At 41.5% G+C, this 144,179-nt stretch overlaps 3 protein-coding genes and 1 long non-coding RNA gene across 5 annotated transcripts in view; 2 read left to right on the plus strand and 2 right to left on the minus strand.

Moving 5' to 3' along the window:
* LOC129713731 (uncharacterized) overlaps window positions 1-2,368 on the minus strand; it is a 21,164-nt gene extending 18,796 nt beyond the window's left edge. The window contains exon 1 of the long non-coding RNA XR_008726276.1: window positions 2,225-2,368. This is a non-coding gene — a long non-coding RNA (uncharacterized LOC129713731). The remainder of the gene's footprint in view (window positions 1-2,224) is intronic.
* A 4,851-nt stretch (window positions 2,369-7,219) lies between these two features.
* Window positions 7,220-18,483, plus strand: LOC129713698 (BAG family molecular chaperone regulator 1-like). Its single transcript, XM_055662953.1, has 7 exons — window positions 7,220-7,363; window positions 7,996-8,124; window positions 11,093-11,175; window positions 13,229-13,342; window positions 14,274-14,381; window positions 17,106-17,168; window positions 18,046-18,483. The coding sequence occupies exons 1-7, from the start codon at window positions 7,327-7,329 to the stop codon at window positions 18,133-18,135; spliced, it is 624 nt and encodes a 207-aa protein (XP_055518928.1). The 5' UTR covers window positions 7,220-7,326; the 3' UTR covers window positions 18,136-18,483.
* Window positions 18,484-20,174: 1,691 nt separating this feature from the next.
* On the minus strand, window positions 20,175-34,449 carry LOC129713669 (FAST kinase domain-containing protein 3, mitochondrial-like). 2 transcript variants are annotated; one of them, XM_055662924.1, is made up of 5 exons: window positions 34,302-34,449; window positions 30,851-32,300; window positions 24,603-24,688; window positions 23,200-23,374; window positions 20,175-20,310 (listed from the first exon to the last, which is right to left on the minus strand). In XM_055662924.1, exons 2-5 carry the CDS (start codon window positions 32,286-32,288, stop codon window positions 20,228-20,230), a joined length of 1,782 nt encoding a protein of 593 aa, XP_055518899.1. In that variant the 5' UTR covers window positions 32,289-32,300; window positions 34,302-34,449; the 3' UTR covers window positions 20,175-20,227. The 2 variants fall into 2 exon arrangements, with proteins under 2 accessions (XP_055518899.1, XP_055518891.1); XM_055662916.1 differs by having other exon boundaries at window positions 34,270-34,374.
* A 1,455-nt stretch (window positions 34,450-35,904) lies between these two features.
* Window positions 35,905-99,778, plus strand: mtrr (5-methyltetrahydrofolate-homocysteine methyltransferase reductase). Its single transcript, XM_055663001.1, has 15 exons — window positions 35,905-36,257; window positions 41,356-41,512; window positions 45,632-45,782; window positions 45,871-45,988; window positions 48,618-49,005; window positions 50,021-50,149; window positions 64,034-64,187; window positions 65,171-65,259; window positions 67,143-67,323; window positions 74,771-74,813; window positions 77,010-77,205; window positions 78,344-78,462; window positions 90,470-90,562; window positions 91,785-91,955; window positions 97,301-99,778. Exons 1-15 carry the CDS (start codon window positions 36,046-36,048, stop codon window positions 97,443-97,445), a joined length of 2,346 nt encoding a protein of 781 aa, XP_055518976.1. The 5' UTR covers window positions 35,905-36,045; the 3' UTR covers window positions 97,446-99,778.
* Window positions 99,779-144,179: the final 44,401 nt, after the last annotated feature.

The following is a 144,179-nucleotide window of genomic DNA, read 5'->3' on the forward strand; positions in this document are numbered from 1 at the left end:
AGAGCCCCCCTCCGCCGCATGTGTACCGAGGATTTTTCCAGCCGATGAAAAATGACAGAGATATTAATGATTTTACAAAATTCCCCATTCTCTCTGCTGTCCCCGCTGGCGGCAGGGGGGGAGGGACTATAAAACCAGGAAGTGGTGTGCCTCACACACTCTTCAAGATGGAGGAAGGCAGAGGGTCACGTTTCTCTGAGCTGTGAATAACACTGAACACATGGATACTAAAATGTAAGTGTCCTTAGTGGTTCTAAAATGCTTGCAGAGTGTGCCTATTGGTTCTTAAGCTTGCAAATCAATGTCTATTGGTTCTAAAGCTTGCAAAAAAATGTCTATTGGTTCTAAAGCTTGCAAAAAGTGTCTATTGGTTCTAAAGCTTGCAAAAAGTGTCTATTGGTTCTAAAGCTTGCAAAAAAAATGTCTATTGGTTCTAAAGCTTGCAAAGAAATGTCTATTGGTTCTAAAGCTTGCAAAAAAATGTATATTGGTTCTAAAGCTTGCAAAAAAATGTCTATTGGTTCTAAAGCTTGCAAACAAATGTCTATTGGTTCTAAAGCTTGCAAAGAAATGTCTATTGGTTCTAAAGCTTGCAAAAAAAAATGTCTATTGGTTCTAAAGCTTGCAAAAAAATGTCTATTGGTTCTAAAGCTTGCAAAAATATGTCTATTGGTTCTAAAGCTGGCAAAAATATGTCTATTGGTTCTAAAGCTTGCAAAAAATGTCTCTATTGGTTCTAAAGCTTGCAAAAATATGTCTATTGGTTCTAAAGCTTGCAAAAAGTGTGTCTATTGGTTCTAAAGCTTGCAAAAAATGTCTATTGGTTCTAAAGCTTGCAAAAAGTGTCTATTGGTTCTAAAGCTTGCAAAAAAATGTCTATTGGTACTAAAGCTTGCAAAAATGTCTATTGGTTCTAAAATGGTTCATAATAGCTCTTCAGAACATGATTCCCTAGCGCTTCCCACCAACCCAACAACCCCACTCCCCTGGTTGGCTTGGCTTGGGTGTGTCTTGAATTTGAAAGGCACTACTTACTGCAAATGGTGGCTTGGTTGCTTTGGCTTGAAGTTGAAAGGCACTACTTCCTGCAAATTATGGCTTGGGTGTGTCTTGAAGTTAAAAAACACACTGCAAATGTGTTTCAATCAAATGGCTTCATTGATTGTATATTGATTTCAGATAAAACGCTACCACTTGCCGTGTGATTTTTGGCCATCTTACTCAGTCCCCCTCCGCTGAGCAGATGCAGAGAATTCTTCCCATCAATGAATAATAATAATAATAATCTTATTTATATAGCACATTTTTAGTCAACTTGCATTGACCCCAAAGTGCTTCACATAATTACATTACATTTACACACAGGCAAAGGTGGGTGAAGTGTCTTGCCCCAAGGACACAACGACATTATGCACTCCAAGCGGGATTCGAACCGGCTACCTTCCGGTCGCCAGCCGAACACTTAGCCCATTGCGCCATCTGTCGTCCCAGATGAAAAATAAAAAGCGTTATTAGTTTTTTTTTAATGTTGAGAATCTCTCTCCTGTCAATCACTCCATGAAAGCCACACCTTTTCCGGTGGGGGGGAGGGGTTATAAAACCCTGAAATGTGGGTGTGGCTCAGTCTCTGCAAGATGGAGGAGGGAGTGGTCACGACTCGCTGTCTTTAGTGGTTTGCACCCTACTTCAAATGGTATGAAACTGCACTTGAATTTGGTGGCATTGCACCCTGCTAGAAGTGGTAAGAAACTGCACTTGAATTTGGTGGCCTTATACCCTGCTTGAAATAGAATTAAGGATTAGCTGTGAGTCAACTACCAGCCCACCAGCCGTGAGTGAGTGAGTTTCCAGCACAACAGGCTTGATTGACTGAGACGCCAGCCCAAAATCCATTTGGCGCACAATTTGCATACTAGCCCTCTGGAAACCAGTACATTTAGTACATTGCTGTGTTGTTCCCAATCATATAAAATAGTTTAATATTATCAGTTTGCAAAATAATTTAAACACAGCTACCTAATGCCCAAGACTGAACACAATGTGTTTACTGTTCTCAAATGGGTATAATTTTGAATTAGATGCTGGTTTGGTGAAAGAACATTTGAAAAACATATACTTATGAAAACTCTTTGATAGGTGTTAGTGACTTAGAATTCTGCAGCTGATTCATTTAATTGCACTCTAAATTATTCTATATGCTTAGTATATTACTATATATACTTACCTTGGTGCTTTTTATTGACTTTTTGGTGGAAGTGCTCTTACTTTTTCCCGATTTTTCCTTTCTGATGGGTTGTGTGCTCTTTCCTTTTGGTGAAAATTCCACCAATGGCCCCTGACATTTCCACTATAAATTCAAGAGAATAAAGAAAAACAAATCAAAAATTCCCTTTGAAGGAACAAGACCTGAAAAGAATCATTGCTGGAAAATAAATATTTTCAATTAGTCTTTTTAAGAATTATGGAAGAGCTATGTTCAATGCTTCCACTTTTCATTATGTAATCAGCCCACTCTTCTCCTTACAGCTCATGGAATCCAATCACGCAGCATTTAACTCTATAATGGTTGTGATTGGAGATCCAAACTAAACAGCAAATTTAGTGTCAGGCTCGGCTAATTTTCTCACCCAAATCCTATTTAAATGGCTCAGTACTGTATGACAAAGAGAATTCCTCAGAATTGAAGGAGGTTGGAAGAATTCACTACATATAAATTCGGAGTGAGTTCAGCATGTTTTAGATTAGGAAAGGAGAGCAATCCTCCATGTCTGCAGAAAAGTGATGAAGTGAATGGGAAGTAGTGGAGGACAGCATTAATATTTCCAAAGTGCATTTTTAACAGACTATATATGAACAAATAGGGCTGAATTTTACGCTGCTTCCTATCGACATGGTGCGAGTGAAGAGCTATGACAACTCATTTGTTAGTGGAGTTAAGATACAACACTGGTATTTTAAACGTAGAGAAGGGCAACCATGGGAGCATGAAAAAAAGAGCTAGTTGAAGCAAACGGTTAAGAAATAAATCAGATGCATTTAAGTGGTTTTTTTTATTATGTAATAAATAAATGCGTTTCAACTCAAAATAAATTCGATGGGGAGAACTCAGTCGACTGTTATTTAAAGCAGTTAAAGAGTGTATCACATTGAAAGAAAATACATATGAATACACATATATCAATATATTGTCAAATCTTCTGATCTGCCACCCTGTGTCAAAAATGACTAGATTAATAAGGTAAAATTAGAGTACAAGATAAAACTAGCTAAAATAATAACTTTAAAAAATATACTTAATATTATCACAGAGCTTTGTTCCTTTAGAAAGTGAGTCTGAACAACAAGTAGCAAAAAAGATCAGGCAGATGAGATATATAGGTATTTGTATCAGTTTTGTAAGAATTGAAGCAACATCACAGAAATAGATATAAACTAGGAATTGGGAACTAAGAAACTCGGGGAAATGATACTGATGGAGCTGAGTGCTCATTAGTCTTTGGATCCTGATGGATTTCATCCTCGGGTCTTAAAAGTGGCTAATAAGATAGTTGGTGTATTGTTTTTCGAATTCTGATAAAAAATCCGTGAATCTGGGTAAAGTTCTATTCAATTGGAAAATAGCAAATGTAATTCTTTTATTACAAAAGTAGGAAGACAGAAAGCATGAAAATAAATGTCAGCTTGATATCCTTCATAGGGGTAACATTGGAAGGTAATATTGAATTTGCTTTAGCAGGGCACTTATTATAGTTCAAAGAATCATGTAAAGCCAGTGTGAATTTGCAAAATCCAATTTGTTCAATTTATTGAAGATCTAACAAATGGTGCATGTATGATACTTAATTTCCAAAAAACACGATGTAATGCCACTTTAAAAGGTTATTGCAGAGAATTAAGAGATTTATAAGGAAGTAATATATTGATATGGATAGAAGATTTGCTGACAAACAGGGAATTGGAGAGCCTCCAATGGGCCATTTATTTGGTTGGCAAGTTGATATGAGCAGTGTGCCACAATGGTTAGTGTTGGGTCAATAAATCTTTACCATTTATATGATGGATGTGGAAGAAGCAAATGTATTGGTGCTACATTTGCTGATGATTCAAAGCTTGGTAGAATAATGAAGAGGCCAAGGAGGTAACAAAAAAAAAGCAGATACAATCACAATGTAAAAAAAAAAGGCATTTGGACATTTACATGGATAGAGGAACAGTGAAATAGGCTAAATGCAGGAAATATGATGAGCGTAGACAGGCATCTCGGTTGGCACGGATGAGTCGGACTAAAGGGCTTATATTCATGCTGTACAAGACTAACCCATGAGAGAAGGAATGGGTGACGTTTCGGGCGATCAGTCTGATTAAGGTTCTCGACCCGAAACGTCACACATTCCTTTTCTCCAGAGATGCTGCCTGTCTCGCTGAGTTCCAGCATTTATGTCTACCTTCTAACCCATGTGGTTGGGAATAGGTCTGCCAAAGTGTAAGAAATACATTTATAAATACCAACACATAAATAGTAAACGGCACAACCTATTTATTACCCAATGCCATTTAAAATATATATCTTCACTCAAGTAGACAGCGGTCTGGTCAGGAAATATTTGATTTTGGCTGGAATTGCAGGTTGCATTGATTTTGATTTTTTTCTCACCTCGAAGCATACTCTGCATTTAGTTGGTGCGGACATCTCGCCGACAAATTCGCCCTTACCACATTCTTTACAGTAGCGGGTCCCGCACCATTTACACATATAGGTCTGAACAAAAAGAGGAAGAAGTGACAGTATATATAGGATCCTGCTTTAATATCAATTGCATTTCATATTTCAGCCCAGGTCACAAATAATTAGCATTTGCGAGTGTAACATCATTTTTATATTGTATTGCAATGTTGCTATTTTCATTCTGCTTTCATTCTATATCTACTCTTTTCATCAGGTTAACATCTTAGCTACCTTTGCAACCTAACATATAAATTCTTCTCTCCTCCATCGTGTATAAAACTACCCTCCCTGTATGGAATCATCCCCTTTATGTCCATTCCCACATATGCTGCCTGATCCGTTAAATTCCTCCAACACTTTGTGGTTTGTTCCATGATTCCACCATCTGCAGTTTTTCATGTCGCTGACCCTCAGATCTCCTAGAAGCTCAGTGCAATGTTGACAGTGAAGACACTTTGGAGATGTTTTGTAATGCTCAAGGTGTTGTAAAAATTCTAAAGAAACCCCCGTTCGAATAACACACTTCAATTAACTGAACGCCAGCAACAGTGTTTCAGTATGAACCTTCTCAAACCTCTTCTAAACAATTATCAGAATATCTGCGCTTCTGCATGTCAACGTGTTTTCACATGTGCTATCATAAGCGTGTGGTCACCTCTGGCTGTTGTTCTTCCTTTTCCAACGGTGTTTTCTACGGCAATCGATGACCTGCACTTTGAAACATTGGTATAAAGAGTAACCAGATCTGATTTGTACAAGTTCTTAAACTTTATGAAGTTCCACCCGCTGCTGATTCTGAAGGGTCCCGGACAGAAACATCGACTCTGTCAATTTCCTCTACAGATGCTGCCTGATCACCGACTGACTCCATCACTTTGGGTTTTACTCAAGTTTCCATCTCCTTGTGTCTGCAGAATCGAGTATGACTCCTCTCTTGTTGACGAAATATATTCACCCATTTCCGTTCTATATATAAACATTAATCCCCGAGGTAAAAAATCTTTATCTCGTTGTAATTTATAAGGTTCCCAGCTTGCCTTTAATCACTACAGAAATAGGAGCACTCGCATTCATTGGTTCCGTGTTAAATTATAACATGTGCCTAAGAGACATAAAGATATTTACCGTGTTTATTTCGGTGCAGCCCCACCTGCACATTTTAAGGCAGTTGTCTCTGGGCCGGGCGGTAGTCAGCATTTGTTGAGAGCGGGGCTTGGGGCTGGGGCCGGGCCTGGGGCGGGTGCAGTGCGAGCCCTGGCCCTGAGCCGGCTTGATGCTGAGCCAGTGCGGTCTGTGTCGGCCGCTGCCGCTGCTGCTCAAGACTGGCTTTCACCTCAAAACAGTCTGTGACGTTCACACCGACATGGCGCCGGTGGTGTGAACATATCGACAACTTGATTTATTTCACAGAAAGGCAAATGGGAGTCGCAACATGATCCGTCCAATATTTTGGTGCATTTCAAATCCGTGTTCAGCACGGCACAGTGGCGCAGAGGTAGAGTTGCTGCTTCACAGCGCCAGGCACCCGGGTTCGATCCTGGCTTCGGGTGCTGTCGGGTTTGCATATTCTTTCTGTGACCGCGTGGGTTTCCACCAAGTTTGTAGGTTGTAGATGCGAATAATGCGAGCATTGGGGTAACGTAGAACTAGTGTGAACGTCTGCTTGATGATGGGCATCGACTCGGTGGGGCGAAGGGTCTGATGTATCTTTTGATAAACTAATGTTGATAACCCTCAATGCAGCACGGGAGATCCAGGAGCTGCTGAAGACCCAAGAGTTTTCCCGCTGGAGAACATGGAAAGTCAAAGCGGGAGGAGGAATAGTTAATGTAGTTTAATATAGATAAGTGTGAGATTTGGCATTTTGGGAGATCAAACTTAGGCAGCTCCTCCACAGTGAATGGCAGACCGCTGGGGGGGGGGGGGGGGGGGGGGGGTTATAGAGCAGAGCGATCTAGTAGTGCAGGTGCATAGTTCCTTGAAAGTGGCGTCACAGGTAGATAGCGTCGTCAAGAAGGCTTTTGGTACTTTGGCCTTCGTCAGTCATGGTATTGAGTATATAAGTTGGCATGTTATGCACAAAAAAAGCTGTAGATACCAGAAATCTGAAATTAAAAAAAATATTTTTCGCAAATATTGTCTGACCATCTGACTGATTTTGACATTTTCTGTTTTAATTTCAAATTTCCAGCATTTAATTTTATGTTTATATTTGTTAAAAAAAAAAAACATTATTTGATTTTGTAGTTTTTTAAATTGTAATTGTCGCTGTTTGGTTCAAAATTGAATCTGAATCTGAATCTGAATCTGTTTGGTGAAGGAGGACGTGATGCCTAGAACAGTTGCTCTCCTTGTTTGTGAGGATGCTGGGCTGCATGGACCAGGAAACCCTTTGCCCCCTCCACTCCACTCCCCCATGAGCGCCCGGGACCGGGACTGGGTCTGCCCCGCACAAAGATGGCGGCCACTCCACTCCCCCATGAGCGCCCGGGACCGGGCCCGGGACTGCCCCACACAAAGATGGCGGCCGCTCCGGAGCTCCTTCAGGTCCGCGCGGCCCATCATTTCCGCCACGACGCCGGTGTGGGCGCGGAGCAGCGATGGCCGGCGACGTGGTGGGACTGACTCTGATACACGGTAATGATGCCCAGGCTCACAGTGGGGGCCGTGCATTGCCCACGGTGACTCTCCTTCCTGCTGCAGCAAGAGCTGCCGTTGCCGAGTGAGCACAGGGCGGCAGCAGCAGCAGCGCGTGGGCATGACCCGGGGACCCGGGGACCCCCAGCCCCAGCCCCAGGGCAACTCCAGCTCCAGCTCCTGCTCCAGCTAAAGCTCCAGCTCCTGCTCCTGCTCCTGCTCCTGCTCCAGCCCCAGGGCAGCTCAAGCTCAAGCTCCTGCTCCTGCTCCTGCTCCTGCTCCAGCTCCCGCACCCGGCACAGCTGCAACACTTCTGCAGCAGAGGGCGACTGGTGCAGAAACTAATCTGCATTTGAGGAGAGAGATGGAGGGGTACTCTGGGGAGGCTGAATGCTTAAAGGTGGTGTAAACACTGGGCATAAAGCCGTCCATCCATTTGTCGCCGATGGAATACTCGTCGTAAAATATAGGGACACGGGCAAAAATACACTTACACCTGTTCATTAAATGTCATTGTGTTTGCAATATATGGGAATTGTGCCGCAGAAATATACATTGCAAAATTAGTAAATGTGATAAGTAATAAAATGCAAAGATGTCTACTGATGTGGATGTGTGTGTTTCATTGTTAGGTAGTTCGAAACATAAGATCGAGATTGCAGCAGAACGGGAAGGCGGTGAGCCAACGCTACAGGACATGGCAGCAGTCATTGCGCAAGTTACCGGGGTACCCCAGCAATTGCAGAAACTGATCTGTAAAGGTCTGTGTGTTTTACTGGTAGGATGCACGGTGTATATGCTAACTTGCCTTGACCGTTGTCCCCTTGTTCTGTGTTTCCAAATTGGGCTGATCTGTGAATTAATGATGAGGATATTCAGATATAATTGAGTGGATGGATGTTGTATACGTGGATTTCAGGAAGGCTTTTGATAAATGGCCTCATGGTAGGCTGTTGTAGACGATGAAGATGTATGGGGTTCACGATGACGAAGACAGAGGGTTGTGATGGAAAGTTGCTATTGTGGCTGGAAGTCTGTGACCAGTGGAGTTCCACAGGGATCTGCTGTTTATGATATATATATATATATATATATATATATATATATATATAAAATGACCTTGATGTAAATGTAGATGGGTTGGTTACTAAGTTTGCTGGTGACAAAATTGGAGGAGATGCAGACAGCGAGGAAGGCTATCAAAAGATACAGTGTGATATAGATCAGTAGCAGAAATGGGCGGAGAGGTTGAATGTAAGGAGAGAATATACAATAATGGCACCTTTAACAGCATTGATGTGCAGAAGGATCTTGGAGTCCAGGTTATAGCTCACTAAAGGTGGTAACACAAGTAGATAGGGTGGTAAAAAAGGCGGACGGTATGCTTGCCTTCATTGTTAAGGGTATTGAATATAATAGTCAAGAAGTCTTGATGCAGCTCTATAGGACTTTAGTTAAGCCGCATTTGGAATATTATGTGCAGTTTTTGTCGCCCTTTTACAGGAAAGATGTAGAAGCTTTTGGGTGCGTACAGAGGAAGTTTACCAAAATGCTGCCTGGATAAGAGGGTTTCAACTACAGGGAGGGACTGGATAGACTTGGATTGTTTTCTCTGGAACGTCAGAGGTTGAGGGGAGAAAAAAAAAACAAGGTCCACCAAGGTTCATGATTTGAGGAAGGACATTCTTGCTATTAAGGGAGTGCAGCGTAGGTTTACGAGGTTAATTCCCAGGATGGCGGGACTGTCGTATGCTGAGAGAATGGAGCGACTGGGCTTGTATACCCTGGAGTTTAGAAGGATAAGAGGGGATCCCATTGAAACATATAAGATTGTTAAGGGTTTGGACACGCTAGAGGCAGGAAACATGTTCCCGATGTTGGGGAAGTCCAGAACCAGGGGCCACAGTTTAAGAATAAGGGGTAAGCCATTTAGAACAGAGACGAGGAAACACTTTTTCTCACAGAGAATTGTGAGTCTGTGGAATTCTCTGCCTCAGAGGCCGGTTCTCTGGATACTTTCAAGAGAGAGTTAGATAGGGCTCTTAAAGATAGCGGAGTCAGGGGATATGGGGAGAAGGCAGGAGTGGGGTACTGATTGGGGATGATTAGCCATGATCACATTGAATGGCGGTGCTGGTTCGAAGGGCCAAATGGCCTACTCCTGCACCTATTGTCTATTGTCTATTCACATTTATTTGTCACATGCACCAATTAAGGTACAGTGAAATTAGTTACCATGCATCCATATAATTAAATAGAACACAACACACAATAGAATTTAACACAAACATCCACCATAGCATTCTTCACTGATGGAAGGTAATAAAGGTGAGTTGGTCTTCCTCCTTTGTTCACCCGTGGTCATGGACCTTGACCGTCTGTAGTCGCCGCTACGGAAAGCCCGATGTGCAAGCGTCTTGCCGGGATGATCGAAGCTCCGATGTAGGGACAGATCGAACACACTCCGCGGCTTTGAGTCTAATTCCATCTAATTTAATGCAGACTTCATTGATAGGCTGATTTTTCTTTAAAGCTGCAATGTGTTCAATGCGTTTTGAACTCAAGCAGTCTTGATGTCGCTTGTAGTGGCCTGGTCCATTGGTTTGCAGATTACAAGTCTTCAAGTGCACATGCAATTACTTTCTAAACAGGGTAAGTGTTTCTATTGCTACCCTTTCTGCATAGCGTTTTGGACCACAACCACTTTCTAATGTTTAGAAGTTTACACGTTAAGATTTAAATTGTGTTCATAACACATTGCAGAGTAAGCACTCAATCCATCTTGCATTTTAGGCATGATAATATGAAACAAACTTGCTGGGGCGGGGTTGCAGGTGCCTCTCAGCTCCACTTCCCAAGTTTTATGTTTAGCTTCAATGTTAACTGTTGAGTTTGTGCATACTCCATGTAACTGTGTGTGTTTTTCTCATGTGCTTCAATTTCCTCTCATCCTGAAGATGTGCTAGTTTATATCTTAATTGCCACTGTAAGTTACATTTTAGTTGGTGGCAAAATCATCAGAGAGAAGAGGTTCCAGGGAAATAAACACTGCTGTTTTCTACATGGTGAAACCAAAATGTATAAAAATAGCCTTTATTAAAATCTGACAATGTGCACTTTAACCACATGTGATTTTTTTTTTTCTATTACAAATCTCAAATTGTGGAATACAGAGGCAAATAAATAAATGATGGGTCTTCGTCCCAAACATTATGGAGGGCACTGTATCCCAACATTTTACTGGATAGCTAACAAAAATGACTTTTCACTCTGTCTGGACCACCAAATTGCCTCATGTCCCAAAACAAAATACTGCAGTTGCTGAAAATCTGGAATTAAAAATAGAAAATGCTGGAAATACTTGATAGATAGGTAAGGCGGAATTGGTTTACAGCGAATGGTTCATATGGTTCAGGTCATTGACTTTCCTCAACCTAAAAGATTAATCATATTTCTCCCTTCACAGATGTTGCCTGATAACATTTTCTCTGCATGTTCTGTTATTTCAAATCACTAGGCTGTACTTGATAAGATCATCCATCTTTTTGGAATACCATTCCTTTTATAATTCAAAGACACGCTGAATATTAATGCAGCACTGTAACAGACAGGGTGCCAAAGGCTTTTATATAATTCAAATATCACATGCAAATGATCAACAAAATTGTTTCCTAAAATGTGTGAGTGGAAGTAACAACATTTTAATGTTTTTTTGTTTCTGTCATATAGGTAAATCTCTTAAAGAGATGGACCAACCATTGTCAGTTCTTGGTGTTAAAAATGGCTGTAAAATAATGATGATTGGTAAAAAGGTACAAATCTATCTTTCTATGTTTCGTGGAATGTTTTCGAAAACCTTGCCTGCGATTTGACCGTATAATTTATGTATACCTATTTAAGGAAATGCTTTTTGATTTCTGTTCCTTCTTCTTTGTTTACCAGGGCTATCTTATTTGTTTTTGTCAGTATACACATGGAAACTATCTGATCTAATGCTCTAAGTTCATAAAGTGAACAAGGATAATCTAGAGTGACAAGGTCTGTGACTTCTTCCTATTGCCGTAGTGAAGCACAGCATCACTGAAAGTCCAACTTATCGACTCGCACAGTTATAATGTCCAATCCAATGGCTATATGTTGTACACAGTAACTGCGAGAATTAATTAATAATTAACCCCATAATTTGTGCTCTATCTGGCATTTTATCCAGCTGAGAATCTATCATGCCCCTTTTTGGTGAGAAGTAAAGTGAAACAATGCTTTAAATAGTAAACAATTGGCGTACTTTCTTTCTACCATGAAACAAAGTTAGTTAATGCGTAGGTGCAGCAAACATTAAGAAGAGATAGGCAACGTTGTCTTTTATTGCAAGTGTGTTAACATTGAGTACAGGTTCAGGAAGTCTTGCTGAAAAGAGTATGTACTACTGTGCACAATTTAGTCACCATACCCAAGGAATGCTACTCCTGGTGATGCAGCAGAGCTTTGCCAGATCCCTGGCATGAGGAGAAGTTTAGTGAGATTGGCCTATGTTGATTGGAGTTTAAAAAAATGTGAAACAATCTCACTGAAATATATAGATTCTGAGAAGGTAAATGCTGGTATGTTGTTTCTGAGACATCTGGAACTGGAGGCAGAATTTCTAGACAAGAGATTTATTATGTGGTAGAGGAAAGCGGACATATTTCTTTACTCAGTTGGGTTACTTTGAATATCCCTGCACCAGGGTTCTGTGGATATTCAGTCGTTGAATATTTGCAAAGTTGAGAGTGATATATTTTTGGACACTGAAACACTGAGGATTTTCGGGAATGTGGGTGTGAGTTAGAGGACACACTTGTTGGATCAAGTTAAGGAACTGCATGGACAACTCCTGTTTCTTGTGTTCTACATGTCAGCTTATTCATCAATACAATTAATTTCTAAAATTGGATGTTTGATTTTCAGAATTTAAAAAGTATCTCTTTTACAATCTATCAGGATGTTAAAACTTATTTTGATTAAAGAGCCAATGATACTACAAAGTCAACTTGTTTCTTTTACTGTGTCATTAAAGCTCCTGAAAGTGGTTTACATATTCTGATCTTCCTGCAACTCTTGTAAGTTCATGGTCACTAAATTAGTATTAATGGCAGGACAGGTTAATTTATTGACAAATATGGTGTTTTGCTTTTGTTTATATGTAGCTCTTGGGCCTCTGAATGAGAAGGATACTATGTTGATTCAAATTTGTGGGGGTTTAGAAGGGCTCCATGTATGTGTGAAGGTGCAGGCAGTTATTTGGGTTTTGTTTTGTTATGGGATTCTATAGCTGGTGGAATGTACTTAAAAAAAATCAGTGAAAAGCAATGCTTAAGAAGAGCCTTGTTTTAATGGTTTTACTAGCAAGTTTATGAATGATAGAATCATTGTGATTGAAAGCTGGACACATGGATTAGCTGACTGAAATATTTTATTTAGTAGGTTTTATTCAGCTTGTTTGTGATAGCTTTCCCTTATGTTGATGCATTTTCTGGGCCATTATTTAGGCTGGCACTTCATGTCAGTATAAGAGGTGAATTATTAAGATACCATCCCACAAATTAAATGATAAACTAGGGCCTAAAGTCTATTCTATTGTTTATAGGACAGTAAGAAAATTAATTTGGATAATAAAGAAATTTGGGGCAATATTCTAACGTGGCCAAATTTCACCAAAAACAGATGTAGTTTTAATTTTATCAGAGTGTGTGTAACGTTTTACTTGAATGTGCATACATAACAATTATATTTTTCTGAACGCACTATTTTTAGTTCTTCGAGTTTCAATGCTAAGTCCTTAATGAACTAGGCTGCCTGATTGGATTGTTTTCTCTGAATTCACAGAACAGTCCAGAGGAAGAAGCTGAATTAAAGAAGTTAAAGGAGTTGGAAAAATCTATAGAACAGTTATCACGTAAGCTTGAAGAAATTAATGTGGAGCTGACAGGCATTCAGAATGTGAGCATATTTTTTTGCTTTCACCTTTTGGTATCTGAAAAGAAAATAATAAAACTGCTGTTATTTTGTTTCTAGTGTGCAAATAATTGCTTCCATATTTAGCTCACTAGCAGTGGTGTGAATACATGGTTAAAAGTTTCACTGCTTTTGGGAGCGGTATACAGACCTGAAAAGACACATTGCTAGTCACTCAGCAGCATCTCGAGAGAACACGGTTCCTCCAGACTGAAGAAGCAGCCCGACCTGAGATATCATCTAACCTTCTTCTCCAGAGATGCTGCCTGACCTGATGAGTTACTCCAGCACTTTGTGTCCTTTTGTGCAAACCAGCATCTGCTGTTCCTTGTTTCTTCTGTATAATGACCTGGATTTATTAAACAATTGAGCATTTTAGTGGAAAATTTACATTTGGGTAGATAACTATAGCTTAGTCAAAGAGCTTAATTTATAAGAATGTTTAAATAGGGGAGAAATGCTTTGAAAATCAGACCTTCAGGGCTGCAGAGCTGCAGAAAGCATTAAAAATAGTATGCTTATTTACCTCGGAGCCTAGTTGAAATACACAAGTAGATGAAGAAACTTACACTTTTGATGCTGTTACCAAGGGAAGGTACGTAGATGAGAAAGAAATAAACTTATCAGCATAAGAAGAGAAGCTATGATTGGTTGCAAAATAAGTCAATAAACTGCTTGTACTTGTTGGTTTTGTAAGTGGAGGAGATGGGTTTAATGATGCATTTGCAGCTGAGCAAATATGGCATTATAAGTGTAAGTCAGGCTCAATATCCGGTAATATAGGTTCCCTACCATGGTCATGATACAGGGTCTGATGCCAAGTTCCTCCAGTAGTTTTGTTTTCGGTTTAGCATGTTATGTTGGATGTTTAGGGGAAGAATGTTGAGTTGATATTTTTTATTCTCATGTCACCCAGGGGTTCCTAGCCCGTGATCTTCGATCTGCTGCATTAAGTAAATTAGAGAAGAAAGAGAAAAGCATAACCGAACAGTATATGAGGTTTCTTGAACAGATTGATGCTATGGTGGGTAAGAGTAATGACTGCATGTTAATGATTTGTCCATATAATTGACCTTAGAAGGCAAATGTTGTTCAACTAAAAATGAGTGTTTCTCATTAGCTTAAATTATCTATTTTTCTATTTAAATCATTGTTTAAACTTTCATTCAGACACTTGCTTTTGCGTTCAAATGGACAGGACTTTGATTAATTAGTTAGTTTTCAAGCATTTGTGACGGGAAAATGTTTGAGATGCTATGTCTGAGATTGTGCTACAATTAACTATTCGCAGACTATAATTTTCTAGATTTTAGGTAAATAATTGTAGGTCTGATCATTGTTATTGTCTAGCTAAGTAGCATTTCTTTCTGTTTAAATAACATTTTTGCCTCCCTGAAATGTCCGTATTTTGGAAATTAATTTTATTGTAGATGTTTGACAAGAGAAATATAACTGATGTCAATTTAGTTAAATCATGCAGATTTATGTGGAAATTGTAATTATGTAACACAAAGGTGGTTTGGATTTGCAGAGGAAGAGTAAATTGTGCACATTTGGCATGGTTAAGTTATGTGCATGGGAACAGCAACCAGATAGTGGGAAAATTGAAAGACATCAAGGATTCTTGAAGGGCAAACTAAGTATTTTCTAAATGGTGAGAAATTAGGTGCTCTAGGGACCCATGATATTACATATTTACAAATTGGATCCAAAATCAACTAAGTAGTAAGTAATTATGGATGGAATTGGCATTCTCAAGGTTCGGCTAATAATCCAGAGATGTGTTCAAATCTCATCATGTCATCTTAAGAATTTACATTTAGTTAATTTATAAATGTTAAATAAAATGCTAGCATCAGTGTGAAATTACTAGATTGTTGATTCAAAATCCACCTGGTTCACTGATGCACTATGTATAGACCCACAGTACTGTGGTTGATTCGGCTGATCTACCAAAGCAAACAGTTGTATCAAACTGCTGCAAGCAAGCAAGCAAGAAGGGGGCTCCCCACCAGCACATCAAGGCAAAAACAGATGGACAATAAATGCTGCCCCTTCCTATAAGAAAGCTGAAGGAATGTTGCCATCCATCTCCAGTGCTGGAATTCAAAACTGAGGAGGTAATACTAACCCTTCATTAGGACTCGTATAAACCAAAATAGGTAAATGGAGTTGAGGTACTCTATTTACCTATTCCATAATCTGGTAGACCGGTGAGAAGGGCTTGAGAACCTGAGGGTTTCCTTGATTATGATTTGTCTCCATTTCAGTTCTATTCATGATCCTCAATTCCATTTATCAACAAACCATGTATTGTTGGGCATTATTTTCAGAGGACTAGTCTGCTATTACTTTTTTTTTCCAATTTTTTTTTTTCCCAAACATTTAGTGCACTATGTGCAATAACATTTTAAAAGCAATAATGTGACTTTTTTTTAAGGAAGCCATCTTTCTTGGTACTAGACAAACTGATTGTAATGAATCTCACTACTTATCTTTGGTTGATTGATATACAAATATACACAGTAATATAACTTGTATTTTACCCCAAAAGCTTTTGCTACAATTGTAAATCTGGGATTGGTACTATGATTTTGTATGACTTTAAACTAAATACCATGCGTGTTGATTAAACATGAGATGGTGGAAGTTTCTTATAAATTATGAAACTGATGGGCAATTTATAGCGAGGAAGGTTTTCTGAGGCTACAGCAGGATATAGATCAGATGGAAAGTTGGGCAAAGCAGTGGAAGATGGAATTTAATGTTGACAAGTGGAAGGTGATTCTTTTGGCAAGTCAAAATTGGGGTAGGATATATACATGAATGGTACAGCACAACGGAAGGTTGATGAACAATGAGACATACGGCTCGAAGGCAATAGTTCCCTGTCAGTGACAATACCAGTCAATAGGGTGGTGAAAGTGGCCAAGGGTGTGCTTGCCTTCACAGGTCAGGGGGCATAGAATATAAGAGTTGAGATGTTATGTTACAATTTTACAAGACTGGTTAGGCCATACTTGGAATTCTGTGTGCAATTATGATTGCCACATCGCCACCCTTTAGGAAGGATGTGATTGTGCTGGAGAGAGAGAGAGCAGAAGAGATTCACTAGGAAGTTGCCTGGATTGGAAGATTTTAGTTATGTGGAGAGATTGGGTAGGCTCGACTCTTTTTTTACTAGCAGTGTCAAAGGCTGGGGGTGGTGGAGATCCAGGAAATCTCTAAGGTAGGAGTTGATTTGTGTCATAACCAACCACCCGACGCACCTCATCACAATGGACGTATGTGCGGCACGTTGGTAGTTGTTGAGGCACGTCACTTTGCTCTTCTTGGGTACTGATATTATGGATGTCCTTTCAATGCAGGTAGCAAGACAGAAGGATAGTCTCTATGAGGGCAAATAGAATTAGTGTAGATCAGCAAAAACGTAGGCTTGCACATGATGGGCTTAAGGGCTTATTTCTGTGCTGTACTGTACTGACATTAATAATGAACATATTGAGAAAATGATATTTGTATTAACTAGAGATTTTGTTTCATATGGATCAGTGCTGTTTTGATTCATTGTAGTTTGGAGGAACATAGATATGGATATAATCTCAGCAGATTTTACAAAAAACATATCAGATAGTCACAGTGAATTGGTCTCTTTTAGGAATGTCTAAACTACGCTTCATTTTTAAACGGGACGTGTGCAGTTTGATTTTTATTTCTTACAAATAAAATATTACATTTTTATGTTCAGAATTTGCCAGATGAATTTACTGACTGCAGGCACAGAAGAAAAGGTCTAGTGAAGAATATCCAGGTGAGATTTTCTTTTTGTATACTGAGTTTGTGGGTTTGTAATCCTAGTGTCAGGAATTTATAGTACAAGAAAAAAAGTTAGTTTGGTTTCTCAGCTTGTAAAAGGTGGATCCCAAGAGGTGATTATGGAAATAGATAAGAGTCAGGAAATTTTTAATTGAAAGATTAGAAAAAGAGAAAACTGCTTCAATTTAAATGATAAATTTAGAACTAATTCAGGAAATTTGAAAATCATGCAATGTGCTCAGATTTAGTAATGATAAAAATCCTGGAATAAGCAGCATTTACTTTTACCAACATCATCCATGTATCTGAATATCTCAGATTTCCTACTAAGGTACAGTATTTGATCTGGATGGGAACAATTGTTAGCTATATTTCCCAAATCATGGCAGAAGAGATCTCTGGATTAGAGCATATTCAAATATTTAGTTAATAAAGTATGAGACCTGAGGAAATTTGATATTGCACTGGTTTCCCCAATACATCATACTCAATCGGATATTGCCGCTCATTCCATATAAGCAAATGGTGTCTTCATCCTACAACAGCCACAACTGGATGACTATACAATTGTTCTGCTTAGCCAGCAGCCAAACGTGTTGCGGATAAATCTGTGCACTGTGTGCAATCTGGCATCAGAATGGGTTTGTGCCTTATAGACTTTCACATTTGTTGACTAATAAGAAATAGAATGAAACTCATTCATAATGTCATAGAAAAAACAAACAAACACAATAGCAAATTTCTACTGTTGGTATAGTAGCCAGCGCACAAAACTTTCAACATTTGGTCTTTTTTTTTAAAGTAACCAAAATAATGATGTTACCAAATTATTTTACTTTTATTGGTGATGCATTAATTTGTTTTGGCAACAGACTCACTTGGCCCGGTGTGATGTCATTGAAACACACATCTCACAAGAAATGGAGAAACTTCAATCAAAGAATCTTGCTCTTGCTGACTGACGTTTTGAAAATAATGCAGTTATAAGCCTGCCAATCTACAGAACCTAAATTATTTACAAACTGGTGTAAATAATAATTTGAAAGCAGGAAACTTTGCAATAAATGTAACCAACTACTTTCCTGGACAATAATCTGTGTCTATTCTAATTTTGTCTTCTATTCTGACTCCTTAGATTACTTCTGTTCCTGGGTTTATTGTAAAAAATATCTCTGTGCTAGTTATGTCCAATACCTGAACTCACGACCAAAGAAAATGTCACCATTGCTTTTATTGTAGCAGTATGTTAGTGTATACATATAGTAATTCAAAATACAATCTGCATTTAATAAAATATTTCATTTTATTAATTCATTTGTTCATTGATTTAAAATATGGTAAATAATCGAAATCACAATTATATGCTCATCTGAAACATTGGTACTTATTATTCATCCTGTAGAGTTGCCGTGCATCAGATTTTAATGGAGTGCCGGTTTGCACGTGTGCCTTCATTTGTGGTCTCCTAGTAGACACTATGGTTTGAGATGGTGGTTGACTTTACCAAGCAAGTCTGTAGCTGTGTGGAAATATCTTCTTGTGAAGATATTCTACCATCTCCTTTTGGGTCTGCAGCTTGTCAAATTCATAGAATGGAATCTGGATGAAACAAATTGCAGCTTTTTACATCATGCATAAGGGTGCTTAATAGTTTTGTATTTTTTTCTCGAAGATGGAGGTATCTAACTAGAGTGCAAACCTGTACAACATCGACATCAGCATGAGCATTGCTGTCTAGTTTTGTATTTCTTATCTGGTTTCCCCAATACATGAGGGATATTCTAAATTCCTAGCCGATCTTGCCTCTTGTCAATTCTGTACAATTCCTGCCCAGCAGCCGCAGTTGCCTATTAAATTGACAGATTTTGTTACTCTTCAGCCAAGGATTTTGCGATTTTTGACTTATTTAGAATCTCTCTAGTCCATCAATGGCACATGACATGTAGGCTCATTGTTATCTGAAACAAAACGCTCACAATAAACTATTATCTTTTTTTTGGAACTCAGATTTTTTGTCACTGGTTAGTAAATTAAAATTTGAAGCAGGCCAAGTGTCTGATTAGACAATTTTTTTCCGACAGTAAATATCTATTCTGACCAACATATGATTTATCTAATATTAACAAACTATTTGTGGGCTATGTATATTGAAATTGGATACAAAAAAAATAAAAAAAAGTCTGCACTTTTTGACCATAATCTTGGAACATTGTTAATTCATGCACATGTCCGTATAAGGAGGCGGTTTTTCCTGGCAGTCCACTAGTCCTTTGAGATGGTATTCCATTTAACCATCTCCTTTTGTATATTTCATATAAATGAGAATTTGAGCAAATTCCAGCTTTTACACAAGGCTTAAGCACTTCCAAGAACCATTCCCTAGAGATGAGGGTTATCTAATAGAGTAAAACAACATCACAGTTGCCTCTTTTTCATAGACCTTTTATTTGGCCACAATTCTTCTCTGGTCATCAATGCACAGTGCTATCTGAAACAAAACGTTTTGTTATCTTTTTGGAACGAAAATCCGATTTTTGTCAAATTAAGCCAAGTGTCTGATTAGAATATATTCCACAGCATTAGGGCTATGGTATTTGAAATTGATGCAAAAAAAAAAACTAGTCTGGTTTGACCATAAGGCTGGAATTCATGACATGGATCATTGTTCCATTCTGAATTCAATATCTACATTTAAACCATCTCCAAGATATAGAATATAAAACAGTACTGCACAGGAACAGGCCCTTTGGCCACAATGGTCAAATTTATCTGCACTGAATATGATGCTAAGTTAAACTAAACTGCGCTGCTGCACATTATCCATATCCCTCCATTTCCCACTTATCCATGTGCCTATCTAAACAGCCTTAAATGCCAATATCGTATCTACTTCCACGACCATCCCTGGCAGTGTTCCAGCTTTCTTTTTTCATCCATTTAAATTACCATGTTCCTTTTCCATATGCCACCTTTATTATTCCCTTACTATCTTGCACTCCGATGAAGAGAATTTAAAAAAAGTTGATGGCCAACAGTTCCACTATTTCAAACAAATTAAGACTCTAACCTCCTGAATACCTCATCACGCCAGGAGGCAGGGAGCACATATCCTTCTTCATCCAGTTGAATCTCTGCGTCTAAAAAAAAGATGAGATTTCTTTCACGAAAAGGTAATGATAAAATCAAAGTGTTCGTTCATTTCATACAGACGGTGATAAATAAATCAAGATTGTGTATGGGCATATTCAGTCCAGCTACATCAAAACTATTACTAAAAGTGATCTTGACCACTTCCTATCTACGTTGTAAATAAATTTTAGAGAAAAACACTACCCTACATCGCTATCATTTTTTTTTTCGCCATCTTACTCACTGTCCTCTCCAACCGTCACAAGGTTTTTTTCCGATCGGGTGAAATAATAATAAAAAAAGAATGTTTAAAAAATTGTGAGATCAGCAGTTGGTTTTCACGCATGTCAGTCACCATGATGAAGGTAACGCCCCTTCCGGGGGGCCAGGAGAATAAAGCCCCAGAGGCCGGACGTGAGTCAGTCACCCCGGAAGACCGTGAGTGAGAGTTGAGTCCTGAACTGTGAGTCAACGCTGTGAGTGAACTGAACTGTGAGTCTGCACTGTGCTGCTTGAACTGAATGGAAGGGCTGGTCTGCACTGTGCTGCTTGAACTGAATGTCGCGCTAAATCCGGAAGTCCCGCTCACTGCTGAAGTCCCGGTCAGGGGAGAGGCCGCGCTCAACCACGTGAGTAGATTCAAGAGAGTTTTACTGTCATATGTTGTGTGTGAGAGTGTGTGATGGATGGTGTGAGTGTGTGTGAGAGATGGTATGTGCGTGAGATGGAGGGTGTGTGTGTGAGAGAGATGGAGGGTGTGTATGTGGGTGTGTGATGGAGGATGTGTGTGTGAGCCTACCAACCGTGAGTGAGTCAACTGCCAGCCCACCAGCCGTGAATGTGTTGGCTGTCAGCCCACCAGGCCCGAGTGACTGAGCTGCCAGCCCACAAATCCATTAGGGCCCACAATGTCCAAACTAGCCCTTAAGAAACCAGTCCCTTCGGCACACAGCACCCATACTAGCGCTCCAGAAAGCCCCACCCACTGGCCACCAACATTGGAATTGGTGGAGAGGTGGAATATTGTGTTGGGGGACCATCCCTCCTGTGTGAACATGGGACCCAATGGATCCCACGTAGTCTAGTTTAGTTAATAAAAGAGCCTTTGTTGAGCAGATTCCCAAGATGGAAAGGATGGGGAAAAGAGTTATTTCTTTTGCAAACCTGTTTCTAAATTATTACAGAACAGATTTGGCAGAAGGCCTGTGAAGAAATAAGGGCGGCACGGTGGCGCAGTGGTAGAGTTGCTGCCTTAGAGCATCAGAGACCTGGGTTCAATCCTGACTACAGGTGCTGCCTGTACGGAGTTTGTACATTCTCCTCGTGAGCTGCGTGGGGGTTTCTCCGAGGTCTTTGGTTTCCTCCCGCACTCCAAATGCATACAGGTTTGTAGGTGAATTGCCTTGGTAAAAATGTAAATTGTCCCTAATGTGTGCTGAATAGTGTTAGTGTGCGGGGATCGCTGGTCAGTGCGGACTCAGTGGGCCGAAGGACCTGTTTCCGCGCTGTATCTCTAAACTAAACTAAATACCTATAGTTTTGACCCTGTACAAAAAATCAAAGTAGTGGAGAAACTCAGCAGGTCAAGGAGTGGAACTAAAATGTCAGACAAAATATTGGGTCAGGACCCTTCAGACTGGTAAAGAGGGGAGAAAGTTGGACCAGGCAGTTGAGGGAAGGGGTGGGGGAAAGAACTGGCAAGTGATCAGTGGATTCAGGTGAGGGGTGATTGGCAGATGGGTGGAGATTGCAACTAAGGCTACAGGTAAGAGGAGAAAAAAGTTTGCAAATACGGAATCTGATAAGATGTTAGATGGGGAGTAAAATGTAGAACCAGAAGAAAGGATTGTGGGTGAAAGGGAACAGGAGAACAGGGGAGGGGAATTGAGGACCTCAGACGAGGGAGGGGTGGTAGATGACTGCCTGGAAGAGGAAGGGAACTGCATGATGGGGACAGGGGAAATGGAAAGAAGGGTGTGTGTCCAGGAGAGGGTGGTGGAAGGAGCGTAATTACCTAAAACTGGAGAATTCAATTCAATGTTCATATGTGTAAGCTACACGTGGAAGATGATGGATGTGCCTTCCTTCCAGTTTACGCAAGGCATCACTCGGGCAATGAACGAGACCGAGGACAGAAAGGCAGGTATGGGAATGGGATGTGGGGTTTAAATGGTTAGCAACTGGGAGATCCAGCAGACCCTGGCGGACACGAGTTCAAGCGTACAGCAAAACGGTGCCCCACTACAGCTCAACTGACAGAATGGACAAGGGAAAAGGAGACAATTTTTTTTTCTTTTTTACATTTTGAGAATAGTTCACTGCTGTTTCAAGATTGGGTTATAAACAAACACATCTCATTGTTGAAGATAATAGTTCACCACCAGAAAATAAACAAAAATGGGTGAACTGGCATGTGGATTCATATTTAAGAAAGGACTGCAGATACGGGAAAAATCGAAGGTAGACAAAAATGCTGGAGAAATTCAGTGGGTGAGGCAGCATCTATGGAGCATAGGAATAGGTGACGTTGTGGGTCGAGAAGGGTTTCTTCAGAAGGGTCTCGACCCGAAATGTTGCTTCTTCAGACAGAAGAAGGGTCTCAACCCGAAGCGTCGCCTATTCCTTCGCTCCATAGTTGTTGCCTCACCCGCTGAGTTTCTCCAGCTTTTTTGTCCACTGTGGATTCATATTAATCCATTCTTTCCCCTCATATTTGTTTATGACAAATATTCAACTTTTTAAAAAAGATTTATCTTTTATGCCATTTTGATTTAAAGAAGTGGCAACTTTCCTTACATATGTACCAGCATGCAGGTTATCCTACTGAACCCTACAGAAATCCTATGGTTTTTTAGATCTGTATGTAATTCCAAATAACTGGCAAATGCTTGCAGTACCTAATGTATAGCCATATGGTGTCAGCACTCGAGAAGCAAAGTAATTCCTTGCTCCTAGAAGGTCAGTCAGAGCATTCCTCACTTTGCCATAGAGATGTTCATCCACCAAGCTTTCTATCGACTGTCCTGCTGTTAAAAATGATTTTACCCGATACTTGGGAGGAAGGCTGTGACCCTGTTGAGAAACAGATAGCAATGTTTGTACATTTAAAATGCCATTAGCAAACTATTAGGTTATTGCAATACAGAGCAATCTTATTGCTACAAGCCAAAAACTATTAAACCATAGTTTTATCAGCAAATGAAATTGATACTTTGAAGATTTATATTGGCAGCATATAAAAATCACAAAACAGCACATTGTGAATGAGACCACAGAATGTAATATGCTTCCAATATGCTACGGAAGACTGAAAACTTCCACCCAGTAACAGCTCTGGGCAGTATTTGTGGAGCAGGAAGGGAGGGAGAACAACTAGCCTAGAACTTTCTGCTTCTACACTTACCTACTTCTACTTCTTACAGGAGTCAGACATCAACAGAGCCATCTCCATCATCAAAGACCCTTACCACCCATCGCATGACTTTTTCACCATCCTCCCATCTGGGAAGAGGTACAGGAGCATCAGCTGCAAAACCAGCAGGATGCTCCTCAGCTTCTTCCCACAGGCTATAAGACTGTTAAATGAACTTTCCCCCCTGCCAAGTATCGCGCACAAACCCCCCACACTGCAGCAGAGCCACTGTTGTGCCGCTGCCGGTCGGAACGGCTGTTGAATGTTATTAGAGGGTTAAATTGTTCATGACATGTATTTTAATTTTAATTGCTATTTATTTTGTAACGAAAACTGAATGGACACTGGTTGAGAAACGTTTTTTTGTTTCCTCTGAGTATGCGAATACTCAGGAAATGACAATAAAGATTTACAATTACAATTACAATTACAATTACACAAGGACTTCTACCATCCTTTCTGATCTTTCCTACACTGCTCCACCACAATGTCCTCCTCATTCTTCCCCTTGTGTTCATATCTAAATGCATTCCAAACCTTCCATAATATGAACATTTTTGCTTTGCCGCTTCTTTCTCTGCACATATTCTTTTGGACCAGGAGTTTCCCCTGACGTTTCCCCCAGTACATTGGACTGCAATGGTATTAGTTCATGAACCCACGCAAAACGAAGAATATATTTTACTGTCGGGTTCCACCTTGTTCTTGCCGTTGCAGACGCTTCCCTTCCCTTTCTTCAATTTTACATCTCCATCTTGGGGACAGCCTCGACGTCCACAGATGTTACTTCCTCCCACCCCAACCACCTGGAGACAGCATTTGGTCTTAACTTCACATGAGCAATGCACAAGGGAAAAAAACCGACTGATCATTTAACAAAAACCTTACCTCATAAATTCGGCACTCTAGTTTCATTGTCATGAACAGCTGGGTTAGTTGGGCCAGAACAAATTTGTCTAGTCCAGTTCCTTGGGCTATTAAAAAATAGAAACTAAAATTAAAATCAAACCAACTGAGAGAACTTGCACTATGTGATTATTTATCTATTCCACCCAACCCTCCCATGCACACACAGAATTTTCACTGGAGCGCTTTTTATTCCATATTTTGGATTCTTTGGTTGTGATTTGTGAAACCTGTCAGGGCAAATTTGAATTTTATAATTAGCTACAATTGGGTAACTAACTAATTATATGCTTTAATTTCAGGTCATCCAAGTAAGATTGTCTCATATTTGTTTCAGAATGCTTCAATCTATAATAACTGAAAATTTCATTCAGTTCTCTTAATTTTTAAGAAAGTTATGGGCTTTTGACTGTCCTTGAGCACAGCTTTTGAATTAAGTCAATGGAAAAGCAACAGGGAACAAGATGCTAATTTCAGTATGAAAATGGCCATAACTTTTTTAATACTGAAGATATGAAAGTGTCAAATTAAACTTCTTTTTCTGCTTTATCTGATGGCATAAATTGCAGACTTGATTTTTAAAATCTCACAATTTTGTAACATTGCTAATATTTGTAGACTTTTGAAACAACTATTTGTAATGGATGCAAGAGCACTGGAGAGTAGAAGATTATAGATCCCACCACTTGGAAAATTTCAAAGCACCCCTTTCAGGCTGGATATGTTACTTCCCAGAAATAATGTTGAGTCAGTATTCTTTGTGGGTTTTGATGAAAGGTCACTGAGCTGATACATTAACTTAACCACTCTATCCACATATGCGCACCGTTAGTGCATTATCAGTTTCAATGGTTGGAACTTGAGTAGTAGGTCAGAAAGGGGGAGGAGTGATAGGAAAGTAGAAGTGTTGATCAACAAGACTCAAGGGAGGGTAGGCAGGGAGAGGGAGGAATGTTGTAACGCTGATGCGGTGAAGTATGTTCACTTCAATCCAAGGAGGATTGTGGAGAAAGCAAATTAACCTAGAGCTTGGATCAGTGCCTTGGAATATGGTGTGTGGCCATTGGAGAAATGTGTTGTGAGAGGGACATGACTGGCAGCTCAATGTTCAGGGGTTTAGATGCTTCAGACGTGATTGAGAGGAAGATAAATGAGGTGGATGTATTGCGCTACTAATCAGAATGGCTGTCACGATGATACTCAGGATATACTGGAGGATTTGTTTCCTGAGGCAATATGGGTATAGCTCAGAAATAAGAAAGATGCAAGTCCTCTAATGGGATTGTACTATAGCACCCCCCCCCCCCCCCCCCCCCCCCTTCTCCCCGCCCCCCATTAGTGAGCGGGAGATAGAGGAACAGATATGTAGACAAATTACCAAAAGAAGCCACGGCAACAGACTTTCTGCAGTGTATTCAAGAGGGGTGGACCTTGCGGGAAAGTGCCAAATTGGAGCAAGGTAAGCTACAACTTTTCGGCAGGTGCTCGGAAGGGTATACTGGGAGCAATTTTTATTGGGCAAGACCACATCTGATACGCGGGAGTCATTTAAAGACCAGTTGATCAAAGTTCAGAACCGGCATGTTCTAGTGAAGAGAGGGGTAAGGATATCAAAGAGAACCTTGGATGACCAAAAAAGTTGTAAATCTGGCCAATAAGAAAAAGGAGCACATTCAAAGTTTAAGAGGATGGAATCAGATGTGGACTTTGTGGAAAATAGTGGGGGGGAAAGAACTCGAGTGGGGGATCAGAAGGGCCAACAAGGGCCATAAAATTGCTTTGCGAGTCAGATTAAAGGAAGTCCCAAAGCTATTTAACCTAAATTAAAAACACGAGGGTAAACAGGGAGAAGGGATGACCACTCAAAGATCAAGAAGGAAATGTGTGTGTCTGGGGAAAGTAGGCGAGGTAGTAAATGAGCACTTTGCATCTGTTTTACCTAAGGAGAAAGACATGGATGACAGTGAGATTAGTGTGGAGAATACTTATATGCGAGTGCAGTAGGATATTAAGGAGAAGGTGTTGGGGCTCTTGAAGAGCATTAAGGTTTTAAATCTAAAGACCTAATAGGATTTATCCAAGGTTATTGAGAGAGGCAAGAAAGGAGATTGCAGGAGCCTTGACAACCATTTTTGCACCTTGTCCAGCCACAGGCGAGATCCCAGAGGATTGTAGTGTAGTTAATGTTGTTTCTTTATTTAAGAAGGAGAGTATCCATGGAATTATAGGACGGTGACTCTCGTGCCAGTGGTTGGAAATCAATTGGAATGAACATTTGGAAAAGAGTGGGCTAATTAGGGATAGTCAGCGTATGTTTGTACACAGCAGGTTGTGTCTTCCGAACTGGATTGAGCTTTTTGAGAAGATTGTGAAAGTGATGCAATCGGATAGGGCTTTGGATGTTGTCTACATGGATTTTAGTGGGGCATATGATAAAGTCCCCCATGGTAGGTAGGATGATCCGGTAGATCAAGATGCATGGGATTAATAGCGACTTGGTTGTATGGATTCAAAACTGGCTTATTGATAGAATAGATGTAAATGTAGATGGTTAGAACATTTGCAGAAGACACCAAGACTGCTCAGGTCGTGGACCATGAGGAAGGCTGTCAACGTATACAGCAGGATATAAATCATCTACAAGTTGCTACTTTCAGGGAACTGCAGACTCGCATCCAAGATTCTTCAGCACATCTTCGTTCCTCACGGTCCTCCTATTTACTGTATGCTTTGCTCTTGTATTTCTCTCCCCAAATTGCTTTACCTCAAATGTCCGGGTAAAACTCAATATGCCATATCTGTACTCAAATTTCTAACTGCCATTGTATCCAATGACAACCTACTTCACTATCTGCAATTCCACCCATTTTTGTGTAGTTTGCAATCTTACTAATTAGACCACTGACAGAGATCCCAGCATGGTTCCTTATTGGGCATTTGCATACAGGGCAAATAGATCAACAGAGGATGCCATCTCTCTGGCTCTTCACACTGTCCTGACTCAACTGGACAGACAGGGCACGTACGTGAGGATGCTCTTCATTGACTATAGCTCTGCATTCAATACGGTCATCCCCACCAAGCTCACCACCAAACTCCACAAGCTAGGCCTCAGCTCGCCGATATGTGATTGGATCCTGAACTTTCTGACGGAGTGACTGCAGGCAGTGAGACTGGGCCCGCACCTGTCCTCCACTATCACCCTGAGCACTGGCACACCACAGGGCTGTGTACTAAGCCCCATGCTCTACTCCCTCTTCACTCACGACTGTGTTCCTGCATTCGACACCAACACCATCGTGAAGTTTGCAGACGACACACCAGTGATTGGGCTGATCACCAACGGTGATGAACCAAAATACAGAGCGGAGGTGCAGAACCTGGCGGACTGGTGCGCACGTAACAACTTGTCACTAAACACCTCCAAGACCAAGGAGCTGATTATTGACTTCAGGAGATCCCATAATGGAGAATATGCACCAATCTCCATTTACGGGGAAAGTGTGGAGTGTCCAGCTTTAATTTTCTGGGCACCCACATTTCAGAGAACCTCACATTGTCCACCAACACCGCTGCGCTGGTCAAGAAGGCACAGCAACGACTGTTCCTGAGGACATTAAAAAAGACTGGTCTGCCCCAACAGCTGCTGACAACGTTCTACCGCTGCACCACAGAGAGAACGTATGGCATCTCTGTGTGGTATCTCAGCTGCACGGAGGCGGAGAGGAGAGCTCTTCAGCGCGTCGTCCACAGAGCGCAGAGGATCATAGGGACACAGCTACCAGCCTTGGAGGGCATCTACCACACACGGTGCCTCAGGAAGGCCGTCAGCATCCATAAAGATTCCTCACACCCTTGTAATGGACTGTTTGAACTACTTCCCTCCAGCAGACGTTACAAGGCCTTCTACGCCCGAACCTCCAGACTCAGAAACAGCTTTATTCCCAGAGCTATAGCGGCTCTGAACCGGCCCTGCTGAGTGCCCCCCGCCCCCCCGGACTGTCTCCCTCGGATGGTCACGTCACACAGCTTATTTATTTATTTTACTTTTCTTTTACATCGGTTGGAAGCTGCATACTAAATCTCGTTGCACTGATGTGCAATAACAATAAAAGATATTATTATTATTATTATTATTACCACTGATCGTAGACCTCGAATCACAATAATATTCCCTGTTACTGTTGCCCTACATCTTCTTTGATCAATTTTGAATCCAATATACAACTCATCATGGATCACATGTGACTTAAACTTCTAGATCAGCCTACCATAAGGGATCTTGTTAAATGCTTTATTAAAGTCAATGTAAACAACATCCACTGTCCTAATCTTATGAATCACCTTCGTCATCTCCTCGTACACAAAGCCCTGCTGCTTTTGCTTAACACCCGGTTTTCCCAAATACTAGTGAATCCTGTTCTTAAGAATCTTCTCCAATAATTTCCCAATCACTGATGCAAGGCTGACTGGACTATAATTTCCTGGTTTGTCCCCATTGGCCTTCTTAAACTGCCTATTCTCCAGTGTTATGGGTCTTTGCTGCATTTAAACAAGGTAAAAAGATCTCAGCTGAGGCCCCAACAATCCGTTCCCTTGCTTCCTTCAGTATCTTGGGATAGATCTCATTAGGCTATGGAGACATATCCACCTTAATGTTCTTCAAAAGCCCCAATATCTCCTCCTCCTTAATATCACCAGCCCCCTCCCTCCCTGATCTCACTGTCATCGGTGTTTTCCCCTTGGTCAATATCGATGCACAGTACTCATTTAGTGCCTTGCTCACTTCCTCTGGCTCGAGGCATAAATCCCACCCTTTGTTTTTCCGTAGACCTGACCTTTTGCTGGCTACCCTCATGTATTTAATATATGTAAAATGTCTTGGGAATGTTCTTAATCCTGTCTGGGGAATGGGATGCCCTAGGCATTTTAGCTCTTATGGGTGCTTGTTTAAGTTCCTTCCTGGTTCCTTAAAGGTTTTGCCCAAATTCAGCTTCCCAATGCATTTACATCCCAGCTTACATATCCATTTTTTAATTGTTTTGACTAAATTTACAACATCTCTTTACTATACTTTAGACTTGAATCTCTTGTCATCCAAGATTCCAGAAACTTATCAGCCTTATCTTTTACTTTTGTTGACATATGCTGGTCCTGAATTCTAACCAACTGGGCTCTAAAAGACTCCCACGTCAGTTGTAGAATTTACTCAAAAACAGATGTTCCCAATCTATTTCCCCAGTTCCTGTCTAATATTGTTGTAGTTAGCCCTTCCCCTGAAGTGTAATCAGCACTTTCCCCTGAAGTCCAGTCTCATCTTTATGGATTACTATCTTAAAACATACAGTTATGATCATTGTTCCCAAAGTGCTCCCGCACTGAAACTCCAATCGACTAGTTGGGCTCATTTCCCAATACAAGGTGCAGTAAGGCCTCTTCCCTGGTTGATACTCATTGGCTACCACTGCTCCCCCTAATATTATTTTCTTTCCCTAAGATGGGATATTGTTTTAAATATGCCTCTTGCTGAAATGCCCAGTAATTAAATGCAGCCTTCATGAGTGAAACTTCAAATTTCTCAGCTTTTCAAAATTGCTCTCTTTTATATTCTGCACTCTGTTGCTGTTCTCTTTTGCATTATTGTAGCTCGGTACATATAATAATAATAAACTAATACCTTTCCAAATCAAGTTGCAGATGCATATTAGTTTGATTTTTAGTTTTAGCTTGTTACTTTAGTTTGTATAGTCTTTACTTTGACTGGATAACATGCAAACAAATGTTTTTCGCTGTGCCTCGGTATACGGGACAATAATAAACCAAACTAAACATACGGGGAAATTGATTTTGTCACATCACGACTACTAAATAGTTCAGGCAGGGTGAGGAAGTGGAATTGGAGGATATCTTGCATTACAAAATTCACAAGGATGCAACGATTAAAAAATTCACACCATCAGCTATAGCATGATAAACCAATGTACACTTATGCAACTGAATTGACTAAATAAAACCTCAGGGCTAACTTTCAAATCTTCCAAAACGCTCCAATTATCTAATAATCAAAATATTACTTTACATTTTCTAAACTGAAATAATTAATATTTCACAATAAAATAATTACTTTGGTAATTATTTTTATTCAAGAATGAATGAAAGATGACTTTGGTACCCCTGAACCTGATGGTAACTAAGGTATGAAAAGGTTGTAATAAAACAAGTAGGCTCACCTTCCAGCAGCTGCAGAAAGTAGGGACTAAAGATTTTGGACACAAAATTCACAGGAAATCGTCCTATTAATATACAGGAGTGAAGTAAGTTCAGTAGAGTTCGAGGCTGGAATTGTGAAAATCGTCCCCTTAATAGGTCTTCAATCTTTCGAAACAGCTGACCTACATTTGGAGGCAAATAATTTAACCTGCCAAATGGCATTATTTGTAAGGCAATTTCTTTAGTTGTAAAGTTGTCTGAATTGTAAACAAAACTCTCAGCAACTGCATCAAATATGGGTGGTGAAAGGATCCGCTGCTGGTTGCAATGTTGCATCATCTTACTGATTGCTTCGGGCTGCATGACAAAGGCTTTTTTCGGGATATTTTGCTCCAGGGCATTAATAAAAAACCTGTCGCTGAGTCCAAAGCATATTAGAGCGTTCAGTACTATTATGAGCTCCCGGTCTGAGAAATGAGGAACATGTCGTACTGAATGTTTGCAGAGATTAATTACCAAAGGAATTGCTTGGGTTTGCTTGAGAACAACCATTGCATTGAGTATGTCGCATTTGGCTTTATGGCTCATTCTGGAAGCTAAATGAAGGGAACGAGAATTCATTTTGTTTAGCAGCTCCTGGTATTTTCCTCCTTTTCCCACGCCAGCCACCAGCAGGTTATAAACCATTGGTAGCTCTTCAGATGTCCAGTTCTCCAATGTCTGTCCTTGAACTTGCTCCATTATTTCCTTTAATGTTCCACATTCTGGGCCCTCCAAATTCAGCAGAGCCTCACCCAGCAAACACAAGTCCTTAATGAGCATCTGACCTTTGCCAAGCCGCTCTTGACTTTCGCACAACATTCTCGTCATAAGTCTGCTTTGCGGGTCAACGTACAATTGGATACAGGCATACAGTGCAGTAACCAACGCCGTGGTGCTCAGCCTCTGAGACTCCTGCTCAAACTGGAAGCACAAAGCCTTGACTGTCTCATTCTCCAGCAGGATTGCAGACTTTCCCAGCTCATTCTCATCCGTTTCAACCTGTGATATTTTAAGCAAGGCAGAAGCAGCCATTGTGTCTGTAATGGACTTTGAGGATTTCAGTAGTTTAAAGATCTGTTTGGCTGTTTTACTAATGTTCAAATATTTTAAAAAGTTCTGTTCGTAGGACAACTGTTTGCTGCCCATCTCCAAATTGGCCGCAGCATCTCCATGAAGGCACACTGTCCCTGAAGTGAAATCAGGCTGATCCCTGATCACACTGTGGTATCCGTTATGAGGGACCCATTGATGGCACATCTTTAGACATCCTGTCGATAAAATCGGGCCATATTGCGGGTACAGAATTTTGTTAAAACGTTTGCAAGGGTACAATTTCCATTTCATAATTTGTAAGATGTTGCAGGTTTGAAATTTAGATGAAAGGAAATCAAAGAATCTTAACAAATTCAATGCCATAGCAGCAGCTTCCTATGACAAAAAAGGAACAAAAATGTGCTTTAGGAATAGCGAAAAGGTCCATGCACAAATGCACTGTAGTTATAATTTGCAGTTATTTTTAAGAAAGTCAAAGGATGTAAGTTGAAAACAAATTACATACTCTTAGATATTTCCATAATATAATGGCCTAAACTCAAGATTTAATTAATAAGTAATGACCAAAAATATATCTCCATATAATCTTTATCACAATAATTTACAATTTCATTTGTACAATCATTGCTGATAGAGAATCAATAACCTGGCCCAACATTACAGCATGGAAATAGGCCTTTCTGCCCAACTCATCCTGGCCAACAAAGACGCCACATTAAAATAGTCCCATATGCCTGTGGATGGCCCATATTCCTCGAAATCCTTTCTTTCCAATGTACCTGTGTAAGTGGTTTAAATGCTCTTAAAGTACCTCCCTCAACTACCTCCTCTGACAGCTCATTACATATAAACCAGTATCCTCCGAGTTAAAAAATTGCCCTTCACTTTCTTTAAATCCTTTCCCTCTCATCTTCAGCCTGTGCCCTTCTTGATTCACTGATCCTGGGAGAAATGAGTTTAAATATCTCTATAAGAGCACCCGTCAGCCTCCTGCACTACAAGGAATAAATTCCTAGCCAACCAAACCTTTCCAGAAAGCTCAGGACCTCGAGTCCTGGCAACATCCTCGTAAATTTTCTCTGCACTCTTTCCAGCTTAACAGCACCCTTCCTGTAGCAAGAAGACAATTCTCCAACTGAGGCTCAACAACATCTAGTGCAACTGTAACATAATATCCCAACTTCAACTTCATGTTCAATTTTCAGGTGATGTGAAAACTGGTTGTGCTGGTGATAATGTGGAGGGTAGTCTTTGCCTCTAAATGAATTGGGAAGACAGAGCAACAGCAGGTGGAATTTAATCCTAAAGTGATCTAATGCATATTGGAAAGAATCCTTAGGCTAGGATATATGTGATGAATGGTCAGACCCGAGGAAGTACTGTGGAACTGACACATCTTCAAATAGATGCCCAACAATCCCTGAGAACAGGTAGATAACGGGTTTTAAATGAATATTGGGTATTTGCTTTCATTAGGAATAGAAAGAGTACGTAATGGTGCAATCTTTGGTTGGACCTCAGTTGGAATATTGTGTGCAGTTTACGTGCAGCACATTACAGGATGGGGATGAGTGCATTGAAAAGGGAGCAGAGTAGATCCTCCAGGCTGTCACCTGGGATTGAGGGGGGACTGGATGTTTCCCTTGAGGCAGACATGGATCCTGGTACAAGTTTACAAAATGATGTGGGGCATGGATTGGGTACACTGCAAGAGGCTTCTCCCCCACCAGTGGGAACAGGATTTCGGTGAGGATTAGAGATCTGAGGATTAGAAGATTTTTTTTCAGTGGGATGAGGCTGTGGGTTGAGGGTGTGGTTGAGGCAGAGGCTTTGCGATATATCTGGACATTGACATTGGAGGAGATGGATCAGCAGTGGGTTGGCATGGGGATGATGGGGATAGGGCCTGGACCGCTCGGATTCTCTCTCCATGGATGTTGCCTGAACTAGTTGATGTAACCCCCCCCCCCCCCCCCATTTCTCACTCAGACCACCTCTCTCTCTACCCCACCACACCCCCCCAAAATCCCACCTTCTCCCCCAACCCCCCCCCTCGCCCCCACCCCATCATGCCCGATCCACCCCCATCCGTACTCCACCACCAATGCCCCGCTCCTGCCCCCAACAGTCCCCCACCCCATCCCTACTCCACCCCATCCCCACTCCACCCCCCATCCCTACTCCACCCCACATCCCCATCACTACTCCACCCCATCCCTACTCCACCCCATCCCTACTCCACCCCCCATCCCCCATCCCTACTCCACCCCCCCATCCCTACTCCACCCCCCATCCCTACTCCCCCACCCACCCCATCCCTACTCCACCCCATCCCCCATCTCACTCCAAACCCCGCACTCGTCCCCGGATCCTCACCGGTGCATCCGCGGCGCCGACGGCCAACCGATAGCCTTCCCCGAGTTCCGCTCCTCATGTCCATAAACTGAGCGTTTCCCCGGAGTTTACAGCGCGGCGGACTGACGGCGTTCCCGCAGTTTACAGCAAAGATCATAGAGGCTTTGGTTTACAGCGCGGCAGGCGGCGCTGTCTCACAGTCCCCAACAAAGATCCTAGAGGAGCTCCTCTAGTATCTTTGGTCCCCACACCAGCCCCCGTTGGAAGCAAAGATAGGATCTCTGGTTGGAAGTTGCTTCCACCAGGAGTTATGGTAAAAAAAAACACTGTTGGAGGAACTCAGTGTCGAGAAGCAAATGTGAAGGCAAAGGGTTGATCAACTTTGCTGAGCGCTTTCACACGAGAAATAAGGCGCCACACGGTGATCTGAAGGAGAGGGATTTAACAACCAAATTAGTGAAATACCAGCGTAACCCAAATAATTCAGCACTCCTTTGCAGCTATTGCATTCTCTGTCTTTGCGGTCATTGCAACAGCAGAAGATACTCACAATGCACGTTTGTGCTATACATTTCATCTAACATGAAGACACAGGAGACTGCAGATGCTGGAATCTTGATCAAGAAACAAAGTGCTGGAAGAGCTCAGATGGTCTGACAGCTTCCGTGGAAGGAATGGGCAGATGCCGTTTTGAGTAGGGATTCTTCATCAGACTGATGGAGTGGGGCCTCAAGTTCGGTAAGAAGTAGGTGTAGGACAAAGCCTGGCAAATGTGGGCTAAATGGCCTGTTCCTTCCTCTACCTTACCGTTCCACATGATACAGGTGAGGAGTGTTTGATGTTGGTTATCAGATGGGTGATAGGGGTTACAAAAGATGGAAACATAGAAACATAGGTGCAGGAGTAGGCCATTTGGCTCTTCGAACCAGCACCGCCATTCAATAAGGTGATTTCACGAAAGGTCACTGGAGCGTAGATCCGCACCCACGTGACCGAAAATTTGAAGTCAGCTGTCAGCTGTCAATTGGACAAAATTAGGACATTTTATTATTTTCCAAAATATATTTCTCAATGTTTCTTGTTTAAAGCCTGCACATGCACATTCACCCAAACTACTTATTTATTTATTTCTTTACCATCGAATACATTCCATGCTGCAGGCTTGTCTGTTATTAGATGATAAATAAATAAATAAATAAATAAGTAGTTTGGGTGAATGTGCAGGCTTTAAACAAGAAACATTGAGAAATATATTTTGGAAAATAATAAAATGTCCTAAGCCCTAAGAGGTAAATCTAACTCTCTCTTGAAAACATTCAGTAAATTTGCCTCCACTGCTTTCTGTGACAGAGAATTCCACAAATGCACAACTCTCTGGGTGAAAAAGTTGGAAGATGAGCTTCATTTACGGATCATGTTAGCACGGAAAACATTCCGCCCACCCGGCACACAGATAAAACTCCAGCTGTTAATATCTTCAAGGTATGTGTTGGCTCACTCTGTACTGCCTGCATCATTTGGCATATCTTCCCGCATGTTTTAGCAGAAAAGTTACAGATAACAGCGCCCTGCACCGCCCGAGATAGCCCCAGCACCTACGTCACTGATCCTTGCCGGGAACTCCCGACACCCGCCTGACGTCACCGCGCTGCACCCGCCTCCCCTTCGCTCATTGGCTCACTACCGTCGTCCTCCAGACGCGATTGGACAGTGGTGCTGTCCATCAGGGGGTGGGCGGGCCATTGCGCACTTCCGCCTGGTGTCGATGTTGCGAGTGAGTGGAACGTTGAGTGTATCCAGGGGGAGTTCCCATCTACTCTCACTGCTCACACACAAGCCGCTCATCACCAGCCGTGCCGCCCACTGTCGTCTCTCTCAACCCAGCGGGGTTCACTATTGTATATCGTTTCTCAGCCTGAGGGCACTTCTTCCCGCGGCTCCCACGAAAAGGACATTTGTCGTAATCAGTCCACCAACGTAAGTAACACACGTGTAGGAAAGGAAGTGCAGATGCTGGTTTACACCGAAGAAAGACACAAAGTGCTAGAGTAACTGGCAATAACTGGAGTAAGTCAGGGTCGGGCAACATCTCTGGAGAAAAGGAGTAGGTGACATTTCGGATCGCGACCCTTCTTCACCTATTCCTTTTCTCCAGAGATGCTGTCTGACCCACTGAGTTACTCCAGCTTCTTGTGCCTATCTTAAGTGACAAGGTTTCAAGCAAAGATCCTATAGCTATAGGATCTTTGGTTTCAAGGCCAGTTTATTGTCACATGTACCAATAAGTGAGTTTGGTATTCCGAAAAACGCAAGGAATCATGGGATTTGTCAAAGGTCACTCGCGATAAACACCCCCCGACAACCGTGCCGCCGCATGCACATGGACCCGCGCCCAATCACAGCCAGGTCGAACCGCCACTGTACCGTCCCCGTTCCGGCCCCCGGAGCGCACCATTCCCGTCCGGGGGCGACCGGAGACGACAGGGCCACCCCGGACATCCATGGCCGCCCCCGGACAGGGACGGGACACCTGGGAGGGGACGGGTACAGCCCAGCAGCAACTCAACAGTGCCAGAGACCCAGGACTGAGAATGATTATCGCGAGTGACCCATGATCTGAGCATGTGCAGTCGGAATACCGAACTCGCTTATTAAGGTACAGTGAAATTCGAATTACCACATGTTGTTTCTGACGTACTGACGGCTGCGGTTTATGCTGCATTGAGTTTGGGATTGTCGATGATGATTTGCCAGGGTCCACTTGTCATAAAGAATTTACACTCGTTTGAATCACACTGTAACTTAATAAATTGCAAGGGTTATGCCTCCAATTGTGTAGGGAGTGTGTAAAACTAGTGTGTGAATGGATGATGATTGATGGTGGGGCATGAACTTGGTGGGCCGAAGGGCCTGTTTCCATGTTGTATTTTTAAATTAAACACCACCTCTTTTTACCCTTTCACCTCTGCTTTATTCAGCTTTACTACAATCAGTACCAGGAAAGGTTCCCAACCGAAACTTTGCCGGTTCATTCCCTCCACAAATGCCGCCTAATCCACAGTTCTTTTAGCAGTTAATGTTTTGCCAGCTGTATTACTTTATTCAACCAACATGAATGATGATTACAGACGATTTTTATAATAAACTACAAATTATTTAACAAACTGCAGTATTATGTAATTTCAATTGATCAATATGGATGTCTTTATGTATTTTGGGGAGATTAGTGAATTGGGCGGGGAAGGGAACACTGAAGGAAAGGAGATTCAGACATGGGAAGGATTGGTGATAAGACAGAGTTGAAATGAGGGTACACAAAAATGCTGGAGAAACTCAGCGAGTGCAGCAGCATCTATGGAGCGAAGGAAATAGGCAAAACTTCGGGCTGAAACCCTTCTTCAGACTGATTTTCCAGCATCTGCAGTTCCTTTTCAAACACAGTTGAAATGAGGGTGGGCAGTGTTCTGTTTCTGATCACTGTTTAAAATATTTAGAAATAACAGCTGTACACATTTCAACTGTACTGAGTTGAAATCTGACCCAGTTTCTTCAGCGCTGTGTGGTACTGTAATAGATGTAACTTATCATCTCAGAGCTGATGTGTTTATTGTTAGTAGATGCACAGCAGTATCAGCCAACATTCATCTGGGAGAACTTTTCTCTCTGATTGTTGGAATTTAAGACTTGCTCCAGAGAAGAAAGAGCTTGAATCCAGGCAGCAGACTCCAGTATGGGAATGCCATTGTTTTGGAGATGTCATTTTATACATGAGGTTTTTCAATTGAGTTTCTAATGATCGTTTGGCTCGCGTGGAAGATTTTATGGAGATAATTCAACAGAAAATGTGGCATAATTTTCTACAGCATTCTTCGCAAATTAGTTGAACACCACAGAACTTTACACAGGGCAATATTCATATTATTTAATAGTGAACACAAGGCAATACTCCAAAAATGTGTTGAAAGGAAGCGGCTCTAAGGAGAGTAACAAAAACATGGACAAAGGCCATTCTGCCAAGGTAGCTAAAAACATGGCTATCGATAGAAGGTTGATTTTGTTTATTACTCTGCTAGTTTTATAATTCTGTTTAAACCAAGCCAGGATAGACACAAAAAGCTGGAGTTAACTCAGCGGGACAGGCAGCATCTCTGGAGAGAGGGAATGGGTGACATTTCGGGTCGAGACACTTCTTCAGACTGGTTGGGGATAAGGGAAACGAGAGATATAGACAGTGATGTGGAGAGAGAATGAACAATGAATGAAAGATATGCAAAAAAGTAATGATGATGAAGGAAACAGGCCATTGTTAGCTGTTTGTAGGGCGAAAACGAGAAGCTAGTGTGACTTGGGTGGGAGAGAGATAGAAAGAGAATGAATGCCGGGGCTACCTGAAGTGAGATAAATCAATATTCATACCACTGGGCTATAAACTGCCCCAGCGAAATATGAGATGCTGTTCCTCCAATTTTCATTTAGCCTCTCTCTGACAATGGAGGAGACCTAAGACAGAAAGGTCTGTGTAGGAATGGGAAGGAGAATTAAAGTGTTCAGCAACCGGGAGATCAGGTTGGTTCACACTGGATGAGCGAAGGTGTTCTGCAAAACAATCGCCCAGTCTGCGTTTGGTCTCGCCGATATATAAGAGTCCACATCTTGAACAACGGATCCAGTAGATGAGGTTGGAGGAGGTGCAAGTGAACCTCTGCCTAACATGAAAGGATTGTCGGGGTCCCTGGACAGAGTTGAAGGAGTAGGTATAGTGACAGGTGTTGCATCTTTCCTCCTCCTCCCTCGTTTGTTTATTTCCTTCTCCCTCGTCTCTGCACCTGCAGTTCCTTCTTAAACCAAGCCTGGGTTCTTATGATTTTTCATTACCTGATCTGGAGGCATTTGCAGAAAACCTGAGAAGAACTCTTGCTCTACTGGGTGTGCATTACGGTAAATCAAGAACAGAGGATTCACAGTCACACAGCTTGGAAATAGACAGTTTGGCCCAACTTTCTCATACCGACCAAGACGCCTCATCTATTCTAGTCCCACCTGCCTGCGTTTGGCCCTTATATTCCTCTAAATCTTTATTATATACTAGACCAAGTGGGACCCGTTGACCTCCCCCCCCCTCCTCCAACAACAACAAAGCAAACATAAAATGTAGATGGGGACAGTTAGACCGGTCAGAGAACTGGGAAGGGGGAGGGATGGAGAGAGAGGAAAGTAAGGGTTACTTGAAGTTAGAGAAGTCAATATTCATACCATTACGGTGTAAGCTGCCCAAATGAAATATGAGGTGCTGTTTATTTTCACACCTTACACTTCCTTATCCATGTGTCTCCCTCTCCCCTGACCAGTCTGAAGAAGACTCGACCTGAAACGTCACCCATTCTGTCTCTCCAGAGATGCTGCCTGTCCCGCCGAGTTACTCCAGCTTTTTGTGTCGATCTTTGATTTAAACTAGCATTTGCAGTTCCTTCCCACACAAAAAGGTGCTTTTATTGAATTGATATGACAGATTAATTGCAAAGTATATACAAAGTACTGAACTTATTTACTAAAGACAAAGATTGCAGGCTGTCAGTTCACAGTGCAAGGCCACATAAGAGATTTGCTCGGCAAATTGACAAGGCAATATTTTCTATTTATAATTGTACAACTTTCAGCTGTTTGAAAAAATATATATCCATTTCTAATTAGTTAAAGTACCAACTTCCTTTTTTGCCTACAATACAATCAGAATCCATAGTGTACAGAGGGTGCACTGTGGAAACATTACCATTCAGAGAAAATATTTCACACAGGAATGTATCTTCACATCATATGGGATTCAATAGGAGGGAAAATGGTTAGCATTTAAAAAAATTGTGATTATGGACCCCTTCATATTCATAGTTTTCAGAGGGTAGTTGATAAGGTGCTAAAGAAAGGTACTCTGAGAATATTAAAAGCTCATGTTAATGTGTTGTGGGTGGAAGATTAGCGACCTGACAGAAAACAGTTTATTTTTTGTTTAGTCTTTGGCACCAAATGATATGCCACAGGGTTTGATGCTGGGTACCTAAAGTTTCATAATTTATAAAATGACTTGTATACAGGCAACATATATAGTTATGAAATTTGCTGACAGGTAGGAAGATGCATTGTGAAGAGATCACAGTGAGGTTACCAAGGCATGCATGTTGCTTGATTAAGTGAGTGGTGGTAAAAACAGCAAGATTTTCATTGTACCCGTACCTCTCAGTTCTAGTGCATATAATCATAAACATAAAACTTGTTTTGATTGTATATTAATGTAGCTATATTGAACAAGTGGCATCACAGTGATGATACAGTGCAAAGCGTTTAGCTGCATCCAATGCACTCAACTGTTTTTGATATTATATGTTGTTTTTAATTGACTGAAGTCAGCCTTCAATAATGGTCAGCTTTTTAGGAAGCGTTTGAAATAGATCATTCTACTCAAAATCTTTTCTTGTAAGTGCTCTGGTCTTATTTTTCATTAACACTTTGGATTTTGCCACATGTTGAAAGTTAGAATGTTCTGGAGCCTCCTAACTCCAATGCCCTACCCCCACCCCAGTTACTCAAAATCTCACGTTATTTAATTGTCCACAACGATCAATGAGATCCAGCAAATCTACATTAAAATGAAGGATCAATAAGCATAGACAATAGATTTGAATTACAGGAGCCCATAACTTTCAAGTGAGTTGTTGAAAGGCTGCAGGAAATTACTGAGATGGGAAGCTCATGGAGGGGTTTGGGAAAATAAGGTTGAGAATTTTAAAATTGAGCTGTGCTTAATCAATGGCTGGATTACTGAAACAAGGTATTGAGTCATTTCCCTTAATGGTACTTGAAGGACCAAAACCGCAGCTACCAATTTGGCTTGAGCAAATTGTTCGTGCATTTTCAGCACTGCAATATTGACTACACTTAAACAGAACTTCAGGATATTATTTTTTATTAAGGCTGCCATTGGGGTGCAAGTTTATTTTTTGCATGCATTGCATTTATTGAATAAAGTTCTGCAACTGGCTCAATGGTTATTGTGACTGGCAAATATTTTGTCTCCAAGCAGCTGGTGCAGTGTGATGCCGTTGGAAGGCAATTGCCGATTTTTGTTGCTTTACGCCACTCAAAAAGGACAAGCAAAAGCTATTGCTGAGGAAATTAGTGAAAAAGCAGACGGCAAAGGATTTGTAGCTGATCTCCATTGTCTGAGTCAACTGGAAGAGGTAACTGAAAACTAACCTTTTTGACAACATTTGTTGAATGATGTGTTTTGTTTCGTATTATAATTTTTACTTGATGTTTTGATGGTGCACCTTTGGCAGATGTCTTATTACTGAACCAAAAGATAGACATTTACTTGTGAGAGTCACTTTAAAGTCAATGATGAGTTCTTGAGGCACCGTTAGCTTCCATAAGCTGGGTACGACTCACCTCTACCTCATTGTGGACATTGGACTTTGTGTCTGGGACTATTTCACTATAATGCTGAGAACCATGTTCTTCACCCTGTATCGTTTCCTTTGCTTTACCTTGCATTTGGCTTGATTGTAGTTATGTATAGTTTTATCTGATTTGATTGGATAGCATGCAAAAGAAAGCCTTTTGCTATAACTCCTTTGCTATAGCTTTAAAGCAGGAGGTTCCCACCTGCTTTAAAAGGGCATCAATTATACCAGTGCCCAAGAAGAGTAAGGTGACGTGCCTCAATGACTATCGACCAGTGGCACTAACGCCGGTGGTGATGAAGTGCTTTGAGAGGTTGATCATGGCGCAAATCAACTCCTACCTGAACAAAACCTGGACCCTCTACAGTTCACTTACTGCCACAACAGATCAACGGTGGATGCGATCTCGCTGGCCCTCCACTCAACTCTGGACCACTTGGGCAACAAAAACTCATATGTCAGGCTGTTATTCATTGATTACAGCTTGGCATTTAATACAATCATCCCCTCCAAGCTGGTTACCAAACTCACAGAACTGGGGTCTCAGCGCATCCCTCTGCAATTGGATCCTCAACTTCCTCATTCACAGACCACAGTCTGTTCGTATTGGTGGAAATATGTCAGCCTCGATAACAATCATCACGGGAGCACCTCAAAGCTGTGTGCTCAGCCCCCTGCTGTACTCACTCTATACTCATGACTGCGTAGCCGGTCATAGTGTGAACACCATCATCAAGTTCGCTGACGATACCGCTGTTGTGGGCCGTATCACTGATGGGGATGAGTCAGAATATAGAAGGGAGATCGAGCAACTGTCCATATGGTACCAGCGCAATAACCTGGCCCTCAACACCAGTAAAACCAAGGAACTGATTGTGGACTTTGGAAGTTGTAGGTGGGGACCCACAGTCCCGTTTATATCAACGGGTCGATGGTTGAAAGGGTCAAGAACTTCAAATTCCTGGGCGTGCACATTTCTGAAGATCTTTCCTGGTCCGAGAACACTGATGCAATTATTAAGAAAACACATCAGCGCCTCTACTTCCTGAGAAGATTACGGAGAGTCAGTTTGTCAAGGAGGACTCTCTCTAACTTCTACAGGTGCACAGTAGAGAGCATACTGACCGGTTGCATCGTGGCTTGGTTCGGCAACTTGAGCGCCCAGGAGAGGAAAAGACTACAAAAAGTAGTAAACACTGCCCAGTCCATCATCGGCTCTGACCTCCCTTCCATCGAGGGGATCTATCTCAGTCGCTGCTTCAAAAAGGCTGGCAGTATCATCAAGGACCCACACCATCCTGGCCACACACTCATCTCCCTGCTACCTTCAGGTAGATGGTACAGGAGCCTGAAGACTGCAACGACCAGGCTCTGGAATAGCGACTTCCCCACAGCCATCAGGCTATTAAATTTGGCTCGGACAAAACTCTGAAGATTAATAGCCCATTATCTGTTTATTTGCACTTTATCAGTTGATTTATTCATTTGTGTATATATTTATATAATGGTATATGGACACAGTCTGTTCTGTAGTCAATGCCTACTATGTTCTGTTGTGCTGAAGCAAAGCAAGAATTTCATTGTCCTATCAGGGACACATGACAATAAACTCGCTTGAATCTTGAATCCTATAACTCGGTACATGTGGCAGTAATAAACCTAATGGAAGATCATCTTCCATTATCTTCCCTCTCAAACTTCACATTGAATTTTATCATTATGGTCACTATCTCCTCTGGGTTCCTTTATCTTGAAATCCCTCATCAAATCTGGTTTGCTATACGATACCAAACCTAGAATTGCTTTTCCCCTGGTAAGTTCAACAACAAGCTGCTCTAAGAATCCCTCTCATGGGCACTCCACAAATTCCTTTTTTTGGGGTCCAGTACAAACCTGATTTTTCATAATCCATCTCCATATTGAAATCCCCCATGTGACATCACCTGTAACATGCTTTTCTTCCTTGCCGTTTGTATCTCCTGATGTAATTTGTATACCACATCCTGGCTACTGTTCGGAGGCCTGTATATAACTCCCATCAGGGTCTTTTTACCCTTACAGTTTCTTAGCTCTACCCACAAGGATTCAACATCTTCCGATCCTTTGTCATCCCTTGCTAAAGGCTGAATAACATTTCTGAACAGCAGAGCTACCCCACCTCCTCGACTCACCTCTGTTTTTTCGATGGGATGTGTAACCTTAGATATTCAGCTCTGAGCTCTGATCCTTTCTCAGGCACGTCTCCATGATACAGCCGTCATATGTACAGATTTCTAACTGCGCTATAAGCATATCCATTTTATTCTGTATACTGCGTACCAGTATTCACAACCTCTCTTCTCACATTAGTCCTCATTTTGCCTGACCTTAGACTCCTATACTTTCTGAAACTTTCTGTCCTATTGCTTCTGGAGACTTCAATAACCTCTCCTGCACTCTCCTTCCCTTTAACTTTAAAGCCCTATCTACGGCCCTAGTTATGTGGTTTGCCAGGACTCTGGTCCCTGCTGGATTCAAGTAGAGTCCATCCATCAGAACAGCTCCCTTCTTCCCCAGTCTGTTCCTGATTCAGAAAAAAAAGATAGCTTGAATGCTTCCAGATATGAGGGATTTCAGATACAAGGAGGGACTGGAGAAGCTGAGCTAGTTCTCAATCACCCGATGAAAGTTAAAAGGAGACACAAGGAACTGCAGATGCTAGAATCTTGACCAAAAAGTGCTGGAAACTATCCAGTCTGAAGAAGGGGTCCGATATGAAATGTCACCTATCCATGTTCTCCAGAGGTGATGGCTACCTGCCCTGCTGAGATATTTCAGTAAAGTTGAAAGAAGGTTTGATAAAGGTTTACAGATCATAATTGGTTTAGATAGGGTATAATGTAGGAAAGTGCTTCCATTAGCAGATGATTCAAGAATTAGGGGGTGCAGATTTAAAAAAAAAACACAGAAAAAAGGTGCAATAGTGGTTGAGGAAAAATGAACTGTGATAATCTTGCTGTCTAAAGCGCTTCTAAAGCGAATCGGGAGATGTGGTTGAGAGATTAATTGGAAGGGTATAGGAAAGGACCTGGTAAATGGCACTGACAGGATTGTTCTACAAGGAGTTGATATGATTTGACAAGATGAATAATCTTCTGTTCTGTAACAATACCTTGATTCTATGAATAATCACATGGAGATAGTGGAAATAAGCCAAGCCACACGCTCCCACTGAGCCGTGACTGATGCTGCATTTCCCATTCCCAATATCTGAGTACCAAAAGCACTATAATTACAAAATAAACGATTGAAATGCAATTGGAAGCATGGTGGGCAATTACCAGAGAAAACCTATGTGAAATATCACAAAATAAAATGACGATGGGAGAAGATGGTTTATGAAAGTGTTTTCCTTCTGCTTTGTTGTAGGGGTGGTGCTATCTTTGGATTGAATCATAAAACCTATTGTCAAAATAAACAATTCCCCTGGGTTACTCTCCTTGTTACTCAAACTCGACAACATGGTATAATCTAATATGTTAAATCAAACTCAGTCTCTTAGCTGTTGTAAAATATAAGGATATTGATCACTGATTCACGGACTTGAGTTTCCTTTTTGTTGTAGTTCTCCACAAGGAGTACAGTTGCCTTGAATTTGTACAGCTTTCCTTAAATGCTTTACCTTTCATAACAACAGCATTATTGAATATATTTCCTATGAGCTGTATTTGATACTAAATCATATTTAAAGATCTTTTTGCAAAGGAATGCTAATAGAGCAGAATATCTGAAATATTATTGTGCTTCTGGTGTGAATTTAGTCCATTATTGATTGTGATGGACAGCCTGAGATTGGTGCAAGAAGCAGATTATAAATGTTTGAAGAAATTTAATTTAATTTTCTTATTATTCTGTCAGTTTGACTTGGAGAGAGAGCGTGCTCCAGTTGTTATAATTACCTCCACGACTGGTACTGGGGATCTTCCAGATACAGCAACAAAATTCTTCCAGGAAGTTAGTGGCATTTTGGCACCTCATCACTATGCACACATAAAATATGCAGTCTTAGGTAAGAAATTCTCTGATATCTAAAGATGACTGTTAACTATTTTACCTTTAATTTTTTATAATCATTTAAAATAATTTGTTCTCTGCAGCTCTTGGAGATTCCAGTTACTGTTATTTTGCCAATGCTGGGAAGATGATTGATATGCAGTTGCAGCAACTTGGTGCAGAACACTTCTATACAACTGGATATGCAGATGACAGTGTTGGGTAAGCCAAATAATGACAACTTTTGCCAGCTACTGATCAGTTTAACCAGTCATGCAGGAAGATTATTACTTCTACTGCCCATTTGTTTGAAAAAACAAAAATATGAAATATTTCAAGCATATTCATGGTTGATCTGTGAACTAATACCTTCTACCAGAAGAGGAATGGACACCCAGTTCTGAACTTAGATGACAAAAATCAATCCGTCTCAAATTTAAAATCAATAATTAACATGGGAACCGATTGCTAATTTGCAAGAGAGTTCGTTACATGCTCGTTGTGTTTCAACCCCCTTTGCCTGTTGTAAATAGTAATTATGTGAAGCACTTTGGGGTCTAGTGACGCTATATAGAGGTGGACGGCACGCCATTTGCAAAAGGGGGCTTTTCAACCCTTTCAACGTTAATTAATTTCTAGCTAGGTTGTCTAACGGCCAGCTCATCCCCTTGTTAACTTCCTAGGTTGTCTATCCCTCATCAAACTTTCCTGGCTATCCCTCAAACCTGTCAACCTCCTATCTATGTACTTGTCCAAATATATTTCAAATGTTGTTATTGTACCTACCTCTACCACTTCCTCTGGCAATTTGTTCCATGTACGCACCACCCTTTGTATGAAAGAGCAGTTCTTCAAGTCCCTTTTAATTCTATCCCCTCGCACTCTAAACCTATGCCCTTTTGTTTTAGAAACATAGAAACATAGAAATTAGGTGCAGGAGTAGGCCATTCGGCCCTTCGAGCCTGCACCGCCATTCAATATGATCATGGCTGATCATCCAACTCAGTATCCCGTACCTGCCTTCTCTCCATACCCCCTGATCCCCTTAGCCAGAAGGGCCACATCTAACTCCCTCTTAAATATAGCCAATGAACTGGCCTCAACTACCCTCTGTGGCAGAGAGTTCCAGAGATTCACCACTCTCTCTGTGAAAAAAGTTATTCTCATCTTGGGTTTTAAAGGATTTCCCCCTTATCCTTAAGCTGTGACCCCTTGTCCTGGACTTCCCCAACATCGGGAACAATCTTCCTGCATCTAGCCTGTCCAACCCCTTAAGAATTTTGTAAGTTTCTATAAGATCCCCTCTCAATCTCCTAAATTCTAGAGAGTATAAACCAAGTCTATCCAGTCTTTCTTCATAAGACAGTCCTGACATCCCAGGAATCAGTCTGGTGAACCTTCTCTGCACTCCCTCTATGGCAATAATGTCCTTCCTCAGATTTGGAGACCAAAACTGTACGCAATACTCCAGGTGTGGTCTCACCAAGACCCTGTACAACTGCAGTAGAACCTCCCTGCTCCTATACTCAAATCCCTTTGCAATGAAAGCTAACATACCATTCGCTTTCTTTACTGCCTGCTGCACCTGCATGCCTACCTTCAATGACTGGTGTACCATGACACCCAGGTCTCGCTGCATCTCCCCCTTTCCCAATCTGCCACCATTTAGATAATAGTCTGCTTTCCCGTTTTTGCCACCAAAATGGATAACCTCACATTTATCCACATTATACTGCATCTGCCAAACATTTGCCCACTCACCCAGCCTATCCAAGTCACCTTGCAGTCTCCTAGCATCCTCCTCACAGCTAACACTGCCCCCCAGCTTAGTGTCATCCGCAAACTTGGAGATATTGCCTTCAATTCCCTCATCCAGATCATTAATATATATTGTAAATAGCTGGGGTCCCAGCACTGAGCCTTGCGGTACCCCACTAGTCACTGCCTGCCATTGTGAAAAGGACCCGTTTACTCCAACTCTTTGCTTCCTGTTTGCCAGCCAGTTCTCTATCCACATCAATACTGAACCCCCAATGCCGAGTGCTTTTTTGCACTCCCCTATCCTGTAGAAGAGGCTGATTATTCACATTATCCATGCATTTATAAATCTCTATGTCCCCCGTCAGCCTTCTACACTCCAGGGAAAAACGATCTGGCCTTTTCTTAAATTCAAACCTTGCAGACCTGTTAATGTCTTCGTAAATCTTTTAGCACCCTTTTTAAGGTGACCAGAACAGGACACAGTACTCCAAATGTGGTCAAACCAACACTTTGTACAACTGTGACATGATGTCCTAACTCCTGTACTTGATATACTGAACAAGGGAGGCAAACATGCTAAAAACCACCTTCGCTACCATATCTACCTGTGTTACAAATTCATGTAGATCCAGTCTTGCAGATTCACCACCAAGAACTCACCCACCACAGATATTAGGCTAGAAACAAGGAACTGCAGATGTTGCGTTTACAAAAAAAAACAACACAAAAGAAGTTGTACAAAGTGCTGGAGTAATGCAGCAGGTTAGGCAGCATCTCTGGGGAACATGGACAGGTGACATTCTGGCTGAGACCCTTCCTCAGACTGATATTGGACTCACTGATTTGTAGTTTCCAGCTTTTCCTTGAAGTCTTTCTTAAATAGAGGCACCACACTAGCCACTTACAATCTTCTGGCACCTCACTCATGGTTCACGGTGATACAAATATCTAACTTCAAGACTAATTTGCCAACTACGACTGGTTATTTATGAAATCCATTGAAACAACCCATTAAACTTTCCAAACTGCATCCAAGGAAATTTAGTGCCTCTCTTTGTTTAGTGTTTTAATTAAGTTTATTTACTTTTAGATTGGAATTGGTTGTTGATCCTTGGATTGATGGTCTTTGGGATGCCTTGAAAAATGTGTGTCAGGAGCAAAAGGAAATGAATGGTGATGGAGAGAGGATGTTAGACACAAGTGATGGTTCAAGAACAAATAAACCGGATGATGAAAATCCTGGTGTTTCGGCAGTAATTCAACTATTGAGAATAGATACAACTGTGTCAACAGAGACTGAAGACTCAAATACTACATCTGAGAGCTTGGTACAGGACACATTGGCAGCAGGGTCACAGGAGCCTGGGCCAGTGGCTGCCTGGGTACAGAGTGAGAAACAACTATCAGAAAGTGCTTTAAATATCCCAACTCTGCCAATAGAGTATCTAAATGTGCAATTTCAGAAAGATGCAGAACAGGTAAGGCCACTTAATTCAAACCAATTTCCTACATTTGTATTAGCTTCATTTAAGCAGTTGTATGAACTCTGAAAGACGTTTAAACCTCTTTTCATTCACACTGATGTCAGTGCATCGGATGAAATCTCCCACTGTTACTGTTCATTGTTCTTGAACATGCCTGCATGTTTGCATAAAACAACAATACAATTGCAGATATGGTAAATTTGAAATGGAAACAGAAAATGCTGGGCTTACTATGCAGGTAGACAAAAATGCTGGAGAAACCCAGCGGGTGAGGCAGCATCTATGGAGAGAAGGAAATAGGCAACGTTTCGGGTCGAGACTCTTCTTCAGACAGCAGCTGTGAAGGGAGAGATTTAACATTTGAGTTTCAATGAAGATTTTGCCACTGACCTGAAATGAACATTTTTTTCTCTCAACAGATGGTGTCTGACCTGCTCAATAATTCCATAATTTTCTACGTATTTGGTCCTTTATTTCTTCCTGACATATTCTGATCCTGATACATTCCTTGTAAAATTGGTCCTTTTTTCATTGGTAACAGGCAAATTATCCAGCGGCAACAAACAATTGATCACAGGCAAATGTTGTCATTTCCAAATACTAGCCTCTTGCTGATACTACATATTGTTAAGATACATTTCTGACATAACCCCCTTGTATTGCCAGCTCCAATATAATTCCAAACCATCACTGGTGGATATATTCAATTATTTTTTATGTTAAAAAATTATGTAAATAGGAGCCCTGAAGTCCCGTATAGGGTCACAATATTGTTGCTTTATCTCAAATCTTACTAGTTGCAATTGCATCTGAATATGGTTAATATAATAACAAGCTGGTACATCATTCAGTTCTCCTGTGACTAAAGATTTTATCAGTTTTTTATAAAGGTGTTAATGAATGTAATAGTAATTGGTTTAGAAAGGATTTAAATACATAACTTTTTTTATAGCTGATGAGTTGGCTGCTCTTTCTAAATCTTTCTCCCCAATCATTGTTTTATCCTCAGAATTCTACGCAAGAATGTTTCTCCCTTGCATCAAATGTTACTGTGTTTCAAGTACCAGTAACTAAAGCAATTGCTCTGACTCGGGAGGATGCAGTGAAAACGGCACTACTCTTAGAACTGGATATTTCTGTAAGTTCTGTGGATGTACCTTTTGGAATTTCCACCAGCGTTAAAACTTAATGTATATTGCGCAGTGGACCACAAAGTGTTGTGCTGGGGAAAAGAGAAAGGAGGGTTTGCTGAGAGAGTGACGTTTTCCAGTATCACCCAAACAAATTATCGAATCGTTGATCTCACTGTTATTTGTGGACCTTTGTTGTGTGCAAATTGACCACCAATTTATCTGTGTTGAAGCGGTGATTATATTATTTAATTGACATTAAAGTGCTCTGGAATATGCCACGGTTGTGAAGGGCCTGTATTGATGATGTATATGCAAAATTCTTCCTTTTTCTTTTTTCATTAGTTGTGTTATCCTGCATAGAAAATAAAGTTATAATAACATTATGTCACAATGTAGTTGCTCTAAAATAGAGTTCAGAATGATGTTAGCGAAGGTCTCTGAGCTGGCTCAATCCCTCTGCTTTGTGACTAAATGATGACCTGATCTACTGGAGGGGGAAAACAAAGGGAAAATATAGAGTTGTGATTTGCGAATACAGGACTGAATGTAGTGGTGTCGAGCTATGAATTTTGTTTCAGGGCAACCTGTTTTTTCTCATAACCTAATATAGTAAATTTGCAAAGTTTGGTTTATAAAGTTGTCACTTTGTTTTGTTAGTACCACAACCTTGTCCGCAATCACATCTGGCCACAGACAATAGACTTGAACCTCGCACACTAATCCTGACATAATGAGATGTCCATTTGCAATTCATCTTGATGACAGAGATCACAGAATTTGGCAGGGAGATCGGGGAGTAAAAGAGTTGGGGATGTTGCATTATTGATTAAGCATGTCACAGCAGTGGTCAGAAGTGACATTATGGATGGTTCATCCAGTGAGGTTATATGGGTGGAGCTGAGGAACAAGAAAGGGATGATCACGTTGCTGGGAGTGTACAACAGGCCCCAAAGTAATCAAAGTGAATTAAAAGAATAAACATGCCAGGAGATTGCAGGCAGCTGCAAGTCAAATAAGGTTGTCATAGTAGGAGATTTTAACTTTCCCAATATTGATGGGGAATGTCATAGTGCAAAAGGTTTAGGCAGGGTGGAATTTGTCAAATGTGTTCAGGAAAGTTTCCTCCAGCAATATTTAGAGGGCCCACATGAAAGAGGGCAAAGCCTGATCTAGTCTTGGGAAATTGGGTGAGGTAATTAGATGACATGTTTGTGGATGAGCCTTTTGGGAACAGCAACCACTGTTCTATTAGGTTTAAGATAGTTATAGATAGAGACAGGGTGGGCCCACAAGGTAAAATTCTAAATTGGGGCATGGCCATCAATTGTATATTGGACAGGAACTTGTTCAGGTTGATCGGAGCAGGTTGTTTGAAGGAAAAGGAATGTCAGGAAAGTGGAATGTTTTTAAAAGTGTGCTGACAAGAGTCCAGGATATGCATGGTCTTGTTAGAGTGAAGGGCAAAGCAGGTGAGCATATGGAAGCTTGTATGTCGAGAACAATTGTGGCTCTGGTCAAGAGTAAGAAGGAGGCATTGAGCAGGTGTAGTCAGTTGGGATTAGGTATATTTCTGGAGGAGTTTTGGGAACTGAGGAGCAAACTAAAAAAGGAATTCAGGAGGGCAAAAATGGGACAGGAGATGGCTCTGGCAAATGACATTAAGGATTATCCAAAGAGATTGTATGTACATAAAGAGGAAAAAGGCAACCAGAGAGAGAATGAGACCCATCAGGAATCTGTGTAGAGCCACAGGAGATGCATAAGGTCCTCAATTAGTATTTTTCCTCTGTTTTTACTGTGTAGAAAGACATGTGGACTGAGGAACCTGCGGCAGGCAATGGAAGTGTCTTGAGGGCAGGTCAATATTAGGGTTGAGGAAGTGCTGAATGTCCTAAAGCGTATGAAGGTAAACACATCTCTCAGGCCCAATCAGATATATCCAAGGACACTAGTGGGATGCTAGAGGGGAAATAGCAGGTGACCTGGCTGAGATTTACGAGTTTTCATTAAATACAGGTGAGATGTCGGAAGACTGGGGGGGTTGGCAAGTGTTGTGGCTCAATTTAGGAAATGCTGCAGGGAAAATCCTGCGAACTACCAGCCAATGTGCCTAATATCTGTGATTGGAAATTTACTAAAGAGTATTCGGAAGAATAAGATACACGTGTATTTAGATGGACGTGCTGATTAGCGATAGTCAGCATGTTTTTGTACATGGAAGGTTGTGTCTCACTAATCTGGGTTTTTTTTAACATGTGTTTTAACATTGTTTGAAGGGCAGAACTGCAGACTTTGTACATATGACTTTCAGCAAGGCATTTTACAGTGTTCCACATGGTAGGCTGCACTGGAAGGTTAGATCCCATGGGATCCAATGAGAAATAGATGAATGGATAGAAAATTAGCTTCATTGAAGAAAGCAAAGTGTGATCGTGGAAGGTTGCTTCTCGGACTGGAGACGTGTAAATAGTGGTGTGCCTCAGCGTTTGGTGCTGGGCCCATTGTCGTTTGTCATCTATATCAATGATTTGGATGAGAACGTACAAGGCATGATTAACAAGTTTGTAGATGACACTAAAGTGGGTAGTATTGTAGATGGCGTAGATTTGTCAAAAATTGCAGCAGGATCTTGATCGGTTGGGCAGGTGGGTTGAGGAACGGTTGATGGAATTTAACATAAAGAATTGTGAGGTGGTGCATTTTGGAAAGTATAACAAGTGTAGGACCTACACATAGTAGGGCTCTGGGGAGTGTTGTAGATCAGAGGGATCTCGGAGTACATAGTTCCTTGAAAGTAGCATCATATGCAGTAATGGGCCTGTCCCATTTAGGCGATTTTTTAGGCGAGTGCAGGAGACTCTGTGCTCACTACATGGTCGCCACATGTTCGCTGGTAGTCTCTGGTGAGTCTCCTTCATCCTGCATTCTGGGAACTAGTCGCGGCCTCAGTATGGTCGCCGCAAATTTTTCAACGTTGAAAATTTTTCTGCGACCAAAAATTGGTTGCCATGGAGATAATCGATAATCCTGTAGTCGTAGGTGCAGTTGTAGAGGGGTCGCCGTGTAGTTGTAGGTAGTCGAGATAGTCGTAGGTAGCTTTAGTTAATCGCCTTTGCTGACCGGTCATTTTTATTGGCTCATTGGGGGAAAAAAACGTAAGCAGGAGTTTTCAGAACAAAGGATAACCGATCGATAACGTTAAATGTCCGCCGAACTTCACAGCTGTGTATCTCTGGCTTATTAAAAGTTGACTCCACTCCTTCTCACCCCCCCACTCTTTTAAAGGACTTACCGTACACTGTGCTTTAGCCGTCTTAATTACAGCACCAACCTTCCTGTTCATCGCGGTGTGTGTCTGTGTCACCTTGGCTTTGCACCGTGTGAATTTCAGACAGCGCTCCACTGGCCCCCGCCTTTGCGATGTGTGTGTGTGTGTGTTCCACTCTGACAGTCACTGTTCCAGTTCCCGGGTTTTCAGGTGACTGCCGGCAACTTGACAGTCGCCAGCAGTCCGCTGAAAGATCACCTAAGTGGGACAGGCCCAATAGGAAGGTAGTAGAATACAGCGTTCGAAACAGTCCCTTTAGCCCAACTTGCTCACACCAACTAGCATGTCCCATCTACACTAATCTCACCTGACTGCGTTTGGCTCATATCCCTCTAAACCTGTCCTATCTATTAACTTGTCCAAATGTTCTTAAAGATTGTGATAGTACCTGTCTCAACTATCTCCTCTGGCCGCTCTTACCATACACCCACCACCCGTAATGTTAAAAAAAGGTTACCTCTCAGGTTCGTATCTTTCCCCCCTCAGCTTAAACCTACGTCCTCTAGCTCTTGATGACCCTACTCTGGGCAAGAGACTGTGCATTTACTCGAACTATTCCCCTCATTACTCTGTACACCTGTGTATGATCACACCTCATCCTCTTGCGCTCCAAGGAATAGAATCATAGCCTACTCAACCAGAACAACAAAATCTTGATAAACTGATTTTATTTAGTTTGTCAAGATGTTGGGCAGAGGAGGTTTCCAATGGTCAGAACTAGCAACACAGCTTTTTATGATGATGTGGTCTGTGGGCAAATCTCAAATGTGTTTTAAAAAGTGAGGAATATGGAAATAGGCAGAAATTTACAGAAAGCGTGGACGGGTGGCAGATGAAATTTAGGGGATTTGTTGGTTAACAATGAGGACGGTTGATGTGCCAAATCACGTTGGCTATTGCTAGCAGTTCCTATGTCTTTCAACTTCTTGTCACTCCTATCCTGATTTGAATAAATAAGAATCCACACTGTTTCCCCTGTCGACAGACATCGGTCGCCCTCTATTATTGGCCTATTTAGCTCGGTGCTACATTTGACTCGAGTCCAGAAAATGTCGGGTAGCAGTGAGAGCCATTACAATTATAAATGTGGTGCCAGAAAGATTTATATCACAGGGCTCGCAGTTCAATTGTTCAGTGCTGACACTACATTGTGAACGATTCTTTAATTCAGGAGACGTGACAAGAGCAAGGATCAATACATTATTATGCTTATGCAGCAGCATACAGTTGAGAATGATATTCCAGTCTTGGATGGAACTGGTGATTTTGTTCCTCCTGAAGTATTTTGTTATTTTCCTCGCCTTAATCCTTTATGCTGTGAGAGTCTAGAGGTCCATGTTGTATTCCCCAAAAAATCAGAACCTTGGCAAAATGCTTTTCCTTGTGCTTTCCCAACATATGCAGAGTTCTGGGGCTCTGTAAGACTGACGTATCCCTGTTCCCTGTTCTTATCCCTGTTCTTGGCTTCCTTGGTTCTTGCAGATTCTGTGCTATCTACAGTATTTAGCAGTTCATGACCATTTTATCTGTAAATAAGTCCTTGGAATTATTCTCTTTATTAATTTTGAAAGGAGAAATCAGACTACAGCCCAGCAAGCTTAATATTAAACAGCAATTCAGCTAGTCGTAAAAAGTGAAGAAGGAAGATTTTGTTATCTTTCAACAAATAACAAAGGTTGTCTTTCAACAAATACTTATGTGGTGCAAATATCTTTTTTGTACCAAATGAATGTTCACAGCTCCCAGTCAGAATATTGAGCTCTTTTAACCCTAAATGTACTGATAAACATAAATCATTCCAGTTTGCTGTACAGTGATTGCAATCTTTCTCTTTGTTCTCTGCCCAGGCAAGTTAAGGTCGACTATTCAACCTCTCTACTATTCCAATGAAGACTGACAAATAGGGCAGACCAGTGATCAGTTAAATTCTCTTTTTGAAGGATAGTAAAGCTGATATTTAACAGCAGGATATTTAATGCCATTTACTATCATTCGAAATCCATTTGATTTAAATCATTCAATATCTTAACCTGCTGGTTAACATGTGAGCACACAATTGCAAGGTTACTGATTCAGTATCATGTCTCAATGCTACCAAAGCCCATATCTGTTGACACTAGGAACTGCAGATGCTGATTTACATAGAAAGACCTATTCAGGCAGCATATCTGGAGAATGTGGGTCCGCACTGTTTCGGGTCAGGGCTCTTCTTCTGACCCAAAATGTCATCTATCTACGTTCTCCAGAGACGTTGCTGACTTATTCTGGCACTTTGTGTCTACCTATAACTGTTGAGAAGGATTTAAAATAGCAAACTACAGATTTACCGCCTTATACCTCACTCTCCCGCGAGGGGAAACATCTTTTTCTAAACTCCAAGCAATACAGACGCATGCTGACTCACCTCTTGTACAGTAAAACTGAGATAAACCATCAACCCATTGTTCTCAAGTCTCAAAGGTTCAGCATCTGGTTCACCGTTCACATTAGTTCTGTTATCCCACTTTCGCATACCCTCTCTACACACCAGGGACAATATACAGTGGCCGATTAACGTACAAACCCACTTGTCTTTGGGATGTGGGAGGAAACTGGAGCGAATGTTGGGATTGAATCTGGGTCTCTGGTGCTGTGAGGCAGCAACTCCACCAGCTGTGCCACTGTGCTGCCCATAAAGCTCAGCAAGGCCTTGTTTCCTATTTGCTGGCTGTGGTTTCATGCCCTCTTTAAACTAGCTGGATTCCCTGAAACATTTATTGCACTATTGTGTACCATCTTGAATAAAAGTGAATTAATGCTTTGTTGGAACATTAATAAGAATAATATCCAATAGTCCTGGAAATCTGTCAGTCTGGCACCACCAAAGGCCCACAGGTGCTGAATTACCAGAATTTTACTGTATCATGTTCACTTATGTTAGAGTTCCTTCCTGCTTCCACTCGTTCTATCCGTCTTTGGTTTCCTGTAGGAATTATTCTTTTGATATGCCTCCTCCTGCACGAACTCGGGAGAGGTATGTAAGAAAGATCTGGTGATTTATAGGTTAAGTCAAGTCAAGTCAAGTTTATTTGTCACATACACATACGAGATGTGCAGTGAAATGAAAGTGGCAATGCTCGCGGACTTTTGTGCAAAAGACAAACAACAAAACAACCAAACAAATTATAAACACAATCATAGCACACATATTCTTTTACATAATAAATAATGGAAGGAAAAACGTTCTGTAGAGAATAGCTCAGGATTAAGCAGGCATTCCAGGTGCTCGATGGCACCTGCATGAGAATATTAGACATCCTCTTACTGTCTTGAAATCAATTTTGTACATTTATTTGCATGATTTAAATATTCTATTATTTTAAACTTAAACCTAATTGAAGAATTTGAATGATCCGCTTGTCATCAATGTGGTATCATGTTTCGTGGTGTGCATACTTCATGGTTCTGGTACTCAACTTACAAATAGAAAAGGAATGGAAGAAGCAGACAAGGAGTTCTAAGCCAAACAATTGAAAAATGTGAAGGAGTTCAATTCTTTTGACAGGGCGGTCAATCGATTCAACAACTGGCCTAAGGCGATGAGAGGTTAAATGTGGGAAGGTTCACTCTATTACTGTCATGCAAAAGATTGCCTACTATATTTATCTTTCTGTTTTGAATTCTGTGGTTCTTAGAACAGGATTGTCAAGATAGTGAATCAGTAAAGGGGGAAATAAACGTGATGAACTCCATTCTTAAGCCTTGCAAAGAACATAAACAGTCCAGCATTCGAACACAAAGTTTGTGCCAACCATAAAGCCAATTTAAACTAAACCCCGTTGCCTGCATGTAGTGTATACCCCTCTTTTCTCACATATGGCTGTCTAGACGCTATATTCTGCTTCCATCATCTTCCCTGGCGCACGCTCCAGATACCCATCACTCTCTATGTAGAAACTTAAACGTTGCCCTCTCCTATTGTAAAGCTATGCTCTCTACTGTTTTTCATTTCCACGCTGAAACAAAAAATCTGACTATCCTTTATCGCCTCTTATTTTATACACACAACATAGAAACATAGAAAATAGGTGCAGGAGTAGGCCATTCAGCCCTTCAAGCCTGCACCGCTATTCAATATGATCATGGCTAATCATCCAACTCAGTATCCTGTACCTGCCTTCTCTCCATACCCCCTGATCCCTTTAGCCACAAGGGCCACATCTAACTCCCTCTTAAATATAGCCAATGAACTGGCCTCAACTACCTTCTGTGGCAAAGAATTCCAGAGATTCACCACAACAGTTCCCTTTTAGCTACTGATACTCCAGTGAAGAGAATCCTCATTTGTCTCTCATTTTAGTTAATAGTCTCAGGTCCAAGCAAAATCCTCACGAACCTCTTCTGCACCATTTTCGAAGCCTCCAAATCCTTTCTCTGAGGGGAGAACCAGAACTGCACATAATACTGACCTATCCAAAGTTTTATTCAGCTGCGATGTGATTTGCCAAGTTCTAATTACAGTGCCCAGGCTGAAGACAAGCATATTGTATGTATTTTGTTTTAAACCAGCTTACCTTCTATCTCAAGGTTGGAAGTAAATGACAAGATCACACATTCATGAATATTCTGAATCCTATTAAATCATTTACAAAAAGTTTTTGCAAAACTGTCAAGTTTTTTTTTCATGACAAATGAGCAAAGTTAATCTGAAATACTTTGCATCTCCAGCCCTATATGCCGTGTGTCGGGATGTCTCCACTGACTTACCAATTTCTATAGATGAACTATACATACCATCATACCGGGATGCATCACAACTTGCTTTGGCAACTGCTCTGCCCAAGACGTAACTTCATGAGTGTCAATCATTGGAAAGTGTTTTATTATAAAACAGTCCAACTACTATTTGGAATTTCATGACAGTAAATACAATGTACTAATGTGAAATAATGCACTCATTTATCTATTTATTTATTTATTTATTTATTTATTTATTTTTATTTGTATTAGAAGTACAGTAAATTACAGTAATACACATCACATATATGTTATTACATTTGTTGTACCACTTCATTTTTCGAGCTTTAGAAAAGGTAGAAATAAAAGAAGTAAGGAAAGTGAGCATGAGTCGTGAAGGTGCAGGAAAGTGTTGGGAAAAGAAAGCCCCTTAGAAAAGAAGTTAGTGAAGGAAGTAAATAAAGGAAATAGACCCTAGAAAAGAAAGAAAAAAAAGGAGAAACAATCGTTCTATTATAACACAAAACTCCGCAAAAAAGGATGTACCAACCGTGTTTTTTTGCCCCCCGTTACCAGATCCTGGTACCATTTATTTTTTAAATTACTATTGCACCTTATGCTTGTAATAGTTCCATAAATGCAGACCACATCTTTTGGAAGTGGTCTGCTTTGCCTGCTAGGAGGAGTCTCATCTCTTCCAGGTGTAATGTTTCGAACATGTTTGAAACCCACGTTTTTATTGTTGGTATTGGAGCATTTATTCAGAATTTGAGTATAAGCTTTCTTCCCATTATTAGCCCGTAATTAAGTAAGTTCTTTTGAATCACGTTTAGTTCGGGGTTACCTTCCGATATTCCAAAAATGATCCATTCTGCTTTTGGTACCAGTTTTATTTTAATTAATTTTGTGAAGATTTCAAATATTTTGTTCCAGAATTTTTGGATTTTTATACAAAAAATAAAAGAGTGCGCTATGGTAGCTTCTTGAGATTGACATTTATCACAAGTGGGTGAGACATTGGGGAAAAGTTTATTTATTTTGTTTTTTGAATAATATAGTCTATGTAATGTTTTGAATTGAATTAGAGTATGTCGTACGTTGATCGAGCATTTATGCACATATAGTAAGTGTTTATCCCAGCTCTCTTTTGAAATTTTTTATAGCTAGTTCTTGTTCCCAGTCTCTTCTAATACCATCAGTTGTAGGTATTTCTATATTTAAAATAATGTTGTATAAGTATGATATTAGATTTGCTGATTCAGCCTTTGTCTTCATTGCTTCATTCAGTAAGTCTGGAGGCATATTATGATAGTCTTTTGTATATTTTTTCAGATAGTCACAGATTTGAAGATATTTAAAATATTGATTATTTTTCAAATTATATTTCAGTTGTAATTGTTGAAATGATAATAATTTTCCCAATTCATACAAGTCTCGGAGCGTTTTGATTCCCATTCTTTCCCATTGTGTAAATGATTTATCTGTAATTGAAGGTTTAAATGACGGATTATTGACTATTGGCATTGAAAGAGATAGATTTCTTAATTTTAGATTCTGTTTTATTTGTTTCCAAGTTCTAATTGTGCTATGTTTAATTGGATTTTTATTGTAATTTTTGTTATTCAGATTCATTGGTGAGAGGAGAGTCGCTCCTATATTGCACGGAGAGCAGTCCTCTCTCTCCATTACAATCCAGTCCACCTGCTGGGCAGAGTTGTCCAGCAGGTGAATCATATTTTTAATATTTACTGCCCAATTATAGTACATAAAGTTAGGGAGCGCTAGACCACCCATCTCTTTTGGTCTTAAGGTGTGCTCTTTGTATTCTGTGGGATTTATAATCCCATATAAAATTTGTGATGTCTGAGTCCAATTTTTTGAAAAACGTTTTTGGAAGATATATAGGTATTGATTGAAATAAATATAGGATTTGTGGTAAAAAGATCATTTTTATAGCATTTATTCGACCTATTAAAGACATCGGGAGCGTTTTCCAGAATTTGATTAGATTATTTAGTTTCTTAAGTAAGGGACTATAATTGGCATTAAACATAGCGTGATAGTTTCTAGTAATTTCAATTCCCAAATATTTGAATTTTTCTGTGGCTATTTTAAAGGGGAATTTCAAGAGATGTGTTGAGTCTTTCGGTTTTATCGACATTTGTTCCAGTTTATTCTGTATCCTGAGAAAGATCCAAAGTCCTCAATTAGATTTAATATGTTTGGTATACTGATTTGGGGTTTTGTGATGTACAGTAGTACATCGTCTGCATATAAAGATATTACGTTATTTGAATATTTTGTATTATAACCGTAAATATCCGGGTGTGTTCTGATTTTTTCAGCTAAAGGTTCAATTACCAGAGCAAATAACAGCGGTGATAATGAACATCCTTGTCTATTGCCCCTTGATAATTGGAATTTCGTAGATAGTATATTATTAGTTAATATTCTAGCCGTGGGTTTATTATATAATAATTTTATCCATGTGATGAAGTTCTCTCCCATTTGAAATTTTTGCAATACTTAATGTTTTTATTAATTAAGAAAGAACTGCAGATGCTGGAAAAATCGAAGGTAGACAAAAATGTTGGAGAAAATCAGCAGGTGAGGCAGCATCTATGGAGCGAAGGAATAGGTGACGTTTCGGGTCTGACCTTTCTGTCCTGGGCCTCCTCCATGGGCAGAGCGAGTCCCACCGCAAATTGGAGGAGCAGCACCCAAATTTTGCTTGGGTAGTTTACATTGCACATTGACTTCTCAAATTTCAGGTAGTCCTTGCATTCACCCTCCTTCCCCTCCCCTTCCAAGCTCTCCCACAGCCCACTGTCTCCACCTCTCCCTTTCTTCTTCCAGCACCCACCCCCCACATCAGTCTGAGGAAGGGTCTCGACCCGAAACGTCACCTATTTCCTTTGCTCCATAGATGCTGCCTCACCCACTGAGTTTCTCTAGCATTTGTCTACCTTTTTATTAATAAATTGATTGGATAGCTTTTATGAAACTTCATGTTCATCTAGGATACCAAAATATTATTTTGAATTCATCCACTCTTCCCCAGTTTCTACTTAAAAACTTGTTTTGATACACTTGCACGAAGAATGGAAACATGAATACAAAACATTGATAATGTGTTGTTGATAAGAAGGATGGTATGGTTGCAGTGAATATATTTGCTTTAATCTTCTGTTGGCAGATTTGTTTATTATACTTGGTTTCAAATACTTATTATTTTGTTTCTCAAATATGACAGATGGTTCTAAACACAGGCTCAGCCTTGCAACATGTAATACCATTCATTATCTACACAGCACATATTGTGGGCTATGTTGCATAGTTATTTTGTTTGTAATTTATTGCCATTGAAAGACTAACTTCCTAATTATTTATGTACTAATACTGTGATTATAGTTGTTGTGTTTAGTTGAAGCTAGGGAGAATCATTAATTAATGTGTACGAGAGAGGAAACGTTTTAATTTTAACATTCATATTTACCATATGCTGTCATTGAAGGAATCAAATTGTGGAGAAATTGAATTGTATCCTCATATTGTAATATTACAAATATTATAGATGATGGGAATCCAAAATGAAAACAGAAAATGAAGGAAATGCAAAGCAAACATGCAACATCAATGGAAATGTTAAAAGCCTCTACTTCCTCAGACGACTAAGGAAATTTAGCATGTCTCCAAAGACTCTTAACAATTTCTATACAGTGCATTCAGAAAGTATTCAGACCCCTTCACTCTTTCCACATTTTGTTATGTTACAGCCTTATTCTAAAATGGATTAAATTCATTTTTTATCATCAATCGACACACAATACCCCATAATAAAAAAAGCGAAAACAGGTGTTTCGAAATTTTTGCAAATTAATTAAAAAGAAATGACTGAAATATCACATTTACATAAGTATTCAGACCCTTTACTCGGTACTTTGTTGAGGCACCTTTGGCAGCGATTACAACCTCAAGTCTACTTGGGTATGACGCTACAAGCTTGGCACACCTGTATTTGGGTAATTTATCCCATTCTTCTCTGTAGATCCTCTCAAGCTCTGTCAGGTTGGATGGGGTGCGTCGATGCACAGCTATTTTCAGGTCCCTCCAGAGATATTCGATCGGGTTCAAGTTCGGGCTCTGGCTGGGCCACTCAAGGACATTCACAGACTTGTCACGAAGCCACTCCTGCGTTGTCCTGGCTGTGTGCTGAGGATCGTTGTCCTGTTGGAAGGTGAACCTCCGCCCCTGTCTGAGGTCCAGAACGCTCTGGAGCAGGTTTTCATCAGGATCTCTCTGTACTTTGCTCCGTTCATCTTTCCCTCGATCCTGACTAGTCTCCCAGTTCCTGCCGTTGAAAAACATCCCCACAACATGATGCTGCCACCACCATGCTTCACCGTAGGTATAGTATTGGCCAGGGGATGAGCGGTGCCTGGTTTCCTCCAGACGTGACGCTTGGCATTCAGGCCAAAGAGTTCAATCTTGGTTTCATCAGACCAGAGCAACAAGAAAACAACCTTTTGGCAAACTCCAAGCAGGCTGTCATGTGCCTTTTACTGAGGAGTGGCTCAGAGAAGGCCACTCTACCATAAAGGCCTGATTGGTGGAGTGCCGCAGATATAGTTGTCCTTCCGGAAGGTTCTCCCATCTCCACAGAGGAACTCTGGAGCTCTGTCAGAGTGACCATCGGGTTCTTGGTCACCTCCCTGACCAAGGCCCTTCTGATTGCTAAGTTTGGCCGGGCGGCCAGCTCTGTGAACAGTCCTAGTGTTTTCATAGTTCTTCCATTTAAGAATGACGGAGGCCACTGTGCTCTTCAGGATCTGCAATGCTGCAGAAATTGTTTTATACCCTTCCCCAGATCTGTGTCTTGACACAATCCCGTCTCGGAGGTCTGCGGATATTCCTTCGTCTTCATGGCTTGGTTTTTGCTCTGACATGCACTGTCAACTGTGGGACCTTATATAGACAGGTGTGTGCCTTTCCAAATCATGTCCAATCAATTTAATTTACTATTGGTGGACTCCAATCAAGTTGTAGAAACATCTCAAGGATAATCAATGGAAACAGGATGAACCTAAACTCAATTTTGAGTGTCCTAGCAAAGGGTGTGAATACTTATGTAAATGTGATATTTCAGTTATTTATTTTTAATTACTTTGCAAAAATTTGTAAACACCTGTTTTCGCTTCTTCATTCTGGGATATTGTGTGTAGACTGATGATAAAAAATAAATTTAATCCGTTTTAAAATAAGGCTGTAATGTAACAAAATGTGGAAAAAGTGAAGGGGTCTGAATACTTTCTGAATGCGTTCTGAAACTATCATCCTATCAGGATGCATCACAACTTGCTTTGGCAACTGCTCTACCCAAAGCAAGAAATTGCAGAGAGATGCGGAAGTCCCCCACACACACAAACCAACCTTCCTTCCTCCCCTTCCCTCGACTCCATCTCCCTGTGTCATTCCTGTTCCTCCCCTCCCCTGTCAGGCAGAAGACACAAAAGCTACAAAGCCTTATGAAAGTGATTGTATCTTTGTTGTGTTCTCATATTAAGTTTTGATCAGACCAGACTCCTTCATATATTGAATGAATTGTATTTGAGAATTACTAAGGTACAAAAATTATCCCAAACTACTGTGTTATTTTTAAATTGTAGTCTCAGACTTTGAGAAATAATGTAAGCATTGTGCTCTTGGCATTAAATGTTACTTGACTTTTGATCAAAGGCCCCAATTTGCACCTCCCCAAACAAGTTTGATTGTGAAAAAAGTTATTGCTTGAATAATCCTTGAGCCGTTACGAACATAATAAAGTAGGCGTATTGTTACATTGCAGAATACATCAATGACATACGAGCCGGGTGATTCTTTCAGCATTATATGCCCTAATAATGGAAGCGAAGTGGAATACTTGATTCAAAGACTTGGCCTTGGAGACAAGAGAGACCAAATTGTTGATTTATACATTCGACCAAACAGCAAGAAAAAAGGTATATCTGACCATGTGGTTTAACATTTCTAAAATTCGAAGAGAAATGGAGAAATCAAATGCATGTTAGACACCTGCTTTGCAGAGCTTCAAGCCCATCTTCTGTCTGGGCATGTTGCAGCCTTCTGGACTCGATATTGTAACCTACAACATCAGGAAACATGAGAGCATAAAAACAGATGTAGAATGCATGGCTTCTCAAGCTGCCTCACCATTCAGTACGGTTGTGGCTGATCTGCCTCCGGTTTCATCTCCTCTTCTATGCCAGTTCCACGTTGCTTTTAATTCCCTGATCTTTTAAAATTCTATGCATTCTTAAATAAAAAGCACACATTCTACACGTGTATTCTAGTTCTAGGCGTGGGCCCACCCAGCATCCTACACTACTGTGTCAGTACTTGTGCTTCTACTTTCCAAGCCCCTGTATAATATGCTATATACCTCCTTTACTTTCTCACTTATTTGTGTTTCACGAAGAATATGTCCCCGCTATACTCTATTCACTTGCTATGCTCATTATCGTTTGGCATTTGATAAATCCCCCCATGGTAGACTTATCCAGAAGATTAAGCTGCACAAGCTTAACAGTGACTTGGTTGTATGGATTCAGAACAGGCTTACTGATAGAAGACAAGAGAGTTATAGTTGAAGGAAAATAATAATAATAATAATAATATATTTTATTGTCATTGCACGTCGGTGCAATGAGATTTAGGATGCAGCTTCCAACCGATGTAAGAGAAAAGTAAAATAAATAAATAAATAAGCCTTGTGACGTGACCATTCAGGTCCGTGAACAGTGGTCCCACAAGGATCTGTGCTGCAAACTCTGTTGTTTGCGATATATAATTGACATAAACATAAATATAGATGATCCTAAAACCTTTTATTTTGTGTTCAGGGTTGAATTTAAAATTTGCATTGCTGTTTTTATCTTTGTAAAAATTCTCTTTGCAAGGCTTTACCAAATATATACATTTTTAGGTGCACATCTGCCAGATTACATACCAAAGAAAAGTACCCTGCAGTACATTCTGACTTGGTGTCTGGAAATACGAGCAGTTCCTAAAAAGGTATGTGGTCAGATCTTGTGGAAGTATACAATATTGTACACTAAAGAAGCTGATTTAAATTTAGAAAATGTAATATTGAAATAAGTCAATACTATCATGCTTTTGAGAGAAAAAAGAAAATAGCACAAAAATGTTGATATTATTGAAAATATGGATTGAACAGTAAATATACCATGTGATTATATTTACTAAAAAGCATACAAAGGGTATCTCTCCTTTACAAAGAAGAAACGCATGCCAAAATTCCTAATGTCATTTAAACGGTGATAGATCTTATACAAATTGAAGCAGCTTAAAACAAATAATACCTCTGGATTTGGGTGAATTATCATTTAACATGGAGCAAACGTAGTAGATTAGGAATTGATTAATGGGCTACCTGTATACAAATAGGGTGATACAGCTCACAGACTCCCACTAATCCTATTCCCCAACCCATTGTCAAATATGGTATTAAAGATTTATGTAGAGATTGTAACAATGAATAGACACTATGCCTAACATGCCAAATGAAGTATAGGGATCAACCGCCAAAACTAGAAGAACAATCTGTTGTTGACCCATGTGGCCAAAATACTGCATATAAATCACCTAAAACGGCACCAGATCTTAATACTCCTAATGCAGTAAAATTCTGATGCTCCAGCATCCACGTGTAAAATCCAGATTGTTCACCATCTGGCTCATTTGGTGAGATTTATTTCCATTTTCCCCCTAACTCACTGGGGCACAGTTTCCTGGTCTGTTGAAACCTACCGAGTTCACTGATACCACCAAAGTACTGAGCAAGCTGAATTAATATAGTTTTCCTATAATGTCTACTATCTTCAATTAAAAATAAAACTGGGCAGGCTACCCAATCCTATCCTTGACTTCAGTCATGGCAAAGATCCCAATTAATCCCCAAATTTCTGTAGTTTGCCTCTGGGATTCAGTGCCTGGTTTGGGAGGATTAGTGGATTAACAGTATGCTGCACTTTTGTCTACATAGAAACATAGAAAATAGGTGCAGGAGGAGGTCATTCGGCCTTTCGAGCCAGCACTGCCATTCATTGTGATCATGGCTAATCGTCCCCAATCAATAACCCGTGCCTGCCTTCTCCCCATATCCCTTGATTCCACCAGCCCCTAGAGCTCTATATAACTCTCTCTTCTATCAGATAATGACAGGCTATTAAACGGAAAAAAAAATCACTGCATCCCTGTACATTGATGCTGCCTCAGCTGAAGATTTCCAGCATTTACTGTTGTTTTTCTAATATTTCAAAAGCCAAGCATCCATGAAGCACAGTGATTATCAGCAACATCAGAATTGTATTCCACCATAGCGTGTGACCTTGTGAACTGGCCTAACATTCAACAAGTCATTGCCAACAAACTAAGAAATGACCCTGGTGTAATGAGTGCTGTGAAAGACCATACGGGGAACACCAGCATGAAACATGGAACAGCACAACACACTTCCCACGTTATCTGTGCTGATCATGATGCTATTTTCTCATGACCTTAGAGAAGGACCTTTGGCTCCCCAAATCTATGCCGGCTATGTGAAGACTCCTACTAATCCTATTCCCCAACCCATTTTCTTGTACCTTATTCTTTCTTGCGTGCCTGTAAACTTCTCACCAAACTTGACCAGGCGCAATTCAGAACAGCCAACTAACCATCCAACCTGCACATCTATAGGATGAGGCTGGGGAGTCCACTATGAGGAAACGTATCCATTTGTGTGTAAAATGTACAATCTCCACACAGACAACACCAGAGATCAGTACTAAACTGTTGGCTGTCCCTGCCACCCTCCAGGCTAATCTTAATCTCTTTGGGAAAAGATTGAAATTAATTGCTCACCGTTTTTCAATGTTTAATGTTTTATGTTTTAGGCGTGCTTGCGAGCAATAGTTGAATACACTTCTGACCCTCGTGAGAAACGGCGATTGCAAGAACTATGCAGCAAACAGGGTGCAGCAGACTACAACCGCTATATTAGAGACTTCAATGTTTGCCTTCTTGATATTCTTAGATCACTGCCATCGTGCCATCCACCATTTAGCCTACTTATTGGTACGTTTTTAACCCATATTTTCCTTGTATTCTGAAAATGTGTGAAAATATTAGTGAGCATGTTGCAGTTTTGTCTATGGCTGAGAAGTCTTAATTTTATTTTGGAATATTTTGGTTTTGTCTCAATTAAATCTCTAATTGTAAGAGTATATACTACCGGGGAACGTGTTAAGCTTTGCACTTGCTCTACTTTAGAGTCCTTGCGTCATGATAAATGAAATATTTTTATTTTTTACAATTCAAAATGTCTGTACAATCTTCATAATCTCGTTTTCAATTTCAAAATGGAAGTTTATCAAAGATTCAGTGTGGGAAAGATAGTTTTTTTCTGATCTTGCAGATCTATCATAGTTTTGCTCAAGGTGAGTTGGAGAATTAATTCTTGTGTAATAAGGGCATTGTTTATACTATTTAGGGAAGTATCTAAGAGCTTCTAATTTAGTATATAATTTGTGACAATTGGTATCTATTGACGCATACAAATATGAGCATTGTGATTTCAAAGCACCATGCGCTGATCTTAATCCATGGCTTGGTCCTTATTTTTCGGTTGATTAAACTATCAGTTTCATGGTACTGGGTCCACTTTGAAGTCATTTGAGTATGTCGACTACATTGTATTCACCCCCATTTTCAGACCTGTTGGGAGAAGAATTAGTCTTGTAGTTTAGTATATGACTTTTAACCAGTTTTCTGGAATCCTCTGCATTAATGTTCGTCACAGATTTAGATAGCAACATTAAGAAATATATCTGCACATCGTTCCTAATTAATAGGGGACTCGAGAGACTACAAATGCAAATGCAATCTGGTGCAAAAACACATTGCTGGAGAAATCTGCTCAACCCACTGATTTCTTCCGGCAATGTTTGACTATTTGTCTCTTTCAAGGTCAAGTTATCCTGGCTGTCAAGCGAGTGTTTACGTACTCTGCTTTAGCTAAGCAATCATACGAGTTGTGTGTTCCATTAATCTTATCTTTTCTAGTGCTGATTGTGATTCTGTGCTGGTGTTGGTACTTGTGCTGAATGTTGATGATAAGTAACTGTTGCAAAGGAGACATCCAGTTTGCTACCACAACTTTGAGTATTCTGAATAAAAACAAGTTTGTCTCAAACCAGCTTTTACATTGCAGCACAGTTTGATTTCTCATGCGTTTAAGAGGGAACTGCAGATGCTGGAGAATCGAAGGTTACACAAAAAAGCTGGAGAAACTCAGCGGGTGCAGCAGCATCTATGGAGCGAAGGAAATAGGCAACGTTTCGGGCCGAAACCCTTCTTCAGACTGATCGGGGGCGGGGGTGGGTGGGGACAAGAAAGGGAAAAGGAGGAGGAGCCCGAAGGCTGGGGGATGGGAGGAGACAGCAGGGGGGCTGAGGAAGGGTAGGAGACTGACTCCCATGGCTATCTGGACTACACTTCTTCCCACCCTGCTTCCTGTAAGGACTCCATCCCCTACTCCCAATTCCTCCGTCTACGCCGCATCTGCTCCACGGATGAGGCGTTCCACACCAGGACATCTGAAATGTCCTCATTATTCAGTGAACGGGGGTTCCCCTCCTCCACCATAAATGAGGCTCGCACCAGGGTCTCTTCCATACCCCGCAACACTGCTCTCTCTCCCCATCCCCGCACTCGCAACAAGGGCCGAGTCCCCCTAGTCCTCACCTTTCACCCCACCAGCCGTCACATACAAAAAGTAATCCTCCGTCAGTTTCGCCACCTCCAACGTGACCCCACCACTCGCCACATCTTCCCATCTCCCCCCATATCTGCCTTCCGCAAAGACCGCTCCCTCCATAACTCCCTTGTCAATTCTTCCCTTCCCTCTCGGTCCACCCCCTCCCCAGGCACTTTCCCTTGCAACCGCAAGAGATGCAACACTTGTCCCTTTACCTCCCCCCTCGACTCCGTTCAAGGACCCAAGCAATCGTTCCAGGTTCGACAGAGGTTTACCTGCATCTCTTCCAACCTCATCTATTGCGTCCGCTGCTCTAGATGTCAGCAGATCTATATCGGTGAGACCAAGCGGAGGTTGGGCGATCGTTTCGCCGAACACCTCCGCTCGGTCCGCATTAACCAAGCTGACCTCCCGGTGGCTCAGCACTTCAACTCCCCCTCCCACTCCGTCTCCGACCTCTCTGTCCTGGGTCTCCTCCATGGCCACAGCGAGCAGCACCGGAAATTGGAGGAACAGCACCTCATATTCCGTTTGGGGAGTCTGCACCCCGGGGGCATGAACATCGAATTCTCCCAATTTTGTTAGTCCTTGCTGTCTCCTACCCTTCCTCAGCCGCCCTGCTGTCTCCTCCCATCCCCCAGCCTTCGGGCTCCTCCTCCTTTTCCCTTTCTTGTCCCCACCCACCCCCGCCCCCGATCAGTCTGAAGAAGGGTTTCGGCCCGAAACGTTGCCTATTTCCTTCGCTCCATAGATGCTGCTGCACCCGCTGAGTTTCTCCAGCTTTTTTGTGTAACCCTTGATTTCTCATGCACTTGCTGCTATCCTCTGAAGATTAATGACCTATTGAAGCTTAAAGCTCCAAGCCCATTGTAGTTTCAGATTTGGGGTGTACAATTTGAGCCGGGCATTACATCACCTATGAATGGATTTTGTCCTCGGGCCACTCTTCCCTTCTACATGAAGAGTACTCATTTGATCCCTTCGAGACCAAGTGTTAAGGGTACGAATGGATCTTTATGCATTCTGCCACAAAGGAGTCATCTTGCTGGTCCTCTTTCAAATGTTTGTTTTTACTCTGAGAAGTCAGTAAATATTTATTTACCACAGTTGTAGCCAGTCCCCTCATCATGAACTTGGTATTTTCCAAGAACATTGAGACTAGAACCAAAGTTTACACCAAATTCAACATTGAGGGAAACTGCATTGTTTTGCATCATGATCTCCAGCAAAATAGTAAAACACGTCATAGTTAAAAGTCACACTGAGAGCATATAAATCATGCAATTATATTTTCAGATGATTCTGAGAATGTCTACTGTTTTTTATGGTTATATACTTAGATCTGATTACAATATGTTGCAATAATCAAATTTTGTGATGCTATTTTAGAACACAGTTGAAAAATAATTGTATCTAAATTTTAAAAAGCACTTGGAGAACTTTAAGAAATTAGATATGATAGGTCCCATGACTTGGTGCACTGCACAGTTCAATATCACTGCATCATGAAATGTAAAGGAAACCAGGGCAAAGTGAGAAATACCTGGTACATAATTTTCCCTTTGGGTCCTTCTGGTGGATCTGGCAATGTGCGGCACAGAGAGGTCTAACACACAACAGTGTCCTTGCACGCTGTTGGATGCCATGTGTGTATTTTCATTATGGCACAATCATGGCATTGAGCTAACTCTTCTAAGGGTGCGTGTCTCTTTGCCCACCAGTCCTCAAGTTCTCTGTCTAATACTTTTACCAATGTGCTGACTTGCCCTTCTTTCTAATGTTTGGACAGGGCCTTCTACACACTCTCCTTGGTCTGAGCCTCACTCTTCTACCCTTTGATAAAGAGCAAGGGAATTCTCCTGATATCTTTCGATCAGTAATAGTAAAACCAATGATCGAAACATTTATTTTGCTGCTGCGCCTGATTTCTTTCTGCTTGCAAATTAGCTTGGGGTTTTGCTGTACCAGGAAGCTGGAGGTTTGCAAATGACAGATGCCTGTTTAAAGAAATGGTGGGGAAACTTTAGGGACAATTATCCAGAACAAAATGAATTGGCACTTAGAATGACTTTCAATGGTTTGAGCAAACAAAAACCTGTACAGGTAAGTCAGAGCATTTGGTGGAGTGGGGAGATGGGGTTGGTGAGGCCATCATAGGTTGAATTATTGCATCAAAATTGGATACAACTGTGGCAGCTTCCAACGTCTATCACAGTTGAACATTTTGATATATAATAAAAGGAACATCGTGTGTTCTAAAACTTGAATGACCCCTATGGTCAATGGACAACACGCTGAAGTTGTTTTGTTTATAAAATATATATGTCCCTCATTCACCATCTCTCAAAGTTTTATTTTGCCAATATGAATTTTCAAATTTGAATACTCGCCAACATTAGAAGCTGGATACAATGAGTTGTTATAGGATATGATGGTCAGAATTAACAGTGTTTGATTTAATAAACACACAATAAGAATGTCACAAAATGTTTGAAGTAAAGTGTAGAATTAAGATTGAATTCTAATTTAATGAGAACTATGAGCATTGGAGACAGTGGAGAGAACTCCTGAAGTCTCTCTATTTGCTGCTAGTTATAGGATTTCCATTAAATAGTGATAAAGTTGGCAACCAGAGTGATAAACGTTGCCATTCTAGATTATGGACAATGAGAGAACAAGATGCTGTCAGATCCACCCACTTATTATTGAAGTATCTTTGGATATTACTTTGAAGTAATAAGCCTAGGTCGGCACATCTCCAGGAGGGACCATTACTGAGAACAGGACCAGAAAGCAATATAATGGCAAAATATCTTTACAAAATTATTACACTGCAATTTGTGAACTGTACAATTTTGCAAGGGAATCTGTAAATTCTAAAATACTTTGTTTATTTATAAATCTGAGTGATATTAACAATTTGTGCTGATGCTTTTAAAATTTAGTTTAGCAGCAGATTGAAACCTGGATAGATTCATTATAGGCATTGACAAAAATTATTGATTGATTTGAAACATACATCATGGAAACAGGCTATTTGGCCCACCGAGTCCTCACTAGCCATTAATCACCTGCTCTACATTATTCCATTTTTGCATCCACTCCCTACACACAATAGGGGAAATTTACAGAGGCCAATTAATCTATAAATCCACACATCTTTGGGATGTGGGACGAAACCAGAGCACCCGGACAAAACCGATGCGATCATAGCGAGAACATGGAAACTCCACACAGACAGCACCCAAGGGCAGAATCAAATCTAGGGATCTGGCGCTGTGAGGCAAAATAATGCAGAGATTAAAGTATTATTACTAATCTGGCTAATAAGGAAATATGTCAGCAATATGCAGGTGTATTTCTTCAAGTGATTACAGAAACAGATAATTTAATAATCTTACTTCCGAGCTTGTGCCTTTGCCACTATGTCAAAAACTAATTTCTTAAGTTCACGATAATTAGTAATTCTTGAGAGCAGGATGAATATAGACCAGTAACACCATCAAATTTACATTTGGTTAAATTGTTGCTTTGGACTAAAGCTAGTAAGTCACTGCACTTATTATTGTTGTACATTATTTTGTTTAAATGATGAAAGTTCATTGTAAATTGAATGTTTTTAGAAATGTACGCCAAAGACATAAAAGCTCACAATTTTGCCAATAATAATTTGATTAGGCCATAAAGTTATGTTACAAAAAATTATAGAAACATAGAAAATAGGTACAGGAGGAGGCCATTCAGCCCCTCGAGCCAGCACCGCCATTCAGTGTGATCATGGCTGATCATCCCATATCAATAACCCGTACCTGCCTTCTCCCCATATCCCTCGACTCCACTAGCCCTTAGAGCTCTATCTAACTCTCTCTTAAATCCATCCAGTGACTTGGCCTCCATTGCCCTCTGTGGCAGGGAATTCCACAAATTCACAACTCTCTGGGTGAAAACGGTTTTTCTCACAGTCTTCCCCTTTATTCTAAGACTGTGGCCCCTGGTTCTGGACTCGCCCAACATTGAGAACATTTTTCCTGCATCTAGCTTGTCCAGTCCTTTTATAATTTTATATGTTTCTATTAGATGCCCCCTCATCCTTCTAAACTCCAGTGAATACAAGTCTATGATAATAATCAAATTGAAGGGAGAAATTTTTCAAATAGATACAATGTACAATTTGCAGTTTTATCACATTTAGGCAGAACAGATTTTATTCATTCAATTATTTATGTAATTAAGGTACAATGAAATGTGACCAAGCACCTCAAAATGGGTCTTATTACACCTCGACAAACTAATGCGACAAGTCTCTTCCAGCAGTATGATGTGAAGAATTTAAAATTTGCTGTTCATTCTGGTTAATTAATAACTCCATTCGTGAAAACCATGAATCTGTTTTCATTGATGGAAAACCAACCCACTCCATTGTCTCTTTGCACTTTGCATTCAATAGGTATGAATATAATGCCAATAACTTTTCAATTATGTGAGAGCTTTCTACTTGTGTGCTTCCATAGTCATTAGTCTTCTACACCCTCCCAAGCAAACTCCCAATAAGAATATCACAAGCTGGTAAACTCAGGAATGGAAAACCCATCCACTGCGTATTATCAAGGTAACCATCTCCTGAATTTTGGAATGGAAATTGAATAAAAAATATGCAAATTTTATAGTAAATTAGTGGGTCTTCTTATTGCCTAGCTGAGAAACTCCAACTCTGTTTTATTTTGTAAACCAACATCTGCAATTCTTTGTAAATAAAACCATGCATATGTGTTTGAATTTTAATCATTATAACCTTTTTAATCTCTTGCCTTGACGGAGATGCGATTTTTTCCCGTATCGCATCTCCATCCGCGCTGCGGCCTAACATCGAGGAGTTGGCAGCCTTTGCTGGAGACTGACTTCGAGATCTCCACCGCGGGTGCCTGTGGACTTAACATCGCGGTGCCCACGATCGCTTTGCCAGGGGACCTCAACTCCACCGCGGGTGCCTGTGGACTTAACATCGCGGTGCCTACGATCGCTTTGCCAGGGGACATCAACTCTACTGCGGGTGCCTGCGGACTTTAACATCACGGAGCCCGCGGTCTCTGGTTAGAGACTGACTTCGGGAACTCCAAGCCACAGGAGCTTCAATCACCCCGACACAGGCGCGTCAACTGCTGGCTGCGGGCGTTTCGATCGCCCCGAGGGATGGTTCGACTGCCTCGACCACGGGAGAAAACTGAGGGAAGAAGATTAGACTTTATTGCCTTCCATCACAGGAATGTGGGGAATCTGCTGTGGTGGATGTTTATGTTAACTTTTATGTAGTTGTGGGTCTTGTTGATTTTTTAGTATGGTTGTGTGTTAATTCGCATATCACTGTACCTTAATTGGTATCCGTGACAATAAAAGACCTTTGAAATCTTTAGTTATTTGAGGTTTAATTGGGCTAGTGCAGCTTGTACTTGGATGGAATCCCTTTGTTTAAAAAGATGCTCTAGCCTCCAATGCAGTAGCTGTAGCGTTTCATTGTAGCTGGGCTGTTTCGATGATATCTCCAAGGCTCATTTAGAGAATGTGATTATCATATATCTTCTAACCCTTCAAGATCAGCCGTGATCTGAATCTTAAAGCTGCCCCTGAAAGATTAGGCTGAAATCTTAGTCCTGCACCATAAAATAAAAGGAATGAATGAGTCTACAAGTACAAAAAAAAGGCTTAACTTTTTTTTTCATTGTCCATTCTTGACCTTAGATTACATTTCTAAAATCTTTTCTCTTCCAGAACATTTACCAAAGCTACAAGCAAGATCTTATTCAGCTGCAAGGTAGTATTTTATGATTGAATTATAGAAATGAATATTGGTAATGAGTGTCATCTTTAAGGCAGTAAATATCTGATCACTGAAACCCAGAACAATCTTAATCCACAAAATTTGATATATACCCAGGTTAGTCATTGGGAAGAACCAAGCCATCATGTTTTTTAGACTCAAAACTGGATGTCCATATTGCTGATTTGATCTATTTCTCTCTCTGTTGAGACACGTTAACTGTAAGCTCAGCATCTACATGACATAAAGCTGAACTTACAATCCAAAACCTTATCATGAAGTCACCTGCTTGTAATTATGCTGCATTATGGAATCCTGCACGTTTACTGCTTATCTGCTGCAAAAGTCCACATCGATCAACTTTGTCATCCGCAGGCTCAAATATTCCATGTCTGATCTCCCGTCTTCCAACTCTTCCAGAATTCTATATTCTGGAAGAGTTGCAACCAAAAGCTTATCACCATTTTGTGTCTAATTCTTCCAAGATGTCCAAATTCAAAATGTTCATATTTAATTCAAATGTTTGCTTATTCTCTGTCTTTTGACCCACTGCATTCCTGCAATCCACCGATATCTCCAAATTCCACCAACTTTGATCTTCTGTGCATACCAAAACTCCACCAATCCAGCCACACCTTCAGCTATAAACCATTGTGATTTGTTTCTAAAAAATTGCCTCCTGTTGCAATCTCCTCATTTAAACTTCTCTTTAAACAAATTTTTGTTGTTCTACAAATATCATTTCCTTTGACTAGGTGTTAATTTTCTTCTGCTGACATTGCTGTGAAAAACCTAATTGATGCCACCTTTGGGTTAACCATTGCCAAAGCAATATTGCTTCCACTCATTCTTTCTACATATAGTTCGATCCCCGAATGTGCTTTATATCTCCATTCCTTAATTGAATGTCAAATTAGATGATAAATAATATCTGGTTTATCATGGTAACTGCCATTCAAGAGTTTCTTCATTCGATGACTTTTATCATCTTGAAATGAAAATTAATAAATTATGAATATCTTACACATAGTACTTTAAATATATATAAAAACATCATTCTTTATAACTTCATGTGATGAGAATGCCATTCTCTCCATCCTAAAACTACCAAATCTGAGATACATTTTCTGAATGAAAATCAGCCACGTTGAATATAGATTGAACAATAAAGTAGGGTTTGTACAGGGAAACCTGGGTGAAAACATTGATCACCAGCGAGTGAGGCTTTGAAACCAGTTATAATGCAGAATATGTGATGAATGAATTAGTTGTCATAAAATGCTGGTTTTCATCAAAATCACCATGTATATTTGAAAAGCAATGTCCTAAAAATGGCGATTATATCCTTTATCTTTGCTCCCCCCACCCCACTCTCCCAAATCTGAATGAAACATGTTCTAAAACTAACAGAGGTGATATTAACTTCCTCAGTCATGGTATTGTTGTGACAGATATTGGTATGTGACTTTCTTTTTAAAATTAGTAATATATTACGAAATATCAAATTGTTTTGCAAATTGCATTAAACATGCCAGATTGTCTTCAATGGCCCAAATAAGGAGGCGACATTGTCTGAAACAAAGCTTTTACGAAGTTATGTTTGAGAGAGTCCGCTTGCATAATTGAGGAACTACAAATGATGAGGACTTTGTTAAATAATTGGCATTGAGTTGGATATTACCTGTCATATGAAGATGTGAAAGCACAGGCTCAGAGATTCCTTCACTGGATTTATTTAAAAATACAGTTATATTGTTCTGAAACTTCATAACCATTAACTGCATTGGAGAATCCTTTTGAACCAGCCAAAAAGATAGGAGCAACACACACTGAGAAAAACGTTAGTGAAGAAATCTTTGCCCTGTAGGATTTTTATCAGAATAAAATGTTTCCTAATTGCTGTTTTATGAGGATGTTTGTTGTGGCCGATCATTATCGTAGTAGAGCAGGTCTCTGCTTGTCCTGAGTTGATTCATTATCGTGAAATAAAACAGCAAGTGATGAAGTACATTGTAGGTGTAGGAACCACTGCTTTTGCATTTGTTTTATGGTACAATTTGGCTGTAAATAAGTTTGTTGGTGAAATATAAAATGAATAATTAGGAACTGATTTACAGGGTTAAGTATAATATGACAATGGACAGAAATAAATGCTGAATGGATGGTTTTTTTTGTTCCATCACTGTGCAGCTCATCCAGATATTTTCCAGGGAAACTTCATTTTGTCTTCAACATTGTTGAGTTTCCATCCACACCTGTGCTGCCGATTGCTCGGAGGGGAGTTTGCACGGGATGGCTGGCTCAGCAGGTTACAGCTATACTTCAAAGCTATGACAGTGAAGCTGCAATTGGTGATTGTTTGTCAAATGGGTTTGCACCAACACAGGTGGGTACCGTGAGCTAAAACAATAGAAATGTAGGGAACAAAATGCTGAAGTAATTCAGCGCAACTGGCAGCTTCCCTTCAGAACATGGAAAGGTAATGTTTCGGGGTGGGATCCTTCTTCAGACTGATGGTCTCAAACATTCGGACTCTTCTCCATGTTCTCCAGAGATGTTGCTGGCCCGCTCTGTTACTCCAACTCTTTGTGTCCTATTTTTGTAATCCAGCACCTGCTGTTCCTCGTTCTTACTTTAAAAATGTAGCCATGTTCCAATTACACTATTTTCAGATTCATTGTACAGGTATTGGAAATGTGATGAGCTGGAATTTTGTTTGGAGTTGTTGGAAATTTCCAGCCTCCGTACCCCATTCCCTACCTTCAGCTTGAGAAAATGTTCAGTAAAAAATTCTGGAATCTGGAAGATTCTTTAGCTGCCAGAGGAAGCTAAAGAAGCAGATGTGATTACAACTTTCAAAAGACAGTTGAACAGATATATGGATAGGAAGGATTCGGAGGGATATAGGCGAAATGCAGACAAAAAGAAGTAGCCCAGAATGCTAAAGTTAGCATTAACAAGTTGGGCCTTTTTTCCAAGCTGTTTCGCTCGAGGATTTTATGATTCTATGGAATATCCAGAAAATTTGTAGAGGTCTTTCAAACACTGCACATTAAATTTTAATATTTGTTTCTAACGTTCAAAGATATCAAGAGTGTTTAATTATCAAATGTCCCGAGAATGGAACATTAAAATTCTTATTTGCTGCAGTTTAACAGGTCCATTAACATTAAAACACACAGATAATAATATATAACGTTTTTAAAAAATGATAAATTAGTCATTGTAATATTAGGTGACTATAATGGTGCTTTAAAAAAAATAATAATTCCGTAGTGCAACCAGAGACGGTGGATTGAAGATCCTAGTTGCGGAGGTTCTGTTGCGTAGTATTCAAGAACCCGTTGGTAGTAAAAATTTGAACCTATTTGGAACCATAACACTCATGGTTACCTTCAGGAAAAGATAACAAAGGAGGAAAGATGCTTCTTTTGAAGATATTTTGTGGAAAGTAGCTTGGTTGATGCATTTCACTTAAACTTCGAGAAAGAACTTCCCAATACTGAATTAACTTTCTATTGCAGGTGTCTATTTTCAGACGGCAGAACATGTTTTTCCGTTTACCCATTGACACTGCAGTTCCTATCATCATGGTGGGGCCTGGAACTGGTATTGCTCCCTTCATAGGTTTCTTGCAAAACCGGTAGGTAGCCTTTTTTTTTGATAACATTATTTGTAGCGAGAACCTGCTCTCAAGGAATGTGGAGTATATATTTAAGTATACATGGTTTACAACAGATTTGATAACACAAATGCAGCAATGGCTAGGGAGTATATATATATTTTTTTCAAAACGATTAGACGAGCTGCTTTTGCATTGCTTGGAGCAACTTATGGATAAATTTAGTTCAGCAGACAAGGTTAATTAGATTGGCACTGGAAAGGGGAAAAGGTTTTTGATGGATGTTGGCAAAGGGATGGTCATTGCTAGCAAAGATATTGAGCAGTTACAAAGAACAGCACAGGAACAGGCCATTTGGCCCACAATGTCTGTGCCAAACATGATGCCAAGATCAACACTTATCTACCTGCACATAATCCATATCCCTCCATGTGGCCATTCAAACTTCTCTCAAATGTCACGATCATATCTGCCTCCACCACCAACCTGGCAGTGAGTAAAAGACATTCGTCACCCTCTGTGTAAAATAAAAAAACAGCCCCACAAGTCGCCGTTAAACTTTTCCCCTCTCACATTAACGCTATGCCCTCTAGTATTTCCATCCTGGGAAATTAATAAGAAAGCTAAAAAGGGAAAAAAAAACAATTAACTACTGACACTGGATGATGCTATTTATTATGATGGAAACGTTGACTCTTATGGAAATGTTGCCATATTATCCAAAGATCCGGCAACATTTTCACCTTTACATATGTCAAATCTGCCTTTAAACATATTTCTGAGCTTTCAGTTAATTCCAAATCGAACCGTTTGTTTAAATAAACATTGTTCAACCTGCCTCTGGGATCTTCAGTAGAACAACCTTTATAATGAGGATATTTTCAGCTGAGAAGTTTGATGGATTGATTATAGTTTACATGTTTTCAGAGCTTATTATTCTCAAGTATATGATTGCATTAGAGTGTTTAAAATATCCTGCTTGATGACGGTGAAATAATATGACAGGAATAATCATAGAGATTTATAATATTAATTGTATCCCATTTTGCAGTTTCTCTCTTGCCTGTGGTCTCACGATGAAAGTAGAATAATTGAAGTTTCAGAGTGTGGACAGTTCCTGTGGCAACCATGATACAATGGCAGAAAAGTCCTGCCACAGAAGTGAGGGTCGGAAGGAACTGCAAATGCTGGTTTAAACCAAAGATAGACAGAAAAGGCTGGAGTGACATAGCAGGACAGGCAGCATCTTTGGAGAGAAGGAATGGGTGACGATTTGGGTCGAGACCCTAGTCTGAAGAAGGGTCGAGACCCAAAACGTCACCCACCCACTCTTTCTCTTCGGAGATGCTGCCTGTCCCGCTGAGTTACTCCAGCATTTTGTGCTATCTGCAGAAGTGAGGGTAGATGGGGAATGTGAGGATGAGGATAGGTGTGTCTGATGAGGATGTATGCGGACTCCACCACAAAGGATGGACTCCAATGTACAGTGTGATGTAGGCAGGTCAGGAGCCATTGATATCAGCATGCAGTTCTGAACAAAAAGTGCATGGGAGGAGTGGCAGGGTGGCGCAGCAGTAGAGTTGCTGCATTACAGCACCTGAGACATGGGTTCGATCCTGACTACGGGGTCTGTCTGTACGGAGATTGTACATTCTCCCTGTGACCATGTGGGTTTTCTCTGGGTGCTCCAGTTTCTTCCCACACTCCAAAGACGAACAGGTTTGTAGGTTAATTGGCTTCTGTAAATTGGAAATTGTCCCTAGTGTGTATGATAGTCCCAGTATATGAGTGGTGATCGCCTATTGGTGTGGACTCGGTGGGCCGAAGATCCTGTTTCCACGCTGTATCTCTAAAGTAAAGAGTGATAGTGGATCATTTTACATCAAAAGAGAGGCTGGCCGATGCTGGGTGCAATACATCATTCTGGCTTCACAAACCTAGTAATCACTGTCTCATCTCCAAATCCTCTCTGATGGGGTGTGAGTTTCTCTGTCAACAATCAGTGAATGTTTTGAGTCCCCGCAATGGAAGGAAATTTGGTTTATGACCGGTGAAGTCATTAGGTCTGTGACTGATGCTCGGCAAATCCCTGCTGGGATAAATATTGCATGGGCATGTCCAGGCCAATTGCCCATGATGTGCATGTTTACCCAGAAGTGTCATTTGCTGTACAAAACCACTTTATATTTGATTTGTAAATAGAAAAATGCATCCAATTTCTAGATTACTTAGTCAAATGTTGCTCTGGATGTGAAATCAAAATATTATTTTTATCCGTGTAGCTAGTCAATGTTCTGTTCAGAAAAATGGCTAATTTATCCTTTGGTTTACATGCCATTGCTATGTGGCCTTTCATGGCTTTTGAAGAAAAAGAATAACAGTCATAGCTTTTCCATTCCATGCCTGTCATGTAACTCGGAGTTACTATTGAAAGTAATAGGAAAAGTTATTCTATTTATTCCTCTTGTATATTTCTCTTCGGTGGAAGAGAAGTCAAGAGAGGAAGCCACTTTCCATTTTGATTCATTTTAAATTATTAATTCTTGAAATGGGCATAGTTCTGGTAAGGACGGCATTTGTTACACATTGTGCCTGAAGTTGGCAGTGAGTTGTTCCCTTGATTTGCTGCTGTCCATGTGGTGAATGCACTAACTTCCATTGCTCCAAGTCAAGTCAAGTCAAGTTTATTTGTCACATACACATACGAGATGTGCAGTGAAATGAAAGTGGCAATGCTCGCGGACTTTTGTGCAAAACACCTGTAATCATGTGGTTTTTATCCTCCATGATCTGCCACAGCTGTGTCCTCCATTGGGAATGGTGTTACTGAATTACCCTTGATGATGAATACACATGAGCAGGTCTTTAATTGGGATATATAAACCATGTGCAGGCAGATATGCATTTTAAATTGGCATCATGTTTGGTACGGATGTAATGGGCCAATGGAATGGTTCCTGTGCTGTGTTGTTACTAGCATTCTCTATCCAAGGTAGATTTTTAGGCTTCCATGATGGTGTTTCATAATGTTTCATGTTGTGTAAGATAGTAATTACTAAGCAACTGGAGGATATTATGCTTGTGACCATCTCCTTTGTACAAGAGGAAATTATGAGGATGTCACCATAAACCATTGTCTCTGGTTAGTCTACCCTTTCAGTGAGGCAAGAGAACTAGAATTAGATCCTTTATTTGTCATTCAGACCTTACGGTCTGAACGAAATGTCGTTACCTGCAGCCATACATACAATAATAAACAACAGAACAGACAGTAAACACAAATTAACATCCACCACAGTGAGTCCACCAAGCACCTCCTCACTGTGATGGAGGCAAAAAATCTTCGGGCTGCTGTCTCTTCCCTCCTCTTCTCCCTCTGCGCTGAGACGATATTCCACCGGGCGATGGTAAGTCAGTCCCGCGGCTCACCGAGCTCCGCGAACGGGCCGGTTCAAACTCCGCGGCCTGGGGGTGGTCGTAGCTGCCGCCCTCCAGTCCAGCAGACGCAGCTGTTGACGATGTCGTCCACTGGCCCACGGCCGAACCCCGGAATCAGGCCGCCGCCGCCAGAACGCCGTCTCTGCCACCGGAGCACCGTTCCAGTCCCGAGCCGGGTCACCCTCACGTGAGCGCCGTTCCACCCTCGAGCCAGGCCGCCCTCACGGGAGCGTCTCAGCCCCGCGCCAGGAATTTCAAGGCTTGGTGATTTCAGCAGCTTGGGAACCTTTCAAAAGGTATGATTCTGAGGGTACACATCAGGTCAGCATTGCTCCCAGTTACAGCACAAATTGGTTTGATGTTTCTTTAGCAGTAGAGCAGACAAGATGTACAAACAAAGAACTGCAGATGCTGGTTTATACCAAAGATAGACACAAAATGCTGGAGTAACTCAGCAGGTCAGGCATTATCTCTGGAGAAAAAGGATAGGTGACATTTCTGGTCGGGACCCTTCTTCAGACTGCTAGAACGTTCAAAGTAGGCATACCTTGAGGAGATTTTGCAATGCCTTTTGTTAGGTCAGAATTTGGCATTTGGTTTGTTGTTGCATGACAGCTTTCATATAATTTGAGTAGATTTATAAATCATTTGGGATTACGGTTGAAAGTCAACCAAATTACTATTGATCTAGAATTACTAAGAGAGAAAATTGGGTGAAGGCAGTACATTTCCTTCTCAAATGATGATTAATGACCCAGATGAATTTTTACAAGTACCAGATTTTTAATTAATTACCCAGCTGCTGTGGTGAGATTTTTCAGCCCCAGTGTCAGGATTTTAGCCATAACTCCTGTATTATTAGTTCATTAACATAATTATACCACTGTGAATTGAATACAGAATACTGTAATAGCTTTAAATTTCCAGAACTTTATAAAAGTGCATTTCTTATTTGAAATGAAGGAAAGATAGGTAGAGCAGAGGAACAGCATCTATTTTGTTTATACTGAAAGTTGCCAAGAATTTCTTATTCTGATTATTGGCAATACAACTGATAATTATATTTGCCTTGGAAATAATCAATGATACAGAAGTGCCATGCTTTTGTGTGGCATTCTGGAGAACTAATATTAATAGCCAGAATCTAACAATGTTTGCTCCATTCCACTTGTTCCAGTATTTCTAGAGCTTTCCTGTAAAAGGATGTTTTTCCAATGCTTGCAATATGGATGGGAGCCTCAAGACTGAAAAGGGACCTGCTGTATATTGTAGCTAGTAGCATGGGAAGCCTGAAGAAGACATTGCAGTGGGCGGGTGGACAATTACTAACCCCATGGAGGTCAAGGTGGATGCTATTCAATCATCAGTGGCTTATGTTTAGTCATTTTTAATCTCCACATTACATGATTGGAAAAGGAAGAAATATGAGGTGTGGAATGGGTCAGGTTTGCTTTGAAAGAAAAAAGTTTTTTTTTTTAATTTGGCAATGGAGAGTTCTTCAAAAAGTGACTCACAGGAGTGGATGCTTCTTTTCATTACTGTACAAGCAGGTTCAAGATCCTGTTGTGATGGATGCTCAGTCTTCCTTTCATTACCTGTCAAGCCTTAAATTTAAAGAAGATATGCCTTCATGATCTGAGATTAAGCAGTTGCTTCTGCCTAAATGTAACCAGTTATATCTACAAGGCTTGGCACACTTACATGACAGACAATGCTGGTATGTGCTTTGGACCTGTGTTGGAAGAGAAGCAGATGATGAGCTGTGTGGTGGTCACCTGCAGACTATGTCTGCATATCCCTGCACTGCAACACTGCCTCATCTGAATAAGGTTATGCTGATGCAAAAGTACATCTGATATTGAATTGAATTGAATTGAATTGAATGTAGTTATACCAAGAGCAGTGAAATGGGCTTGGGTGCTGAGGTACATCAGAGTTATCTCGGAGTCAGGGTTTCTATTTGTGATGGATTGGCAATTGTTCTTTGAAATCTCCACCAACCGTAGCATGCAGTTGATTGAAATGGCTTGTATAGATGGCTCTCCAAAATAAAATAATTATCTAATATGAATTATCATTATTTTTACTTTTATTTGTTTTCTCTTTTTTCTCTCGTTTATCATATTGTTTATAGTGTACTATGTTTACATATTCTGTTGTGCTGCAGCAAGTAAGAATTTTATTGTTCTATCTAGGACATATGGCAATAAAACACTCTTGAACTCTGTCGCATCCTGTAAATTTGCTTTACTTGTAATTTCAGTTATCACCACCAGAGTTCTCCCTAGACCTATTCTATTTTGTACGTGGGATTGTGACAAAGCAACTAGTATTTTATTTTATAGCAGCATTTAATGTGCAGAACATTCTAAAGAACATAATGGATGCCATACCAAAGAAAGAAAGGCTAGAAGTGCTGAAGAATGATTTGGGATTTATAAAAAGCATCTTGTAGAACAGGTTAGATGAAGAAGCAGTGGGTCGTAGGTACCTTTGTGGAATCAGAAGGGGATCAGGAAAGGCTGGAGTGGGGAACAGATTTTGATGGGGGAGAGGTTGCAGGTCTGAAGCAGGGAAGAGTGAGCTAACAAAGGATTTGAGTACAATATTATTTGTCTCCACAGTCCCCTGAACGTTCAGCATAGTTCAGTTGGGAAAGGATAATGCTTAAGAGTAATTTTAATATTTTCTTGCAGCACTGTGGAAAGCCATTTGATCTACCAAGTCTATGCTGGATCTCAGCAATTCCATCCCCCCCCCCCCCCCCCCCCCCCCCCAATTTCCTTAAGCTGGGGCACAACCCAAAACGTAGACATGTATTTTGCCTCCACAGATGCTGCCTTACCCATTGAGTTTTCCAGCATCTGTTTCTTTTAATTTTCAATCCCATTTCGACAGTCAGGCAGTGTGTCATAGATTCCAATGAACCACTGTGTGAAAAAGTTCTTCCTCAGATCTCCTCTTCATTCTAAACCTAAGCCCTTAATGTTATACGCCTCTACACCTCTACTAAGGGGAAACATTTCCTTTGACTATCCTATCTCTGCCCCTGCCATTCTGCAGCTCTGCTTGGGGTGGTGGTGGGTGGAATAGTGAGGCTTTACATTTCAAAGTATCTGGTGATCGGTTTATACCAATGAGTAATGCAAATCTGAAATTTGATGCTATTGTAAAGTAGGAAGAAAACACTTATCGATTTCACGTGTGTATTCGTCTCTTAAATTCTAGAGTTGGAAGGCACTTGTGCCAAATTGATCATGTCATTATGAGATGAATGCTGCTCGGCAGTTTTGGCAGCAGGTGATTGAGATGGTTGAATCCATGGGTATAGGAATAAGGCTCCATTGGCATCGTATTGATGGAAAGATTTGAAGTGAGGCTGGAAGACGATCAAGGAATAGCGTGAATGATAAAGGGGAGTTGTCAGCAGGTCACTGAGCAAGCCAGCAGACAATATGATTTGACAACCTATTACATTTAATATTTTTTTTTATCAGTGATTAACATTCTGCTGTTAAGAAACTGCTTCCAGGGGCTCTAGGAAAAATATAACAAAAGTCAATAATGCTGTAGTGTGATTGCTTTCTAAAGATTGCAGTTGATTCATGCTGAAACATAAAGTCCCTTTATCATTTTGGTTGAATGCCTCGAGTACAAGCAAGTTTTATATGGTACAACAAGTTCTACATCAATTTTAAAACCAGCCATTTATTTAAAAAATAACTTCATTCCACTGAATTGTTTGCAGGTTCCAAGATCTGCACCACTGCAAAGACTATAATATACCTTGACTAATATTGAATGTGGACATTAATGGCCTCAATTAAAATTGTTTTTACTTTCCCAACATTTATGGTATTGTATTTTCAGTTCATTTTTTAAATAATTTTGATGAGTTCTTTATACTCATTCTGGATAAAAATCAGGGAAGCCAAGGTTGTAATGCTTGGGGGAAATCAGGACATTTCTCAGAGGTACTTGAATTTGCAGTGTTGGGCACCATTGGTATTATTTACCCATGAGATTTTGTGTATCAGCATACAAAAGCAATTAGATTCCATAACTAATATTATGTTTTAGAATAATGAAAAAATCGTTCAAAGGCCAACCATTTTGATATAGAGAACAAAATAACGATGGGGACAGCCACATTTGATGATTATTGTTAGCACATGTGTATCAAACAGTGGCATGTCTGAACATGAAATCTGAGGCTTTTCAAGAGATGACTCTTGGTAATCACATGTACGTATTCAATCCAAACATCTGTGTAATTGCTATACACATCTACAATAGCTATACTGTTAAGATAGATGTTTATATTCAAACATGAAATCTTGTATCTTGCAAAAAATATATGTAGAAACATAGAAAATAAGTGCAGGAGTAGGCCATTCGGCCCTTCGAGCCTGCACCGCCATTCAATATGATCATGGCTGATCATACTGGAAGACTTTCCAAGCCAGGAAAAGAACATGAGAATGGAGTTGGTCAAGGCCTATGCTGGTTTTGTGCAAGTATCCCAACACCATAACCACACAAGGTGGTCATTCTTCAGAAAACTCTCAATTGCAGGTGTGACAACTAAAATGGGCTTGTGGTTTGCTGAGTAAGAGATGAGTGTGAGGTGAGGTAGGAAGAAGTGAGAGCATCAGGGATAAGGGAGATGGACAAATGATTGTGTGGTGCGAGTGGGTTTCAGACATGTAACTAGGTGTGGTACGACATTTGGACAGGGAGAGTGCATGTCAACCTGGCAAATGGGTCTGGATCAGATGTTCAACAGTCTAATCGAGAATGGAAGGCATCAGTAACAAGGGGTAGGTGGGGGACTAAATTAAGGAAAATTGGGGAAATTATGGGCCTGTCCAACTTAGGCGTTTTTTTTCGGCGGCTGTCATTGTAGCAGGTCGCCAAACAACCGGCGACTGGACTCCCCTACGACAATGTCTATGACAATGTCTACAACAAACCTACCACAAGCTACCGACAACCGGCGACCCATTCAGACGTCCACCTATAACCCTATGACACCCTACGTCCACCCGCGACATGGTACGACAAGGTACGACCCTGTCAGCAACAACTTAAGACAATTCAGATAATCCAGTACTGAATTACATGCACATAAATTCCCCAACCTGTCGCCGGTTGATGTAGATTGACGTAGACAGTCGCCAATGGATTCACCAAAGTCAGCACCCGGCGAAAACCTACGTCATCCTGGCGACAACCTACGACAAACCAACTGTCGCCGACTGTCGGCAAAAAGTTTTAAACATTTCAAAAACCAGCGGTGACCAGAAAAACGCTACGATTCTTAGGGCGACTGAGGAGACGACTCACGACCATACATGCGACACCCCGGCAACCAAGTGGCGATAATGTAGTCGCCTGTAGTTACCTAAACAATCACCTAAGTGGGACGGGCGTAACTTCCAAGGTGAAGGATGTCCTGGAATTCACAGCAGCGGAACAAGTAAACTCAATCCCCTTCAATTGCTGCCATATCAGGCCTCAACCGTTTGGGTTTTGTATCAAGAAAACTCTGAGATAAAACTCAGCCATCACATCCTTCCTCAGGTTTGGGGGGACAAAACTGTTCCCAATATTCCAAATGTGGCTGCACCAGCACCTGATAAAGCCCCAGAATTGCCTCCTTGCTTTTATATTCTAGTCCCTCAAAATGATTGCAAGCATATCATTTGCCTTTCTCACTGCCGACTCTACCTGAAAAAAATTAACCTTTTAGGGACACTGCACCAGCTCTCACAAGTTCCTTTGCATCTCCGATTTCTGAATCCTCCCCCTAATTGTTTTTTGTGCATATGAAACTCCCACTTACATTTCAATACAATAAGAAAGAATGGGATAGAAATGGGATGAAACGGGTTCAATTGTGGGGCAGAACACAAAGTTGAAAACAGCCAATGGAATCCTTGAAAAACATATTCCATTCTTGCTGCCTTTGTTCTTGAGTCATGGAATACATTTGTACAATGGTATAGCTAAAACAAACTCCTCACAGCGAGGAACAGTACTTGTTTCATGGGCATGATGGATAAAGGATTATTTGTAGCTGTCATTGAAGGCATATTTGTCCCCAATGGGGGCTTTCAATCTGTGCAAAGATTTAGTGATTTTTAACTTGACAAGATATTATTCTCACTTAATAAGAAGAATATGTTTGAACATATCCTCGGGCCATATTCAGCTAAAATTGCTATGCGCAGCATGGAAGGAAATGTGCTACTACTATGAGAATAGAGTCATGGAGTTTCTAGGAGAAGACAACTAAATTATTAGCAGACTGGGCATATGCTTGAAGATCGTTTTATTAATATTTCCCTTTACCCATACATTCAAAGGATACCTGTAGATTTCGAGTTCATCAAGCACTTGACAAATAAGGTGCAAGATGTAGGTTTTGAAAGCTTTATTTCTCTGGGGATTATTATTCCAATTATAGTTGCTTTGAAATATAGCAGTAGGTGACAATTAAATTGCCACATAGTGTTTGGTGAATAGCATTTGGTATGCGCTGTAGAAACGGCTCACAAGAATTTAAATGCATAGTAGAGAAGGGGGCTCTCTGGCCATTTCAAGGTTGTCCCATCTTTCAATACCATTGTGGCTGATCTATTCTTGGCCTTGACTCCATTTCAGTTTCTGGTCCACAAAGCCTCAATTCTCTAAACTCTTAAAATTAATCGACCTGCTTTTCTTTTGAACAGAATGTTTTAGTTTTTTTTAGTTCTAGTGTTAGAGATACAGCACGGAAACTTCGGCTCAGTGAATCCTGCACATGAACACTCTCCTACACACACCAGGAACAATTTTCACTTATACCAGGCTAATTTACTTACATACCTGCACTGCTTCTAATTATCCCATTCTTCCAAATACAAGAAATCCTATTCCAATAGATCCTCCGCAAAAGTTCCTTACCAGCCGATAAGTTATTGGATTATCTCTAATTCCCTTCTTTGACAAATGAAAAGCATTGGCTACTCTCCAGGACTTACCTGCGGCTAGATTAGACGCAAAGATTTTTGTCAAAGCCTTTGCATTCTTCTCTCATGCCGCTCTTAATAACCAGGGATAGATCCCAGCAGGCCCGGGGGATTCATCCACTTTAATGGTCGTCACGAGTCCCAACACCATCTTCTTCTTGATCTCAAACTGTCCCTGCACATTAGTATTCCCCACAGTCATCTCCTGTCCCCCACGCCCTTCTCTTTGGTGAATACAGATGCAAAATACTTGTTTAGTACCTTGCCTGCATCCTTTGACTCTAAGTATAAATTCCCTCTTGGTTTTAGTGTCATATGAAATGCCTTGGGATTTTATTTAATCTGATTTGCCTGTGACTTCTCATGGTCCCCTTTAGCCCTTCCAATTGCTTGCTTGAATTCTTAATTGCCTGTTTGAGTCCTTGTAAAATTAATAGCATGGCATGGTACTGAAAATTTGAAAATAAGTTTTCTGATTTTTTGTTAAAACTGATTTTCAGTGACTCAGATTTTTTCTGAAACAAAATATTGTGATTTTTCTTGTTTGCTAGTGAAGCTTTACAGAGAGTATATAAGTGATAGAACCATGGGAGTTAGTGAGAGAGTGTAGCTAGCAGTACTGTGGTAGTTCATGGACGTTGGGCTTACTGAGAGACTGTAGGTGGGAGGACTGCATGAATTGGTGTGTTTGAAACACAGCCTGAAGCAATTAGAATCATTTAAGTCATGGAAAGTTACACATGAAAGTAATCTTTAAATCAGAATTTTTAAAAATAATTTTGAGGTAGAAACTGCTTTAAAATGTTTTATTTTGTATGGAATTATGTTTTCTGTCTTCCTGACTGCTCAGTAAGTTTTTTTTTAAGTCGCAGAAGCCAGATTTCCTCTTGATATTGACATAGCTGATCTTACCCGGCAGAAGGAGGAGTTATATATTTGACTTGGCATGTGTCGATAGGAGATTTTGTCTACTCGTGATAAACGCATAGCCTCTCCAATTTACTGGCATGTTGCTGTCAACTGAAAGTCCTAGGCTCAGCTGCAAGTCTGTCCAAGGAATTTTGTGCACTAAGGAGAAACAAACACAGTTCAAATGGGGCACTGCAATAGTTGGAGAACAGCTCTCTGTGGTTAAAACAATAAAATCACTGACAAAACCATTGAGACAGGCAGCATCTCTGGAAAGAAGAAATGGCTGATGTTTTGGGTCGAGACCCGACTCTTCAGGTCTGAAACAGGGTCTAGACTCAAAACGTCACCCATTTCTTCTCACCAGAGATGCTGCCTGTCCCGCCGAGTTACGCGAGCATTTTGAGTTTATCTTCGATGTAAACCCGCATTTGCAGTTCCTTCCTACACTGACAAAACCTAGTCAGTTTTGATTGCTTTCAATTATCTGCAACAAATATTTGCCTTTACTTTGAGCCTTTAATTTAGAAAAAAATCTTGGCACAGGATGTCAATGTAAAACTGTGTCTTTGCGGTTGGGAGGCAGAAAGTCAATCTTGGAGCCTAGGCCACTGTTGGGTGACGGCCAATGTGGACTTTATTATTCATCAGTTTGCTTTTTGATTCAGACAGAAACAAAGAGAAGAGAATCCTGAGTGTACTTTTGGGGAAATGTGGCTATTCTATGGCTGCCGACAACACGATCGAGACTATCTGTTTCGGTAAGCACAATGATTTTATTTTATTTGCACCACTGCTCAATCTTTCTGTAGTGGAGGATACACTTACAGAGTAAACATAGTGCACTGTTCCATCTACCACCTTTAACAAATTATACCAAAAACAATTCACTTGATATTTTCAAAATATTTCTCCTTCATCTGTTATTGGAACAAAAATTCTGCACCCACTTTACAAAGCTTGTTAGTGTGCAATTCTGGTTGAATATTTTTTTGTTTCAAATCGTCGGATGAAATTTCATTTGCAGTATATTTTTAGGAATTGAATTACTATTATTAAAGCTGCTTCTTCCTGGGATGAAACTTAATCAAACTTTGTAGATATCCTCACAGAGTTTTCATCCTGAATTTCCCCGTGTTCACACACAAAAGGGTGTTATCACTGGTGCTTTGAACACTAGAGTCCAGTGGAGAAGTCTGGATGGTAACTGGGTCACGGGCACATGGTGTAGAAATCCTGCACCTGGAACAGACATGGTAGTTTTTGAAGGAAGCTGAGAGCAGAATTTTGCCTTTCATGGGTTTTATCTGTTTGATAACTCAAATTATTTGGGCACATTTAAAAATGGTAATAATGGAAGTAACATTATTTGTGTCAACAAAATAGAGAGAGTACAGAGGAGATTTACTAGAATGTTGCCTGGGTTTCAACAACTAAGTTACAGAGGTTGAATAAGTTAGGTCTTTATTCTCTGGAGCGCAGAAGGTTGAGGGGGGACTTGATAGAGGTCTTTAAAATGATGAGAGGGATAGACAGAGTTGATGTGGACAAGCTTTTCCCTTTGAGAATAGGGAGGATTCAAACAAGAGGACATGACTTCAGAATTAAGGGACAGAAGTTTAGGGGTAATATGAGGGGGAACTTCTTTACTCAGAGAGTGGTAGCGGTGTGGAATGAGCTTCCAGTGGAAGTGGTGGAGGCAGGTTCATTGGTATCATTTAAAAATAAATTGGATAGGCATATGGATGAGAAGGGAATGGAGGGTTATGGTATGAGTGCAGGCAGGTGGGACTAAGGGGAAAAAAAATTGTTCGGCACGGACTTGTAGGGCCGAGATGGCCTGTTTCCGTGCTGTAATTGTTATATGATTATATATGGTTACCTGTAACATCCAAAATAAGACCTGGATACCTACATGCATACACATGAACAGAAATCAAATTGCGTACTTTAATGCCAAAAACTTTTTTTCTTTCTTTGCAGAAACGAATTGAGACATTTTCTAAGTAATGGCACCTTAACCCAACTGGAAGTCTGTTTCTCCAGAGAAGCTACAGATGAGAAGCCAAAATACGTTCAACATTTACTCCAGCACTTGACTCATGTTGTCACAAAAGTTTTGTTGAGTGAAAATGGCTGCTTGTATGTTTGTGGGTGAGTGAAATGGATAGATTCAAATGAATGATGTCTGGAGCTGTATGATTGCAAATTACAGAACTGTAAAGAATAGAGCATATAGTTTATTCATAATTCTATCATAGGCCAAATATTTATGGTTATATCATCTGTTAATGCTGCAATCTGTTCCAAAAAGATGCAAAAGGATCTTATCAGTTGGTGGATAGTTATTCTATTGAATTCATTCGTTTGAGGTAGATGCTATTGTCAACATGCATTATATGAAAATGAATGCTTTGCTATGTGGCAGGATAATTTTGGAATCCAATCTGAAATTGCTGAAATCTAATTTAGCTGAAAAGAAAATAAGTTTCTCAGCTTCATAATACAATTTAAAAAAAAGGCACGAGCAAATAAAGCATTTAAAATATTAATTGAATGATGAATTCTGAGCAAGGGGAATATGATATAATTAAAATGTAATAGTTTATTTTCTAAAACATTAATAAGATGACAATAAGGCATTACTGACTCAACGCTCTATTACTGACGAGATGGCAGTAAGTGTGCTATCTGTAGTTTTAGGTCTTCATTCTGTAGAAAATATGCCAATACATAGAAACATAGAAAATAGGTGCAGGAGTAGGCCTGCACTGCCATTCAATATGATCACGGCTGATCATCCAACTCAGTATCCTGTACCTGCCTTCTCTCCATACCCCCTGATCCCTTTAGCCACATGGACCACATCTTACTCCCTCTTAAATATAGCCAATGAACTGGTCTCAACTACCTTCTGTGGCAGAGAATTCCAGAGATTCACCACTCTCTGTGTGAAAAATGTTTTTCTCATGTCGGTCCTAAAAGACTTCCCCCTTATCCTTAAACTGTGACCCCTTGTTCTGGACTTCCCCACAATCGGGAACAATCGTCCTGCATCTAGCCTGTCCAACCCCTTAAGAATTTTGTAAGTTTCTATAAGATCCCCCCTCAATCTTCTAAATTCTAGCGAGTACATGCCGAGTCTATCCAGTCTTTTTTCATATGAAAGTCCTGACATCCCAGGAATCAGCCTGGTGAACCTTCTCTGCATTCCCTCTATGGCAATAATGTCCTTCCTCAGATTTGGAGACCAAAACTGTACGCAATACTCCAGGTGTGGTCTCACCAAGACCCTGTACAACTGCAGTAGAACCTCCCTGCTCCTATACTCAAATCGTTTTGCTATGAATGCTAACATACCATTTGCTGTCTTCACTGCCTGCTAGACCTGCATGCCCACTTTCAATGACTGGTGTACCATGACACCATAGAAACATAGACATAGAAACATAGAAATTAGGTGCAGGAGTAGGCCATTCGGCCCTTCGAGCCTGCACCGCCATTTAATATGATCATGGCTGATCATCCAACTCAGTATCCCGTACCTGCCTTCTCTCCATACCCTCTGATCCCCTTGGCCACAAGGGCCACATCTAACTCCCTCTTAAATATAGCCAATGAACTGGCCTCAACTACCCTCTGTGGCAGAGAGTTCCAGAGATTCACCACTCTCTGTGTGAAAAAAGTTCTCCTCATCTCGGTTTTAAAGGATTTCCCCCTTATCCTTAAGCTGTGACCCCTTGTCCTGGACTTCCCCAACATCGGGAACAATCTTCCTGCATCTAGCCTGTCCAACCCCTTAAGAATTTTGTAAGTTTCTATAAGATCCCCTCTCAATCTCCTAAATTCTAGAGAGTATAAACCAAGTCTATCCAGTCTTTCTTCATAAGACAGTCCTGACATACCAGGAATCAGTCTGGTGAACCTTCTCTGCACTCCCTCTATGGCAATAATGTCCTTCCTCAGATTTGGAGACCAAAACTGCACGCAATACTCCAGGTGTGGTCTCACCAAGACCCTGAACAACTGCAGTAGAACCTCCCTGCTCCTATACTCAAATCCTCTTGCTATGAAAGCCAACATACCATTCGCTTTCTTTACTGCCTGCTGCACCTGCATGCCTACCTTCAATGACTGGTGTACCATGACACCCAGGTCTCGCTGCATCTCCCCCTTTCCCAATCGGCCACCGTTTAGATAATAATCTGCTTTCCCGTTTTTGCCATCAAAATGGATAACCTCACATTTATCCACATTAAACTGCATCTGCCAAACATTTGCCCACTCACCCAGCCTATCCAAGTCACCTTGCAGTCTCCTAGCATCCTCCTCACACCTAACACTGCCCCCCAGCTTAGTGTCATCCGCAAACTTGGAGATATTGCCTTCAATTCCCTCATCCAGATCATTAATATATATTGTAAATAGCTGGGGTCCCAGTACTGAGCCTTGCGGTACCCCACTAGTCACTGCCTGCCATTGTGAAAAGGACCCGTTTACTCCTACTCTTTGCTTCCTGTTTGCCAGCCAGTTCTCTATCCACATCAATACTGAACCCCCAATGCCATGTGCTTTAAGTTTGTATACTAATCTCTTATGTGGGACCTTGTCGAAAGCCTTCTGGAAGTCCAGATACACCACATCCACTGGTTCTCCCCTATCCACGCTACTAGTTACATCCTCGAAAAATTCTATAAGATTCGTCAGACATGATTTACCTTTCGTAAATCCATGCTGACTTTGTCCAATGATTTCACCACTTTCCAAATGTGCTGCTATCCCATCTTTAATAACTGACTCTAGCAGTTTCCCCACTACCGATGTTAGGCTAACTGGTCTGTAATTCCCCGTTTTCTCTCTCCCTCCCTTCTTAAAAAGTGGGGTTACGTTTGCTATCCGCCAATCCTCTGGAACTACTCCAGAATCTAAAGGGTTTTGAAAGATTATTACTAATGCATCCACTATTTCTGGAGCTACTTCCTTAAGTACTCTGGGATGCAGCCTATCTGGCCCTGGGGACACCAGGTCTCGTTGCATCTCCCCTTTTCCTAATACAATAAAGGAAAAGTAATAGAGCTTAGAGGCCTGCTCGGGTATAAAATTACCTAAAGCTCCACTCAAAGCTCCACCTGATGCATGTATAATCCTTCCATAACCATTCTCAGTCACAGTACAGAATATTGAGCCCAGATACTTGCACCAAACCAGACGACACCCATTTATGAGAGAGGTCCTCCAGTCTTTCGCGTGTCTCATCCATGCTCTGAAAATATTTCCCACCCACTCCCACAGTAGATATTACTACCTGTCTGGCACCAAGGCAAAGTTGAAATAGATGGCTGAGCAAGCACTCCACAAGCCCCATGCAAAGTCCTGCCTGTGCTCCCTTGCTGACTTTCGTGCCTGCCTCCAGCAGGCAGTCAAGCTCAACAACTAAGCCCGGAACACGTATTTTTGAGGATGTAACTAGGAAAATGGACAAGGGAAAGCCAGTGGATGTAGTGTACCTGGACTTTCAGAAAACATTTGTTAAGGTCCTACATAGGAGATTAGTGGGCAAAATTAGGGCACATGGTATTGGGTGTAGAGTGCTGACATGGATAGAAAATTGGTTGGCAGACAGGAAACAAAGAGTAGGGATTAACTGGTCCCTTTCGGAATGGCAGGCAGTGACTAATGGGGTACCGCAAGGCTCGGTGCTGGGACCACAGCTATTTACAATATATATTAATGATTTAGATGAAGGGATTACAAATAACATTAGCAAATTTGCAGATGACACAAAGCTGGGTGGCAGTGTGAACTGTGAGGAGGATGCTATGAGAATGCAGGGTGACTTGGACAGGTTGGGTGAGTGGGCAGATGCATGGCAGATGCAGCTTAATGCGGATAAATGTGAGGTTATCCACTTTGGTAGCAAAAACAGGAAGGAAGATTATTATCTAAATGGTGCCGTTGGGAAATGGGGAAGTACAACGGGATCTGGGGATCCTTGTTCATCAGTCAATGAAAATAAGCATGCAGGTACAGGCAGTGAAGAAAGCGAATGGCATGTTGGCCTTCATAACAAGAGGAGTTGAGTATAGGAGCAAAGAGGTCCTTCTGCAGTTGTACAGGGCCCTAGTGAGACCACACCTGGAGTATTGTGTGCAGTTTTCTGCTCCAAATTTGAGGAAGGATATTCTTGTTATTAAGGGTGTGCAGTTTAGTTTCGCAAGGTTAATTCCCGGGATGGCGGGACTGTTATATGCTGAGAGAATGGAGTGGCTGGGCTTGTATAATCTGGAATTTAGAATGATGAAAGGGGATCTTATTAATACATATAAGATTATTAAGGGTTGGACACGCTAGAGGCAGGAAACATGTTCCCGATGTTGGGGGAGTCCAGAACCAGGGGCCACAGTTTAAGAATAAGGGGTAAGCCATTTAGAACAGAGATGAGGAAACACTTTTTCACACAGAGAGTTTTGAGTCTGTGGAATTCTCTGCCTCAGAGGGCGGTGGAGGCTGGTTCTCTGGATACTTTCAAGAGAGAGCTAGATAGGGCTCTTGAAGGTAGCGGAGTCAGGGGATATGGGGAAAAGGCAGGAACGGGGTACTGATTGGGGATGATCAGCCATAATCAATTGAAGGGCCGAATGGCCTGCTCCTGCAATTATTGTCTATTGCCTATTCCAGCTGAAGTTCCTCCCCTACTTCCTGAGGCGTGGATGAAATCACCTCACAGACATGAAACCAACATGGAAAAACACGCCCCAAGCATGAGCAACATGCCCATCCACTACCTTCCCTGGTATCAACAGTGAACTGCCCTACACTGAACTTGAAAGTATTACTACGTGTGGTAGTAATAAGGAGAGGTTGCAAAGATTGGACCTTATAGGAATCTGAGGAATGACCATATATAGTTATATAAAATCATGAGGGGCTTAAATAAGGTTTTGTAAAATATTTTTGCATTCTTTCCAGTTTATTGGGTATAATGAATTTCTGCACATAAACTGGCCTTAGACAGCACAGAAACTACTGCATATAATTAATTGAAAGTAGCTAAGATCTGCTTCGGAGTATGGATTCCATAAATAATTTTAAAAGGGAGTTGCTCGGATATTGAGGATGAGGAATTGAAACATAGAAAATAGGTGCAGGAGGAAGCCATTTGGCCCTTCGAGCCAGCACCGCCATTCATTGTGATCATGGCTGATCATCCATAATCAGTAACCCGTGCCTGCCTTCTCCCCATATCCCTTGATTCCGCTACCCCTAGAGCTCTATCTAACTCTCTTTTAAATTCAACCAGTGGATTGGCCTCCACTGCCTTCTGTGGCAGAGTATTCCACAAATTCACAACTCTCTGGGTGAGGATGAGGAACATAAAGACTGCGGTCAAAAGACAGTCGTGGGTGATTAAATATGAATAGTCTTTGGAAAGGTCTATGATTTCTAATGAGACTAATGTATCTCGTGCTTTACTGATTTTATTTTTATTCTTGCAACAGAGATGGCAAGAATATGGCTAAAGATGTGACCACGACTCTGACTGAGATTATATCGGAAAAGTTAGGAGTGAATACGCTGGAAGCCATGAGAATTGTAGCCAGTCTTCGTGAAGAGAATCGTTACCTGCAGGATGTCTGGAGTTAATGAGCCTTAAGAAGAGAATACAAACCCAATTGTATGATTCTATTGAACCTTTTATTTGCAAAGAACAGAGACATTTTTAACCAATGATAAATCTGGAAAGAAGTATTGGAAAGACTTTTCTTGGGCAAAATATTTGATTTTTTTTCAGCACAGTTCCATGTTAAATACATTAATTGAGGATAATGGTGATGTCCATCTTCTCGATGAACCTTGCTTTGACAGAAGCAAATGATAAATGCTTGTGAAGCATCTTTCCACGAGATCTTCTACCCAATGCACATACTGCTTTTAAGAGTTGCTGAAGGAGGGTGTTTTTTTTACTCTTTAATGGACGAGTCCATAAAACAGTAGTTTCTCTCCCTTTCCATAGCCCCTACCGTCAAATTTAACAAAATCGATGTAAGAGTAATATTTATGCAATTTTTAAGGTGTGCCATTTGAAGCCTCTATTAATGTTTAGTTATAGGCAACACATAAGTATAATTGAAAACTGCCTAGAATTCTAATGAGGACTCCAGCAGTTTCAGTACATCTGCAGCAGGTTATGCAAATTTTATTTTTAGAAATTCTCAGGAATAGTCATGACCACTGTTTTTGTACATTTACCATTATATTCATTGTGTTTTCATTATTCTGCACCTTTGACCTAGGCACCAAATTGTTTTGGTCAGTCATTTCATTGAAAAAAACCCAGTAGGATTACAGTTTCTCTTGGCACAATTTTATCATAGTTGCAAAAAAAAAAAATGCAGCACAGAAACAGAACCTTTTTGCCCACCTCATCCATGTCAGCTGCTATACCTATCCATGCTAATCCAACCTGCTTGCAGTAGGCTCATATCCCTCAATGACTTTCCCATCTTAATACCTGTCAAAATAATATCTATAGGTAAATGCTGTAATAGCATCCACCTCCTCTGGCAGCTTGTTCTAGAAAACCACCACTCCTCCGTATTGAAAAACATTGTTCAGATTTCCTTTAAGTTTCTCCCCTATCAACATAAACCTGAGCCCTCCAATTCGGGACTCGGAGAATATAAAAACAGGGATGTAATGCTAAGGCTTCATAAGACTGACCACATTTGAAGTATTACGAGCAGTGTTGGTCCCCATATCTGTGGAAGGATGTGCTGCTGTTGGAGATGGTCCAGGGGAGATTTATGAGAATGATCACGGGGATGAGGGTTGGGTTAACATATGAAGAGCGTTTCACAGCACTTGGCCTATACTCGCTGGAGTTTAGGAGGATGAGGGGGTATCTCATTGAAACTTAACGAACAGTAAAAGTCCTGGATAGAGTGAATGTGGAGAGAATGTTTCCATTAACAGGAGAGTCTATGACCAGAGGCTACAGCCTCAGAATAAAAGGACGTACCTTTAGAAAGGTATTGAGGAGGAATTTCTTTAGTCAGAGGGTGGTGAATCTGTGGAATTAATTGCTGTGAGGCCATGTCATCTGGTATTTTCAAGGCAGAGATTGACAGATTCTTGATTGGTAAGGGTGTCAAGGATTATTGGAAGAAGGCAGGAGAGTGAGATTGAGAGGGAAGGATAGATCAGCCGTGATTGAATGGCTAAATAGCCTAAATATGCTCTTCTGACATGAACGTGACTCTGACTATCCTACTATCTATGCCCCTCATAATTGTATAAGCCTCAATAATGTAATCCCTCAGCCTCCTATGTTCCAAGAGGAATAAATGCAGCCTATCCAATCTCTCCTTACAACCATGGCCCTTCATTCGGGTGAATCTCTCCTGTATTATCTCTGTTGCAACCACAAAAAAACCCAGGAATGGAACAACCCATCAGTTCCATTCTTGCACCTACTTTCCTTCTTTAAGTTCAGCTCTTCATTGTTTCTCATCCACACACCTACACAAGGGGTCATCTACAATAGCTAGTTTTAGTGTTGGAGGAAACTGGAGCATCTGTGGGAACCCATGCAGCTGCAAGAAGCAGATGCAAACCCCATAAGGAATAAACCCAGGTCCCTGGAGTAGTGAAACATCACTGTGTTGCCCCACTTGTAACCTTTGTAATCCTGAAGCACTTTCAAATCAGCATAGCACATGCCGATGCAATGCCTCATTTTTAACATTTGAAGAGTTGATCACATGAAGATCATAAAGGTCTGTTGATTTATAATCGGATTACAATATTCTTTAGATTTGTGTTCCTGTGTGTCCATCTCAAAATGTTAAAATGCTTTTAATTTAAAGTTGTATATTTAAGTGTGCTGTTTCTTTATACATGTCAAATCAAGTTGTTTATTGGCATATGCACAAAAATTGTGAGGTAGAGGTACTATTAAAAAATTGTTTGTAACAGCATCACAGGCTTGGACAAATGCACAAAAATATAAATAATGCATATTATTTAACATTTAAATTGAAAAAATGCAAAAATGACCGGTGTAAGAGATGGTCTGAGGTGTTCCATTGTTGAGGTCTGATTAGGATTGCGGAGTTTTTTTCAGGAACCTCACAGTTGTGGGAAATTGTTCCTGAATCTGGTGGCATGAAACTTCAAAAGTCTGGACCTCCTGCCCGATGGTAGCCGTGAGAAGCGAGCATGGGGGAACTGCCTTGACGCAACACCTCGAATAGATGCTTTCGATGGTGGGGAGAGCTGTGTCTGTGATGGACCAAGCTGAGCCCCATACTTTCTGCTGCCTCTTACTTTCCACCATAAGTCTGCATATTATATTCAAAATCTTTCGGGATTCATGCTTTCTTCATTTGTCTATGAGTTCTGCACATGAATGCTTGGCATGTGATCTCTTATAACTGTGTACAGTTATGAAATAAGTTGATGTTAGCAACATGATGTTGGACAAGCTCAAGAATAATATACTTGAATCAATAAACTATTACTGCTTGCAAAGTAAGTAGCATAACATAGGCTACAGAAGCAGTTCACGATTCAAACATATAGCACAATATCGATTTTGCAGTTATTTGTGGGAACAGCTGTGCAGGTAATGCCAACTGACTTATCAACAATGTCATTTTGCCTCCTAAGGAAATATATACGAGCGGTAAAGACACAATGCGTCTCTTGAGCCAGGTTGGAAAATATCTTCACTGTCGTACTGCTGCAGGAACTGCATCACATGCTGACATCATCTTTTTCAAGGCCATAGATTGTAATTTGTGAGGAATTTCATTTGCAATTGCCTTATTATAATTCTGCATACACAGAAAGTATGCAACATAATAGATATACAGTGCCCTCCATAATGTTTGGGACAAAGACCTATCATTTATTTATTTGCTTCTGTACTCCACAATTTGAGATTTGCAAAAGAAAAAAAATCACATGTGGTTAAAGTGCACATTGTCAGATTATTTTTATACATTTTGGTTTCACCATGTAGAAATTGCAGCAGCGTTTATACATCCCCCCCCCCCCCCCCCCCCCCCCCCCCCATTTCAGGCACCATAATGTTTGGAACACAGCAATGTCATGAAAATGAAAGTAGTCATGTTTAGTATTTTATTGAATATCCTTTGCATGCAATGACTGCTTGAAGTCTGCGATTCATGGACATCACCAGTTGCTGGGTGTCTTCTCTGGTGATGCTCTGCCAGGCCTGTATTGCAGCCATCTTTAGCTTATGCTTGTTTTGGGGGCTAGTCCCCTTCAGTTTTCTCTTCAGCATATAAAAGGCATGCACAATTGGGTTCAGATCAGGTGATTGACTTGGCCACTCAAGAATTTGCCATTTTTTAGCTTTGAAAAACTCCTTTGTTGCTTTAGCAGTATGTTTGGGATCATTGTCTTGCTGTAGAATGAACTGCTGGCCAATGAGTTTTGAGGCATTTGTTTGAACTTGAACAGATAGGATGTGTCTATACACTTCAGAATTAATTATGCTACTACCATCAGCAGTTGTATCATCAATGAAGATAAGCGAGCCAGTACCTTCAGCAACCACACATGCCCAGGCCATAACACCCCCACCACTGTGTTTCACAGATGAGGTGGTATGCTTTGGATCTTGGGCAGTTCCTTCTCTCCTCCATACTTTGCTCTTGCCACCACTCTGATATAAGTTAATCTTCGTCTCATCTGTCCACAAGACCTTTTTCCAGAACTGTGGTTGCTCTTTTAGATACTTCTTGGCAAACTAACCCGATCATCCTATTTTTGCGGCTAACCAGTTGTTTGCATCTTGCAGTGTAGCTTCTGTATTTCTGTTCATGTAGTCTTCTGTGGACAGTGGTCATTGACAAATCCACACATGAAGAGTGTTTCTGATCTGTCGGACAGGTGTTTGGGGATTTTTCTTTATTATAGAGAGAATTCTTCTGTCATCAGCTGTGGAGGTCTTCCTTGGCCTGCCAGTCCCATTGCGATTAGTAAGCACACCAGTGCTCTCTTTTTTCTTAATGGTTCCAAACAGTTGATTTTGTTAAACCTATGGTTTGGCTGATGTCTGTAACAGTTTTATTCTTGTTTCTCAGTCTCATAATGGCTTCTTTGACTTTCATTGGCACAACTTTGGTCCTCATGTTGATAAACAGCAATAAACGTTTCCAAAGGTGATGGAAAGACTGGAGGAAAGACTGTGTGCTGAGAGCTCTCTTATACCTGCATTAAGGAGGTAATTAAACACACCTGAGCAATTACAAACACATGTGAAGCCATGTGTCCCAAACATTATGGTGCCCTGAAATGGGGGGATTATGTATATACACAGCAGTAGTTTTTACACGATGAAATCAAAAGGTATAAAAATGGCCTTTAATAAAATTGACAATGTGCACTTTAACCACATGTGATTTTTTTCGATTACAAATCTCAAATTGTGTACAGAGGTAAATAAATAAATGATGGGTCTGTCCCAAACATTATGGAGGACACTGTATGCACCAGCATGTAGGAAACTACGTTTGGTAATAATTATTGGCAATTAACCCAGGAATACCCTGGTGGTCATGGTGCACATACTAACATTTGAATAGTGGAGCTGCAAATATTGCTCTGGGTTAGGTTGAGGTTGAGGCTTCCCTTGTATGATATCTGGGTGTTTTTGGCCTTCAGCGTGACCAGAAGAAGGAGTGGGTTCAAAAGGAGGGACAGAGTAGAGCTCAGGTACAGTGGGCTGCATGGTGGCGCAGCAGTAGAGTTGCTGCCTTACAGTGCCAGAGACCCGCATTCCTGACTATGGGTGCAGTCTGTACAGCATTTGTATGTTCTCCCCGTGACCTGCATGGGTTTTCTCCGGGATCTCCGGTTTCCTTCCACGTTCCAAAGCCATACAGCTTTGTAAGCGACTAAAATAAAATAGTAAATTGTCCCTAGTGTGTGTAGAATAGTGTTAGTGTGTGGAGATCGCTGGTCTGTGCTGATCTGCGGTTCTCTGTGGTAGGCCTGTTTTCATGCTATCTGTGTATCTCTAAACTAAACAAAGCTCCTGCCTGAAGAATATCCAATAATGTGTCTAATTTCACCTAGTCTTGCATCCATCTGACAGAAACAATGTATTCAGAGGATGAGGTTTTACTGCAGTCTGCCACCAACTGCACTGCTTATCACCCTAAAGCCTGCAGCGGACCTGAATTCCTTGGTCTCCAGATTGTTACAGGCTAATTTAAACAACATTTCATAGTTTACAACCCATATTTTACATTGGGGTTTTAAACTTCGGACTGCAGACTTGAAGCCAGAAAGGATAAATTACATTTAAGCATGCGGGTAAGTTAGAAGCATTGGGTGGGGGCAAGAATGATTGAATTGAGGGAGAGAAATAAGACACAGCAAAAATAATATATTCCAAATATCAAAATTCAATTTTTGAAGGAAAGTGACTTCAAGGTTAATTGCCAATAATTATCCAACATCATGAAAAAGATACTTTTACTTGTATGGACTGGTGATTTCTCATTGGCCATTAATTGACATTTCACACCTTTGCTGCCACACTTCTGTTTGGCAGCAAGTAGCAGGATAAAAACAAGCAGCTGCAACTAATCTTGGGTAATTTGCTGAACAAACACTTTCCAAAACAAAACAGACATTTGCTGCCTACAGTATTCCTTAACTTAATAAAAATTAGAATACAAACAGCATCAAATCTTGACACATGTCTAAGAAAAAGCAAAACAGGCAGGAAGGAAGTAAATGTGTAAGAAGGAACTGCAGATGCTGGTTTAAACCAAAGATAGACACAAAAAGCTGGAGTAACTCAGGGACAGGCGGCATCTAAGAAGGAATGGATGACGTTTCGGGTCGAGACCCTTCTTCAGACTACGGAATGGATGACGTTTCGGGTTGAGACCCTTCTTCAGACTGAAAACGACCCAAAACGTCGCCCACTCCCTCTCTCCAGAGATATTGCCTGTCCCGCTGAGCTACTCCAGCTTTTTGTGTCTATCTTAGGAAGGAAATAAATTTGCCTAAAGTATTGCCGATGGAGAGAAGATGTAGTTAACTTACTAAAAAAATACTTTTAAAGTTTTTTTTTTAAAACAACGCTCTTTTGAAGTTCCAGAGTTGTGGGAGTATAGTAGTTGCAAATGCATGAATAAAATTGTAAAGGATTTTCATGTGAAAAAACTTAACACCTTTCAAACAGTCAAAACTGTTATGGACAATTAAAACTAGCAAATCATTTAAATGCAAGATACATAAAAATATCTGATCCCTAGGTTATAAATTGCCATTTGTAAGATGTTCTTCCATAAGGAAGGTGCATATATGAGCTGCCAGAGGAGGTAGTTGAGGCAGAAACCATAATATTTAAAAGACATTTGGACAGGTACATGGACAGGAAAGGTTGAGTGGGAGGGATATGGGCCAAACGTGGCCAGGTGAGACTAATGTAGATTGGGCAGCTTGGTCGGCATGGGCAAGTTGGGCCAAAGGGCCTGTTTCTCTGTTGTATGGCTCTATGACACTAATCATCTTCTAGTACCTCAATTGCAAACTGGCAAAGGAATGTTGAAGTTCCCTGCCCATTTCCAACCCAAACCTCTTAAAATGGTTTGCAATTGAAGGCCAGTTAGTCCAAGCTCTTAATCTCTTCCCCACTCCAGCACCAAATCTCTGATGGCATCACTGGGATCTCTGATAAATTACACGGGTGGATGTATTAATTGTATTGGTGTCAATTCCATGATACAATTTTGGCAATTGGTGACTCCCCCCCTCCCCAATCATCACAACCATAAATTATGAATCTATTCAGAAAATAATATAGTAGTCCAGAGTAGAACCACAGCCCACCCTCTGGGTTTTTGTATTTTGCTGTGCTTGAATAGCCTGCAAAAGTTAGTGTCTTCATTATAATTTATGCATTGTTTATGCCGACCATGAATCTCAATCCAAAATACAGCATTTTCATAAAACTCATACTGGTTCTCCTGCTCTCAATCAAAATTCAGCCATAAATAAGTTCGCATTTTTGTGTAGGTGTTTTGTATGTTTGGTTTCCCTATAATAGATCTCAGTAGCATAGACTTAAGCTTTGTCTTGGGGGCAAGGGATAAAGGGAAGGTATGACGCTGCTGTTAAACCCTCATGTGGAAATGAAAAGGCCCATCTCTTTGAAGTTAGATAAAGGTGCCTCGTTATTGACCTTCCACAGAGGGGCAAGTTACATGAGCCAAGTGGGGCATGGAATTCCCCAAGCTCCATTTTGGGATCCTCCGAAAGAGTTGCACGTCAAACTTTCCGGGCTTTTATCTGAGCAGCAGAAAATAGAGCTCTACACTTTGATAACTAGGAATGCCACAAACTATCATTGGTTGTACATAAACTATTGAACGTTGAAATAATGAATGAAATTAATTGTTTCTTCCATAAGTATTTTTGAGAGATCTTTGCCTCTTATTTTCCTCACCATAATGGCAATGTTCATCTTTTTGTAATAAATTATCATTTATAAATGTACAGTGTTTGAAAATTAATATTTTTGTATTTCAGTCAGCCCCTTGACATGGTCCCACATGCAAAGCCAGTCTAAAAGGATTGAGTAATGGGATGAAGGGCACGTTGGCAAAAATGGATCCAATGTTGGCAAATCGTATGCAAAATTGTCTTGGTGATAAGAAACAGAGGATGATTATAGCGGGTTACCTTATGTGAATGAACCCTGTGACCAGTGGTGTACCACGGGTATTAGCACTGGGACCCTTACTGGTTGTCATGTACGTTTTCAATTTGGATAAGAATATAGGGGCTATGATCAGCAAGCCTGCATGGAAACTGACGTTTTGTTGATAGTAAGGGGAACATACCTTTTTTAAGAAAGGCGTTAATTAGCTAGTAAATGGTACAGAGCAATACCATTTCATTCGCATAAGTGTGAGGTAATGCATTTCAGGAGGTCTAATAAGTGCAGAACATGCACCATGAATGGTAAGGAGTATTGAGACAGAGGTCTTAGTGCACAAGTGCATAGAACTCTAAAGATGACAGAACAGATAGAGATGGAGAGGGTGCTAAGGACATTCAGCAATATTGGGAATACTCTGCAGTTGCTGTATCGTTCAAGAAAGAATGCATTTACTTTGGAGGGAGTGCAGAAAAGATTCTGTGGACTACTTTCTGGGATGAGATGCTTTACTTGGTAGAAACAAATCTATATTCTTTGGAATTTAGTTGTTACCATGGTGGGGGGTGGGGGGGGGGGAGTGAATTCTCGTTCAAGGGGAAGCAGCTACATGATGAGTGAGAGATCATTTAAAACTGGCATGTGAACTTGTTCTGTCAGTAGGTGATAAACCTTTGGGACTCTCTACGCAGACAGTTGATGAGATTTAGACCATTGGGGTATTTAAAGAAGTAGATTTTATTTTAAAGATCAGGGAAATGAGAGCTATGTAAAACTGGTACAGAAGAAGAAACAAAACCCGAGACAGATTAGCCATGATCATATTGAATGTTGGGGCAGGCGTGAAGTGCAATGCAGCATCCCAAGGTTTTTTTCCTGTAAATACCAGTTTAATTTCTTTGTTAAGCTGTGCAGCATAAGAGCACATTAATCTTGCCAGACATTAGTTTGTCCTCTGGCAAGAGAAGAATAATATTTGAAAAAGAATTGAAACAACCAAGCCACCTAATTAATTTATAAAACCATACTTCAAGTCCCTGCAGAGCTGGATATCATATGCAAATAAATTAACTTTCACCTTTGTTTCAAGTGCTCACATCTTTTCATTTAATAGATCACTACATCCTAAACAGCTAGTAATAGAATAGTTCCATCATGAAGATCTATGGGGAAATAATCGGTTGCTTGACAATTGTGCTCATTAAAATGTGCAGGGTTATAGTTTTGTTTAAAGTTTTTAATGAATCCATTCTGATTGCTGGAATGCTGTGACTGTTGATTGAAAGAAATTTAAGAAATTGAAAATAGAAATAGTATATAAATATATTTGGGATACAGTTTGTACTGTACAAAAGAAAAGTTTATGCTGGTGAAATAAATGCATGACTTTTAACAACTAAAACTGCATCATACAATGTTGGAATATAGCAATTTTAATCAATGAAAGTCTGTTTGATGTACTGAAGGGTCCTGACACAAAACATCACTTATCAATGTTTTTCATACGTGCTGCTGATCCACTGGTTTGCTGTGGCAATGTATTTTATTGTGAACCAGCATCTGCAATTCTTTGTTTCTCCTGCTCTGTTTATTTCTCTCTCTACAGATGCTGCCTGGCATATTGGGTATTTGCAGTATATTCTATTGTTTCATATTTCCAGGGTTTAGTTTGTTTTCCCATTTTTCCCATTTCCAGCTAATTATTTTGATTTTTTGCTCTTATAACCATATAACAATTACAGCATGGAAACAGGCCATCTCGGCCCTACAAGTCCGTGCCGAACAATTATTTTCCCTTAGTCCCACCTGCCTGCATTCATACCATAACCCTCCATTCCCTTCTCATCCATATGCCTATCCAATTTATTTTTAAATGATACCATCGAACCTGCCTCCACCACTTCCACTGGAAGCTCATTCCACACCGATACCACTCTCTGAGTAAAGAAGTTCCCCCTCATGTTACCCCTAAACTTCTGTCCCTTAATTCTGAAGTCATGTCCTCTTGTGTGAATCTTCCCTATTCTCAAAGGGAAAAGCTTGTCCACATCAACTCTGTCTATCCCTCTCATCATTTTAAAGACCTCTATCAAGTCCCCCCTTAACCTTCTGCGCTCCAGAGAATAAAGACCTAACTTATTCTCTTGCTCTACTTGTCCTCATTCATCTATTAACCAGATGGCTCCAAAACCTAGACATTTGACATAGAGGGTGGCACAGTGGCACAGCGGTAGAATTGCTGCCTCATGGCGCCAGAGAGCCAGGTTCTATCATGACGTTAGGTGCTGCCCGTACGGAGTTTGTTCGTTCTCCCCATGACCACGTTGGGTTTCTTTGGGTACTCTGGTTCTCTCCCACATTCCAAAGACGTGTAGGTTTGTAGATTAATTGTTTTTTTGTAAATTGTCCCAAGTGTGTAGGATAGAACTAGTGTATTGGTCGGTGTGGGCTCGGTGGGCTCAAGGGCCTGTTTCCACACTGTATCTCTAAACTAATGTATTTTACACTCTCCTCACATTTTCCTCTCTGCAACTTAAAACACACCTGTTTTTTCTCTTATCCTTTTCCAAAAAGAAACATTAACTTTGTTTTTCTGACTCTGCCAATGTTGCCTAATTATTTCCAGTAGATTTTGTTCTGCAGATTTCCAACATCAGCGCCTTTATGATTTTCAAGTAAATTCTACAGTATTCAATGAAAGTTGTTTTACACTAGATTAATTTGCCAGCTAAGTTTGCATAATAATTTTCTGGCATGTTATTTGTTTATTTTGATTTAATAGATGGAAGGGTTATAAACTCCAGATGTGTAATAAGAATGGTCCAGTGGTGATTCCTCCCTTCTGCTTCTACTCACACAGCGACATGTTCCATTAGGTCATAACTGGGTCATGAATGGGGAAATACCATGGAGGCTTGGTTTACTTGAGTGATAATTATGGACAAAATAAATTGAAAATGGTGACGTGTAATTCTATTCATTACTAGACTAAGTGGGACCCATTCGGTCCCAGTCACACGGGAGGCCTGGTCCCCCAACGCAACCCGTTCCTCCAACGCAATATTCCACCACTCACCAATAGCCCCTAACTGTGCAGGCGCGGCTCATTTTCCCTCATCCTCCAGCACTCACTCCCCATCCTCTTCATGTGTGGGAGGGGAGGGTGGGGGGGGGGGGGGGGGGGGTGTGGCAAGGGGGGGTGGGATGGGAGGGGGGATGTGTGTGAGTGGGTGAGTGTAGGAGGGGGGGGAGAGGGTGGTGTGTGGGGAGAGGGGGTGAGTGGGGGTGGGGTGTGTGGGGGAAGGGCTTGTGGGGAAGGGGTTATGGGGGTGGGGGGTTGTGGGCGGGGGGGGTGGTGCAGAGAGGAGGGGTGTGTGTGGGTTGTGGGGGCAAGGGGGGGGTAGTGGAGGGGAGGGATGTGGGGCGGGGGGAGGGAGGGATGTGGGGGGGAGGGGGGGGGGGGGGGGGGGGTTGCAGGGTGCAGCGAATATTGTGGAGCCATAGAGGGGAGGATGGGGGGGCGTTCGGGGAGGGATGTCACTTGCCTATATCCTCTGACTCCAAGCACAAATTCCCCACTATACCCATGAGTGGTCCTATCCTCTCCATAATCATACTTTTGTTAATGTATGTATAAAATACCTTGGGATTCTCTGTAATCCAACTTGCCAAAGACATTTCATGCCCCCTTCTGGCCCACCTGATTCTCTGCTTGAGCTATTTTCTTCTTTGTTTATATTTCTCAAAGGTTCCTTCAGATTTAATCTTCCTAAAGTTTACATATGCTTCCATTTTCTTTTTGACCACATTAACAACTTTTCTCATCATCCAAGATTCCCTCAACTTGCCATCCATGTCTCTCCTCCTTATTGGAACGTGCCAGATACGAACTCAGCACGAGGAACAGTATGTGTAAACTGTTCCTCGTGTGTAGGATAGTGTCAATGTGCGGGGATCGACGGTCGGTGCGGACTCAATACGCCAAAGGGCCTGTTTCCACGCTGTATCTCTAAACTTAACTAAACTGGAATGTCCAGGAATGAAAAAGATTGCAAAACACTGCCCAGTCTATCGTGGTTACTGACCTCCCCACCATCAAAGAGATCTACAGGAGCCACTGCCTTAAAATAGCAGTCAACATCATCAGAGACCCACATCAATTTCATTCCTGCCATTGGGGAGGTGGTATAGGAGCCTGAAAACTGTAACGTCCAAGTTCAGAAGCAGCTTCTTCCCTACAACCATCAGGCCATTAAACACTCCAAATAAGCTTTGAACTACATAGACTTGGGGAATTATTTTAGTCTTTGCACTATTATTGCTTGTAGGGGAGTCTACCACATTCTCTGCAAGAATCCCATCTTAATGTCTATTGCAATAAGAATAGGTAAAAAGCAAATTAATTTCATTCTATGAGGAAGTACTGCCCTTCAATTTCATACTGCTTCCCTAATTCAGCACAATCTTCAATTTAAACAGAAAATATGAAATGTAAATTATTCATCCCTGGATATGGGTCTGTAGCATTACTGTGAGAAGATGTTTTGGAAGTGTTAGTAAATGTTTACCTGGTTATCAAAAAATGCTGCAGGAACTTGATCAGTTGATCAGGTCGGCAGAGGAGCAGATAAAGGAGGTTAATACAAGGTGTTGCATTTTGTGGGTAAAAGGTGTTGCATTTTGGGAAGTCAAACCAGGGCAGGAACTTTACAGTGAATGGCAGGGCTCTGGGGAGTGTTGTAGTACAAAGGGATCTAGCAGTGCAGGTACGTAGTTCTGTTGAAATAGCATCACTGGTAGATAGAGTGGTCAAGAAGGCTTTTGGCACATTGGCCTTCACCAGTCAGGGTATTGAGTTTAGAATTCCGCATTTTTCCGACCAGTCTGACTGTCCCTGATTACATTTTATATCTGTTTACTTTGTTGTTACCTTCTCCTAGCTAACAATGATCTATTCTACATTTTCCATGATCTCCACCGCCTTTGACGTCTCGTTCTCACACCTGATACTTCCTTATCTCTCTATCACCCCCTCCTCTGACTCGCAGTCCGAAGAAGGGTCTCGGTCCGAAATGTCCAGCATTCCTTCTTTCTAGTGATGCTGCATTTTCCACTGAGTTACTCCAGCATTTTGTGTCTATTGAGTTTGGAAGTTGGGATGATATGTTACAGCTGTACAAGTCAACGCCGGGACTACATTTGGAGTACTCTGTTCAGTTTTGCCCACCCTGTTATGGGAAAGATGTTGTTACACTGGACAGTTGGGATTTGAGGGTGTTGCCTGGATTTGTGGGCCTGAGCTATAGGGAGAGGTTGAGCAAGCTAGGACTTCATCCCTTGAGGTGTAGGAGGGTGAGAATCATCTAGTGTAAATGGGGATCTTGCTTGGTGTGGGCAAGTTGGGCGAAACAGCTTGTTTTCATGCTGTATGAAACACTACAAGAACTTTCATTCTTCTAAGAACAAAAATATTTCAGATTGCACTACACAAACTCAGTTCAGTTAGCAGCAATTGTTGTAAGCCCTCTGCTATCTAGTCATACCATTTATCATCCTGAACAACACATTTCTACATTAAAAAATCTTGCCAGGTCACATTGCTATTTAATCAGGAGTGCATCAAAATCATGTTCCAAAGTGCACGTTAAAATAAGGCATCTGCAAATCACTTGAACCCTGATGCAGTCTTTGGTCTTGAACACACACATTTAATCTTAGAAAGCAGATATGCAGAAAAAACATGGTGCAGGTAAAAACAGTGAATGGCTGTTATTTCTGTAATCATTGTCACACACAGACCAACTTGTCTTAAGGGGCTGTCCCACTGCGGCGACCTAATCTGCGAGTTTAAAAGAGTTTGCCCTCGACTCAAACTCGCAATATGGTCGACACGTGGTCCTAGAAGGACCTATGAGGTCACTGGAACTCTCCTTCATGCTCAAGGGAAGCTCCTGAATACTCGCGGCCTCAGTTTGGTCGAGGATAATATTTTAGCATGCTGAAAATTTTTCCGCATGTAAAAATTGGCTGGCATGGTTCTTTTGAACGTAGTGCAGCGGAGAGGGGTCGCTATTTAGTTACAGGCAGTCGAGGGCAACCGTAGACAATCTCCTTCGCTGACGGGCCATTTTAATTGGCTCATTGGAGTTTTCAGGACTAAGGAAAACCAACCGGTAGGTTAAATGCCCGCTAAACTTTATTATAAGTTGTCTGGCTTCTTAAAAGTGTCCCCACTCCTTTTTCCCCCACACTCTCCCCTTCTCTCCCCCTCTCTCCTCTTCTCTTCCCATCCCCCCTCCGCGCTCTATAAAGGACTTACCGTACACTGTCTATAAAGGACTTACCGTACGTCTTTTACCTTCCTGTTATCACGGGCGTGAATTTCAGACAGCGCTTCCCCGCTTTCCCTGGCCCCAGTGTGTGCTGTGTGTGTGTGTGTGTGTGTGTGTGTGTGTGTGTGTGTGTGTGTGTGTGTGTGTGTGTGTGTGTGTGTGTGTGTGTGTGTGTGTGTGTGTGTGTGTGTGTGTGTGTGTGTGTGTGTGTGTGTGTGTGTGTGTGTGTGTGTGTGTGTGTGTGTGTGTGTGTGTGTGTGTCGGTCGGTTGATCCAGCTCACGGTTTCATCACTGACAGTCGATCCAGCTCGAGGCTTTTCAGGCGAGTGCCCTCAAGCTTGAAGGTCGAAGACAGTCGCTGAAAGGTCACGTCAGTGGGTCATGCCCTTTAAGCCTCAATCAGCCGTGCATTATGTGAGTAGAATTCTCCACACTAGTCTCAGCCACAATATGGGCAGCATGCCCATATCTCATCAGGATGATCCACTCATTTTGGATATTATACATGAGCATTTGTTTAATTTTGTTCATTTAAGGTCGCTCGATCGTTAATGATTTAAATATCTTGTTAAAAAATGCAAATGCTTATAATTACAACATACTCCGTTAGTTTATCCACTGAGACATATGGGTAGAGCTTAAAAATAAGAAATGTGGGCGATCGCCCTGGTGGGATTATACTATATGCCTCTCAAGCAGTGGGAGGTAGAGGAACAGATATGTAGACAAATTATGGGAAGATGTAAAAGCAACACATCTTGTTGTTGTGGGTAACATTAACTTCTCCAATATTGACTGGTACTTCCTTAGTGGAGGAGGCTAAGGCGGCAGAATTTGCTAGGTATATTCAAGAGGGTTTCTTGAAACAGTATATAGATCGTCCAACTAGAGGAGGGGCCAAGTGATTGTTGTATCAATGAGAGAACATTCTGGGGACAATGATCATAACTCCATATGTTTTAAGATAGTTATGAATAAGGTTAAGTCTGGGGATGGAACTCAACTAGGGGTAGGCAAATTGCAACATTATTAGGCAGGACCTATAAGGCAGCAACTCTACCACTGCGCCACCCTACTGCCCAGTAGCCGGACCAGACCCTAATGCATGATTTTATGATAATCATATTGTATACATGATAATTGCATATCTCTTAATACCTTTGTGGTATATTTCTTAAAACCTCGTGGCATTGACCCGAGAAGTATCTTGTCCTCCCAACCCCATATATTTCCCTGTAAATTGCTTGCTGTTCTTCCAAGACCTCAAATTTAAAATTCTTATTATTGTGTTTGAATGTCTCCATGGTTTTTTCCTTCTAGATTACAAGGTCCTATCAATAATGCTATTTAAATGAGGCTGGGTACGGTTTAAGGTCTTAAAAACACAGTACTCTTAAGGAATCGCATTGATTAAAGCTGTGTAACTAAACCCATGTAGCTTTTTATTATTAGCAATTCTGCTTTCAGCAGTCAATACAAAACAACACTTATGTAAGATGGATTACAATGTAATAAAATAATCAATGGGCTCGGAGCATTCGGAGATTTATGAGCTATATACTGTTATTTTAATAGAATATTTGTTAGGAAGATAGAAGAGAGGAGTAAAAATTTTAAGTGGGACTTGTTTTAGACTGCAAAATGATTTAGCCAACCTGGAGTGGAAGTGGCGCCTGACAGTAAATCGCTCTCAAAATACAAGAGGATCGTGGTAAACGTGAACCCATGAAAAACAGGCAAGATTGCTAAATCTGGAGCCTCTGTCTGGGAAGCTTCATTGAGAATAGAATAAGGTAGGAAAAAAAAAGGCTTATGTTAGTTACCAGGAATCCAAATCTATAGAAAGCCTGTGTAGTAAAGAACTGCAGATGCTGCTTGAAATCGAAGATAGACACAAATTGCTGGAGTAACTCTGTGGGACAGGCAGCATCTCTGGAGAGAAGGAATGGGTGACGTTTCGGATCAAGACCCTTCTTCAGACTGATATGAGGGGAGTGGGTAGTACAGAGATAAAATGTAGTCGGAGAAGTAAGACTGGTCGGAGAACTAGGAAGGGGAGGGGATGGAGAGAAAGGGAAAGCAAGGGCTACTTGAAGAGAAGTCAACATTCATAACGCTGGGAGGCAAGCTACCCAAGCGAAATATGAGGTGCTGTTCCTCCAATTTGCGCTGGGCCTCGCTCTGACAATGGAGGAGGCCCAGGATAGAAAGGTCAATGGGAATGAGAGGGGGATTTAAAGTGTTAAGTAACCAGTTTCCAATTTGCGTTGGACCTCAGTCTGACAACCAGTTGCTCAACACTTTAACTCCCCCTCCCATTCACACACTGACCGTTCTGTCCTGGGCCTCCTCCATTGTCAGAGTGAAGCCCAGTGCAAATTTGCACTTCCAACAGCATAGATTCAGGGGAAAATGAATGACTTAATAACAGTTACAATAGTGCAACATGCAAAATTCCTCCCCAGCGAGACTTTCATTGGATTGTTGTGTCAGTAATTAAGACGCTATGTTTGAGAACCGTGATGAAAGTCCCACTGGGGAGGAATTTTGCATGTTGCACTACTGTAACTGTCATTGGGATCTGCAGATACTGGAATCTGGAGCAAAATAAAATCTGTGGCAGGAACTGAGCGGGTCAGCCAACATCCGTGAAGGGAATTACAAGTTTGGGGTTGACACCATCCCTCTGGATGGTCCAAATAAAGGTTCTTGACTCGAAATGTCAATGGTCCGAAATAAGAAAGTATGTTTTACAATGGCAATTATAACATGCAGAAACGTTGCCTTCTTCTGGACTAGATTTGTGGTGATGCACTCGTAATGCTGCATATGCAAGGCCTCTGAATATTTCTGATGCATGGTCTCCAGTTTCTCAACACCAGCCTGAATGTTCCTCCCATCTGAGCAGTCAAGGGCCAGAGGTTCCCAATAGCCAGTGAGGATGTTGCATTACCACCAGGAAGCTTTGAGCATATCCTTGTCTCTGTCCCATCTAGTAATCTCTTCCCACAAAAGAGTTCACAATGGAGAGTCAGTTGCAAGGGTTGGTGGCAGGATATCAGGGGAGGAAAGAACTATTCCAAGCTGCAATGCTGTCAACAGTTAAATAGCCACTCGACAATTGACACCGCAGCACATTTGAACAAGGTACTTGAGATGCAATGCAGGCCATGAAAAATAGCCAAGGCGTGTTGTCATACTTAGAAAACATAAAACTGGTAAGGAAGAGAAACGGATGAATTTTACAATATCTAGAATGTCACAAGTAAAGATTTCATTTGCATTCTTTTTTGGAATTCTTTTGGAAGGCTTAAAATCAAATACAAGTTGCCATATATTATGCATCCACTCAGTATTAGAACACTCGGTTGGCAAATAAATTAATAATTTGGTTTCTGCGAACATTGACATGGAAGTCTGAAGTCCGATGATGGATGACAGTTAAGCCTTTTCTGAAAGGGCAAATTGCTTACTGGAATTAAGAAACAGACCCAGATGTTAAACAGTTTGGTATTAATCATGATAAGAATGATAAGGTGATCGAATGAAAGCATAATCTTTATTCAAGGGAAAGGAAACAGCTCCACAGGCACAGGGCTCAGCGAAAATCCTGGGACCAAAATAAATTGTCATAAAGGTAGAGATTACAAAAGGCACCGGACATAGTTCTTTGCAGCACAGGAGCTTTATGGGTGTTCTTTTTGAGGTGCATAACATCATGCGGGGAATAGATAGAGTGAATGCAGAGTCTTTGTCCCTGGGAAGAGGAATCAAGAACTAGAGGGCATAGTTTAAAGTGAAAGGTGAATTATTTCATTGGAACCTGAGGGACAACTTTCTCCACACACAGTGTAGTGGTGTATGGAATGAACTATCAGAGGAAGTAGTTGAGGCAGTCATAATAACAACATTTAAAAGACATAAGACAGGTACATGGCTAAGAATAGTTTAGATGGATATGGACTAAATGTGGGTAAATGGGACTAGCTTAAATGGGGCATCTTGGTTGACATAGGCTTGTTTACATGTTGTATGACTATAACTCTGCTGAAATCGTAAAAGTGGTGATGAAGAGCTACAGTCACAAATCCGCAATATTATTGTCTGCATCTAGGAAGAGGAAGATATTCCAGGGAGCCTTAGAGAAGCTATAATCAAGACCATCTTCAAGAAAAATGGGCTGCACAGTGGTGTAGTGGAAAAATTGCTGCCTTACGGCGTCAGGAACCCGGGTTCGATCCTGACTATGACTGCTTGTATGAACGGAGTTTGTATGTTTTCGCCGTGACCTGTGTGGGTTTTTTTTCCCAGGATCTCCAGTTTCCTCCCACACTCAAAAGACGTACAGATTTATAGGTTATTTGGCTTGGTACAATTGTGAATTGTCCATAGTGCGTGTATGGATGTGTTAATGTGCAGGGATCGCTGCTGGTTGGCTCAGACTCGATGGGCCGAAGGGCCTGTTTCCATGCTGTATCCTTAAACTGGCATTATCTAAACTACTGACAGGTCAACCAGTGGTAATTACAAAAATTCCTACTCCTTAACACAGGGAAAGTAATCAACATGGATCTCCTCAACAGTGGCCAGGAGCTGCACCTGGATCACACTGTGGGTTCCATACATCCAGAGACATAGCAGATATGATCTTCATCATGCATCCACACAGAGTAACATGCAGGGAGGAATATCAGTCTATTATACATGCCTTTTTTTTAACCTTATCAGTACCTTGGAGTCCATCAGATGGTGTGATAAAACATTGAATTTTCCAATTTTTGTTAACGTTCCCTTCTGGTGTGTTTACCTCTTCTCCCCTTCCCCTTCCCCCTCACCCACCCCCCCATCCCCACTTTCTCCATCCCATCCTCATCTGATCCTCCCACTCAGCACACCCACTCCCTCCAGCTTCCCATCCTCATCTTTGTCCCTCTCTCCCTCCATTTTCCATCCACCTACTGCACGCATCGTTTACCCTCAGGTTTCTCCCCAATGTGGCTTTGGTTCCACCTGGCCTTCACCTCTCCCTTAACAGCCCCCATTATCACGTTCCTTGCTTATACTGCAGCACTGGCAGACTTATCACACCACTTCACCCTCCCTTTCCCCCATCTGCCCCTCCCATTCTTTTGTCTGTCTCCAAGTCAACTCTGAGCCCCTGTTTATGCTCAGTGGGCCACATCAGGCAGGCTACTCTGTCGTTATGGCCCACACCAACCACTTAACCCGACGAGAAATACCAATGTGTAGATGCTAGTTTACAAAAAGAAAAAAACAAATGCTGGAGTAACTCGGTGGGTCAGGCAGCATCTCTGGAGGACATGGATTCAGGCTAGGTCCCTTCTTCAGACAGATTGAACTCGGTGGGAGAAAGCTGTAAAAGAGGTGGGAGCAGGACAGAGCCTGGTAAGTGAATACAGATGAGGGGAGTATCATCGACAGACATGTGAACAAAAGCCAGAGGAAAAGAAGGCAAAAGGGTGTAGGATATGGAGACAAGAGAAGTGAAATGTCAAGCAATAGGAGGGAAGTTTTTCTTCCTTCGGCTGGGACAGTAGGAAGAGCGTGAGGGGGGAGGGGGAGGGGGGTATTCAACAACTGCACAGGTTCTTGCATCCAGTCACATGCTCTGATATTCATTTAAATCTATGCAAGAAATCCTCCTCTTCTATACCGAGTTATATAACGTGGAAACAACCACATCAACACACAGAAAAGCCAGTGCACCATACAAAGTTGAGAAAGTAGCTCACATCTACAATATCAGTATCTGAAAGCTTAAGTGAGACTAAGACATTTAAAATATATACAAACTGAGTGTCACGCAGTTTAATGTACCCACTGTAATGGACATTTAATTAAAAAGGAATTCATATTGTAAATAATTTACTAATTAAAAAAACTGTCATGAGTTCTTCCTGCTGCGGCACTGGAGACTTAACACACTGAATGTAATGAGAACGATATGAGCCTTGGTGCACAGATGCCGCTTAATTAAATTAACTACTTCGACAGTTATTCACTGCAATATGGTTCTTATAGAGGGTATACAAAATTGTTTTGTTCCTTTGTGCATTGAAACATAAGCAATACATGATCCAACAGAGATTATCCATCTTACATGGTTAATGTCCTATGGGGAGCATTTCCTCACTGGCTGGTGATGTACTGGTGTGAAGCTCATCTCTATTTTGTTCCAATTATTTGAGGGAATATTGAGCAGCTTCCCTCCAGGTGGTGTGTTATACATTACACTTGTAGTGTAATTTGTAGACACCACTGAATGTGATGTCAGAGGTGACACCACTGTACTGTGGGTACAGTGTGGATACTGTAGATCTGAGATACCACTGAGGTTATCTTGTGGTACCCTCCACTGTACCAGATACTACTAAGGTCATTGAATCATGTGTAGCTGACAGAATTAGGATGAGAGGGCAATTAAAATTATCCAAGTTGTTTGGACCTTATTCCCATTTCTAAAACACTTTCACTGTTTATATAATATCACAGAATGTGGGTGTTTAATAAGTGCTTTCCCAGAAGGATGATTAATTGGAATTCCAACCATTAACACAAACAGGGGACTCCCTTCCTGGAGCCCTGGGTAAGTTGTGAGGAGACCTGTATGGAAATGATGCACCAACGCAGACCTATTAGCTTGATGTGGAGAGGATGTTTCCATTAGTGGGAGAGTCTAGGACTACTAGGACTAGAGGTCATAGCCTCAGAATTAAAGGACATTATTTTAGGAAGGAGATGAAGAGACATGTATTTAGTCAGAGTGTGGTGAATTTGTGTAATTCTTTGCCACAGAAGGCTGTGGAGGTTGTCAGTTGATATTTTTAAGGCAGAGAAAGATAGATTATTGATTAGTACAGTTGTCGGGAGTTTTTGGGAGAAGGCAGGAGAATGGGGTTAGGAGGGAGACATAGATCAGTCACGATTGAATGGTGGAGTAGACTTGATGGGCTGAATGGCCTAATACTACTCCTATCACCCATGACCTTATGAATAAACTGTATCTAAGTTGTAATCAATCAATGATGGGTAAACTCATCCTAGATTTAAAGGACCCACTGTAAGTCTAGGTGACAGTGAGCGACATATACTGTCCTTTTGTCACTTGCTTCTTTCACTACAGTTGTCACGTTCCTCCTTCATTGGATTTAAATCCACAAGCAGAACACCCCAGTTTTATACTAGTTTTGTCATACTCCAGACTTATATTTGGCTGAATGTCAGAGGGATTAAGGCAAAGGTCTACCGCCAGCCTTGCCCACTTCAAAAGCTGCCAGGATGTTCTGCGACAGGACAGCACCATGCCAGCTGAGGGTCCACTGAGGTCCTGGTATGCTGGGCAGCAGAGGTGGAGAGTTAATTGATGCAGTCCTCTGCAACCCAGCCCTGCTAAAGTGGGCCACAAACAGCAGGTCTAGTGTCAAGCTGAATCCAGCTTGATTTGGCCCAGTCTTGTTGCTGGTCCAAGAATTCTGCTGCAATGCAAATACTTTGGCAAAGCTGTTCTGATTGTAGTCTTGCTGTAGAGAACAGGGCAGATTAAACCCAGAATATTTACATTTCAGCCATGATATCCCAAAGACGAGAACCGTATGCTAATTTTCAAGTTTAATATGTGTCATGTGAGAGTTTCATCTTCACAGATTTCACAGCAAGTTCACAAAACACTAAGTTTCAGTAGTTTGGCAACAAAGATGCAACAATGATCACATCAAACCGCAGGCTGAATTGCCCCAGAGACTGACTTTGAGACCCTCATTATTTCTCATTTCCATTGACAACTTGGCTTCAAAAGCTCAATGCAAATTTGCCACATTCTACAAGAGTGATGGAATCTGAGGGGGCAGCTTGGGAATTTCAAATCAAATGCACAAAACAAGTGGGCAAAGCAACTCAGGGAACGTATTGTATGATGGAGAAGAAAACGAACAGTGTTGCAACGCTAAAGCAAGGGACATAAAATTCCTTGTGGACCTGACAGTCTGTATGTCAAACTGATGCAAAACAACCATCGCCAAGCCGAGAAACCATTTGGGCTCACAGTTCAATGTTCATAACCTTCCTCCAATTAAAATTCTGGTTGAGTATCTGTAGTCTCCCAACATAGCAGAGCAGATATAAGAACTTGGAACATTTATTTTTAAGAGCTAACGCTGCAGTCACTTTGGAATAATTCTGTGTAAACTGAAAGATTCTACAAAATGGGGGTAGAGATTACTGGAGAAGCCTTTATTGTTCCATTGACAGGGTAAGGAGCAGAGCAGATTATATCCTGAAAAACTACAATGTTGGGCTGTGTTCATAAACATTTTTATTTCCACAGGCAATTTAACAGAGTTAGCTGTTAGATGTTTTTAAAAACAAGATAAATAAGCTACAGTGTGACCTAGCCAGAACATGCTAAATAACTCCAGATAATTAGAATTATGTTTGCCCTTATGCTTCAACAGAGAGCTGGACCATTGATGAACTCAGCATTTCCTGATTTAGACTAATGCCCCTGTCCCACTTAGGAAACCTGAACAGAAACCTCTGGAGACTTTGCGTCCCACCCAAGGTTTCCGTGCGGTTCCCGGAGGTAACCGGACGTTTTTGTCAGTTTCTCTTCCCGCTTCCACTACCTGCACCCTCCGGCAACCACCTGCAACCTCCGGGAACCGCACGGAAACCATGGGTGGGGCGCAAAGTCTCCAGAGGTTTCTGTTCAGGTTTCCTAAGTGGGACAGGGGCATAAGACTCTTTACCTCTCTTATTTCCTTTCCTCTTCATTGCAATGAACAATCACCCCATAATTAAGAAAAAAAACTCATGATGGCAAAATAAGGGGAATGGAATTAGAACCATCAAATCATGATTTATCGGCTGAATATTCCAATGGAGACTTAACTCCTCAATACCTGGCATCACCATGTATTCCAGATTTCCTCCAGTACCTCCAAAGACTTGTTTCTGAGAGAGAATGTTTTTGGAGCTGGCCTCATCATACACCTGCTTTCTGAATAATTGCAAACAACTCTCTGTTGAAGATCAATGGCAACTTCGAAAAGCTTGCAATCTCCCCCAACTCTACAGCAGGCAGCTTTCACAGGATATTCTAAAGAGTTATTTGCAGTGGGAATCTTTTCAATGAAGGAGCAAATGTTATTTCAGAAAATTCAGAGACTTATCCCTTCCTGTTACAAGGTTCAGAGTGGCCAGTGCTTGGATAAACACAGATTGAATATTGCCAAGCTTGCACTTTCTGGGAGAAATTGTGAACAGTGATACCAAAATGCACAAACCCTCTCTCTGTGAATCCACTACTAAACACAACGTGCTATGAGCAAAGTTCAAAGTTCAAAGTAAACTTTATTGTCAATTCAATTATGCAACAGTAGTTACACAGAGGATTGAAATTACCTTTCCCCATACTCCAAATGTGCAAGTAATATTAAAAACACAGACAGACAACATACCAATAAAAATAGACAATAGACATTACATTATTTAAAATATTAAAATATTCACAGTGTGCCAAAATGTAGCAAAAACTTTGAGGTATTTTAAAAAGGGTGCAACAATGAAAGGTACAATATAGAAAAAGTGCAAATTTCGTACTGGAGACATTGAGCCAAAGTTATTTTCACAGTTTGTTTGTCTTTGTTTGGGTACTGTTCATGGAATTTTCTTAAGTGTGTTGAGTAGTCTGATGGCCTGAGGGAAAAAGCTGTTTTTGAATCTGGTGGCTTTGCTCCGCATGCTGCGGTAGCGCTTACCGGAAGGTAGGAGGGTGAGGAGCAACTTCTCCCATCTCCATACTCATTAGTTCCACCTGGTAATTTGAGGAAGGACATTCTTGCTATTGACGGAGTGCAGCGTAGGTTTACAAGGTTAATTCCCGGGATGGCGGGACTGTCGTATGCTGAGAGAATGGAGCAGCTGGGCTTGTACACACTGGAGTTTAGTAGGATGAGAGGGAATCTCATTGAAACATATAAGATTGTTAAGGGCTTGGACACGCTAGAGGCAGGAAACATGTTCCCGATGTTGTGGGAGTCCAGAACCAGGGGCCACAGTTTAAGAATAAGGAGTAAGCCATTTAGAACGGAGATGAGGGAACACTTTTTCTCACAGAGAATGGTGAGTCTGTGGAATTCTCTGCCTCAGAGGGCGGTGGAGGCAGGTTCTCTGGATGCTTTCAAGTGGGAGCTAGATAGGCCTCGTAAAAATAGCGGAGTCAGGGGATATGGGGAGAAGGCAGGAACGGGATACTGATTAGGGATGATCAGCCATGATCACATTGAATGGCGGTGCTGGCTCGAAGGGCCAAATGGCCTACTCCTGCACCTATTGTCTATTGTAATTGCCTGAAAATCAACTGAATTATGAAGTTATTGGAGTATTGATATTACGCTTAGGTGCGGTGATAGATCAATGTGCTAGAGCAGGTTGAACAGCATCTTCACACTGGCCGCATGGCCTTTCTCCAGATGCTTCAGTTTCCTCCCACATTCCAAAGACATACGGTTTGTACATTAATTGTCTTCTGTATATTATCCTTAGTGAGTAAGATAGAACTAATGTATGGGTGATCATTGGTCGGCGTGGACTTGATGGGTCTTTGTCCATGCTGTATCTCTAAACTAAACTCTACTAAACTAAATGATCACATTAAAGGAGAAAATGAACACATTAAAGGTTTCACAGAAAAGGTCCCTTTTTAGGATTGCACAATGGCATAATAATAGAGTTGTTGTCTTACAGCGCCAGAGACCCAGGCTCGATCCTGACTACGAGCGTTGTCTGTGTGAAGTTCGCACGTCCTCCCTGTGACTGTGTGGGCTTTCTTTGTGTGCTCTGGTTTCCTCCCACATTCCAAAGACGTGCAGACTAGTAGGTTAAATGGCTTTGTACTTCGCCCTTTTCAGGTATTTTCTCGTTAATCTACTGTGGCATTCAACACATTGTTCTTCCATGTTTTAATATGTGTACATGATCGGGGGATTTGTCACAAATTATTGCTTTATATTTGGGGACTGCGTGTTTTGGACTGATGGAGGTAAACAATAATGCCATTTTGCTTTAAATTGCATCCCTGGCAGAGTATAGCGGCTGTTATAAAATGTCTCACATATTTGCATCTCTGAAAAGACAATAGGTCTTTGTGCAACTTCTAACATAAATTATTGAGATTAAACTATGTTGAAAATTTCAATAGCTCCATCTCAGAGGATATTAACCTTGACTATAACTTATTTACCTCTGGCATTTGTCCCATATATTGCGATCAAGCTCTGTTCTCCTTTTCTTAATTAAAATGTTATTGATATTTTCTAATATATCTGTTGACATATAGGTACTTGTTAATCTGCCCCTTTTGTGAAGAGAAATAAAAATTACGTTTCTTAAGTTATTGAGCATTCTGCTCCCTCGAATATTGGAAAATGAAATTTCAAGTGAAATTTATTCTGTCCTCTTCAGGTGATTGAAAATGATTGGAATTACAGCAAGAGTAAATTGCAGCACGCCGCTCAATAATATCCGACTCAGCTTCCACATGTGAACAGCCCCACATCTTGAGTGAGTGGAATCAGAAAGAAAATATATGCATAATTAGCCGTGAAGTGCATTGACATTGATTAAATAAATTAAAAGATTTGTTCCTCACTATTAAATCACTGAAAAGTACAACAATGAAAGTTACGTTAACATTGCTGATATCAAACAGCACGGTCACATTGACAGACACTATTATAATCTATGTAACGCTGTGTCGGGTTTTGAAAACATCTTCCCTATATACTGCTATACCTTAATATATGGTATTATTATATTATACTATAATGATATATCTTATATTAAGGTATTATATCTTAATATAAATACCTTAATATTTATATTTTCCTATGTATATAGGTTATTTATTATATATTAGGTCTGATTTCACACAGGTTTCTCCCAGCATTGGGCTGGGCTGCATCGTGCTCTATTGTGGAGAAAGTTTCTATGGGGAACTGTTGCTCACCCGCACTCCATTGACCAGCACATCATCAATTTCCATGCCCGTGCTCTGCAGCACCAATGCTGAAGACCTGTTGGGGTAAGATGCAGGCTCCAGAACATACTGAGCTGAGTTGAGCGGCTGGATGCACTTTGAACTCTGACCCTCAGCTCTCTACACCAGGCAGGGGTGACAGACAAGCAACAACCCCATTCATTTGATTGTGGTCATCAACCTTCAATAAACAGGTAGGTTTAGGTAAATTGCTGACCTTTTCTTACATCACTGCCATTTATGGATTTAATTGATTAATAGTAATGTGATGGGTTCTACCTTAAAAAGATATGTTTGGTTACTTGTTTTATTATCTCAAGCTGTCAAATGCTGTCAAGCTGTGTCTGAAGGCAGGAGTTCAAGTGCAATCACTTGAGGCCTTGTTTATGCTTGTGTATCATTTCATGGGGAAGGCACAGAACAGAGGCCTCAAAAACAGTCTGCCCAACATGTCCAACAAAAACAGCCTGTCTAACATGCATTGCAGCAAGTTATTGTAGCTGTGGCATGAGCATGAGCGCAGGCAGTGGTATGCTTTAGCACAATTCAGGCCAGAATATCTCCTTTTCTAGTGGTTGATTTATTTATAATGTTAACGTGGAAATAGGTTTAGGTTTATTATTGTCACATATTCTGAGGAACAGTCAAAAGTTTTGTTTTGCCTGCTATTCAATCAGGCCAGATAATACTATACATAAATACAATCAAGTCAAACTCGAGTATAATAGGTAGAGCAAGAGGGAAGATACAGAGTACTGAGTATGTTTCTCAGCATGGTTGTGCATCAGTTCCATATATAACATCCGATGCCCTCAATGCGGTAGAGGTGAATCAGACATTACCCTAGCTTATGGGAAGCCTGAGTGTGGTGGTGTGTGCTTTCAAACCTATATCTTTTGCCTAAGGATAGCAGGGAGATTAAGGAATTACTGAGTTGGGACAAGTCTTTGATTATATTAGCTGCTTTTCTGAGGCAGCATGAAGTGTAGATGGAGCCAATGGAGAGGAGTCTGATCTATATGATGGACGGGGCTACATCTACAACTCCCTGCAGCTTCCTGTGGTCATGGGCAGAGCTGTTTCCAAACCAAGCTGTGATGCAACCTGACAGTATGCTTTCTATGGTTCATCTGTAGAAGTTTGTAAGAGTAATTAGAGACATGCCGGACTTTCTCTGTCTCCTAAGGAAGTAAAGGCGTTGGTGTGCTTTTTTGGCTGTTGCATCCATCATCCACGACAAATCATTAATATTAACGCCAAGGAACTTGAAACTCTCAAGCATTTGCATTTCGGCACCATCGATGCTGCTTCGGGCATATACTGCACAAAGTGAAGAACCAACAGAGGTGAGAATACGTGGGAAGAAACTGCAGGAGTAGTAGGCCCATCAGATCCTACACGACCCATCTCTGCCATTCAGTAAGATCATGCCTCATCCAAACTTGGCCTCAATATCATTTCCCTTTACCTTCCCTGCATCATTTGACTCCCTTCCAGTTCAAACATGTGTTCAACTATACCTTGAATATGTCTAAGGACTTGCCTCCACAGTAATCTGGTGCCATAGATTCATAACCCGCTCAGAGAACAAACTCCCCCTCAACGTTGTCCAAAATGGATGACCTCTCATTGCAAAAGAATGCATTCTAGTTCCAGTGAACCCATCATGAGGAAATGTGTTCTATCTGTCTCGCTCTATCAGCATGCCCACTCTCACGGATGTGGACATCCCTTTAACCATATAACCATATAACAATTACAGCACGGAAACAGGCCCTCTCGGCCCTACAAGTCCGTGCCGAACAACTTTTTTCCCCTTAGTCCCACCTGCCTGCACTCATACCATAACCCTCCATTCCCTTCTCATCCATATGCCTATCCAATTTATTTTTAAATGATACCAATGAACCTGCCTCCACCACTTCCACTGGAAACTCATTCCACAATGCTACCACTCTCTGAGTAAAGAAGTTCCCCCTCATATTACCCCTAAACCTCTGTCCCTTAATTCTGAAGTCATGTCCTCTTGTTTGAATCTTCCCTATTCTCAAAGGGAAAAGCTTGTCCACATCAACTCTGTCTATCCCTCTCATCATTTTAAAGACCTCTATCAAGTCCCCCCTTAACCTTCTGCGCTCCAGAGAATAAAGACCTAACTTATTCAACCTATCTCTGTAACTTAGTTGTTGAAACCCAGGCAACATTCTAGTAAATCTCCTCTGTACTCTCTCTATTTTGTTGACATCCTTCCTATAATTGGGCGACCAAAATTGTCACCATACTCCAGATTTGGTCTCACCAATGCCTTGTACAATTTTAACATTATATCCCAGCTTCTATACTCAATTTGTACTACAACATTTGTACTACAACATTTTGCACTTATTCTGCAACTTCCGTGGGAGTATTCCAGAATCGTTGAAAACCCAGCCCAGACCTGGATTCTGTAACCGTATATGATGGATTGGGTGTGGGGGAGGGAGCACTACTGCAGGTGATTGGCTGAGTAGAGGGTTGGGATGGTGGCAGAGATTGGGAAAATAATCCCTGCACTGCGAGGCCATGTGTAGGGCCTTCCCCAGAACTCTGTTAAATGACCAGCACGCGTTTGGTGAAGTTGGGCAGATACAGCCAGGTTTACCCAACTAAACAAAAATGCAGGTGAGAATAATTTGTTGGTTTAGTTTAGTTTAGTTCAAAGATACAGTGCGGAAACAGGCCCTTTGGCCCACTGAGTCCACGCCGACCAGTGATCCCCGCACATTAACACAATCCTACACACACTAGGGACAATTTACATAAACACAAAGCCAATTAACGTACAAACCTGCAACATCTCCAAGTTTGCGGATGACACTAAGCTGGGGGACAGCGTTAGCTGTGAGGAGGATGCTAGGAGCCTGCAAGGTGACTTGGATAGGCTGGGTGAGTGGGCAACTGCATGGCAGATGCAGTATAATGTGGATAAATGTGAGGTTATCCACTTTGGTGGCAAAAACAGGAAAGTAGACTATTATCTAAATGGTGGCCGATTAGGAAAAGGAGAGATGCAACGAGACTTGGGTGTCATGGTACACCAGTCATTAAAAGTAGGCATGCAGGTGCAGCAGACAGTGAAGAAAGCGAATGGTATGTTAGCATTCATAGCAAAAGAATTTGAGTATAGGAGCAGGGAGGTTCTACTGCAGATGTACAGGGTATTGGTGAGACCACACCTGGAGTATTGTGTACAATTTTGGTCTCCAAATCTGAGGAAAGACATTCTTGCCATAGAGGGAGTACAGAGAAGGTTCACCAGACTGATTCCTGGGATGTCAAGACTTTCATATGAAGAAAGACTGGATAGACTCGGCTTGTACTCACTAGAATTTAGAAGATTGAGGGGGGATCTTATAGAAACTTACAAAATTCTTAAGGGGTTGGACAGGCTAGATGCAGGAAGATTGTTCCCGATGGTGGGGAAGTCCAGGACAAGGGGTCACAGTTTAAGGATATAGGGGAAATCCTTTAGGACTGAGGGGCTCGAAGGATGGCCTACTCCTGCACCTATTTTCTATGTTTCTATGTCTTTAAAGTGTGGGAGGAAACCGAAGATCTCAGAGAAAACCCATGCAGATCACGGGGAGAACGTATAAACTCCGTAGAGACAGCATCGCGTAGTCTGGATCTAACCCAGGTCTCAGCGGGGAGGCGAGGGGGGGGGGGGGGGGGAAGGAGGAGGAGGAGGAGGGAGGGGGGCGGGAAAGAAGAAGGGGGGGAGAAAGAAGCGTGGGGGAGAGAGAAAGGGGGAGAGAGAAGAAAGGGGGAGAGAAAGAGGAGAGAGAGGGGGAGAGAGGAGGGAGGGAGAGGCAGAGAGAGGCAGAGAGAGAAGAGGAGAGAAGGGGAGAGAGAGAGAAGGGGAGAGAGAGAAGGGGGGAGAGAGAGAGGAAGGGGGGAGAGAGAGAAGGGGGGAGAGAGAGAGGGGGGAGAGGGAGGGAGAGAGAGGGGGGAGAGAGAGAAGAGGGAGAGGGAGAGAGGGAGGAGAGAGGGAGAGAGAGAGGGGGGGGAGAGAGAAGAGGGGGGGGGAGAGAAACATAGAAACATAGAACATAGGGGAGGTGGAAGAGGCCATTCGGCCCTTCGAGCCTGCACCACCATTCAATATGATCATGGCTGATCTTGTTTTATAATTTGGCAATATTTATACTTTGGCATGTATTTTATCATGCCAATAAAGTTCTTAAATTGAAGTTGAATTTGAGAGAGGGAGAGGGAGAGAGAGAGGGGGGGGGGGGGGGGGGGGGGGGGGAGTGAGAGAAAGAAAGAGAAGGGGGGGAGAGAGAGAGAAGAGGGGGGTGGGAGAGAGAAGAGGGGGGGGGGAGGAGAAGGGGTGGAGACACTTTTAAGAAGCCAGCCAACTTTTAATAAGCCAGAGATACACAGCTATGAAGTTTAGTGGGCATTTAACATTACCGGTCGGTTTTCCTTGATTCTGAAAACTCGTGGTTACGTTTTTTTTTCCTCCATTGTGCGAATTAAAATGCCCGGTCAGGAAAGGAGATTACCTACGGCTACCTAGACTACCTACAACGACATGGCGACCCCACTACCACTGCACTACAAGTTCAAAAGTATCGATGTTCTCCATGCCGACCAGTTTTTACTCGCAGGATATTTTTCAGCTTGTTGAAATTTTCCTTCAACCAAACTGAGGCTGCGAGTAGTAACCACTATGAGGGATCTCCTCTCGACCATGAAGGAGACTTACCAGTGACCATCTACGACCATGTGTCGACCAAGCTGCGAGCTTGTGGCGAGCGCAAACGCTCCTAAACTCGCATATAAGGTTGCATTGTGGGACAGGCCCTTTAGGCAGCAACTCTACCGCTGCACCACCGTGCCACCCGATTTTTAGGCAAATTCAACCTTGGGATCATATTTTGAACCCCTCAAGATACCAACCACAGCCAAAATGAAGCTTGTCCCCACCACTATATCTCTTCGCCTCTCCCACAAGCAGTTTTACACACACAACACCCACAACTTAAGTTATGCAAGTCTACATTTTTACAAGATTACATTTGATACTCTTACCCTATAATACTAGAGATCAGGCATATGATTCATGCCTACATGTCTCCTGGACATCTTGACAACTTGGTGGTGTCCTGGGTAAAGCTAGAAATAATTTAGCTCAGCATCCTCCAACTCACAATCTGGCGATGTAAACTATATAATTCAGTGTATAAGACAATTGGGAAGATATGTCCTTTAGTCCATTAACTCAGGAAAAAGAGTAGGCGGGCAGATTCAAATTTTAATGGAAAGGGGATTGTGAAACTTAATTACTGAAAATTGGGATGCTCCCACGAGGAACCAAAATCAGAGAGCCAAAGATATAGGGAAATAATTTGGAAAGCACAGGCCAAATGAAGATTAATGTTGAACATTTTTCTTAAATATCAGTTACCGCCTAAAGGGATTTGAAACAGTTTGACACAACAAGGCAAGTAAATCACACAAGAAGCTGATGTACGTGTTCCTGATTAAAAATATGGTATTAAGAGCAGCAGAGTGACATATTACAGTGTTGTTCCAAAATCCTGCTCTGTGCATATGCTCACTTCATTACTTGATCGTTTGATCCTTTTAGTTACGTATGAGACAAGCTGCTGAAGGGTAGGCGGGAAAATGTGAGGATCAGTCACCGACTCTGACAATGGATTAGAGTGCTACAGGTTTTACATCTAATATTCCACATTTATTTTGCTCTTTCCCTGAAAGGATTAACTCATGGGCCCACACAAGAAACTGCAGAAACTGGAATCTTGAGCAAAGCACAAATTGCTGGAGGAACTCAGTGGATCAAACATTATCAGGTGATTCCCTCCACAGATGCTGCCAGACCTGCTGAGTTCCTCCAGCACACTGGTTTTTTTTAAATGAAATTCAATAGCAGGGTCTAACTGTGCTGGGGTTCACTGATTCTGGCTGATCATATATATATGACCTAACATAAGATTAGAATTCCCATTCATTTTTATTAGCATTTTCTCACCTGAAAGTACAGAGGGAAAAGATAAATTAAGGTATTGTATTGTATTGTATTGTATATCTTTATTGTCATTTCCTGAGTATTCACATACCCAGAGGAAACAAAAAAAACGTTGCTCAACCAGTGTCCATTCAGTGTGCATTAGAAATAAAAATACATGGATCATGAACAAATTTAACACTCTACTAAACATTCAACAGGCGTTCCGTTCGCCAGCGGCACAACAGTGGCTCTGCTGCAGTGTGTCCAGGTTGGTGGTTGGTGCGCGATACTTTGGCAGGGGGCAAAGTCCGTTTAGCAGTCTTATATCCTGTGGGAAGAAGCTGAGGAGCATCCTGCTGGTTTTGCAGCTAATGCTCCTGTACCTCTTCCCAGTATGTTCTTCTTACTTCATTTATTTAGATAACTATTTATTTATTAATTATTATTATTATTAAATTAATAAATCAAGTTTAAATTTCTTTGCAACATGTACATATTCCTTGAGATTCCTTAAGTGGCATCTAAGCAGTGCAGAGTATTTAAAGAAACACAAGGAGAATGTGTGCAACTTATCTATTCAGTTCTACAACTACACTGCAGGTAAACATCCATCTTCCAGGTATGGCATGCACCACTTGCACCACGCTGCTTCCTTCTTTTTGAAATGTGTGATTCATATACCTGTACACATATAATTTACATACTGAATCTATTCGCACTTTTTCTAAATCTCTTTGAACTTCACAAAGGAATTTGTTGCCAGAGTTTATCCACTTATTGTCTTGAGAAAGGTATAACTTTAGAAGAGTACTAGACCAAGTGCAGACCCATTGGGTCTGCTCCCCCAACACACCCGTCCCCTACCCGTAGCCACCACAGGAGGCTTAGTCCTCCAACTCAACCTGTTGCCGAAGGTAAGATTTGAGCACTCCTCAGCAAAGATCATAGCTCATGAGCCTCCCCCAGCATTGGAGTTAAAAAGTAAAATCCCAATCCCCAATTTCAATACCAATTGACCCTCCCCCTCCTGTCCTGCCAGGAACTATGATGGCAACATTGTTGCAAAATGTTGGGTGCACTTGATGTGAGATGAAGTTCAGAGTGTTGCTGCCAGTGTTCCTGTCTTGCAACTTTGTATCAAAGTGTGTTGGAAGCTGTGAGGAATGATTTTTAACAGTAAAAAACATTTTCAAAACAAAGTATTTTTAAGCATTTTCAGTAATACTTCGAGAAATGAAGGTGGAAATTTTCAGTTAAGTAGATTTTGGACTCCATGGGAAAACTCTCTACCGGAATATGTAAACATTTTACCGTTACTGCAGCATTTTTTTGAGAAGATGTGATTACACACGAACAAACGCACACACAAATAAATACACATCCAAGATCAGACTTTTAATAGGTACTAGACCAAATGGGACCCGTTGGGTCCTGTACCATCAACGCGTAGTTGCGGGGGGTGGGGGAGGGGAGTTTGTGCGGCATCACACACATACTAACCACCCCACACACACTAACCACCCCCCACAAACACTAACCACACCCCTTGATATTGTATAAATATTATTAATTCGCTCCTTTTAGCCCATCCCCACCTTATCCACTCACGCATAGCACCCAACTCCCAGGCGCGTCTAGGGAGGGAGAGATAGGGAGTGTAGAAAGAGAGGGGAGAAAGAGAGGGGGCTGAAGCAGAGAGAGAGAGAAAAGGCGGAGAGAAAGGGTTGGAGAAACAGAGGGGCGGAGAGAGGGAGGGGGGTTGAGGGAGGGGAGGGGGGTAGAAGGAGGGGGAAGATGGGGGGAGGAGGGAAGACGTGGGGGGAGGGGGGAAGAAGTGGAGGAGAGGGAGAAGGAGCAGGAAAGAGGGGTGGGGGGAAGAAGGGGGGGAACGGATTGGGGGATAGAGGGGGGGGAGAAAAAGGGATGCCAGGGGAGGAAGATAGCAGCCAGGGAGAGAGAGGAGGGGGAAAGAGAGAGGGGGGGGAGAGGGAGAGAGAGAGGGGGGGAAACAGAAACAGAAAATAGGTGCAGGAGGAGGCCATTTGGCCCTTTGAGCCAGCACCGCCATTCATTGTGATCATGGCTGATCGTCCCCTATCAATAACCCGTGCCTGCCTTCTCCCCATATCCCTTGACTCCACTAGCCCCTAGAGCTCTATCTAACTCTCTTAAATCCATCCAGTGATTTGGCCTCCACTGCCCTCTGTGGCAGGGAATTCCATAAATTCTCAACTCTCTGGGTGAAAACGTTTTTTCTCACCTCAGTCTTAAATGACCTCCCCTTTATTCTAAGACTGTGGCCCCTGGTTCTGGACTCGCCCAACATTGGGAACAAGTTTCCTGCATCTAGCTTGTCCAGTCCTTTTATAATTTTATATGTTTCTATAAGATACCCCCTCATCCTTCTAAACTCCAGTGAATATAAGCCTAGTCTTTTCCATCTTTCCTCATATGACAGTCCCGCCATCCCAGGGATCAATCTTGTGAACCTACGCTGCACTGATTCAATCACAATGACGTCCTTAATGATAATAATAATAATGCATTTTATTTGCTGGCGCCTTTCTGGACACCCAAGGACATCTTACAGGACATAAAATCACAATACATTTATCAATATTAAAATCAAGTTGATTAAAAACAAAAAACAAAAAAAACAAAAAAATACACAAAACAATTTAAGTCATTAAAATCAGGGTGAACATGGTGGAAGTTATGTCGGGTATGCTAATCTAAACAGGTGTGTTTTGAGTTGTGATTTGAATTGATCGATAGTGTCCAGGTGACGGATGGGAGGTGGGAGAGTGTTCCAGAGACGTGGGGCAGAGCAGCTGAAGGCTCTGGCACCCATGGTGGTGAGTCTAAATGTGGGGACAGTTAAAATTGCAGCTGAGGAGGAATGAGGTGGCTGGGAAGGAGTGTATGGTAGCAGCAGGTCAGAGAGGTATTGGGGAGCAAGGTGGTGTAGGGCTTTGAAGGTAAGCAGTAAAATCTTGTAGTTAATCCGGTGGTGCACAGGGAGCCAGTGGAGCTGAGTGAGGATGGGTGTGATGTGGTCCGATGATCTGGTGCGGGTGATGATCCGGGCTGCAGAGTTCTGAATGCATTGGAGGCGATGAAGAAGTTTATTGGAGGTGCAAGTGAGGAGGGCGTTGCTCCTTCCTCAAAATAGGAGACCATTGGTTGGAAGAGAGGCTGGGGGAGTGAGGCCGGGGGAAGAGTGGCCAGGCGGTAGAGAGGCCAGGGGAATAGTGCCCGGGGGAGAAAGAGCCCGGAAGAGAGAGAGCCCGGGGTTGAGAGAGGCCGGGGGAGAGAGAGGCCGGGGGGGGGGGGGGGGGGGGGGGGGGGGGGAGAGAGAGGCTGGGGGAAGAGTACCTGGGGGGGGGGAGATGACGGGGGTGAGGAGGGAGGGTGGGCGGGGGTGGGGGTGACGTCACTCGCAGCGCGAGCAAGACGGCACCATGCAGATCCATTGTGACATCATCAGTGAAAGAGCCAGTTTATTTTAAAGGTTTTATCGAATTTGTGAACATTTTCATAAATAACTCGAGAAATAAAGCTCGAAATTTTCAGATAAGGCGGTTTCGGATTCCAGGGGATAAATCTCTATCGGAATATGTAAAAATGTTACCGTTAGCGCGTCAATTTTTCGAGAAGATGTGATTTCACAGAAACACACGCACACGCACACGCACACGCACACGCACACGCGCACACACACACACACACACACACACACACACACACACACACACACACACACACACACGATAACTTCTTTACTTAGATCAGTAGAATCTTGCCTTTTCTTCTACATTTTTCACTGGAACAACTTTAGAAGTGCACTCATGATCAAATAATTCTTCAATATTTTATTGTACAGTATATCTCTTGCTGGATGTCGATTGTTTATGTGTACACCTGTTATTATCTTCGATTTCCACAGGATATCTTTTTTACCGCATGCTTTAACGATGAGTCCATGATCTCACTTTCAGATGTCAAATTTACTCGGTCATGTTAACGTACATACATAATCATGTTGTTTGAATTATTCCTCATCATGAATTAATTTAAGTTTTCTTGATCACGTCTCTTTCACTGTCCCAAGATTTGGCTGATCCATAAGGACTGAGTTAGATATAAAATTATGAGCGGCATAGATAGGATAGTCAGTTACTACCTTTTTCCCAGGATGGAAAAATCAAATAGCAGAATGCATTAAGGTGAGTGGGGCAAAGTTTAAAGGAGATGTGTGGGGCCTTTTTTTTTCCCCACAGGTGAATGCCTGGAGCACAGTCAGAGGTGGTGGTTGAGCCAGGCATGATAGTGGCATTTAAGAGATTTCCTGATAGGCAAAAATATATGGATATGCAGGGAATGGGCGGATATGGATTATGTGCATACAGAAAAGAGTTGGCCTTGGCATCATGTTCAGCACAGAAGTTGTGGCCCAAAGGAACTGTTTTTTGTGCCGTACAGTTCTAGGTTCTTTGTTCTATGGGTTCTGAGTCTTTTGCATTAGCGCAGATTGGCAGAGGTATTATCTATGGTGTAATGGAGCTTTGTTCTACAGTTTAGCAAACCAGTTTCTAATCAATATTCCCTTGTTAAACATGCACTCTTACAATATTTGTTTCTTCAGTGATTCTTTGCCAATTCTTACTAATCTTGCAGCTGCACTATTTTATACATATTGTTTAGGAAGGAACTGCAGATGCTGGTTTAGACCGAAGATAGACACAAAAAGCTGGAGTAACTCAGCGCGACAGGCAGCATCTCTGGAGAGAAGGAATGTGCTGAAGAAGAGTCCCGACCCATTCCTTCTCTCCAGAGATGTTGCCTGTCCCGCTGAGTTACTCCAGCTTTTTGTTTAATACCATATTGTTCCCTAAAGCCCTCAGATTGGCGAAAACAAAAGAATACCTACTGAAAATATTTTTTCTGATAAGCTATGACATGAAAAAATAAATCTCAATTCTTCACTCGTATATTCTATTTAAATAGTGAACCCAAAATGTTGAACTTCTAAACCATATAAAAAATAGGAGCGGTAGTTAAGGATTCACCTCTTCAGATCTGTTCCACTACTCAACACAATCATGGTTGATCCTGTTCCAACTTTCTACCCTTTAGTATTAAGAACTATATTTACATTCTTCTGAACATATTTAATGAATTGGCTTCCTTGTGTTTATTTGGTATCGTCACCTGATCTTACTTTTCAGTGACATACTCCATTTCTGCATCAGTCATCAGGAACACCCTCCTGTATCTAATCTGCCCAGTCCTGTTAAATGTTTATAGGCTTCTGCAAGATCCCCTTTGATTCTTCTACATGCCAATGAATATAGGCCCAATTGACCTAATCTCTTATATGTCAGTCTTTCCATCCCAGGAGTCAGTCTAATAAAATAACATTGCACTCCTTCCATGGCAAAGACATCGTTCCCATGTTAAGGAAACAAAGACTCCAGGTGATGTCTCAGCAAGGCCCTGTACAGCTGCAATAAGGCAACCTTATTCCCTTTATTCCAGTATTCAAATCGTCTCATATTGAAGATCAACATACAGTACTAAATGCTGAACATTTGCTGTCAGCGATTGGGGAACAGAGGCACCTGGACTGGATATATCTTCTCTTTTCCCATTCTGTTACCAATCAAATGATAAACATATTAATCTGCTTATCCCCACTCAACCAACATGTCAAAATGATTGTGTTAATTGGGGTTACAAGCCTGTTCATCTGCTTCAAGTTAGAATTCCATTGTTGCGTTGTTGGTACATTTGACAATTAAACACTCTTTTGATTCTCAAATGCAATTGTAGTTTTCCTGACTAATCTACAGTACACAACAGATCACAGTTCCCAAACAATCATTCAAAGCAAAACCTATATGTTTCAACATACTCTGTGTGTTAATAACCATCTGATGATCTTTCCCCAACTGCATTTTCATCTTTCTTTCGTACCTCATATAATTAAATCAGCGTTGTTGCAAATTCACGTTAAAAGCTGGCATAATACTATACCATATGTGAGCATGACCTATGGTCTGCACTGGGTTCAGGTTTTCTTTATTTTACAGTTGCCTGCACATTGTTTTTGACTGGTTGCAATCCATTTGAATTGACCTTGAGCCCAAGACAAACTATTTTTTCCTCTGTGAAGGCACTTCTACTTTTTCCATCTTAGCATACATTTTGTGTAGCTTTGTAACATCTCTTCCAATAAGTGAACAGTTTCCTCTTTTTCATGTCTTGTGATCAGTGGTACATCACCTTCATTGCACATACAATTATTATGGTATCTAGTTCATTATGATGGCGGTGGTGGCGGCGGCGGCGGAGAAGCGGCAGTTGTTGGCGGCCTGAGCTCCAGCTGGCGTGGCGTCCGCAGCCTGGGATCCCTCGTGGGGGACCCGGGGGAAGAAGAAGAAGCTCCAAATGCCGGCCCGCGGTCTGCGGTGCTTCTGGCTGCGGCGCAAACTTTAAATCTCCAACCGCCGGCCTGCGGCCTACACCACTAGCCGAGAGGACGCTGCACGGAGAGGACGCTGGCGCTGTTTGTTCGCCGCTTCTCCGTCTGCTATTGCCTCTTGTGTTCTTGTTTGTGTTCTCTGCACCCTTGAAGGAAAGCAAGTTTCTTTCCTTCATCTCATCCCTACCGGATCAACTCTACATGCTCTCCAAGTGCATACCAGCTGACACCACCAACATCGACGATATTCCATCGTTACCTGCTGCCGCTGCCCTCAAACACCGGCCGGGTCAACCTCTGGGTGTCAGCTGGCTAACACTGTGGGTTTCACCGCTGGACAGCCTCTCAGCTGCTTCCCGAAGTCGCTCGGGCTCCTTGACCGGACTGCTGCTCCTCGACCGGACTGCTGCCTCTTCGGTTAGCCGCTTGCTGGCTGCCCTCATTCAGCCAACGAGTGGCGGCTAATGCTAGCTGCTACAGCGACTAACCTGATCACCTCCGTCCTTCTTACAGGCAATCCCCACAAGATGCGAGCCGTGACCAAGACTGGATGTTCATCTCCTCCTGTCATGCCGTGGATAATTTTGGCACTCACACCAGTCATCCACCTCTGTGCACCTAGCCCACGGCTAACCGCTATCACGGAGCTCTCAGTCCCTCCGCTCGGCATCATGTTCAAATATTCAACTTTGCAGCTGATTGAACTCTTCAACTACTCCATCCCATTTTGCATCCCAGTCATCAAACAGCTCGGACTTCTACGTCGACCCCGTTACATCCACAGAGGCTCTCGCCGCAAGTTTGTTTACTTCCACCACGGACAATCCATTCCATCCATCTGGTCACCTGCACGCTCTGTCACACCTCTGAACAAAACTGAATTACCCACTGTCCAATCATTTGCAAATCCACTCACTGCCCCCCCCCTCAACTGCAACACCCACCCTCCCCACTGGCCACACACCCTGTTAACTGGGACAACCTCAGATCTCTCCAGCCTGCCCCCATCCCACCACCCTCTCACCATGCCAACTTTGCCCTCCTCAACACCCGATCGCTCAACAACAAAGCCCTTGCCCTCCATGAACTAATCCTTGACAACACTCTGGACTTCCTTCTGCTCACTGAAACCTGGCAACAACCCAATGACTTCTTCTCCCTCAATCAAACATCCCCCCCTGGTTTTAACTACATCTCCAAACCCCGCCCCTCCCGTCGTGGAGGTGGCCTTGCCGTTATTTTCAATCAGAACTTCTGGATCACAGAACTCACCCTCCCCTCAGTATCATCATTTGAATTCCTCGCTTTCAAAGCCCTTTCCTCCATGACAGTTATCCTCATTTACCATTTACCGGCCACCTAAACTAAACCCCTCCTTCCTCTCCGATTTTACTGAACTCCCCACACTAGCCTCATCTCTCTCTCCATGTCTGCTGCTATTCGGTGACTTAAATATCCACATGGACTCCCCCACCTGCAAGCTCTCATCTGAATTCACCATTTTACTGGACAACTTCACTCTCACCCAACATGTCACCTTCCCCACCCATGATAAAGGACACATCCTCGACCTGGTCTGCTCCACAAATCAACTGGTGCTCGACCTCCATCCTTGCCTCTTTCCCCTCTCTGATCATAAACTCATACGGTTCACCACCCCTTCTCCCACCCCCCGCCTCCTCAGAGAAATCACTTTCCGTAATCTAAAATCCATCGATCCCCACCATCTCTTTGACCTGCTCTCCACCACTCTCCCCCTGGACTCAACCCCCATCTCACCTGATGATCTCACAAACCATCTCAACTCCACCTTGTCTACCTCCCTCAACACTCTGGCCCCCCTCAAAACAAAAATCGTAACTTTCAACACCTCTTCACCCTGGTACACACCTGCACTCCGTTAGTTGAAACAGACTGGCCGCCAACTTGAACGACTCACAAAGAAATCATCTCTCACAGTCCACCAGGAAGCTTACAAACTCCACCTCACTGCCTACAAAGATGCTCTCATTGCTGCCAAGTCTGCCTACCTCTCCACCATCTTCACTGACACCTGCCAAAACCCCAGAACCCTCTTCTCCACAGTGGGCAACACTCGGCCCAACACTCTCCCTACCTCTACTCCGGACCTCTGCAACTCAATTCTCCACTTTTTCACTGATAAAATTAACATCATTTATCAATCTTTATCCCCTGTGTCTGACCCCCCCATCATCTACTCCAGCACCTGCCAAGGCCCCTCTTCTCCCCATCTCTACTGACCTCCCGACCCATCCTCCACACTGCCTCCTCTCCCAGTTTGACCCGGTCAATTCTCCTGAAATCTCCAAACTCATCAGCTCTTCCAAACCCACTATCTGCTCCCTCGACCCTCTCCCCACTCCCCTGCTGAAGTCCTGCCTCCCCGTCCTCTGCCCCTACCTCACTAATCTCTTCAACACCTCACTGTCCAAGGAACTGTCCCCTCTGCCTTCAAAACTGCTGCTGTCACCCCAATTTTAAAGAAACCTGGTCTGGATCCCTCCTCTCTCAACAACTACCGCCCAATCTCAAACCTCCCCTTCTTTCAAAAACGCTAGAGCGTATCGTCACCTCACAATTTCAATCCCATCTCCATGCCAATAACCTATTCGAACCCTTCCAATCTGGCTTTCGCCCCCTCCATAGCACGGAAACTGCTCTCCTCAAAGTCCTCAATGACCTCCTCACCTCTGCTGATACCGATTCCCTCAACATCCTCATCCTCCTCGACCTGAGCGCAGCCTTCGATACCGTGAGCCATATCATCCTGCTCAGCAGATTCAAAGACCTCGGCATTGAAGGCTCTGCACTCAGCTGGCTCCGTTCCTACCCTTCCAACAGATCCCACTTCATCTCTCTCCACAACCACACCTCTGCTACAGCCACAGTCACTCAAGGCGTTCCCCAAGGCTCCGTACTTGGCCCCCTCCTCTTCATCATCTACATCCTCCCCCTTGGTCAGATACTCCGCCACTTCAACCTGGACTTCCACTGTTACGCCGATGACACCCAGATCTACCTCAGCACCAAATTCCCCCACAAACCCCCCCTCTCCCATATCAACTCCTGTTTGTCAGCTATAAAAACCTGGATGCAACATAACTTTCTCAAACTCAACAGCGATAAGACAGAATTCCTCCTCATAGGCTCCAAATCCACACTCAGCAAAATCAATAACCCCACTCTCACCATCGACGGCACCACTGTCTCCCCATCTCCCCAGGCCCGCAACCTTGGCGTGATCTTTGATTCCACCCTCTCCCTTGAGCCTCACATCCACCATGTCATTAAAACCTCCTTCTTTCATCTCCGCAACATCGCCAAACTCAGACCCTCTCTCACACCTCCCGCTGCTGAAAGACTCATCCATGCCTTCATCTCCTCCCGACTGGACTATTGCAACTCACTTCTCCTTGGCATCAGCTCCACCTACATCAACCGACTCCAACTGGTCCAGAACGCAGCCGCCCGACTCATCACCCACACCAAATCCTGGCACCACATCACTCCAGTCCTCAAACAACTTCACTGGCTTCCCATCTCCCACCGGATCACCTACAAAATCCTGATCCTCACCTACAAAGCCCTCCACCATCTGCCCCCCCCCCCATATCTCACTGACCTCCTCTCCCCCTACCAACCCTCACGGTCCCTCAGATCCACATCAACCGGTCTCCTCTCCATCCACAAATTCAACCTCTGCAGTTTTGGGGACAGAGCCTTCTCCAGGGCAGCTCCCAGGCTCTGGAACTCCCTGCCCCAACTGATCCGCAATTCTGAGTCACTCACCATCTTCCAGTCCCGCCTCAAGACCCATCTCTTCACCTCTGCCTATCCTTAGCCCCACATCCCCCTCCCTTTTCATCTGTGCTTGAATTGTTGCTCATTTTTTGGTTTGTTTTGTTTTGTTTTTGTTTTTGTTTTTTTGCCTTGCCTTGTAAAGCGACTTTGAGTCCCTGAAAAGCGCAATATAAATTCAATTTATTATTATTATTATTATTATTATTATTATTATTATTATTATTATTATTATTATTATTATTATTATTATTATTATAATACCTTGAAAGACCTTAGGTGACAATATCACATAGTTCTTCATGAGACCTTTAACCTGAAATGTTAACTCTATTTCTCTTCCCAAGGTTGCGGACGGATCTGTGATATTTTCAAGAGAGAGTTAGATTTAGCTCTTAGGGATAAAAGAATAAAGGGATATGGGGAAAAAAATCAGGGATGGGGTACTGCTTTTAGATGATCAGCCATGATCATATTGCATGGCGGTGCTGGCTCGAAGGGCCGAATGGCCTACCCTTGCACCTATTTTTCTATGTTTCTATTTCCAGCAATTTCTGTTTTTACGTTAGTTTGATAAACTACTTGGCTCCTATCAACATAGCCTTTACATTTCCTGAAATAGGACAGGGTTCTGCTAATTATCAATGTTTTGCTCAAGGTCACCTTGTAAACACGACACAGATAAAGAGTCTTATTCACGAAGTGTTATTGCAATTGGTATTGCCTAGTCACTCCGGCTCATCTTCATTCAAATTCAATTTCATTTTGATGTATTTAATTATTCCTCCACCTGTTTCTCCAATGCACAGGGAACAGGTTAAGTTTACAGAAGACTTGTTATTCTCCTAGTCTGGTATAGAATTGAGCAGTTTACCCTGTTATCTCAGTAGAGATACTCTTCAAACATTTCTGCATGCTTTCCCCATAGTATGTCCACCACTTTCCTGTCTGCCTTCGATTTGCTGAACCAATTTTTACTAATCAATGTTAACCAATTATTGAATTGATTCAAAGATACGACATGGAAACAGGACTTTCGACCCACAGATCCACACCGCCCAGCGATCATCCGTTTACACATCCGTTGTCTCCATTTTGCATCCATTCCTTACATACTAGGGGTAACTTAGAGGCCAATTAACCTACCCCCCACCCCCCCATGTCTTGGGATGTGGGAGGAAACTGGAGTATCCGGTGGAAATCAACATGGTCCTAGTGTCAACGTGCAAACTCCACACAAACAGCAGTAAAGGATCGAACCCAGGTCACTGACAGTACATGTAATAATCAACTACAACCATTGGTTACTATTGTTGCTGACTATTGTGACATCTGATATAATGTCCTCGGTACTTTGCATTAATATGCTTTCAAGTTGACTGTAATTTTTTACTTTTACTTAGATGAGCATACTTCTATAATGTACCCTTGCCCATAATTGAGCCATGAGAGGGACATTGAAGCAAATGCTTTCTCTTCACTTCATGTAAGGTGTCCACCAGGAACCGATGGAAACTAATCAGGTATCACATTCTCCTTTAATGAGACCAAATGCAAAGTCACTGCTGTCAACTCAGGTACAGCGTACTGTACCTGTAAATTATTTCTCCATATTCAGCTTCTCATAACACATTGGTCTTAATTCTATTACCTGTCGCAACATTCTCACCTGTTCTGAAGAAGAATCTATGACCTGAAATGTTAACTCTATTTCTGGTGTTGCCTGACCTGCTGTGTATTTCAAGCATTCTCTACATTGTACACTTGGACTTTTGCATAAAGTAGAGGAAGATTTTGTGCAGGAACTTTGTGCAGATCAGAAATTAATTTGGTAGGGGTTCCATATTGCAGTGGTGGTGCAGGATCCGTGTGAAAGGGAAAGCAACTGCTCACCTCCTCGAACAAGTGGATTGACAACTTGTCAATGAGCAGCTGTGTCGGACCCTGGGTCAATTGGAATCTTTAATCAGTTGCATGAAGTAAAAAAAAAGTGTGAAAAATAAGTATGATTTTAAAAGAGGGATAGATAAAAGAAACAAAGTAGAATATTATCTTTTAAAAAAAATCAACAATAATTGAAAGCCGAGGGAACGATGCATTATTCATGTAAATATTGAGTTTCGGTTTATTTTTCAGAAATATTTCCCATCAAATAATACCCATCAAATATTTCTGCCATTGGTACAGCAATAATATCTTCCCTTTCTGTGTTATTCATTTCAGCAGAACTTCTAATGATATGGTGTTATCGCAAAGCTTCTGCAGCAGAAATTAGACAGCAGGTTCCTGACTTCTGTATTTAATTGTGCAGTCTCACTATCCAATTTACACTGTAATAACAGTAACTCTAACCATTATGTCTCCACAAGTATCTGGATATATAAATGCATTAATTTATTTGGGCATTAAAATCCTATTGCTGTCTTTTGATGGTTAATTTGCTTGGAAGCACCATCATTCTTTGTTAATTATTTTCAAATATATTTTTCTACATACTCTTGTTTCATACCATGAGAAAAATCACATATATATATTTTTTATATATTCGTGTGTGATTTTCTCATATATATATATATTTTTAAACATTGTATAAATATTTTTTAATATATATCTATATATTATTTTCAAACATTTTTTTTCATACCATGAAAAAATACATACACATACACATGAATGTATATGAATGTTTTCAAGTTATGATACAAGAGTTTGTAGAAAAATATCTTTGAATATAATTAACAAAGAATGATGGTGCTCCCAACCAAATTACGTGTGTGTGTACGTGTGTGTGTACGTGTGTGTGTGTGTGTGTGTTGTAAACATGTATCTTGGGCTTCATCACTAATATCCAAAAAATATCATACATGTTGGATACAATTCCCAAAGATGTGAGTAAGTCCAAATATATAATATTTGTATTTTCAATTCCCTCATTTAAACCTCAAGCTTGTCATAAAATTTGCTTTGCAAAACCATTAGTTCATGTGGCCATAGGCCAAAATAAGAAAACAAAAATCACAAATCTTATATGAGGCCAATTTATATGTAAAGTGTAATTCCAAATGAAATGAACAGTAAGGAAAAGGACACGTCACTCAACTTAAATTCCCCAGGCTTACAGTGCATTACAACTTATTGCACTCACCTCTGTGCAGGACTATATTTGAACAAAATAATGAAAGGGCTGCTATGAAGGTGATTGACAGTGGATAAATGCTTGTCGTGCCACCTCTAGCTGTATTCGCTCTTTGCACAGAGAAACGAGGTCAGGAGACTGAGGTGAAGGAAATGAAACCTTGAGTTGGTGCAGGGTAGCAGAATTGTGCGATGACATGAGCTGTGTAGGAATGAGAAAACACAAAGAAATTAAAAACAATACTGAGAGCTCAGGGTTGACTGGGTTTGGATTTGGGAAAAAAACATTAAGGAAATGAAGCAAACACATTTCAGTAGATAACGCTCCTGGCAGTTCATGAATTTCTGTAACAAAAATCTATATTTAAAAGAATATTACTCTTTATATCAAGAATGACTGACTTGACATCAACTTGAAAGCTTTGTGAAATATTCGTAACGGCTTTCAAACTCACAAATTAAAAGTTACGTTTTGTGGAGCTCTGATCCTGACCCGTGGTCTCATTCAACAGAGAGAATGGATGATTTAAGGGCCTGTCCCACTTGGGCGTAATTTGTGCGCAGGTGGTGCGTGAGGATTTTGAGCATCTCAAAATCCTGGGGGGCCTCGCGCTACGCGCGTCACTGCATATGCCACCATGCCTCACCACACGCCATGCACGCCATGCGCGTGTCATGCGCACGTCACGACGTGCCAACCAATTTTTAGGATGTCACGTAAATGATGCGCAAATGACACCCAAGTGGGACAGGCCCTTGAATTGGGCACAGAAGTCAATGTTCGGACACTTTCTTTCTAGTCTTTTTGTTATGGTAATTAAATTATCTGC

This window comes from Leucoraja erinacea, chromosome 2, assembly GCF_028641065.1.
Source record: "Leucoraja erinacea ecotype New England chromosome 2, Leri_hhj_1, whole genome shotgun sequence".
Classification (NCBI taxonomy): domain Eukaryota; kingdom Metazoa; phylum Chordata; class Chondrichthyes; order Rajiformes; family Rajidae; genus Leucoraja; species Leucoraja erinaceus.

Bases quoted from the DNA above. Each gene is read 5' to 3' on its own strand.
- LOC129713698 (XM_055662953.1), top strand. From the start codon at position 7,327: ATGGCCGGCGACGTGGTGGGACTGACTCTGATACACG. The intron at 11,176-13,228 runs GTACAAATCTAT...CTGAATTCACAG, and splicing joins TAATGATGATTGGTAAAAAG to AACAGTCCAGAGGAAGAAGC. The intron at 13,343-14,273 runs GTGAGCATATTT...CATGTCACCCAG, and splicing joins AGCTGACAGGCATTCAGAAT to GGGTTCCTAGCCCGTGATCT.
- LOC129713669 (XM_055662916.1), bottom strand. From the start codon at position 34,365: ATGGACATGAGGAGCGGAACTCGGGGAAGGCTATCGGTTGGCCGTCGG. The intron at 32,301-34,269 runs GTGAGATGGGGG...TTTTTGTCATAG, and splicing joins GGACGAGTGCGGGGTTTGGA to GAAGCTGCTGCTATGGCATT. The intron at 20,311-23,199 runs GTACTGCAAGCA...TCTTTTTTTTAG, and splicing joins ACCATATGGCTATACATTAG to ACGCAGAGATTCAACTGGAT.
- mtrr (XM_055663001.1), top strand. From the start codon at position 36,046: ATGTTGCGAGTGAGTGGAACGTTGAGTGTATCCAGGGGGAGTTCCCAT. The intron at 64,188-65,170 runs GTATATCTGACC...ATACATTTTTAG, and splicing joins ACCAAACAGCAAGAAAAAAG to GTGCACATCTGCCAGATTAC. The intron at 65,260-67,142 runs GTATGTGGTCAG...TTTATGTTTTAG, and splicing joins TACGAGCAGTTCCTAAAAAG to GCGTGCTTGCGAGCAATAGT.